General features: G+C 45.5%; 1 protein-coding gene across 1 annotated transcript; it reads right to left on the bottom strand.

Moving 5' to 3' along the window:
- Positions 1–56,010: 56,010 nt before the first annotated feature.
- LOC138282666 (activated RNA polymerase II transcriptional coactivator p15) lies at positions 56,011–136,030 on the bottom strand. Its single transcript, XM_069220478.1, has 5 exons — positions 135,867–136,030; positions 80,664–80,736; positions 75,450–75,572; positions 74,231–74,339; positions 56,011–57,733 (listed from the first exon to the last, which is right to left on the bottom strand). Exons 2-5 carry the CDS (start codon positions 80,733–80,735, stop codon positions 57,654–57,656), a joined length of 384 nt encoding a protein of 127 aa, XP_069076579.1. The 5' UTR covers position 80,736; positions 135,867–136,030; the 3' UTR covers positions 56,011–57,653.
- Positions 136,031–144,179: the final 8,149 nt, after the last annotated feature.

Below are 144,179 nucleotides of genomic sequence, written 5' to 3'. Positions count from 1 at the left end.
TGCCACTTTTAGAAAGTGGGTATTTTCTTGCTTAACCATGATATGCCTCTGCCTGCTTGTGTATTCCACGTCTGGGTCAGACTGACAGTTGGGCTGTTGTAAATTCCCTCTAGTGACACAGAGGGAGCTGGGGTGTAGCCTGCATATCCTGATGAGTCCGAGTTTTCTGGGCTACAGTAGGGAGGGAGGAGCTGACACTTACACCTGAAAGGGCTGTGCCTGTGCTCCCACAATGCAGTCTCCAACCCTCTGGTGTGTGTCTGGGGCCAGGCCTGGGAAAGGCAGGGTCTTATAAAAAACAGAGGCTTTCCTCTGAAGTTTGCCTACTTTAAAGGCAGAAAGGGGTATAAGTAGTGGATCCCAAACCCCAGATTTCTAGAACACTTCTGGATCAAGAGGAAACTCTGCCAATGACAAGACTTGGAGGAGGAGTACTGCCCCTTTGCTGTGTGTGCTTTGCTGGTTTGGCCTACAGTTGCTGCTTCTGCCTTAGAGAGGGCAAAGACTGGACTTTGCTGTGTATCCTGTTTGTGAAGTTTCTCCAAGGGCTTGGACTGAGCTTGCCCCCTGTTTTGAAGTCTCAGGGCCATCAAAGATGTCCTGTGCCAGCACCTGGACTCTCTTGCTGAGACTCCTATCCTGCCCTGGGGTGCCTAATCCAGTTCCTGGGCTCTTGAAAGGAAAAGCTTGTGAAAGAACAAGTGCACCGACTTTGGGCGACACCCGAACTGATGTAGCTGCCTGATCCTGCGACGATGCCCACAACCGTAGCCATGGTCCCCAATGGAGTGCGGCGACCCTGACCAACCCTACAGGTCAAACGCTGACGAAGTCTCACTGAAGTCCACAACTCCGTGTCCGTGAGTCCTAAAGTGACGTCCACGCCACCCGATTCCACCGGGGCACCTGCAGCCTTGTGGCATGACCGCAAACCAGTGAGGTCTCCCCACTGCATCTTGACCTCTGGACATTGACCCTGCCGGCAGTGTAAGAAACTGATGCTTAGCACTGGCACCGCCTCAGCTCCGCAGCAAGGACTGACTCCTCTGCTACGCAGCACCGGAACCGACACCGCACCGGATCAAGCGACACCTCGATCCCCAACTCCATGCACCGGCTTGTTTCCTCATTTTCACAAGGTAGTGTACCCGGGGGTCTGTGCGACTCCGTAACTGGCGCCATTGCTGTCGGATTGTTGGGGAAGACTTCGTCATGACGCCGTGATATCACCAAATTGAAGCATTTGTGTTTCTAAGCACCATATTGAAGTTTATTCTTTAAAAATTCATAACTTTGCTTGTGTATGTTGGAAGTTTGTCGTTTTGGTCTTGTTTTACTCAGATAAATACAAGCTTTTTTTCTAAACTCTTGATGTGTCCATTTTGTAGAGTTTTCACTGTGTTACTGTGTGTGTTGGTACAAATACTTTACCCATTGCCTCTGAGATAAGCCTGACTGCTTGTGCCAAGCTACCCAGAGGGTGAGCAGGGGTTATCTGAGCTGTGTATCTCCCTTACCCTGACTAGAGTGAGGGTCCTAGCTTGGACAGAGTGCAAACTGACTGCCAACCAAAGACTCCATTTCTAACAGTTCTTAACAGAGCAAAATGCTCCATCAACAGCCTCATTCCCTTACTAACCCCTGAGAGTCGATAGGTAATGTATCAGTGTAAACACACCGGCTCTTTTTTTTTTTAGGAACCACCCCCAAGGAAGAGCAGATGAATCCATCAAGCTGGGCTGTGTTGAACGGACCTGCTACTCTACCCAGACTCAGCTCCTTCAGGATCTTTGCCCTGGCCACCCCTGGTTTGGTCCTGAGAGAAAGCTGGTTTCTACATTAGGGAGAGCTCACATAACCCTCTGCTGGAATCATGAAACCCGCCTTAAACCCCTTGTACAATGTCTGAGCTGCAAAATTATTATTTTAAGTGTTGAGCCATCGGACCTTCGCCGTCAGATTAACCAGTGAGGGAGCTCTGCCAAAACCTAGCTGTTCATTCCAGCTTTTTGGTGCCTCTTTCTTTGAACTTTCTAAAACACTTGGATTCTGGTTGGGCTGCCGACCGCTGATGAAGGGTGATACCCTGAAACCAGTCCCAGGATGCTTGTTTCCGGTCCAGGGAGGACCTGCCCTGGCAGTTGGGGCTGGACTGTTCCAATGGGGAACAGGATCAAGACTGATTTGCATATGGCTGGGTCCAAACTGGGGTTGCATGGTGAGCAAAAGAACAATGGATTAAACCGAGATCTGTGACTGGGGGTGAGTGGTTGAAAAGTTTCAGCACTCCGTCCATCATCCTTTTGTGTTGCTAAAGTAAAGTTAGAGGGTAGGCCCCTGTGGCAATAAATTGTGCATGCAAGCCCTGTAGTAGCAGGCCTGAGACAGGTTTGAAAGGTTACTTCTGTGGGTGGCGCAAGCTGCACTGCAGGCCCACTAGTAGCATTTAATTTACAGGCCCTGGGTACAGGGATACCACTGTGCAGGGGCCTTCCAAGTAAATGAAATGTGTCAATTAGGTGAAAGCGAATCATACCAAATTTAGAAGGGAAGGAACCTGGACTTTAGCACTGATCAGCAGTGTTAAAGTGCTCAGAGTCCTAGAACCAACAAAAAGAGGTCAGAATAAATAGGAGGAGGAAGGCAAAAAGTTTGGTGATTGTAAAGAAATGGCTCCCTGTTGCAGTTACCCCCCCACTTTTTGCCTGATACTGATGCTGACTTGACTGAGAAGTGTGCTGGGACCCTGCTAACCAGGCCCCAGCACCAGTGTTCCTTCACCTAAAATGTACCATTGTATCCACAATTGGCACACCCTGGCATTCAGATAAGTCCCTTGTAACTGGTACTTCTAATACCAAGGGCCCTGATGCCAAGGAAGGTCTCTAAGGGCTGCAGCATGTCTTATGCCACCCTAGAGACCCCTCACTCAGCACAGACACACTGCTTACAAGCCTGTGTGTGCTAGTGAGAACAAAATGAGTAAGTCGACATGGCACTCCCCTCAGGGTGCCATGCCAGCCTCTCACTGCCTATGCAGTATAGGTAAGACACCCCTCTAGCAGGCCTTACAGCCCTAAGGCAGGGTGCACTATACCATAGGTGAGGGTACCAGTGCATGAGCACTGTGCCCCTACAGTGTCTAAACAAAACCTTAGACATTGTAAGTGCAGGGTAGCCATAAGAGTATATGGTCTGGGAGTTTGTCAAACACGAACTCCACAGCACCATAATGGCTACACTGAAAACTGGGAAGTTTGGTATCAAACTTCTCAGCACAATCAATGCACACTGATGCCAGTGTACATTTTATTGTAAAATACACCCCAGAGGGCACCTTAGAGGTGCCCCCTGAAACTTAACCGACTATCTGTGTAGGCTGACTAGTTTTAGCAGCCTGCCACAAACCGAGACATGTTGCTGGCCCCATGGGGAGAGTGCCTTTGTCACTCTGAGGCCAGTAACAAAGCCTGCACTGGGTGGAGATGCTAACACCTCCCCCAGGCAGGAATTGTCACACCTGGCGGTGAGCCTCAAAGGCTCACCTCCTTTGTGCCAACCCAGCAGGACACTCCAGCTAGTGGAGTTGCCCGCCCCCTCCGGCCAGGCCCCACTTTTGGCGGCAAGGCCGGAGAAAATAATGAGAAAAACAAGGAGGAGTCACTGGCCAGTCAGGACAGCCCCTAAGGTGTCCTGAGCTGAGGTGACTCTAACTTGTAGAAATCCTCCATCTTGCAGATGGAGGATTCCCCCAATAGGGTTAGGATTGTGACCCCCTCCCCTTGGGAGGAGGCACAAAGAGGGTGTACCCACCCTCAGGGCTAGTAGCCATTGGCTACTAACCCCCCAGACCTAAACACGCCCTTAAATTTAGTATTTAAGGGCTACCCTGAACCCTAGAAAATTAGATTCCTGCAACTACAAGAAGAAGGACTGCCCAGCTGAAAACTCCTGCAGCGGAAGACCAGAAGACGACAACTGCCTTGGCTCCAGAAACTCACCGGCCTGTCTCCTGCCTTCCAAAGATCCTGCTCCAGCGACGCCTTCCAAAGGGACCAGCGACCTCGACATCCTCTGAGGACTGCCCCTGCTTCGAAAAGACAAGAAACTCCCGAGGACAGCGGACCTGCTCCAAGAGAAGCTGCAACTTTGTTTCCAGCAGCTTTAAAGAACCCTGCAAGCTCCCCGCAAGAAGCGTGAGACTTGCAACACTGCACCCGGCGACCCCGACTCGGCTGGTGGAGATCCGACACCTCAGGAGGGACCCCAGGACTACTCTGATACTGTGAGTACCAAAACCTGTCCCCCCTGAGCCCCCACAGCGCCGCCTGCAGAGGGAATCCCGAGGCTTCCCCTGACCGCGACTCTTTGAACCTAAAGTCCCGACGCCTGGGAGAGACCCTGCACCCGCAGCCCCCAGGACCTGAAGGACCGGACTTTCACTGGAGAAGTGACCCCCAGGAGTCCCTCTCCCTTGCCCAAGTGGAGGTTTCCCCGAGGAACCCCCCCCTTGCCTGCCTGCAGCGCTGAAGAGATCCCGAGATCTCTCATAGACTAACATTGCGAACCCGACGCGTGTTTCTACACTGCACCCGGCCGCCCCCGCGCTGCTGAGGGTGAAATTTCTGTGTGGACTTGTGTCCCCCCCGGTGCCCTACAAAACCCCCCTGGTCTGTCCTCCGAAGACGCGGGTACTTACCTGCAAGCAGACCGGAACCGGGGCACCCCCTTCTCTCCATTCTAGCCTATGTGTTTTGGGCACCACTTTGAACTCTGCACCTGACCGGCCCTGAGCTGCTGGTGTGGTGACTTTGGGGTTGCTCTGAACCCCCAACGGTGGGCTACCTTGGACCAAGAACTGAACCCTGTAAGTGTCTTACTTACCTGGTAAAACTAACAAATACTTACCTCCCCTAGGAACTGTGAAAATTGCACTAAGTGTCCACTTTTAAAACAGCTATTTGTGAATAACTTGAAAAGTATACATGCAATTTTGATGATTTGAAGTTCCTAAAGTACTTACCTGCAATACCTTTCGAATGAGCTATTACATGTAGAATTTGAACCTGTGGTTCTTAAAATAAACTAAGAAAAGATATTTTTCTATATAAAAACCTATTGGCTGGATTTGTCTCTGAGTGTGTGTACCTCATTTATTGTCTATGTGTATGTACAACAAATGCTTAACACTACTCCTTGGATAAGCCTACTGCTCGACCACACTACCACAAAATAGAGCATTAGTATTATCTCTTTTTACCACTATTTTACCTCTAAGGGGAACCCTTGGACTCTGTGCATGCTATTCCTTACTTTGAAATAGCACATACAGAGCCAACTTCCTACATTGGTGGATCAGCGGTGGGGTACAAGACTTTGCATTTGCTGGACTACTCAGCCAATACCTGATCACACGACAAATTCCAAAATTGTCATTAGAAATTGATTTTTGCAATTTGAAAAGTTTTCTAAATTCTTAAAAGACCTGCTAGGGCCTTGTGTTAGATCCTGTTTAGCATTTCTTTTAGAGTTTAAAAGTTTGTAAAAGTTTGAATTAGATTCTAGAACCAGTTGTAGATTCTTAAAAAGTATTCCAACTTTTAGAAGCAAAATGTCTAGCACAGATGTGACTGTGGTGGAACTCGACACCACACCTTACCTCCATCTTAAGATGAGGGAGCTAAGGTCACTCTGTAAAATAAAGAAAATAACAATGGGCCCCAAACCTACCAAAATACAGCTCCAGGAGCTTTTGGCAGAGTTTGAAAAGGCCAACCCCTCTGAGGGTAGCAACTCAGAGGAAGAGGATAGTGACTTGGAGGAAAATTCCCCCCTACCAGTCCTATCTAGGGAGAACAGGGTCCCTCAAACCCTGACTCCAAAAATAATAGTCAGAGATGCTGGTTCCCTCACAGGAGAGACCAACACCTCTGAAATCACTGAGGATAACTCCAGTGAAGATGACCCCCTGTTAGCCAGGATGGTCAAAAGATTGGCTTTGGAAAAGCAGCTCCTAGCCATAGAAAGGGAAAGAAAAGAGATGGGCCTAGGTCCCATCGATGGTGGCAGCAACTTAAATAGGGTCAGAGATTCTCCTGACATCCTAAAAATCCCCAAAGGGATTGTAACAAAATATGAAGATGGTGATGACATCACCAAATGGTTCACAGCTTTTGAGAGGGCTTGTGTAACCAGAAAAGTAAACAGATCTCACTGGGGTGCTCTCCTTTGGGAAATGTTCACTGGAAAGTGTAGGGATAGACTCCTCACACTCTCTGGAAAAGATGCAGAATCTTATGACCTCATGAAGGGTACCCTGATTGAGGGCTTTGGATTCTCCACTGAGGAGTATAGAATTAGATTCAGGGGGGCTCAAAAATCCTCGAGCCAGACCTGGGTTGATTTTGTAGACTACTCAGTAAAAACACTAGATGGTTGGTTAACTGGAAATGAAGTGTGTGACTATGTTGGGCTTTATAATTTGTTTATGAAAGAACACATTTTAAGTAACTGCTTCAATGAAAAGTTGCATCAGTATCTGGTAGACCTAGGTCCAATTTCTCCCCAAGAATTGGGAAAGAAGGCAGACCACTGGGTCAAGACTAGAGTAACCAAAACTTCCACTGGGGGTGACCAAAAGAAAGGGGTTACAAAAACTCCCCAGGAGAAAGTGGGTGACACTAGAAACAAAGAAAAAGAGTCCTCTGTAGGCCCCCAAAAACCAGAACAGGTGGGTGGGCCCCAAGACACAACCCAAAACAAAGGTGGGTACCAGGGTAAGAACTGGGATGCCACTAAGGCCTGGTGCCACAACTGTAAACAGTCTGGGCACCACACCAAGGACACTTCTTGTCCCAAAAACAAACCCCAGAACAAAATTCCTGGGGTAACCAGTGTAGCCATGGGAGATGACTCCTCAGATGAGGAGGTCTTCCTAGCCTTCAACTGGAAACAGGGCCCAACAGGTGAGTTGGAGATTCCAGAGGGAAGTAGACACTTCCACCACCTACTGGTGAATGGAATCCCAACCACTGCCCTGAGAGACACTTGTGCCAGTCACACTATTGTGCATGACAGGCTGGTGCTCTCAAACCAGTACATCCCAGGTGAGACTGCCAGGGTAAGAGTTAGCCTAGACAGGGTCACTAAGAGGCCTGTGGCTTTAGTGCCCATAGAAGTGGGTGGCACTCTTAGCTGGAGAAGGGTAGTAGTCAGTACAGACCTCCCCCTTGATTGTCTCCTTGGAAATGACTACCCAGAGGTTAGTCAGAGCTCAAGAGAGGAACGGGTCCAGTGCCAGTCCTCTCCCAAGGATTCTGGAAGTCCTGCCTCTGCAGTAAATGCAAGCAGGCCCCAGAAGAAGAAGAAAAGAAAACAGAGTAGGAAGGGTGGACAACCTTTAGCCAAGGTTACAGCAAGCCAAGGAGATTCTGCTCCAGTAGGGGAGAACTCCAAAAATGGCCCTGATAAAGTCCAACCTGACCCACAAGAAGTCCTGGCTAGTCAGACAACTGTTAAACCTGAGTGGGTGGCTCCTCAGCTAACAGAAGAAAGAGTGGAAGAAGGGTGTTTACTACAAGATGTGGTAACCCCCCACTCCAATACAGCAGACAGGCAACCTGAACCCAAAGAAGCCTGTAACTTAGCCCCTTCCCTTTTAGGTGAAGAGCTAAAGGTGTGGTTCTGGGCACTGACAGCTGTCAGTGGCCTCTGCTGGGTGTTAGCCTTTGTGGCTGCACTATCCTTGGCATGGTGGTCAGACCCCATGCCAAATAGCAAGTTAGGCCCCCTGACCCTGTTGGTCATGGTGGGGTTACTCCAGCTCTGGGTAACCTCTTTGGGTAAGCTAGGGATGACCCTGGCTAAGATAAGATTAGCAGAGGTGGATACCTCTAAACCCAAAATAAAAAGAATGGGTGGAGACATTGAAGAAGCAGACAAGAGGCAATTCAGACTAGGTCCTATCACTGTGGAAGTGGGTCAGTTCCCCAAAGGGAATTACCTGAACAGAAGGATGTAAGGCAGAGTAGGCCCTGCAACTAACCAGCCTATTTCTCCTACTCTTCCTCGCCTGACAGACTAGGAAGACTCTCCCAGCTTGGGCTGAGTCTCCTGGCCTGTGGGCTGGGGGGGGCTTGTGTAAAGAAATGGCTCCCTGTTGCAGTTACCCCCCCACTTTTTGCCTGATACTGATGCTGACTTGACTGAGAAGTGTGCTGGGACCCTGCTAACCAGGCCCCAGCACCAGTGTTCCTTCACCTAAAATGTACCATTGTATCCACAATTGGCACACCCTGGCATTCAGATAAGTCCCTTGTAACTGGTACTTCTAATACCAAGGGCCCTGATGCCAAGGAAGGTCTCTAAGGGCTGCAGCATGTCTTATGCCACCCTAGAGACCCCTCACTCAGCACAGACACACTGCTTACAAGCCTGTGTGTGCTAGTGAGAACAAAATGAGTAAGTCGACATGGCACTCCCCTCAGGGTGCCATGCCAGCCTCTCACTGCCTATGCAGTATAGGTAAGACACCCCTCTAGCAGGCCTTACAGCCCTAAGGCAGGGTGCACTATACCATAGGTGAGGGTACCAGTGCATGAGCACTGTGCCCCTACAGTGTCTAAACAAAACCTTAGACATTGTAAGTGCAGGGTAGCCATAAGAGTATATGGTCTGGGAGTTTGTCAAACACGAACTCCACAGCACCATAATGGCTACACTGAAAACTGGGAAGTTTGGTATCAAACTTCTCAGCACAATCAATGCACACTGATGCCAGTGTACATTTTATTGTAAAATACACCCCAGAGGGCACCTTAGAGGTGCCCCCTGAAATTTAACCGACTATCTGTGTAGGCTGACTAGTTTTAGCAGCCTGCCACAAACCGAGACATGTTGCTGGCCCCATGGGGAGAGTGCCTTTGTCACTCTGAGGCCAGTAACAAAGCCTGCACTGGGTGGAGATGCTAACACCTCCCCCAGGCAGGAATTGTCACACCTGGCGGTGAGCCTCAAAGGCTCACCTCCTTTGTGCCAACCCAGCAGGACACTCCAGCTAGTGGAGTTGCCCGCCCCCTCCGGCCAGGCCCCACTTTTGGCGGCAAGGCCGGAGAAAATAATGAGAAAAACAAGGAGGAGTCACTGGCCAGTCAGGACAGCCCCTAAGGTGTCCTGAGCTGAGGTGACTCTAACTTTTAGAAATCCTCCATCTTGCAGATGGAGGATTCCCCCAATAGGGTTAGGATTGTGACCCCCTCCCCTTGGGAGGAGGCACAAAGAGGGTGTACCCACCCTCAGGGCTAGTAGCCATTGGCTACTAACCCCCCAGACCTAAACACGCCCTTAAATTTAGTATTTAAGGGCTACCCTGAACCCTAGAAAATTAGATTCCTGCAACTACAAGAAGAAGGACTGCCCAGCTGAAAACTCCTGCAGCGGAAGACCAGAAGACGACAACTGCCTTGGCTCCAGAAACTCACCGGCCTGTCTCCTGCCTTCCAAAGATCCTGCTCCAGCGACGCCTTCCAAAGGGACCAGCGACCTCGACATCCTCTGAGGACTGCCCCTGCTTCGAAAAGACAAGAAACTCCCGAGGACAGCGGACCTGCTCCAAGAGAAGCTGCAACTTTGTTTCCAGCAGCTTTAAAGAACCCTGCAAGCTCCCCGCAAGAAGCGTGAGACTTGCAACACTGCACCCGGCGACCCCGACTCGGCTGGTGGAGATCCGACACCTCAGGAGGGACCCCAGGACTACTCTGATACTGTGAGTACCAAAACCTGTCCCCCCTGAGCCCCCACAGCGCCGCCTGCAGAGGGAATCCCGAGGCTTCCCCTGACCGCGACTCTTTGAACCTAAAGTCCCGACGCCTGGGAGAGACCCTGCACCCGCAGCCCCCAGGACCTGAAGGACCGGACTTTCACTGGAGAAGTGACCCCCAGGAGTCCCTCTCCCTTGCCCAAGTGGAGGTTTCCCCGAGGAACCCCCCCCTTGCCTGCCTGCAGCGCTGAAGAGATCCCGAGATCTCTCATAGACTAACATTGCGAACCCGACGCGTGTTTCTACACTGCACCCGGCCGCCCCCGCGCTGCTGAGGGTGAAATTTCTGTGTGGACTTGTGTCCCCCCCGGTGCCCTACAAAACCCCCCTGGTCTGTCCTCCGAAGACGCGGGTACTTACCTGCAAGCAGACCGGAACCGGGGCACCCCCTTCTCTCCATTCTAGCCTATGTGTTTTGGGCACCACTTTGAACTCTGCACCTGACCGGCCCTGAGCTGCTGGTGTGGTGACTTTGGGGTTGCTCTGAACCCCCAACGGTGGGCTACCTTGGACCAAGAACTGAACCCTGTAAGTGTCTTACTTACCTGGTAAAACTAACAAATACTTACCTCCCCTAGGAACTGTGAAAATTGCACTGTGTCCACTTTTAAAACAGCTATTTGTGAATAACTTGAAAAGTATACATGCAATTTTGATGATTTGAAGTTCCTAAAGTACTTACCTGCAATACCTTTCGAATGAGCTATTACATGTAGAATTTGAACCTGTGGTTCTTAAAATAAACTAAGAAAAGATATTTTTCTATATAAAAACCTATTGGCTGGATTTGTCTCTGAGTGTGTGTACCTCATTTATTGTCTATGTGTATGTACAACAAATGCTTAACACTACTCCTTGGATAAGCCTACTGCTCGACCACACTACCACAAAATAGAGCATTAGTATTATCTCTTTTTACCACTATTTTACCTCTAAGGGGAACCCTTGGACTCTGTGCATGCTATTCCTTACTTTGAAATAGCACATACAGAGCCAACTTCCTACAGTGATGATCTTGTAAAAAGGGCCATGTCCAACAGCGGCACTATACTAGGCCCTGCAGCAGCCCCCAAGACTGCCGCACTCCCTTGGCCTCCCATGGACCCCTCCCTCACCACCACTCAGGTGACCCACAAAGCGCTTAGCCCTTTCTAAATCATCACCATCATTAGTACCCAGAAAGGCCCCCCACCAGGGGGACGAACTGCATACCTACTTGTGAGAGCCAAGGCAACACATTCGCCAAGTCAGCCACCAAGTCTGACTGGGAAGGCCACACTGCAGGCGTAACCTGACAGCCATGCGCCTGTTGCCATTCTGCACAATGCTTCTGGCTGCCACCAGTCCCATTACCACTGCGACATTGCCCTGAGCTGCAACCCGGCCCAAGTCACCCAGAGCCAGGGTCTGACCCTCTGGCGCTGCTTCAAAAGGGGTGGTATCCTGCACCTCTGAGTACCAGGTTTATCTGCTGCCTGTCCCACCAAACCCCCCATACAATTGCCCTGCACACGTGCCTTCTTTGGGGCTGGGGGAAAATCCTTCCTGGGATGCACACCCACCCTCCTTGCCTTCTCCACCTGTTCCACAGACACCCCTGGGGGCTGCAACTTCAGTGATGCTATCACCTGGTCCGTGGCATCCATTCTCCGCACCAAAGTCTCCAGTAACACCTCAGTACAAGAGCACTTGGCACCTTTCCGCACACCAAAAGATATAATCGTACCCAAGCAACACTGCAAGACAATCTAACGTAAACTAATCAGGCAAAACGCTAGAAAATGTACCCCTCCAAAGTCACCAATCAGACTGCTCTTTAACTGGCCCTAAAGCAGCACCAGGCAATACTTTACAAAATTGGCTCCCCAGGCGCTGAGCACCAAATGAGCACAGCTGCCTTGTAACGCAAAGCACAATTAAACAGGAAGCCTATGGCACATTCCACACACACTACCAGATAAAGTGCAAGCTACTTGCCCTACAACATGCCAAGTAGGTGCCCCATACAAATATGGACTCACCAGTCTCGGGCACCAAAAGCAAAAAGACTCTGTTAAATCACTCCCAAATTAGCAGATCCAGCAAACAGTTTTCTAAAGCATCCCTGCTAATCGACAGATATTCCCACAATGGCCTCTCACCTGCAGCACCGGCGGTCCCAGCCAGAGCTGCCACTAAGCAAAACTTGGGTAAAATGAACAATGCTCAAACCCGTACCGCCCCCAGACAGGAGACAGATATGCGAAGCTGAGCACTGCACCTAAAGGACGAGAGAAAACAAACATAATTCACTCAGGTAGAATAGTTAGCACAAAAAACATACACAAAGGTAAAAAAAAATCCTTTTGCCATCCAGAGAGGGAGTGGCAGAGTCACTGTATGTAAGACGGCGAGTAGGAGTGAAAAACTCACTCTCCGCTTCGCTGCCCCTTTTATGGGCGGGGCCTGGGCATGCATTTAGGAAACGCAATTTGGTGTTACAGCGCCGAAACCAGTCACCGCCAGCCCTACTGGGGTGAAGCTGCGAATTTGCATCAGTGCCCCCCCCACCCCCCCTTCACACCCACCAAGCTCTGGCCCAGTGCGGCCCACCATATGTGCAGCTCTCACGATATGGGGGAGCCTTGGCCACAATACAACGGCGTTGGCAAAACAAAAGAATGGGTATTGTAGTCCTGATTTGATAATGGGGAAAACGTGGACTACAAGTTTAAAAATACAAAGTTAAAACTTGACTACTCATGTATGGACCTTAAAAACCCGAGAGCTCTGCATTCAGTCACGACTGACAGGTGGCTGGGGCTGGTTGGGCAGGGTTAGCTGTCTGCTGCCTGCTGCATGGCCTGTTGTATCCTGATATGCCCCACGCAATGAGGCACACATACACATTGTTGGCATGCTTCGAACTGGGTTTATGCACACCAGATTCCTCTTGATTAGCTCTGTGTAGGTGTCTGCATATGCGTTAGTGCAGAGTGGCTCATTACATTTCTATTAAACTTAGTCTTGAACACTAGCACTAATAAACTAAACATTAATAATAGAGTTCAGTTTATAACCTCACATAGTCCCTTAGTCTTTGGGAGGGCTGAGACTGTGGTCTTAATGAATGTTTTGGTCCTCCCCTTTCCCAACCTCACCCGGAATACGTCTGCAAGGGGGAGGGGAGGTGTGTTCCTTCCAAGGCTTCCACTCTTTACTGTTGTCAGAGAGAGCCATTCCTCCCCTTGGATAGCCTCATCAGACAGATAGTTTCTGTCAATTGTGTTAATTTCCCCATCCGAAACTAGAAGGCACAAGCTCGCCTTTGTAAATATAGATATATGTAAATGCGTGGCCTGCAAGGTAATGGAGTAGATGTGTCCCACTGGCACTCCTCTGCTACCATTCCTAATGCTTCATTTCTCCTCTCCTATATAAATAGAAAAGCATATGACAATAAAAAGTTTTCTAGCTATTGCATCAAGAATTTTCAATTCTATTAAAGACACGGAGGCGAGGATTATGCTTTCTCTTTCTTTACTGAGTAAATGACAGCAGCCAATCAACATTTACCATACAAAAAAAATACATTTCCCAACATTCCTTGTAGTCCGTATCATGGGCAATCCCAGGCCTGCTCGCCATATCAATGGAGTTTTCTTAGTACTTCCTCTTTCTTTGCAATAAAAGAACATGAGATCCTGATCTCCAAGAACTGGATTCTCCAAAATCCTGTTAACGCGTCCGTCTATGTCAGTTTATACACATCAGGACTCGTTTTAGGTCGATGAACCTTTGGACCCAGTGGTGAGTCTCCGCAAGACGAGATTACCAAAGATCAAAATATATTTCACAATAACCATTAATGATTCTCCGGCGCATTCATTTGTTCTCAGACTCAAATAACCACACCTTGAAGGAAGATTTGTGAATTTATTCCCTATTGATTACAATCTAATAGTAAACGTATTAATCTCAAACCAAGAAGCATAAAAGCATAATCACAAAGTGGCAATTACGATGAACTTTCAACAATGCAATGATCAGAATCATAGGATAGATACGTTAGAAGAGAATAGACCATAGTGCATGATAAACAACAGAATATCAGTTCAGCATATCTACATGTCAGTCACGTCAGTTCCGTCCGTCAAATGAATACCTCATCTAACCTCAGATTAGCATTAGCATGTTGGGCTTCATGCAAAACAATTTAGAACATCAATTTGGAAAACATCTAACTAAGATACCTAATTAAACATACAGCAGTTGGTACCTAGAAAGAAAGGCATATAGATTCTATTAGCATTAATAATTACCCTCCTCGAGTTAAGTCAGCATACAGGATCAGTCTTCGTCTTCAGGACATCAGATGGTTCACCGTCAATCTATCTAAATAGAATCAAGGGACACTCTCCTCATATGGAGGAAAGTATAATAGGGCAGTCTATGGGCTAGGATAATTTTGTCTAAGTCTCAAATCACCAAATAGAGTGACAGAGTTTCTGGATGGAATCGGTATCATTCCCTACCTAATATGTCTTGTCTCTTGTGTCATGAGTTTTTATCCCCTTTTCGTAATCCATTCCCCCAAAATTCTATTGGTTAATAACTACACCCCATCATTGGTAACCAATCAAATTATTAATTAAGTAATGTATTTGTTATTTCTTGATACTGAATTGTTTCTCAATTGGTCTTCATAATCAGCATTTTTCGTAGGTGGTACGTCCGGGGTTACTTCACCATCTTGGCACACGTCTCGGGTCAGGAGTTCTTTTCCCCTCGTCTCATCGCCCTTGAGAGTGTCCATTACTGTTTCGAAGCACATATCTTTTATACTAAAAGCTGCTAGCATGCGGATGGGAAGTTTTCTTCATGTTTCGAATTAATACAGAAAGAACAATAGCTGGGTCATAATCATTCGCGAGTCCGCACACAGAAAAGCAGGAAAAATAAGCTTTGAAATGAGAGTTACACAGCTAGTTCGCAACTCATGCTAACTTAAGACATACACGTTTTAATGAATACAGTTTTGATTGTAATAATGCATATATCTTATTATTATTATTATTAGTGTTCATAAATGAGTAAATCTTCACGTTTATTAATGCATTTTAATTATTATTTATTAATATTGCTTTGCCAAATGTAAGCGTTTCACGTCTATAATATATGATATTTAAACTACGCTCTCTCAGTCCCTCCTCTGATGACGCACGTCATCACACAATTCTTGATTTTCAATTTTTCACCTTGCGCATAATACGCATTTCAACATCTTGCCCTTTATGTGAACTTTCCCATATTTCATTGAACATTTTCTCTCTTTCACTTTCTTCATTCTGTTTGACTCTTTTTGACAAGTTTCTTCTAATTTTGTCGGTAATTTTGCATGCTCCCCATAATCCTAATAGACAAATTAAAACAATTAGTAGGCCCAACATAATTTTTGCAAGAACACCATTCCAAATATTGGTAAACCAGTTTCCTACCCGGGCAATTCCTTTTCCAAACTTTTCCCAAACTCCAGGTTCTTTCAGTTCCTTCAAATCTGTACTATCTCTAGTCAGGTTAGTAAGCATGTTTCTAATTTCCTTACTATTATCGGGTATATAGGAACAGCAGTGACGCTCATTAAGCATTTTGCACACACCTCCATTCTTTGCTAAAAGAATGTCTAAAGCAAGCCGATTTTGAAGAGTCATAGCTCTTTCTGCAGCGAGTTCAGTATCCATTAATAATATTGCTCCTGTAAAGTTTGTCAGCATGTTATCCACAATAGTAGACAACTTTTGAATTTTCATAGAATTTAAGATAACCCCAACTGATGGGATTATTGCTCCAAATATGTCACCAATGACAGCAGCCACTGATTCTCGTTTTTGTCTAGAATGTTGTATTTCAGAAGATTTAGGTATTTGTTTTAAGTCATCAATCTGGTATTTCTTTGGGAAAACTATTCCCAAATAACATGTCCCATACCATCCCTTTGGGAGACGATAATATGCATTTAACCCACAGATGTAATAGATTCCAGGAAACCACTCGTATTGTGCGTCCTGATAAAGGTAACCTTGGTACTTCCACACTGCGGACTGTAGAGCGTGTAGCTCCAGTGTCAACCAAAAATGAAACCTTATAGCCCATTACTTTTCCTTCTACATATGGGCCTCTCTGATCTACTTCTAATGAGGCTGCGAGCCTACACTCTTCACTGTCTGAACTGTCATCTGACCATTCGTCATTCGTCTCATTTTCACCTCGCAATGGGAATTGCTGTACAGTGTTGTTTTGACTCGACACCTGACCTGTGACCTGCTGAGGAAGCATCACCTGTTGCTGACCCATCGGGGCTAGAGGTAGCTGCATTTGCTGTCTAGGCACCATAGGAATCTGCTGTTGCATTGGTTGTACTGACACAGTTTGGAAACGTGGTGTCTGCATTTGCTGCATGGGTTGTACCCCTGACATCTGCGCCAAATTATTTTGATAATTCTGATTTTGTTGTCTCATTCTTGGACCTCGTGGATTCTGTTGTGCCCCAACATTCATGCTCTGCTGAACTGTACCATCATGCACCATATTTGGACAATCCCGCTTCCAATGTCCCATGCCCCCGCACGCGTGACATGGTGACATCCTCTTCACTACTTGCCCATCATTTTGAATGACAACATTATTCATGTCCAAATTACGATTCACAAAGCCTCGACCTCTACCTCTCGGCTGTACCTGAAACCCACCGTTCATTTGCGGTTTCTGATGCATCATTTGCTGAACACCATTTCCCTGAATTCCAGCCTGTGCAGCTCTTATCTGCATCAACATCACCTTTTCTTTCAGCTTTTTCTGTTTTAACTCAATTTCATCACTACAGTATTTCGCATACTGCAACACCTCGTCAATCGGTTTAGCTTGCCAACAAATCAAATGGTTCTTAATCATCTGACCAACCTCTGGTCTCAGCCCTTCAACAAATCTGAACACAAGATGATTCATGTCCTTCGGCTCAATCGTTTCAGTACCACTGTAATGTTTAAATGCTTTTAACAACCTCTCATAATAGGCATGTATTGACTCCTTAACCTCTTGCGAAGTCCGGTCGATTTTCTGCCAATCGGTCACCTTCGGTGACACCTTTTGTTTCAAAAACTCAATCACTTTATGATAATTTTTCATCACCTCTTCAGAAGGTGCTCCTGTCGCCTTATCCCTTGCCGGTTCCTTTGTGGGCCAATCTACCCCTCTTTTGCACTCAAGCCACAAATCTGGTGGAACAATAATCTCAAACAAAGTATTCAAGTCCTCCCAAAGACATTTTGCGAGCTTCACAAATCTATCTGTCTGCTGATACCACTCGATCGTTTTTTCTCTCAACCTCGGGTAATCGTTTGTAAAAGACAAAATATCTCCCCTGGACCATGGCACATGGACTAAAACACCACTAGCTGTTTCTCTCATGGGCAGGATTTTTACTGAATCTAGATTGGGTGTGGTCGCTGTTTCAATAGACCCTGGGCTATCCCTCTTCCCTTTGTCTTTTTTCTTTGCCCATCGGTTTTCCCATTTCTCTAATGCTCCCCAGATTTGCGCACTCTGCAGCAATTCTTTCAGGTGTGTCTTCATGCCTGCGGATCTCATGTGTTCAAAATCTTTTGTGTCGAAGTCTAATCTGTAACTTCGTTTCAAATGTTTTGTGTTCTCAATATCGATGTTGTATTTGTCTGCCAGATTCGTTAATCTCTGATGTATTTTTCCCACTTCTTTAGTAATCTTAGGGCATAAGTACCTCAGTTCTGCCTCAGTGTAAGATTCTAACCTGTTCAGCCCCATTGTTCCTTCCACCAACTCAGCAGCTTCCGCACCTAGCCGTACCAGATTCAGGTATTCATCTTGTTTTCCTTTTTCGGGATTGACTTCGGTTACTGTAGTTGCTGTAGCCTTTTGTGATATACAAGTTTTCTCTAACCAATCATTTAACTGTTGTACTGTAAAACCCTGCAGTGAAATGTTCCCTGTATGTATCATTGGAGTATATGAGGTATTTGTACTCATGGTTTGGGGAGTTAAGACTCCCAAACCTGCTTGCCGCATTGCCTCAAGAGGTGCCCCTATTGGACTGAGGTCCATTAAGGGTCTCGATCGCTCGGAAACCTGACCTCCCTGGGCCATTATTTGTGGAGTTCTAATAGACCCTCCTCTTATGGCTTCATGGGTCATGACTCCCTGTTCGCATGTCCTGGTTCTCTCTTGGACATATAACGGTACTGGGGGACCAACAGTGATAGGTAGTGATATTGCGGCAGGTGTCTGACCTGATCCCAGGCTTCTAGGAGCTGCAACACCATAGGTCTGCTCTAATAATCCTGGTGCAGGTTCTTTCAAAGGACCCGCTACTGGGTTATACCCCGGTATCAGTTGTGGTGGTTGTGACACCAACTGTGGGGTTGACTCGATCTGAACCAATCTTGGTTTTGTATATATCGGGTCTGGCGGCACCACTAAGTTCGTAGTAGTCTCGAGCACTGGAACATCGGGATAAATTATTTTTATCTGTGGTGGAGGTTGTAACTGTGTCGGTACGTCTGTAGCAGTAGGTACACTGTCACCATTCTGTATCAAAGCTGTATCGCTAGTCTGTACCGTATCAGTAACTCCCTTCTCCTGTGTCTGGTTCCCAGGATCCAAGCTAGTGCTCGGAACATTGTCACTCACCGCATAAGGTGGTGGTCGGTCATGTAGTAACCTATCCATAAACTCCTCATCCTCTGAATCATCTTCTTCTTCCCAGGTCCTTTTTTGTTCTTTAACTTTGTCTGAGTCTTTGTTAGTTTTGCAAGAAGCTTTCTTTCCTTGTGTCTCTTCTCCCTGTGTTATCGCTGGAAATAGCTTTAACCCATCTACTATTCCCCGTCTCCACATCTTATTCTCGTTGTCCCACCTTGCTTCTGCATAAGATTTCTCTGCTCTTGTCAATCTCCTGTGAAACCTTTCCTGCCTATGTTTAAGAGCCATCAGATCCCAGATCGCTAGAGCCTCGTATTGTGCTGGTCTCGGAGGTGGTTTTTGTGTGCTTAACATCCACCTCAAGTTTTCTAAAACTTTTTGATTGAACGTCCCATGTTCCGGAAACGCTAGACGCCCTTCTTTTTCTGTCAACTTGCGCCATTGTTTTAACCACAAACAAGGTGCAACACCCTTTTCCTCCATAACTGTATAAGCTGGAGTACCCTCGGGCGGTGTAGGTTCCCCATCTGTTGCAACGATGTACACATCTCCCCTCAAAGCGCTTTTGAATGCCTTAACAAAATTCATTTTATTTTAGATTTAATCAAGAAACGGCTTAGTTCCCAGGACACTCTTCACCTGCCCTTTGCTCACCCTATTGCCTCTCACGAACGGCAGCCAATCCGTGCGCGACCCCTCTCAACATCTGACCTATCCCAGCGCGGCACCACTGACGTCACACTCATACACACTGCAGCTGACAAAATCTTGCGGCTTGTCCACACCTCACTAACTTCTTATAACTCATACAAACTAATGCGATTTATTGCAGACACCTTAAATGACAGTACAAATCTGCCAATTTACTACAGGAAGGGTAACACATTCGCTTCAGAACTTTACAGAGATTTCACTTGAAGCCTCGGCCGCTACTCTCTCCTTCTCAGTTCCCTCATACGCAAGCAGAATTTGACCCGCAAATCCTACTCTCGACTTGTCAATGACTCCTTCTAGTGCACTTTAGAACTTGTCAAATCTCCATCGAAGGTTTCACACATACGTTGTGACTCAAACTTGACTTGTCAACCACCCCCGATTGACCTATTAAATCGCACAGATTACAACATAAACCATATTTTTCATCCTACTCCGGAGTCTTAGACCTCAATAGGCCTGTACTTTTACCAACCACGTGGATAATTTTGAACAATAAGCGCTGTATTCACATGAAGTACGCCGACTTCCCTACTCTCATACTGTGGAGTACGCCCACTCCTGCTAAACGACACTTATTTTGGCCTAAATACACACAATCTCACAATCTCCTGCAAGTTGCATAAGCTTTGAGCAAGCGCAAAGACCCTAACCACACATACTATGGCGCCGAGAACATTTCCAACTCATCTTAGGCAGGCTCCGAGATCCCAGGAAAGCCCATGGTGAACCTAGCCACTCATCATTTTGCCAAATTTCATTATCACAGAAAACAAAATTAACAATGAAAACTCCGTCCTAGGGCCCCCAAGGGCCCAACCGTCGCTCTGCTACCAGAACTGTTAACGGATCCGTCTATGTCAGTTTATACACATCAGGACTCGTTTTAGGTCGATGAACCTTTGGACCCAGTGGTGAGTCTCCGCAAGACGAGATTACCAAAGATCAAAATATATTTCACAATAACCATTAATGATTCTCCGGCGCATTCATTTGTTCTCAGACTCAAATAACCACACCTTGAAGGAAGATTTGTGAATTTATTCCCTATTGATTACAATCTAATAGTAAACGTATTAATCTCAAACCAAGAAGCATAACAGCATAATCACAAAGTGGCAATTACGATGAACTTTCAACAATGCAATGATCAGAATCATAGGATAGATACGTTAGAAGAGAATAGACCATAGTACATGATAAACAACAGAATATCAGTTCAGCATAGCTACATGTCAGTCACGTCAGTTCCGTCCGTCAAATGAATACCTCATCTAACCTCAGATTAGCATTAGCATGTTGGGCTTCATGCAAAACAATTTAGAACATCAATTTGGAAAACATCTAACTAAGATACCTAATTAAACATACAGCAGTTGGTACCTAGAAAGAAAGGCATATAGATTCTATTAGCATTAATAATTACCCTCCTCGAGTTAAGTCAGCATACAGGATCAGTCTTCGTCTTCAGGACATCAGATGGTTCACCGTCAATCTATCTAAATAGAATCAAGGGACACTCTCCTCATATGGAGGAAAGTATAATAGGGCAGTCTATGGGCTAGGATAATTTTGTCTAAGTCTCAAATCACCAAATAGAGTGACAGAGTTTCTGGATGCAATCGGTATCATTCCCTACCTAATGTGTCTTGTCTCTTGTGTCATGAGTTTTTATCCCCTTTTCGTAATCCATTCCCCCAAAATTCTATTGGTTAATAACTACACCCCATCATTGGTAACCAATCAAATTATTAATTAAGTAATGTATTTGTTATTTCTTGATACTGAATTGTTTCTCAATTGGTCTTCATAATCAGCATTTTTCGTAGGTGGTACGTCCGGGGTTACTTCACCATCTTGGCACACGTCTCGGGTCAGGAGTTCTTTTCCCCTCGTCTCATCGCCCTTGAGAGTGTCCATTACTGTTTCGAAGCACATATCTTTTATACTAAAAGCTGCTAGCATGCGGATGGGAAGATTTCTTCATGTTTCGAATTAATACAGAAAGAACAATAGCTGGGTCATAATCATTCGCGAGTCCGCACACAGAAAAGCAGGAAAAATAAGCTTTGAAATGAGAGTTACACAGCTAGTTCGCAACTCATGCTAACTTAAGACATACACATTTTAATTAATACAGTTTTGATTGTAATAATGCATATATCTTATTATTATTATTATTAGTGTTCATAAATGAGTAAATCTTCACGTTTATTAATGCATTTTAATTATTATTTATTAATATTGCTTTGCCAAATGTAAGCGTTTCACGTCTATAATATATGATATTTAAACTACGCTCTCTCAGTCCCAACGAGGAACAACGAACTGCAGCCACCAGCTGAAACTGTCCGACCATCTTGTCCTTATGCGTAACTTTGGATTATTCATGCGCCTTTATTGTCTGATCCTACGAATGAAAGAAAATGCGCTAATAAACTGGTAATGATTATGAAAAACATGGGTGTGTACAAAATAAAGTACATTAAAAATACACCATGCATATAATTCAAACTGCACTATATAGATCTTAGCTACACAATTGCTTCAGGAAACATCATCTGGAATAGAAACAGTAATAATGGTGGGATAATCCTTGCCTCCATGTCCTTGATAGAATTGAAAATTCTTGACACGATAGCTAGAAAATGTTTTATTCTATTTCAGGACCAGAGGCTTCGGATTATGCTAGTTCAAAGCTGATCCACTACTGCAGATGCCACATTCAACAATAGGTTTATAATAAAAAAAAACTCAAATGTAGTGTCAGAAGACCAATCTGCGGCAGCCATACTATCTTCTAAATGAGAACCAGCCCCAAAGGATTTAGATGCCATTGCGCTGCGCCCTGAATGTGCTCCAAATGTGGTGGTATCTATACTAGCCTCCCCGAATAACTATTTGACACATCTGGCCAAAGTGGATGAAGATACCCGAGTAAATGTTATGAAATGAGTAACTGCCCTCAAGCATCTCTGCGAATCTCCTGAGTGCAATCCTCGTAAGCCTTTAAACAATTTGTGGTTATGGAGAAAAGCTGGATAAAAAATACACTTAGTTGCAGTCTTTGTACATCTAGAAATACTGAAAGAAACTCCAGAAGGAGTAAATACTCTACCTGCTAAATCAAGAGCGTGTACATCAGACACATGCCGTCATGAGATGAGACACAAAAGTACAGTGAGTTTGGCTGACAGTTGCTTACGAGAGAGATCTTTGTCACACGGCCAGGTTCTCAGAAAACGCAGAACAATATCCACATCCCATAATGTTGTATACTTAGGTTGAGGGGGTTTGACCATTCAAATGCCCCACAAAAGCTTACAAATCAAAGGGTGTTCACCCACTGGCTTAACCCCTCTAGATGAGGATGCCCTGCAGAAATAGCAGATCTAAAAATATTAATGTTCGTATATGTAAACCCTGAGTTGCCAAATCTGAACTGAAATTGACAATCATACTAATATGGACCCCCATGGGATCAACACTCCTTTCACTGCACCAACCCACCCATCGTCTCCAGGAGGCTTCATAACCCTTATGGGTGTATGTTCTGCTTTCCCACTTATCTCATAACCGAGCTTACAGAACCTCTCTGGAATGCACTTCTGAGTTTAAAGAAGACATTTATTGTTGTTAATTCTCCCCCCACCCACAAGTTCCTGAGAGACGAAATTAGTAGATTGGAAGCACACGTTCAAAAGTAGTCGCAGCAATGAAAGCAAAATATATCAAAGTACTTCTCAGTTGCAATGTACACAGCAAATATAGGTGATTATAGTATAACATAACTGCAAAGCAAAGCATAAAAGTCAAATTCATCACCATATGGGCAAGGCGGTAGGGCCTATACTCAGCTTCATCTTTCTGGGGTCTGCATGTTGATGACTCCGGTCAACTGCGAGAAAGAGATTCTCTACCCAAACGGGAGACGGGCAACTGACATCTAGTTCCAGTCTGAAGTCAAGCAGATTCAAATCTAACTCTCTGTAGCCCAGAGTCATCCTTAAAAGAAAACTCAGTGTGAGAGCCAGAGAACCTTGGAGAGTGGCCAATTCTCCTGAGCTCCTCGTTCTCAGACTGGATTGCGAGGTAAACACAAAATCTACGTGCTCTTATCAGCTAAGGTCTGGTGTGAAGAAAACAGCTTGGTCCATCTTGTGGAAAAACACAGCTTGGAAAAACACAGACATCTGCGATGTCTCAACTGCAATGTCTAACCCCACGTTAAAGCCAATAGGCAGCTAACCTAATTATCAAATGTAATGTCTAATGTCATGTCAAAGCCAATAGGCAGCTAAACTGAATACAGAATGTAATGTCTAATGCCATGTCAAAGCCAATAGGCAGCTAACCTAAATATCAAATGTAATGTCTAATGTCATGTCAAAGCCAATAGGCAGCTAAACTGAATACAGAATGTAATGGCTAATGCCATGTCAAAGCCAATAGGCAGCTGAGCTGAATACAAAATGTAATGTCTAATGCCATGTCAAAGCCAATAGGCGGCTAAACTGAATACAGAATGTAATGGCTAACTCCATGTTAAAGCCAATAGGCAGCTAAACTGAACAAAACATATAATGTGCTACTGGTGAACATTGAGCAACTAATATGCGCAGTGGTGAAACACAAAGTCATTGGTCAAACACAATAGCATCACAGTGTAAGGTGCCCAAGTTTGGGATAAGAAGAACATAGCGTCTCTCGAAACTCCTGGCACTTGCAAATGTCTCCGGAAAGTCTCCATGCCATGACTGACAAGAGCCTCTGTAATATCAGAGTATGAGGAAGATTCCACAGATCCAGGAGCAAAGATGGAAGTAGAACTGAAAGAGCACATGATAGTGACATCAACACGGGAAACCACAACAGAGCTCTCCAGAGGTGGGGTCAATAAAATGATCTTCGTCAATTGTCTCCTCACATAAGAGAATACTCTCTGAATCATGGAGAACAGAGGGAAGCCATAAAGGAGACCCATGGTCCAGTTCTGGAGAAAAGCATTTGACCCCAAGGCTAGGAGATCCAGCCACCAACTGTAAAACCATGGAAGCTAAGCATTGAGCCGTGGCGCAAAAAGGTCAGTCGTGCCCTCGTCCCACAGTCTCACCAGATTGTGAAAAACTGATGGAGTTTCCTGTCGTTGCCATCCCTCAAGAAGTGTGAGTTCCAGTCCGCTCCCACATTGAAATGTCCCAAAATGTACTCTGCTGTCACCAAGATCTGGTACTGGAGGCAAAAGGCTAAAGATCTTTGGCAATCTCTGCCAGAATGCAAGATCTGATCCTGCCTAGGTGATTTATGTATCTCACATCTGATATGTTGTCTATACGTAACAGTATGCAACAACTGACCTTGTGGGGGGAGAGAGAGAGCTCAAATCACAAAAACTCCTGCTAGAAGCTCCAAACAATTGATATGGAGATTCAACTCTTCTGGAGAACACTGGTCCCCCTTCTCCACTGTTCCGCACCAAGCTCTCCAGCCCCACTGACTTGCATCCGATTCTATTATTATTTCCGGAGAGGATGCAAAAATGGCTTTGCCGTTCCACACATCCATGTGGTCTACCCACCAAAGTATCTCTGTCCTGGCCTTGTCCGTCAATAGAATCTGCTCTGAGTAAGACAGTCTCTTGCGAAGACGTAGGATTTTCAGGCGTTGAAGGGCCCAGTAGTGCAGGGGCCCGGAAGTATAACTTGGATGGAAGGGGCTAGAAGCCCCATCAGGCAAGCAAGGGTCCTCAATGAAATAGTCGGAGAGGCAAATGCACTGTTGGTTTTGCCATCAAAATTGAAGAAATCGATCATGCGGAGCGAAAATTGGCAAGGTTAAATAAGCGTCTTTGAGATCTAACTGGACAAGCCAATCTCTTTCTTGTAACAGATCTCTTAACAGACGGATACCTTTCATTTCAAATGGCGATATATTATCCATGAGTTGAACGTCTTTAGGTTTAGGACTAAACGGTAACCCTAACCTTTTTTCTGCACTAAAAAGATTGTGCTGACAAACCTTGTCTGATGCGGAACCGTCCTGACTATTGCCTGTTTGTGAAGAAGCGAAACAATTTAGTCGTCTATGAAACTGCTCTCTGTGAAAAATGAAGTGGAAGGGGAACAACGTCTTGTTTGGGCGAGGATAAAAACTCTAGTCTGTAACCCTGAATCATTTGTAAGATCCAAGGATCTTGAGAAATGCGTTCCCAAGCAGTTAAATGCCATATCAGCCTCCCCCACAGAATAACCTCTGAAAAGGGGATTATTCTCACCTGATTCTGTGACGTCTGTGGTGCTGAAGCCCCCTCGACCACCGCCTCTGTGGGCACGGCCATGACCTCTCCTGGTCCAGGAGGGGTAGAATCCTAAAGTAGCTTGGTAGGTGCCACGACCTCTCTGGGGATAAGTTGATGAGGCCTGATAGAAACCTCGGCCCGATAGCGTCCGGCCCTGGTAAAAAGGCCTCCACTGAACATCCTCTTCATAGAGGTCTGAACCTTGTCAAGAGCGGAATATGTGAGGACATATTTGCCTAGGTCTTTCACACATTTTTCTTTAAATAGCAGACCATTGGCTAATGTTCCAGGCTCTTAAGGGGCCATTTCGGCCAGTTTAGGATCAGTTCGCCATTCCGTTGACATGGCACAGTTGGCATTCCCTAGGAGACATATTGCCCTCTGTGCCCATTCCAAAATGTCCTCAGGGTCCAATGGCATACTGGAGTCTTTCACCTGCACTGCCAGCTCCAGGATCTTAGTGATGGGCCTTGAGATATCAAGAGGTTTGTCCTGGCAACCTCTCCAGGCTCGATCCAGGCCCTTCTAAGGGTCCTTAGCAAATATTTTGAGGAACATGGCCATGCTAGGGTCCATTTCCAGGGTATAAGCCACCTTCCTGAGTAGAGAGGGACAAGAACATTCTGAGCATAAAGTATTATGCACATCCTTATCAAAGCTTTAATGAAGCCTCTCCTGCACATTATGTGCCACTTCCATAGATGGCACCCACTCTCTGTGTATTATATTTTCAGGATCAAAGAATAAGTTCTTCTGGACCACAGTTTCTGCATGGTATGACAGGTCTTGCGTTTTCACTTGGCAGGCTGTGTGGATTTATCTAACGCCTGGTCCGAGTCAGAAGAGTGTGAGACAGAGGATTGAGACTCCTCAGTGCGTGGTACTGAACGTGCCGGAAAGAGCCTAGAAGAGTCTTAAGATGCCCCTGGCCCATAATCGTGATCTTTTAGGTCTGAGGTAACCATCAGTGTAAACATTTCTGCTGAGGAAATAGGCCCCATTGAGCTTCTCGGGGCAAGACCCAGATCCAGTGACTGGCTCTCCCTAACCAGTGTCTCAGAGGGGATTGCCCCATCAACTCTCTTTGATCAAACCTCACCAAAGGTTGAGTGAAAGGTGTAGGAAGTTGGCTCTGTATGTGCTATTTCAAAGTAAGGAATAGCATGCACAGAGTCCAAGGGTTCCCCTTAGAGGTAAAATAGTGGTAAAAATAGATAATACTAATGCTCTATTTTGTGGTAGTGTGGTCGAGCAGTAGGCTTATCCAAGGAGTAGTGTTAAGCATTTGCTGTACATACACATAGACAATAAATGAGGTACACACACTCAGAGACAAATCCAGCCAATAGGTTTTTGTATAGAAAAATATATTTTCTTAGTTTATTTTAAGAACCACAGGTTCAAATTCTACATGTAATATCTCATTCGAAAGGTATTGCAGGTAAGTACTTTAGGAACTTCAAATCATCAAAATTGCATGTATACTTTTCAAGTTATTCACAAGTAGCTGTTTTAAAAGTGGACACTTAGTGCAATTTTCACAGTTCCTAGGGGAGGTAAGTATTTGTTAGGTTAACCGGGTAAGTAAGACACTTACAGGGCTTAGTTCTTGGTCCAAGGTAGCCCACCGTTGGGGGGGTTCAGAGCAACCCCAAAGTCACCACACCAGCAGCCCAGGGCCGGTCAGGTGCAGAGTTCAAAGTGGTGCCCAAAACGCATAGGCTAGAATGGAGAGAAGGGGGTGCCCCGGTTCCGGTCTGCTTGCAGGTAAGTACCCGCGTCTTCGGAGGGCAGACCAGGGGGGTTTTGTAGGGCACCGGGGGGGACACAAGTCCACACAGAAATTTCACCCTCAGCGGCGCGGGGGCGGCCGGGTGCAGTGTAGAAACAAGCGTCGGGTTCGCAATGTTAGTCTATGAGAGATCTCGGGATCTCTTCAGCGCTGCAGGCAGGCAAGGGGGGGGATTCCTCGGGGAAACCTCCACTTGGACAAGGGAGAGGGACTCCTGGGGGTCACTTCTCCAGTGAAAGTCCGGTCCTTCAGGTCCTGGGGGCTGCGGGTGCAGGGTCTCTCCCAGGCGTCGGGACTTTAGGTTCAAAGAGTCGCGGTCAGGGGAAGCCTCGGGATTCCCTCTGCAGGCGGCGCTGTGGGGGCTCAGGGGGGACAGGTTTTGGTACTCACAGTATCAGAGTAGTCCTGGGGTCCCTCCTGAGGTGTCGGATCTCCACCAGCCGAGTCGGGGTCGCCGGGTGCAGTGTTGCAAGTCTCACGCTTCTTGCGGGGAGCTTGCAGGGTTCTTTCAAGGCTGCTGGAAACAAAGTTGCAGCCTTTCTTGGAGCAGGTCCGCTGTCCTCGGGAGTTTCTTGTCTTTTCGAAGCAGGGGCAGTCCTCAGAGGATGTCGAGGTCGCTGGTCCCTTTGGAAGGCGTCGCTGGAGCAGGATCTTTGGAAGGCAGGAGACAGGCCGGTGAGTTTCTGGAGCCAAGGCAGTTGTCGTCTTCTGGTCTTCCGCTGCAGGGGTTTTCAGCTAGGCAGTCCTTCTTCTTGTAGTTGCAGGAATCTCATTTTCTAGGGTTCAGGGTAGCCCTTAAATACTAAATTTAAGGGCGTGTTTAGGTCTGGGGGGTTAGTAGCCAATGGCTACTAGCCCTGAGGGTGGGTACACCCTCTTTGTGCCTCCTCCCAAGGGGAGGGGGTCACAATCCTAACCCTATTGGGGGAATCCTCCATCTGCAAGATGGAGGATTTCTAAAAGTTAGAGTCACCTCAGCTCAGGACACCTTAGGGGCTGTCCTGACTGGCCAGTGACTCCTCCTTGTTATTCTCATTATTTTCTCCGGCCTTGCCGCCAAAAGTGGGGCCTGGCCGGAGGGGGCGGGCAACTCCACTAGCTGGAGTGTCCTGCTGGGTTGGCACAAAGGAGGTGAGCCTTTGAGGCTCACCGCCAGGTGTGACAATTCCTGCCTGGGAGAGGTGTTAGCATCTCCACCCAGTGCAGGCTTTGTTACTGGCCTCAGAGTGACAAAGGCACTCTCCCCATGGGGCCAGCAACATGTCTCGGTTTGTGGCAGGCTGCTAAAACTAGTCAGCCTACACAGATAGTCGGTTAAGTTTCAGGGGGCACCTCTAAGGTGCCCTCTGTGGTGTATTTTACAATAAAATGTACACTGGCATCAGTGTGCATTTATTGTGCTGAGAAGTTTGATACCAAACTTCCCAGTTTTCAGTGTAGCCATTATGGTGCTGTGGAGTTCGTGTTTGACAGACTCCCAGACCATATACTCTTATGGCTACCCTGCACTTACAATGTCTAAGGTTTTGTTTAGACACTGTAGGGGTACCACGCTCATGCACTGGTACCCTCACCTATGGTATAGTGCACCCTGCCTTAGGGCTGCAAGGCCTGCTAGAGGGGTGTCTTACCTATACTGCATAGGCAGTGAGAGGCTGGCATGGCACCCTGAGGGGAGTGCCATGTCGATTTACTCGTTTTGTCTTCACTAGCACACACAAGCTGGCAAGCAGGGTGTCTGTGCTGAGTGAGAGGTCTCCAGGGTGGCATAAGACATGCTGCAGCCCTTAGAGACCTTCCTTGGCATCAGGGCCCTTGGTACTAGAAGTACCAGTTACAAGGGACTTATCTGGATGCCAGGGTCTGCCAATTGTGGATACAAAAGTACAGGTTAGGGAAAGAACACTGGTGCTGGGGCCTGGTTAGCAGGCCTCAGCACACTTTCAATTGTAAACATAGCATCAGCAAAGGCAAAAAGTCAGGGGGCAACCATGCCAAGGAGGCATTTCCTTACAAAAGGCTTTAGAGCCTTTATCAGAGCCTGATTAACAGAGTCCTGTACATGGTGGCACAGGGCCTGTACTAGTCTCTTCTCCCTCTGATGCTCATAGGGCACTTCGGCCTCTTCCTGATAATATTTGTCCTCTTCTGCATTATACGGCTTGCTAGAATAGCAAGAAGATTATGGAGGGGTTCAATAAAGGAGGGGGAATAGCCCCAGCAGGTCCACAGAGAAGGAACTCCTTATTAAATGAGAGACAAGCCTCTCAGAACGACAAAAGGTCAGTGTGGCGGGAGCACCTGACAAATATTTTCCCTAGGGCAAAGCCATTTATCGTCTTTGCGCCTCGTCAAGCGTTCTGGGGATATAACACGTGAAAAAAATGAAGCGCTGCACTCGAGTCGATCTCTGAAGCAATCTGATTGCGCGCATGCGCATGCGCACTCGTTGGAATAGGGAGAGGACAGTCCTCCCGTTTGCCAATGCTCACCTGGCTTCCCCAGGAGGCCAGCAACCCACACAGTAATTGAGACGGAGTGCCCAGCACAGGCGCTCTGCAGATCAAGGGACGTTGCATCACATCAGCGTTCGGCGTGGCCAATCCGGAGGAGTTGGAAAAAAGGGATCGGCCAACATGCGAGCATGACGACGTGTGTGAATAAGCGGGAAAGACTCCCCAGCGAAGCGCCATTCAATTCCTGCCTGAGCTATATGATTGATTCGGGCCCGGTGGGAGTTGACGTATCTGTGGTGAAGTAAGTAATATTTGTGTCTAATTCATTTATGCTCTTTAGCGACTTGAAGTTGAATGTGTCTGTAGGAATATTGTTAATGGATTTGCATTTATTTTGTCTTCGTGTAGATTACATTGTCCTTTCTTTATACTGGAGTAACTTACTAGCGGTAAGCATGGTCCTGTGGGAGTCCTACTACTGTACTCTTGACTTGGTATGTTTTTTGTTTAGTTGTATGTGCCGGTTGAAAAGGATTAAGCAGTGTTGTTCTAGGAAGTTGATGTTGAAGCAAGTATTAATATGCTGTGTTGCTTTATTCTTGGAATTGGTTTCGGGTATTAGTTCGTTCACTTTGCTTGGAGGTATTTAACTTTTGTCAGTTGTTTGTGGAGCACTGGTGGGTGATTTTTATTTTATTTTATGTATGTGTATATGCATGTATGTGTGTGTGTGTGTGTATATATATATATATATGTATATAAATTTGGTGTTGCATGGTATGAATGTGAAAAATGCATGTTTTACCCTGAGGTTTATGTAGGCTATTTTTTGGGGTGCTTTGTAAGTGGACGATTCACTTGCATGTACAGCGTGGTTTGGTATTCTGCTGCCTTTTAGTGTTGTTTATTAATGTGGGTTATTTATTGTGTTGTAGAGCAACAGTTATTGAGATTTAATCCACTTTGACACATTGTCCTGAGGATGGTCTCATGGACGGTTTGAGCCTTGGGAGAACGAAACATCACCCTTATACTCTCCATGACTCAATTCTTCTCATGAGCTGCTGGAGTCTCTTAGGAGTCATTTTCTGATTGTTTGAAAGACTGCATATAGGACTCAAACCTTTTGTGGTTGGAGAGTCAGGAGGGTTGGTGCTCTCCTTCTGTTCCTTCGATATAAAGGGATTGTGGACAAGAGGGGTCACCAGTGCATTTTTATAAAAACACAAAAATTCTCTTTGTTGCTTTGCTATGTTGATGTATATATATTATTAGTGAAAATATAAAAATTCTTCATTTTCCCAGAAACAAATTACACACTGTTTGAAGATTTATTAATTTATGGAATTTAATCTATGGTTAATTACATCATTAATAGTAGGTAATATCGCTGAAATATTCGTATGCAAATGATTCCTCCATGAACATTGTGTGCTTTACAGTATATTGAAATAACAGCACAATGCTGTCTGCATTAGCAATAAGAGAATAATATAATGTAAGGGGGTACTTATCTCTGGGTGCAAGCAGCAAAGGAAGAGGAAGGACTAAGGAGGCAGAGACATTTAAATGGAGAGCGGGCCTGGGATTGGGCATGATATGGACTACAAGGAATTTTGGGAAATGTAGTTTTTTTTTATTGGTTAATGTTGATTGGCTGCTGTCATTTTCTCTGCATGGAAAGAAAGCATAATCCGAAGCATTCGGTCCTGACATAGAATCCCATATACCTACACGGAACCTCTGTTACCAGTATAAATGAGAAACAATGGCTCAGTGCAGTGCTGGAATAAGAAAAAAAAGTAGTCTGTGAACCCATAAATTGGGGGTCAAGGAATGGCAGAGGAAATGGGGAGTAGTTATTGGGGAGTAGTAATGAAAGTCACAAAACAGGGGAGTCTGACAGTCAACTTATACATTTATTTTAGAAAAATCTGTCACAAAAGAAATTAGCAACACGTTCAAATATGACAGGAAAACTGTTCTATCTGATTTAATTGGTCACAAAGAGACTGCATTTGAAAGTATCTTAAGAGTTAAGGCATCTGCTGCAGAGATCCTTACGTGCCCAGCAAATTGCAGGATAATGGTAAGATAACTCTTTTGGTTAATGCACCTCCTGGTGAGATCTTTGTTTTTTGTAGTCACAGTTTTGACTGGTATAGTAGCATAGAGGGTTAATGTGCTTGTGCAAAGCACATCAATGTAACTTACAGATCACAGATTTGTATTTTAGGTAGATAGGTAAGTGGGTTACTGCTTTTGGCACATAAATCATTTTGTTACTTTCATTCATGAGTTGTAATCCTTGTAAGGTAGCACAGTGAGCTATGAACCGGCACCAAGGAGCTGCATGCAAACTACAACTCATGGGTTCAGAGACTTTTTTTTCTCACTCTAGTATTATTCTAAGTTTGCAAAGAAGGGTTGCTTTGGATATTAATAAAGTCTAGTTAGTACAGGCAGCCCCAGGAACTGTTATGGACCATATGTGGCTTTAACACTTTCTAACCCTCATTTTCTTATGTAACATTTCCTGTACATTTATTCATTGACTCTTTGTGTATGATGTAAAGTGCTCAGACACCCTCCACTCGGATGAGTAGCGCTATAAAATAATTAAATTAGTATGTCGCTTAAATCGTTCTTTGTGCAATTAATCATACATACAGATGCATCTGGCATTCTTATAGTGCACGCACTTGCCTTACGTGGGGGGGGAGGTGAACTTTACAAAGTCAATAACCTGCCTCCAAATCGTAGTTTCTGTAAAAAGTGCTTGTGAAATGATATGCTTTATGCCTGGTGTAACAAAACTGGAGAGGGGGGAGGTGGGTCCTCCGGACTCTCTCATCCTAAGTGCTGTGCTGAGGGGGGCCCTGGAGCTCGGGGGGGGGGCGTGCGCTGTGGGGGCCTTTGTTAGGCCCATGCTTCCATTGCATTGGCGTCTAGGCAGGCACGGCTCCTCCGTATGGGCGGAGGAACATCGCCCCCCGCCAGCAGCAACCTCTGCAAACCTTTTACATGGAAAGGATAATAAACTTTGTTTATTATCCTTTCCATGTAAAAGGGGCGAAGCATTGGGGGTGACAAGCTGAGGGGAGTGCACTATGCACTCTCCTCAGTGCGCATTTGTGTTTGGCCGGCTGTCTCGGGCCGACCAAACACAAATGAACACAGGGCTCTCTCCAGCCCAGCAACACGGTTGCTGAGCTTGAGAGAACTTGCACAGGCTCCCAGCCAATCCTGACGGTGCTCTGAGCAGCGTTCGGATTGGTGCAGGGCAGGCTGGAAGCCTGCGCCCCCAGCAGCGACGGGAGAGAAGCAAAGTGTTTTTTAAATTAATTTTCTCCCGCCCCCTCTGCGTTCCATCCCCCCTCACCCTTTGTCCCGTCCAAGCTGTTTCTGTGTCTAGGTGTAAGGCTCCAGATGGACTGTGGCTCAGTGTGGGCAAATTACACTATAACAAATTCTGTATATTTCAATGAATCAGACGGATACCAGACTAGCCTCACAAATAGCTGCATGAACCGGACGGGATCCCCCACTTCATTTCCGGCACTGGTTTGATCCGATTCATTGAAACGAGCTAAATCAGGACAAAACAGCCCTCTATGTTTCCACGAAATTAATGCAGTCAATGTCTTAGCAGTGAAGTCCTAATAAGTTATATTGAAAACAAACAAATCAAAGCATAGAGAAACTTCAGTATATTTATGTAACGCCCAAAACGAGTGTCATAACATCCGACTTTGCAAAATTGGGCCTTCTAAGGACTGTGACATCGGAACATTATAATACTTCAGTGGTTCCACAACATGTTTAATTTGTTACATGGCCCTTTCTGTGATGAATCTGTTAAAGTATATATATGATATGTACCACAGAGCACTGTGTTGCCTATACTTTTTGCACACGTTTTTTGTTGACTAATTATTTTGATGCTAATAAAGAGTGTCTTGTTTACTCTTTCTAGATATCTATATGGTCTATAAGAAATATGATTAGAATTGATTAGAGGTCTTATGTGTAGTCTCATGATTCACTCCCTCCCTTTAAATGAATCTTTTAAGACTCACTGTTCCTTATTTATATTATTTATGTACTTGAGTGGTGGGAACCTGCAGAGAAGGGCCAACCACGGTTCCAGAAGCTGGAAGATTGAGCACAGCAGCACAAAAGTTGGAACAGGCAGCTGAGCTGGGGACTCAAATCTGATAAACCCTTGGAACATGAAGTAATATACCCGTGCTCAACATAGCCAGAAGTGGGAGTCTATGTAGCAAATGCTTAGAGGCACCTAACCGCAACCAGGTGAAGATTGGCTAGTGGGATGAACGGCCCCAACAAGGAAGGAGTCCAGAAGTAGGAATACCAGTTACTGAGCAGCACCCTGCAGTACCCCCTTCTGGATGGTGCAGTCAAGCAAAAGTCCAGAGAGGAGGAGTCTAGTGAAAGCCAATGCTGTTTGTTTTACTGTTGCTTATGAAGTCCAATCAAACAACGGTATTGGAGACCCACAGGTGGTTGGTGGCAAGGTTAGAAGCTGGGTGTACTTGTGTTTTTAGTCTAAGGTGGCAGGTCTGGAGTTTCTGCTGTAGGGCTAATTCATAAGATCATACTGAGAAGGTTCTCCTATTGATCCAGTTGCATTACTTATTTTAGTTAAAGTGATGGATCAGAGCCTTCCCACTTTTCTTGAAATGACAAACCTCTGTCTGGCCACAGGATCAGTCCCAGTGGCTTGGAAACATGCCATGGTTAAACCATTATTTCAAGAAACCCAACCTGGATCTTCTTGATCTAGAAAACTACCGACTGATCCTCCTCCTCCTCCCTGGGATAAGCAAAATACTGGAAAAACACATTATCCTAAATCTATCTGAATTCTTAGAAAACATGATACCCACATAGGCCGGCTTTTAACCTTACCACAATACAGAGACTGCCCTTTTGGTGACGGTAAAAAAAGCCAAAATGCTGCTGGATCAGAGACGCTCTGCAACCATTATCCTCCTAGATCTCAGCTCAGCATTTGACATGTTTCTACAGTGTTATGATATCCCAGTCTGTGAGACTGAAGGCAGTGTACAATGCCCTCTCCTCATTAAGAAATTACAGAGTTCTGGGATCTCAGGACTTGCCTTTTCCTGGCTCACGTTCTTCTTGAAAATAGATCTTTCCAGGTGTTTCATGGAGGTTGTATGTAAGACAGCCTTCCTCTCACGTACAGTATCTCAGGGCTCTTCTTTGAGTCCTATTCTTTTTAACTTTTACATGAGGCCACATGCAGATATCACTCACCCCCTTTGTGATATCAATAATTTCTTATGCAGACTATACTCAGTTCGTCTTTTCTTTTACTCAAATTCATTTCACTCCCCATCCTCACTAGCTACCTGTCTGGAGAAAGCTGCAAGTTGGACGAATAGCTCCTGCCTCAAACTACATGGTGTTGGAAATGGCCTTTCTGCAGGGTCACTCCCAAACTTTTTGCCTTCCTCCTTCTCTTTTTCTGACCTAATTTTTGCTGGCTTTATGACTCTGCTCACTTTACCACTGCTAATCAGTGCTAAAGTGCATATGCTCTCTCCTTAAAACATGGAGACATTGGCTCATATCCAATTGGCTTATTTAATTTACTTGTAAGTCCCTAATCAAATGCACTACATGTGCCCCGGGCCTCTAAATTAAATGCTACTAGTGGGCTGCAGCACTATTTGTGTCACCCACATTACTAGCCCCCTAACCAGGTCTCAGGCCTACCTCTGCAGTGCCTGTGTGTGCAGTTTCACTGCCACTTTGACTTACCATTTAAAAGTAATTGCCAAGCCTTAAACTCCCCTATTTGTACATATAAGTCACCCCTAAGGTAGGCCCTAGGTAGCCCAAAGGGCAGGGTGCTATGTAGGTAAAAGGCAGGACATGAACATGTATGTTCTATATGTCCTGGAAGTGTAAAACTTCTAAATTTGTTTTACACTGCTGTGAGGCCTGCTCCTTCCATAGGATAGCATTAGGGCTACCCTCATATACTATTTGAGTGGTAGATCCTGATCTGAAACGAGTAGCCAGGTCATATTTAGTATGGCCAGAATGGTGATACAAAATCCTGCTTAATGATGAAGTTGGATTTTATATTACTATTTTAGAAATGCTACCTCTAGAAAGTGAGCATTTCTCTACACTTAAATCCTTCTGTACCTTCAAACCCATGTCTGGCTAGGTTTAGTTGACAGCTCCCTTGTGCATTCACTCAGACAACCCCAAACAAAGGATGCTCAGTCTCACTTGCACACATCTGCATATTGAATGGGTCTTCCTGGTCTGGGAAGGTGGAGGGCGTGACACTTATATGTCAACGGACAGTAACCTGCCCTCACACAAAGGACTGCCACACCCCCTACTGGGACCCTGGCAGACAGGATGGAAATGAAAGGGGGCCTTGTGCACTTCCAAGCCACTCTTTGAAGTCTCCCCCACTTCAAAGGCACATTTGGGTATTCAAGCAGAGTCTCTGACCCTACCAACGTAGACACTTCTGAGGTAGACACTTCTACTTCCAGATACTTCCTTGAGAAGAAACCCTAAACCAGAACCTTCAACCTGCCAAAAAGAACGGTCTGGCTGCCCAAAGGACTCACCTGGACTGCTTTTCTGAGAAGGACTGCTGCCTTGCTGCTCTCTGGCTGTGCTGAGAAGTGCTCTCCAAGGGCTTGGATAGAGCTTGCCCCCTGTTCTCAGGACTAAAAAGACTTCATTCCTGCAAAATAACTCCTTGTGCGGCGAAAATCAACACACAGCATGCAAGAAACAACCCACAGCCTGCATTGTGGTGAGAAAATCACTGCACGCCGAACCGGAACGATGCAGCCCAACTTCGCAAGGAGAAGATCGACGCAGCACCAGCGTTGCAACCGGAAATTCGACGCACGTCCCACTGAATCGGCGCAAAGCCGAGCTGGAACGATGCAGCCTGACTTCCTGAGAGGAATTGACGCAGCACCTGCCATGCGACAGAAATTTCCACACATTGCCCACCGGATCGACGCAGCCCCTGTGAATTCGTCCTGCACGCCCAGGATTTCGACGCATCGTCCCCGGGGCATCCGAAAACCCTGCAACCTGAAGAGGATCCTCGTCTACACACCGGAAATCGATGCAAAGCCTACCCTGTGTGAAAACTCAACGACGCATCATCTGTGTGCGCTGGAAAAATCAACACATACCTCCTCGCTCTCCACGCATCTCCTCCTCTGTGGTCCGTTACGGAGAATTTGAACGTAAACCAGGTACTTTGTGCTTGCAAGAGACACTTGTTGCTTTTTAAAAGACTAAAGACACTTTATATCATTTTTACAGTGATATTTCAACGTATTCTTATTTGATCTTGAACGTTTTGACCCGAGTCTTACCAGATACCCACTGTGTGGTGTATTTTTGTGGTGTTCTACTGTGTTATTGCATGATTTATTGCACAAATACTTTACAGATTGCCTTCTAAGTTAAGCCTGACTGCTCAGTGCCAAGCTACCAGAGGGTGGGCACAGGATAATTTGTATTGTGTGTGACCTACCCTGACTAGAGTGAGGGTCCTTGCTTGGACAGGGGGTAAACGGACTGTCAACCAAAGACCCCATTTCTAACACATGGGGATAAAACGGAGCTTATGATCCTATGCAATAATCTCAATTCTCTCTTGGGCCTGAGCTGGCCTTCTTGCCTAGGCCCCCCATTTAATCTTAGAACAGCTATAGCGAGCCTAACAACATGGCTGGACAAAGCCTTGAATTTTGATTTCCAAGCAGTGAAACTTGCAGCCACTTGCTATGGCATACTCAGGGTGCTCTGGAAAATTCATCCACTCCTCCCTCCCCCCCCTTTCTAAGAGGCTAGTGGTCCATGCTCTTAGTCTCTCCCACATAGATTACGGCAGCTCTCTCTGTTTGGGAGCCCCATTAACCATAATCAGGAAACACCAGGTTGTGCAGAAATCTGCTTCTCAGATTATATACAATTTACCAAAACATAATTCCACCCAGACGAGCACTGAGCTGTCTCCATTGGTCCCCGGTGGCCGAGAACATCAAATTCAAATCACACTTTATTGCCCACGGGCACTCCATGACAAAGGGCCTTAGATTTCTCGTACCCTACTATTTCCCTATCTCCCCGAAGAACTTTGCAATCCTCTATGGCACATTTGGCTATAGTCCCAACAGTGAGAAGGGCAAAATATGGAGGGCTCTCTTTTGCCTATAATGTGGCCAAACTGTGGAACAGTCTTCTCCTCCTACTGAGATCAGCCCCAAAGGAGCTCCCCTTTCGAAAACAATTAAAGACTTGGTGTAGGAAGCTGGCTCTTCCTATATGGCTATAGTGGACCAAAATGAGGTACACTATGCAATAAGTCCATGCAATCCCCCAGAGGTATCACAGAGGCACAAATTACATCCCAAATGCTCTCTTTTGTGGTAGTGTGGTCGAGCAGTTAGGCATATCAGAAGGTAGTGCTAAGCATGTAAGGCACACACTTATACAGTAAGTGAGATACACACTCAATAAAGAAATCCAACACCAATTTATAAAAAATAACATGAACTTTTATATAAATTTAGATACAAAGGTTTCCAGAATCAGGTATGTACTTTTCAAGATAGGAACTTTTACAGTTTTTAAAAGTTGAGAAGCGACTTATGGAACTGTTCTCCAGGACTTAAGGTAAGAATGGGACAGAGTCCAAGGCCACACCAACAGATCACCTTGGGAGGCCCTGGTGCGTCCAGGGGCAGAGGTGTGTTATGGTGTCGGGTGGCCCATTCACTTTAATGGGAAACAGTCCGGTTGGAAAGTTGCTGCAAGTTGGGACTGGAAGGTCGGTCCAGGGGAACAGACAGGGAGGCTCGAACCTTGAGGTCCTCCGGCACATGGGGACACCTTCGGTCCACTTCTCCTCGGGCCATGGAGCTCGGGTGCAGTGGTGTCTTCTGGCGTCAGGTCCAGGGCTGGAGTTACTAGTGGTTTCAGGGGGCCTGCAGAAACAGTCTGCAAGCGTGGACCGGGGGTGTCAAGTCCAACGATGCCCACAAGTGGGCTCAGATCTCACGAGGCTGGGAGACACCCTTGGTTCTCTTCTTCTCTGTCCGGGTTGGACGGGTGCAGAGGTGTTATGAGACATTGGGTTTCTGTCTCCTGGTCACTCAGTGTTGCAGGGGGTCTGCAGAAACAGGCTGCAGACTCCATCTCAAAGTCCACAGTGGACGAACTCGGGTGGGCTTCGTCTCTGGAGGGCCTGGGAACCGTGCTGACACTTTTGGGCCACTTCAGCTCGGGTGAGGTAGCCCGGATGCAGTAGTGATGTCTGGCGTCTGGTTTCTGGCAGTCCCGGCCCTCACAGTTGTGGCTTGGGTGCCTGCGGGTGCAGGGGAGCAGCGCATGGCGATTTGTAAAGCACTGGCAGCTCTCCCAGTTTCTTGGAGGCTGCAGAGGCAGAACAGGTCAGTTACTCCTCGAGGTTTGGGTGCAGCAGGCAGGCCAGCCAGGTTGGCGCCCTGTGAGTTGTGCTCCTCGGTTCTTGGGTTCAGCAGGCTTCTTGTCCACTCCCTTTGTGTCCAGCAAAGATCTGTCTTCCTGGTATCAGGGGGTCCCATACATACTCAATTTAGGGAGCATCAAGGAGAGGGAAGAAACCAATGGGCTTTTTTTCCCTTGAGTTCACCACACCCCCTAGACGACCACTTCCTGTGGGGAGTGGGCATCACCCTGTCCAGAAGTCCTAAATACCACCACACGTAAGATGGTGGAATTTGCTAGGTGGTGTCCACTTCAGGCTGGCCACCCTAGCGGTGTGCCCAGCCTAGACGTAACACAGCTCCTGCATAGCTAATTTTACCGCTTGTCCAGGTGCCAGATGGGCCCTGGGATAGGGGGGTTGGAATTTTTGAAGGCCAGATCTACATACTAAAGGTGGTGGGCTTCTTTGAAGCTCAGTGCAGATCCCCTGTGGGGAGGGATGTTCTACACCCCAGGCTTTTGTTTCTGACCTCCAGAGGGGGGCCAGATTCTCATCTGTTGGTGGCAGTCGGGCTAGAACTGGTCAGAGAGCTCACCAGTAGTTGGTAGGTTTTCAGAGGGCACCTCCAAGGTGCCCTCTGGGGGCATGTATTATCAAATCTGTCACTGAAATCAGTGAGGGTTTATTAATACGATATGTTTGATACCAAACATCCCTATTTTCAGAGAAGCCATTATGTAGCTGGGGAACTTGTATTGACCAGTATCCAGCACATGTATTTAAAATGTCTTCCCTGCACACTTACTATGTCTAATAATAGACAAAGACATAGTAGGGGTATATTTGCTCATGCATATGTGTCCCCACTTGTAATGTAATGCACTCTGCCTCAGGTCTGAAATATCTGAATGACTTACAAATATTACAAGCAGTGTTTAGGGGGCATGGCACACCAATGTGTGCCATGCTGTGTTTTCACTTTTTGGGAGCACCTTGTCATGCAGCCTGCAATGGCAGTCTGCATAAGCTTGGTCCTGGGTCCCCTAGAATGGCACACATTGTGCTGTAGCTCTTAGGGTCCCTCTTCAGTACCCATGCCCTAGGTACCAGTGATACAATGTACTAGGGACTTACAGATGTGCTAACGGGGCTGGTCACTTGGAGATCAAGTGACCAGGGGTCTTGTTTTGGGGAAGGAACACTGTCACTGGGGTCCTGGTTAGCAGGAACTCAGTGCATTTCAGTCAGTTGCATCAAAAACCAGGCAAGAAGTCTGTGTGGGGAGTACTACAACTAGAACCCAACTTCCTACAGATGGCTCTTCCAGAACAGCATCCTCTAATCCCCTACTCTGTTCTGTGTCACAAACCTAACACTGGAATGCCTACGGGTAGCTATGTGCTCTACAAGTGCTTAATAGAATAGAATTTAGAAGGTAAACAAGTCCTAGGCATCACAGACGATGCAGCTCTTGATACACCAGTTTGATGTGGAGACCATAATAAAAACATGAAGAGACTAGGCTCGGCCAAATTTCAATTACACCAGCCTAATTTCTGGGATTTCATTTTATGCTTTTTGCATGAAATGATGCCACATGGTGTAATTGAAGATCGTTTGAGTAAAAAAATCTTTAATCCTCTGCAAGAGCATGCAGTGGCGGCTGGTGAGATTTCCAAGTGGTGGGGTGTAAAAGATGGGGATGAGTGTTACGCCCCCACCGACTTAGGGGGTAATTAGGAGGGTCCCCTAGAGAATGTTTTAAAAAAAAGAGTGGCAAATGGTGCATTTTAAAGCAAATTTAAGGAAGCGTCTGTAGCCAGAGAGAATTAAATCTTGGTTGGGACCGTGTGCAATCGTCAGGCGCCTGCGACTGATAAGTTACTGTTAATATGGAAGCCATTATTTTAGAATTGTATTGCACACAGTAAAAGACTGGTTGCCATAAAAGCTGTAAAAATATTTGTTGTTCAATCTAAAGCAAGTGTGTGCAATATATATATATATATATATATATATATATACATTGTTTTTTTTTTGTGGCAAGCAAAGGTAGCTGCCTATAAAAGATGAACACATATTAAAGATAAATTCGAATTAAAGTATTCAGTGAGAAATACATTCCTTTATGTCAATTGGTAATGCAATCACTGAAGAGATCGGTGTGTAACCAGAGAGAAAAAGAACTGAATTTCGGTTGGCGCAGTAGGGACTAATGACTTGTGTATTTACAGTGTTAGGAGATCCCACTCTGTGAGAGAGAAGGCAGTGTACAATGTGGCAGTCATTACTTTACAATTTTATTGCACATGGTAGAAGGGTCTCATATGGAAGTATAGTGTCAGTCGTAAGTTCCCTGAAACTATGGAAATGCCATACCTAAGCAGTCTGAAAACTTGGCAGCTATGAATTAGCAGTTCAACTGTCAGGGCACTGAGGGGCAAAGCCAGACATTGAGAGCAATTGTGCACATTGAAAAAAACACAAGGCAAACTAGCTTTAAAAAAGGTGAATGTCAGTCTATATAATCCAATACCAGCTGTCCCTTCTTCAAGGCTGTGTAGCAATAGAATTGTTCATCAAGTTTAATTTCTCTCATCACACTCCAGCAGCCAGCAGTCACCAAAACAAGCACATTCCAGCTCACACTTTGTGGCTTCCCAACAAAAATAAACTATGTTCCTCCTCATCAGACACCCACCTGCTTCACTTACCTCTCTACAGCAGGTTAGTTTCACTGAAAGCTTTTTCTGGTACCCAGTGGCTTAACAAAACTTGAGGAGCACCCCCTGCAAAGTACCTGGAGGGGACCCCCTCCCACCTGGACCCAGTCAGAGGCCTGCCACCCGTGCACCCTGTAATCTGCTGAGGGGGCCACCCAGAGGTCGGGGGGCCCCAGCACCTCGAAGATTGTGGGGGCCTTTGTTACACAACTGCCACACAAGAATGTTGCACTCTTCTTCTCCACTCTTGACAGCCATCCGCGGCCTTTCTACTGCTCCAAAGCTCCACAAGCACTCGCTTCTTGAAGACCTATGAGCAGTCTGTTCTCTTACACCCTTACTGATTGCCTGGAATGCCCACCTTTTCTTTTTCTTTTTTTGCAGTTTTATAGAGCCTGCACTCGACCCGAAGGTATTGGAGCACTTTATATGGGCACCAGTTACATTACACCAGGTCACGTTCATTTTTAGTCACGGGGGAGATGAAGTGATTTGGCTGGGATCTCAGGGTGTTGAGCTTACACCAGGACTTCAACCTGGTTCCCCAGTTAGAAAATCTGCAGCTCTGGCAAAAACGCCGCTCCCTCTTCTCTAAATGGAACGTCACATAGTGGTGAAAAGTAAATGTCAGGACCCAAACCTTCGCTTTCAAAGGGCATATAAAGTCAATTTTTTTTATTGCAGCATTGATTTAGCAGCCACTTACCATTCACATTCACTATAAACAATAAACGACCTTAACTATTCTACCTGTACATACCTTGTCTTGCCACGACTTAGCATAGGTGCACACTAACAATGTCCCCTGCTGCTCACTGTAAGGATGGCTACCTGTCGGACATAAAAAAAAATGCTGCCACATTTGCGAGCTCCTCATATGACTGAGGCAAGGTATGGATGAATGTCTGTCAGTGCCATGTTTTGGTATTAATCATTATATTTCACTAGATAATGCCACGGATATTTACTTCTTTGTTTTCATGTACTGTTCGACAATATTCAGAGCACATTTTCTCTGTCAAAAAAGTGCCTTTTGTAATGTTTTTCGTAAATAATTACGTTCCGATTTTATCTCACTGTTTGGTTCCCTGCTCAGTTGTGTTCACACTTCCAATTAATAGCTGTTGCTCACCTTCTTCTTGGTTTCTCTTGTTCTGCTGCCTGTAGAGGGCTAGACGTTGGTATTTGTGTACATATTAATGTGTTTCAGCTTTTAAAAGATACAGATGCAAGGTATGAAAATCGTTTATTAATCTTAGTTTCATTCTTGTCCTGTTGTTGATTTTGTCCTCAGTAACTGATTTTAACCAGTTTGTCAGATAACCCAAAGCCACATCCTTCACAGCAAAAAAAAAAAAAAAAAAAAAAAAAAATGAAACGTGAAAATGCCGAGGGTTAAAAAGCTAATCCTTGTGGGAGGTGTGGGGCAACTCTACACCAGTACGTTATTAGGTGGTGGTGCTCACCCTGAAACAACTTAACTATTGTGTGTAGTAAACACCTGTCCAGATATTTGGTGCTTGGTTGTGCATATGGTGCAAGATAATGTTCTTTCTGTCCTTTTAAGAAACCATTTATTTCTTATGTTTGGACATAAAACCCTCAGACCAAAAACATGCAAATATTCCCCCTACTTTAGAAGAAAAAAATGTGGCAAGGACCAGGGTTGCCTCGGATTTTGTCATGTTGTACAGGAGTGCAGGTGGCTGTTGTGCAGCATGCTTGTAAGGAAATAAAAGTGCTATGACGCTGCCAGCATGGACCAACATCATAGCTTTGTTTTTTGTTTTTTTTACTTTCAACAATGCTGCACAACAGTCACGCTGCTGTACATGTCTAAAAACTATTGACCAAGACAATAGATCTCTCTTAGGCGAGTCCTATTGACTTTGCCAGTGCTTGTTGGATATGGTACTGCTGCACCTGGAATGGACTTGCATGGAGCCAAGTCTCATGCATCGATTCTTTTGTGGGCAAAGTTGGTATAGAAGGGGCCACTGAGTTTATCGTGGGTTGTATTTTTTTGAAGATGAGAGTTCTAATGTCGATGCTTGCAGTGTTATGCTTAAATGCCCCTCAACCAAGGCTAAGGTTCTCCATATGGCGTCCGTGGAACATAACTCACTTGCTACATCCTAATTCGGACAACCATGTCACATAAATTAATTACTCTGAATGTGAAGGGTCTTAATTCTAGTGCAAAGCGGAGAGCAGTTTTAAATCTGTTGCATGAGTTAGAGTGTGATGTCTTCTCCACAACTATGTTTTTGTCTGGGCTTACAACGGTTCCCCACTAGTTCTGTTTCTTCGGGCCATCATAAGTGAGATGTTGCCCCACTGTTAGCCAATTTCTCCTTGGTTGAGATCATGAGGGAGGTGGCCAACCGGAATGGCAGATCTGACCTTTAGGATATGCTTTGTCCCAAACAATGGACAGAACATATTCCTTAGCTCCACGATTGCTACCAATATAATGGTTGGAATGTGTGAAACGGTCCTCGGAGGGGACTTACATTTTGTAATGGAGCAGGTGTTGACAGGTCAGCAGTGAGATGTTGTAGGTAATTCACGATGGGCGAGGATGTAAAACAAAAAAATAAAGGGGCTAACCACTATGGTCTTGTCAGATACAGTGACGTTTTCTTCAAGGGGAAATAGACTACACCTACTACTCTTCTGCACAAAGGACTAATGCCAGATTAGACCATTTGAAGCAAGTGCCCAGATACTTCATGGAATTACACAAGCTGCAGTTGGATGCATGCACGCTTAGAACTAGGACAAGTGAGACCATGACAACAGCTTAAGATGCTACAGAGAAACCTATATGCGACAAAGACACCAATAGAGATGATTTTAAGGCTTTTTTTTGTTGTAAAGAGGACAGTTTTCCAGGGGGCTGGAGGGTTTCATAAACAGAAATACTTGCACATCACACAAGTCAAAAACGTATTTAGGCCGCACTGCTGGAATTCCACATCAAACTGGAGTTGATTATTACCAATATCGCAGTCCAACATGGGCCAGGACAGTTATAGCTCCTAGTTGTATCAGACATTTTTGGTTTCTGTGGCAGAAGGAATTGTAGTAGTTATTCCCACCCCAGGAAAATACCTGTCACTTTGTAGCTCAAAGAGACCAACCTCTCACTTCAGCCTTGATGCAAACATTTTTAATAGTATACTGGCATGTCGATTGGGCTGCTGCTTTCTGGTCTGGTTGACCCTGATCAATCTTGCTTCACTCATGGGACAACGTGCGGCGAACGCAAAGAATCTTGCATGCTGTTGATTGTATACATACAGTACAAACATGCTATCCTCTTATCCCTAGACGCTGAAAATAAATTTGATTGGGTCAACTGGGGTGTCACAGGAGATCTGGGTTCCAGGTTCATAGTGGGTAATTACAAATTATTCTGTCCCCCAAAAGCATAGTTCATGGTGAAAGGAGGCTTATTGTCCCACTCTTAAATCTGGAGGGTAACAAGGCACTGCTTCCCCCTTCTGTCTGTAGGAAAGAAATGATAAAGGGAGTTCAGATGGGGATAGACACTCTACATCTGGCAATGTATGTCAACAATGTTCTGCTTACATTGAGCTGGAGCACTCTCCAGGCACTGCTGAGGAATAGGACTCGATTTGGAAAGGTTTCTTGGTTCAGGGTCCATCTGGACAAATCACAGGCCCTGAATGTAGCCTGAACTTCAGACCACCTGGAGCAACTTAGGCGTGATTGCCCTTCAGCTGAGCCTCAGACTCCTCATCATATCTGGGAGTACATATTAAATGAAGGGTCTTTCATGTGTTTGATTTCTGGTGGCAATCATGATTGCTTCTGTCCCAAGCCACTGTTTTTGTTGCGCTTGTCCCTCACAGTCACCACTGCCCTTTTCAAGCAGTTTCAGAAATATTTTGGCATGGAAAAAGGCTTTTCAAATTTCCGTCAGTAAGGTCTCCAAAACTGGTAATCCTGTTTTTACCTTTTGAACATGCAAGCTCTTCACTGAGTGGAAATCTATTGTGTGCATTATGGTAGAACTATTTGATAAAGAGGGCATATACTTCTTCGAGAAAGTGAGGGCAGTCTAGGGACTAACTGAACCACAAGATTTACTTATTACCAGATTAGACTTTGGTTAATTGAACCATTAATTATACCCCTGGTCTCTAGGAACACCTTACTAAATTTGCAGGATATCTATATACCAAAAATACAGCTACGCAACTCTCTGAATTATATAAAATGCTGGTAACCACAGGCAAGACCACCGGTCAGAAAAGATGGGAGGCAGAACTGAATAGATCAATTATTGATGAAGAGTCGGACGGAGAGGCACATAATACTGTCAAGAACACTGCAGAGGGAAGCCTTGGTAAAAATCATGCTGCAGCGGTATTACACACAGAAAAAACGTAATACATTGGAAGAACGTAGGTTAAACAATTGCTGGCTAAGCTATGTAACTCTGGAACACTGGTTATGTACTCTGGCAGTGCCCCCATAATGCACACATGTTGGTGTGAAGATTTGTACATTTATTGGCTCAATGTTTAGTGCTGTTAAACTAAGATTTCCAATCTGTACCTGTTGGCTGTACCCAATGAGCAGAGCTTCACCCTGCATTCCCACGAGGCAGGCAGATATCATTAGAACTGTGCACAATGAGGCAAACAATTACAGCCCTGTGATTCAAGACCAGGCCTCCGGAGGTGGGGTAATGAGGGCAGAGGCTATTGGACTTGCTTGGTATAAAGAAAAATCACGGGTTTTCGACAGGAGTGGACTTTGAGCCAGTCTGTATACCCTTTATAACGTTTCTCTCCACAATGTTTAACGTGCCATAGGTACTTGAAAGTAATGAAAATTAGCCCTCATCACAACTCCTGTAGTTGTAAGAAGTGGGCACTAATGAGGACTAGCCATCCAAGATAAAGAACTACGTGTGAAAATAGTCAAGGCAACAAACCATGGTGGGATGGATGGGGTAGTTGTGAGAGTTTGCTGGTGGGAGGTTATGCGAGGTCATTGTTGTTGCATTAGTGGTCACTCTTTGATAAGGAAGACAGTGGAACATGTATTTTACTTATGAATGTCTGCCTGGGTTGAGTCCACCTTCAACAGCCAGTCATTGAGATAGGGGAAGACAAACACCCCTGACCACGGAAGGTTTGCTGCCACTACCGCCATCACACCTGAGGGGCACCACTAAGACCAAAGGGGAGCACAACAAATTGAAAATGCTCCTATCCCACCATGCACCAGCCGGACAATATATGGATATAAGCGTCTTGCAGGTCCATGACACCATCCAACCTCCGGGGTTGAGGGCAGACAAAACGTAGCCAGGGTGAGCATTCTGAATTTCTCCTTCCGGAGAAAGAGATTGATAGGGCATCTAAATAGATCTAAAATAAATGATCTAAAATAGGTCAAAGACTGTCCTTCTTGGGCACCAAGTAGCAGGAATAACAACCACAACTGCTTCTGGAGCTGGCACCTTCTCGATAGGCTTGCACTTCCATTAGTGAAAAAGAGATGGTCCGCTGTCAGTTATTGAGTAGACCACAGAAGGTGCAATGAGAATGAAAAGAGCCGCCAGGCGTAACCCCTTTTTAATAATCTGCTGTATCCACCTGTCCGATGTGATTGCTTGCCAACCCAAATAGAATTGTGGATTCTACCTCCGACTAGGTGGCTGTGACCCTTTAAGGGTACAACAAAAATGTTTGGCAGGTGGGGCTGCTGCGGTGGTGTGAGCAGCTTGCTGACCTTGGCCACAGGGGTAGTGGGCACCACAACCTCTCCTGCAACACTGCTGAATTCCTGATAGGTAGGGACAGACTGGCTGTAAGAGATGTCTCGTCCAAAGCCACAAAAGGAGCACTGGTATTGCTGCTAATGAGACTGGGTAAGAGGCTGTAGGAGGCTGGACTGGCTTGTAGTGAGTACCAAGGGGTACTTGCACCTTGCACCAGGCCCAGTTATCCCTTATTAGTGTATAGGGTGTCTAGCAGCTTAGGCTGATAGATAATGGTAGCTTAGCAAAGCAGCTCAGGCTGAACTAGGAGACGTGTGAAGCTACTACAGTACCACTTAGTGTCATATGCACAATATCATAAGAAAACACAATACACAGTTATACTAAAAATAAAGGTACTTTATTTTTATGACAATATGCCAAAGTATCTTAGAGTGTACCCTCAGTGAGAGGATAGGAAATATACACAAGATATATATACACAATAGCAAAAATATGCAGTATAGTCTTAGAAAACAGTGCAAACAATGTATAGTTACAATAGGATGCAATGGGGAAACATAGGGATAGGGGCAACACAAACCATATACTCCAGAAGTGGAATGCGAACCACGAATGGACCCCAAACCTATGTGACCTTCTAGAGGGTCGCTGGGACTATTAGAAAATAGTGAGAGTTAGCAAAATAACCCTCCCCAAGACCCTGAAAAGTGAGTGCAAAGTGCACCAAAGTTCCCCTAAGGACAAAATAGTCGTGTTAGAGGGAAAATGCAAGGAAAACACAAATCAGCAATGCAACAATGATGGATTCCTGTCTGAGGGTACCTGTGGAACAAGGGGACCAAGTCCAAAAGTCACAAGCAGCTCATAGCTGGGCAGATGCCCAAGAAATGCCAGCGGTTGGTGCAAAGAAGCTCTTACTAGGCTGAAGAACTGTGAATACTGCAGGAACGACAAGGGTTAGAGACTTCCCCTTTGGAGGATGGATCCCCCACGCCTTGGAGAGTCGTGCAGAAGTGTTTTCCCGCCGGATGGACGCCAACAAGCCTTGCTACACGCAAATCGTGCGTTTGGCGTTTTTGGACGCTGCTGGGGCCCAGGAGGGACCAGGAGGTCGCAAATTGGACCTGCAGAGAGAGGGGACGTCGAGCAAGACAAAGAGCCCTCACTGAAGCAGGTAGCACCCGGAGAAGTGCCAGAAACAGGCACTACGAGGATGCGTGAAACGGTGCTCGCCGAAGTTGCACAAAGGAGTCCCACGTCGCCGGAGACCAACTTAGAAAGTCGTGCAATGCAGGTTAGAGTGCAGTGGACCCAGGCTTGGCTGTGCACACAGGATTTCCGCCGGAAGTGCACAGGGGCCGGAGAAGCTTGCAAAGTCGCGGTTCCCAGCAATGCAGCCCAGCGAGGTGAGGCAAGGACTTACCTCCACCAAACTTGGGCTGAAGAGTCACTGGACTGTGGGGGTCACTTGGACGGTGTCGCTGGATTCGAGGGACCTCGCTCGTCGTGCTGAGAGGAGACCCAAGGGACCGGAGATGCAGCTTTTTGGTGCCTGCGGTTGCAGGGGGAAGATTCCGTCGACCCACGGGAGATTTCTTCGGAGCTTCTGGTGCAGAGAGGAGGCAGACTACCCCCACAGCATGCACAAGCAGGAAAACAGTCGAGAAGGCGGCAGGATCAGCGTTACAGAGTTGCAGTAGTCGTCTTTGCTACTATGTTGCAGGTTTGCAGGCTTCCAGCGCGGTCAGCGGTCGATTCCTTATCAGAAGGTGAAGAGGGAGATGCAGAGGAACTCGGCTGAGCTCATGCATTCGTTATCTAAAGTTTCCCCAGAGACAGAGACCCTAAATAGCCAGAAAAGAGGGTTTGGCTACCTAGGAGAGAGGAAAGGCTACTAACACCTGAAGGAGCCTATCACAAGGAGTCTCTGACGTCACCTGGTGGCACTGGCCACTCAGAGCAGTCCAGTGTGCCAGCAGCACCTCTGTTTCCAAGATGGCAGAGGTCTGGAGCACACTGGAGGAGCTCTGGACACCTCCCAGGGGAGGTGCAGGTCAGGGGAGTGGTCACTCCCCTTTCCTTTGTCCAGTTTCGCGCCAGAGCAGGGGCTAAGGGGTCCCTGAACCGGTGTAGACTGGCTTATGCAGAATTGGGCACCTCTGTGCCCAACAAAGCATTTCCAGAGGCTGGGGGAGGCTACTCCTCCCCTGCCTTCACACCATTTTCCAAAGGGAGAGGGTGTCACACCCTCTCTCAGAGGAAGTTCTTTGTTCTGCCATCCTGGGCCAGGCCTGGCTGGACCCCAGGAGGGCAGCTGCCTGTCTGAGGGGTTGGCAGCAGCAACAGCTGCAGAGAAACCCCAGGAAGGGCAGTCTGGCAGTACCAGGGTCTGTGCTACAGACCACTGGGATCATGGAATTGTACCAACAATGCCAGGATGGCATAGAGGGGGCAATTCCATGATCATAGACATGTTACATGGCCATATTCGGAGTTACCATGGTGAAGCTACATATAGGTAGTGACCTATATGTAGTGCACGCGTGTAATGGTGTCCCCGCACTCACAAAGTTCAGTGAATTGGCTCTGAACAATGTGGGGGCACCTTGGCTAGTGCCAGGGTGCCCTCACACTAAGTAACTTTGCACCTAACCTTTACCAGGTAAAGGTTAGACATATAGGTGACTTATAAGTTACTTAAGTGCAGTGTAAAATGGCTGTGAAATAACGTGGACGTTATTTCACTCAGGCTGCAGTGGCAGGCCTGTGTAAGAATTGTCAGAGCTCCCTATGGGTGGCAAAAGAAATGCTGCAGCCCATAGGGATCTCCTGGAACCCCAATACCCTGGGTACCTCAGTACCATATACTAGGGAATTATAAGGGTGTTCCAGTAAGCCAATGTAAATTGGTAAAAATGGTCACTAGCCTGTTAGTGACAATTTGAAAGTAATGAGAGAGCATAACCACTGAGGTTCTGGTTAGCAGAGCCTCAGTGAGACAGTTAGGCACCACACAGGGAACATATACATGCACACCTATGAGCACTGGGGCCCTGTGTGACAGGGTCCCAGTGACACATACATATAGGCCACAAACCTATGAGCACTGGGGTCCTGACCAGCAGGATCCCAGTGACACATAACAAACATACTGAAATCATAGTGTTTTCACTATGAGCACTGAGGCCTGGCTATCAGGATCCCAGTGAGACAGTGAAAACAGTGACAAACATCCTGACATACACTCACAAACAGGCCAAAAGTGGGGGTCACAAGGCTAGAAAGAGGCTACCTTCTCACAGAGGCCCAGAGAGCAAGCGGTAGCCCTCCTCTCCTTGAGACGTTCACAGGGCAAAGCCAGCCATGTCCCCGATCAAGCGACTCCCATTGTACAGCATGTCCATCAGGGAGGACTGGAAGTCGGCCAAATACCCAGTAGATTGTAGCCACACATGGCGACGAGTGGCAACACTGGTGCCACAAGCTCATCCAATGGAATCAGTGGTGTCCAAGCCACAAGGAATCATGAACCTGCCTACATCATGACCATCCTGAAGGCCTGAGAAAGATCAGGGCTAAGGTCTTCCAGGACACCAGGGACGACTCATGCCACTGAGTCCCATGGGTCTTCAGTAACAGACCAGCAAACAGAAGTCGTTGATTTAAAAAAGGGTTAAGCTGGCTGAGAAGAGGAACTTTCCAAATGTCTTTACTCTCTTCAACTACCGGTCAGGGGAAGTGGTAGGGCAATTGTGATTGGTCCAGCTGATAGAATCTTGCGCCACAAGACTAACTGGAATGGGGTGTTGTGACCAGAAGTACAGGTCTCCTGGAGCAAGACAGTAGCGCCTGGCGATTTGTTGGTTAACAGGAGAGCAAGAACAAGGTTTAGACCAAGCTCAGGCCTCATTAAAAGAGGAGAAAAGAAGCAGTCTGGCCAGACTACAAGACTTGTCTCAGGATGTTCATTTTCACCTCCATGGTCGAGAGTTGGAGATCAAGTACTTCAGCCACCTTATGCATGACCATGGCATAAGAGGCAGATTCTTCTGTGGCTAGGCCAGGAGGAGAGAAAAGGATTGTTTCTGGGGAAGTATCACACCCACTCGCCTTTTGCAAGCCCTCATAGCAATAGTCAAGTCTGAGAGAACTCATCACCCTGGTTGAAGTCGTTATCGGAGATAGTTCCGAACAGGTAGTGTAAGGAGTGTTATCTGCCATGTGATAAAGCTAGTGCAGAAACTTTGTTTGCGGTCAGTTGAAGTCGGACCATCATCAGAGAGGACAATCTGGAACAACTGATCAGGCGGCAAAGTCAGAGTACCCAGTCTGTTGTGGTCATGGCCTCCGGGGGTCCAGAGGGTCAAGCTGGAGCCAAAGGTGGATGGTAATTCAGGTGGACGGCCTCTAGGCCCTGAGGGGCACAGCAGAGGGAATCAGTAAAGATCTGAAGAGCTGATGCACAGCAGCGTGGAACTTATGCATCTGGCATGGCAAAGCTGAAGGCACTGGAAACTCAGGTTGTGCCAGAACCAGCTGTGTAATTGGCTCTGCATTCTGACTGCTTCGGTAACAGGACTGCTGATTCTGCTCACACGCTTTGTCAGGTTTATGGGAATGCCATGCAGGAACAGGACTCCACTTTGGCATCCTATGATTTTGCACAGAGATTTTGGACCATTAAGTCCAGCCTCTAGATCGGCTCAGTATACACCGGGAGCAGGATCGAGCCTTGGACTTCGAGCAGCCCAGACACTGCCTCTTCTCGTGATTGGCAACCACATTTTCCTTGCTTTTCCTGATTGCCTTCGGGTTAGACCTGCAGTCACCGCACGTTTTGGAGTCGTAGTTGAGGGGGTGACATCACTTGTCCACTGGAATTTTAACAGATATTTTATTTTAAAGTGGTCTCAGGTGAGAGAAGCTCCAGATCTGCACCTGGAGGCACGGACATAAAAAAATGGTATTAGCACACAGGAGTGGTGCCTAAACACTAATTTCTGGAGCGGAACAGAATCAGTGTGGAGCTGCAAGGTGCCACCTCCCAGCATACAGAAGCATTGCTGAAACGTTTCCCGATCGAGTCTGACGCCCAGGGGAATTTCAAAAGTGAGGACTCAGCAGCTAGAAGCATCTGTTAGTACCATACGTACTTACCAGGGGAAAAGATGCCCAGAGACAACCAAATGGTGCAGGCAGAGAAATTCAATATTTCAGTGAGTAGGTGTTTCAATCAACCTCCTTGGGCAGCTTTTGTAGAGCTCCTCTGGGGAAGGATTTCCTCGCTGTACTGACAACCTCTATTATTGCTGGGTCCTGTCTCAAACTTATTATCTCGACTGTGCAAGCCTACCACCATTTCCAGTACAAATTGGTCAACCAAGACAGCCCTTTTTGCTACAGAAAATGAACTCCCATTTGTTATAATCTTTCAACTTATTTCCTATCATTTACAGGATTAACTTGGTTCTCTACAAGTCCTTATACACAAGTTAATGTATAGGTGTCACCTTGCACACATTTTTACATATGCTCACTTTTTGTGCACATATATTTACTTACATGAATTATTCTGGTTTTATTTTGTAGGCACTTGTGCAGTGCTTTTTCAGGTATCTTGGATATGCCTCCTAATTATTCAATGGATTAACCATGTATTTGATCTTGCCTGATTGATTGAATTATTTGATTTAATCGTAGTCTCCTTTTCATGCAGCAGCTCTGAGTGTGCTCAGTCTAATTTCATCGTTGCCCTGGTGACCACCCTTCATTAAGAGACAGGTCGAAACACTCAACAATCCGGCTGAGAGACCTGCCATTTAATGACCTCTGTGTGCAGAAATCAGTCTGTTTAATATGGAACTTTTGATTTCTTCAGTATTACAAAATCTGCACGTCACTATTTATTTTTTTGTCAGTTCTCTTGAGTTTATTGTGATCACCCTCTTTTTTTTTTGTGGCGTTTGCACAAACTATTGAGCACGGTGTGTTCACACTATACTGAGAACTTATTTCGCTTGTTTTAATGAATATGTATGCTGCATTTAAATACAAATGATAAAGATTATTATTTTGTATAAGGAGATTGATTTAGTCATATCCCCTTCGATTTTTTGACTTGTGGTGCCGTACAATAGATTACATTTTGGTATTGCGAAAATCAAAAAGTATGATCTCTAATGATACCTGATCGGACATTATTGAATGCGACTGCTTTACACCCTTGTCCTTTTAAGGCTATGGGTAGCTCCTGTGGTTTATATCAACGCACAGTTAAAACACCCCGCTCACAGCTGGTATAGTGCTGTTCTACTGGGGATAGCATCTGGAGGAGCACACCTAATGGTAACAGGTTTGTCTCCCATCAATTGGGATATCACCACCACCATAGTGTCAGTTGTTGAAATGAGCCATAAATAATATGGGAGTTCAGAGGTAGGGCTGTTTAATGCTGGTGCATCCTATAAACAGCATTTTAATATAGCAACTGCATCGGTATCCACATTCATGTCTTGGCACTTAAGTCATATAGGGGTTTAGTACACAAAGGTGTGTGTTCTTAAAAAACCCAATATTCCTAATAGAGAATTAAGTTCACAAACATGTGGGTAGCTGCAGCATCATCAGAGCCTTCAACCTGTCTTGTGCAATAAGTCTCCTTTTCTGGTATATTGTGATGGGTAAAAAAAAAAAAACTTTACTGAGGAGTTTTCTAGGGTCAATGTGTCTTTCTTTGTTAGTACAACTGTCATGACTTTGATGAGTCAGTCACGTGGTGGGCCACATATGCCTTGCAACATCATGGTGTACATTACTGGTTGTTGTGCATGATCATATGTTACCACGGTCTTTGCTGCACCATCTAGTAACAATGTGACTCCATACCCCTGTATGCCATGTTAACTCACCTTTTACTATTAATTTTCAATCCCACATTGTTTCTCGCCTACGAGACATCTCATTATCTTGGGATAAAATGCTTTTATATTGTGTGCATGACAAAGTAGCTGCATCCTCTACCTTTTATCTCACTACTGTTGTTCTTTTGCTTGGCTTGCTATTAGTACCAAATAATATTTTACATCTTATGGGCACTGGGCTAAACGCTTAAGAACCTGAATGATCATTGAATAGGTTTGTTTATTTTTAAAAGTTGGGTGAGTAGATTTAATATTTCCATGTGTGCTTCACCAAGTCTTTCAGGAACAGAGGACACATCCATCCATATGACTGGACCACCGAGCATATGTAAATATTTTTTCACTATGTCTTGTTTTTTTTTTCTTTCCGGTCTGAGTGCAAACTGCCCTCTGAGGCACAGAAGACAGTTGAAGTCTGCTCTGTGGACATTGGTGAATGACGCTTCAAGGCAACAAAGCAATGCGCAATACTCACCTGAGATGTCTGCATGGGATGTGGTTTTCATACAATGCGCTTGTAGGAGAAAGATTCACACAATGCTTTCCACTATATACCAGTCCTGCTCTCTTTAGAGACTGCGCTTGGATTCCTCTAATGGGATTGCTCAAAAGCTGTATCTAGAAGGCTGATCCTTGGCATGAGGTCAGCTGTCGCTGAAAGGTCTCACTTGACTAAGTCAGCACCTTACAATAATGTGAAGCATAGTAGACTCAGCTTCTGAATGAAGACAAACTCTCTGCAGAGGTTCAAAGTATCCAGATCAGGTTTAACGAGTGTCACTGCTACGTAGCTCAAGTGTTACATCTGTAACCCTCTGTGCACAAACAGCTTTATAGATCACAACGCCTAATCTATACCCAACCTCCTTATAAGTTTGTATTTATTTCCAGGCTAAGTGGAGCAGAAACAAAACCGCTTTTGGAAAATATCTGCAAAACATGCAGAATTGTATTCTGTGTCGAAGAAATGGCCACTCAGCAAGGATTATGTGTTCCAGCAGATTGTTAGATTTATGGCATCAAGTTGGGGAGGGTGAGTGCATTTAGAAACGGACTGGGTTTCGATGAGACAGTTGACAATTGCCCAGGTGGCCTTTGCAGTATCTGGAAAACTAAGTATACATTTCTTGAAATAGCGCTAGTCCGAGGTACACTGTGTGAAACTGACACTCGGAATAGACATACAAACTGCAGTGAAAATAGCAAAGTCCGTTTTCTAGTTCCATCCACAACTGCTCCATAAAGTAAATTTGTAAAAATACACTAAGACTAAAATGAATTAGGTTTACACAGCAACCACTGGAATTGAAAGAGTTTTATTATTTAAAGTCAAAATAATAGTACATTCAGGTACGTTAAGAGGACAGATTTGAAAGTACATTCACACTTTACGTGCTTAATCTTCATATCCCCATCACAGCTCTGTGTCACAACCAAAAGCAGGAAAAGATCAATTTGACATAAAAGGCTTCAACAACATTAAATTATACTGATTGGTCAACACTGTCATCTAGGGCACTGTTACGGGACAAAACGTCTTTGTAAAATTGACACGATGGCCAATTTTAGCACGGTCAATTTTTAGAAAACGTACAACCTGCATGAAATAGATGAAAGATAACAAAATTTGTTAAAGCATTATTTTCCAGCAAAACCTTTATCTTTATTTTGCAAATCTGTACAAAAGACATTTATACATTTTACACTGACAACACAAGCAAACAGAAAACAATGATTTTTTTCATACCCAAAACATACTAAAAGGTAACTTTACAGCAGTTCCGTAGTTAGTAATTTTAACAGTGAGCTGGCAGTTTAATATACACATTGTGTGCCCCATTTCAGCCCATGCACCAAAGTATGATAAAGGTCCAACTACAAATACTGTAAAATAACAGATTGTTCATTCTCTTTTTAGTCTACAGATCCATCTACGAGTTGCTAGCCACCTTATCCCCGACTGATTATGGACTGACTCCCTTACCCTCAGGCGCTGAGAACAATTTTAAGTCGCCTTCTCTGCCCAATCTTTTACCATTCGCCTTGGTTATTCCTGGCCTGGTTTATTTATTAATTTTTATATATATATATATATATATATATATATATATATATATATGTGTGTATGTTACAGAGATGGCTGTTTGGAGGGTAAACATTTTCCATGCTATACATAAGGAAATGCCAAAAACCATAATACTTAGAATACAATAAACTGTTAAAAGTATTAAGTAAATAGTTTATATTTAGTTGAGTCTATCTTCCTACTTGCGCTCAGTCTCTCCCCACCATCATTAAGAGCAAAAAGAAAACCATGCTGAGAGGAGGGATTTAATTAGCGCCACATACACACAACATACTTTAGAAACCCACCATCAGGTGAACTAGGCTTAGTCAAATGTTTGATGTATAAATGTGTGGGTATATTGTAAATGTATATATCGTCTTACAAGACGTGATGGTTTGTAAATTCTCCTTGATCAAACTACATCCAACTACAGTGCAAAATATGATTGGAAAACAGCATTGGGGAACATAAGGCTTAAAAAAAAATTTGCCTTTAAGCAACACAGTTTTTAAATGCAGGATATCCTGCATTACCACATACTGGGGTGGCTGTATGAAGAGTCAGCTTGAATATCACAAGCATCATTTAGAAATTAACCTGCAAGTGTTAAATTACTGCTCACAAATCCTTGCAAGCTTTTCATTGGCTGTACGAACAGCTGGGTGTGGAAGCCGGTTACACAACCATGGAGGTAACAAAAGGGTATACACCAGGAAGTTTCCCTCAGTGTACACTTAATTCACATAAAAATGATTGATCATTCAAACTGCTGGGACATCCCAATGTACAACAAGAAAACAGTAATTATAGAAAACAAACAATGTAAAAGAGCTCTTAAAACTACTAAAACAAATCGGGTTTGAATGGTGCAGGGTTTACAGGTTTTTTACTGCATCGTCAATCTCAGAAATCTGTTCCTTCAGCTGATTCCACTGCTCTGGGTTCAGAGAAATCCCTGTAAAGCAACAAAGCGCCGGGTTAGTTTTAGAGAATGAGGTGCGCACACATTTATATAGTACGCGCCGCTGCACAGAGCGGCGTCTGAAATGAGAAATATTTGTTTGACAAAACAGTAACAGGCCTCAGGCTGGTGTAATTAAAGAAAGTGGATTCCTAAATTCTCATTGAATGTATTTTTTTTTTATCGAATATTATAATAAACATAAGCCATTCGCATATAAATTAAGCACCCTTTATCATACATAGATTCATGAGGATACCTGCATCCCACCCCCTAATTTGTAACCAAGGATATAGTGGTGGGAGTGGGAGTACTCGTAGGGTGTCCACAGTTCACTTTTCTTGTAATTTTTCCAATAAATGTCTGGACCATAATGTATTTCGGCAAGGCAGAGTGGGCAGTCCTCCAGTCAGGTAGTTCAGAAGTGCTTCCCACAGTTTGAGTTTTCTCCTTTGCAAGTCCCACGCCAGTTCTTCCATGGCAAACAGACCAGCAATAAACTCTTTTGCTGTTAAACCTAAAAACAGTTCAGTCAAAAGTTCTCAGGAATGGGGATCCCAGGGTTCCCAGTAATATGACTTAATAGTTCTATCTAAAAGATCTGAATTGTCCCACCCACGTGCAGGATCACAGAGCACTATGCAAACATAAATAAGAATATTTGCAAGCTATTTTTGTAGAAAAAAAACATATACCTAATAAATAATTGTATTTGCAGTTTAATAATGTGCACATTTATGTATTTGTTAAATAACTCCAATAGTAGAAAAATAGTCACTACACTTATTGCAACTTAAAAGGCTAAAAAAGTGCTATGTTAGGATGCATCTGGTCTAGGAAGGAGAGAGGGTTCCGTATGACTGATGAGAATTCCCCTGGAGGAGAATGAGGATTACTGGTAAGAACCATTTCCTTTGCTTCCAGCGGATCTTCATCAATAGGCATAGAGCAGAAAAGCAAGCTCAACCTAGGGCGTGGTCACGCCGGTGACCACAATGGCTGCACGTCAGTGAAGCTCTGGCACCGGATTCCCCTAATACATGTCAGAACTGGACCCTCGCTGCATCTAAGGCCATCTTGCAGCTGCGGAGTGCTGGAGAACCACAGGCGCTGCAGAGAGCAGAGCGAAAGGGGTGACACCGGAGCCCAGCATCTGTTAGGAGGCCCAGCCTCAGAGACCCCACAATGACAGGGACTGCGAGTGAGCCTGAGGCCACGGCTATTGAGCCCCTGCCAAGATGCCTGTACTCACACCTGCCTGCTACTGAGTGGCTATGGCATTCCCTGCCTGGTTCTGCGGCAGGCCCCCGCGAGTCGTTGCCTGACATCAGTGTCAGCACAGCCATGGGCACCGGGCCAGTTGGTGGCGTCACTCCTGAGACAGCAAGCTGCATACCTATAACCGGGCCGCTCCTTCAGCCCAGATGCCCAGTAAGCTGCATTGCAGTAATTTTTGCATTTCCTTGCTATCGTGTCTTGCATGCCTTCCCTGCTATGGCTGCTGCGGTCCGGCCCACAGACTCCATCTGACCAGCTCCACAACACAACACTGCCTGAGCCGGGCGGCTGCCCTGATGAGCTGGGGCTCCCTCCAACTTCCATTCCCCATAATGCAAAGTGATGCTACAGCTCTGAAACTGTTTGTCTGGTCTGCCATGCCCTATTTGTGCCCGTACTGCCTGCCTGATATGGGACTGCTCCTGTAATCTACGGCATTAATCCGCTCCTGGTTGACCTTTACTCTCAGTGGCCTGATTGCTGCCCACCCTTCCCCCAGGCCACACCCTTGCTTTTACTGGACCACACAAGGTGAGCAGTGTTGTGGTGGCTGAGCCTGCCTTGACACTGCATGGAGGATTTACACTGCAGTCGTTGTCCTTGGAAACAATCTCCTTTATGGTGTGCTGTGCGGTCTGGTCACCTTGTGGGTCTCTAGGGCTACTTTGGCGGGGCCTTAGGCCCACTCATGGAGCCCCTTACTACCCACCTCGTGCCACTGACTCTGATGCCTCCATCCTAGTCGCGGTTAAAATAGCTGGTGCCAAAGTTTACGGTTTGTACACTGTGGTGCTCCACCATCCATTGCTGACCGCATCTGCTCCTCTGCTTGCCACTGCACTCCCTACACTTCTTTGATCATGGTGAGAGGTGACCCTAAACAGCATGTTAGAGCGCACCAGGGAGGCGGATCCACAGTAGGCCCCTGCCGGGGTGGCCGGCATCACAGACCAGGAACCTGCCCCTCACATGACTGAGCTCCGTGTGGGTTTCCGTGCCATTGATGCCTTTACCATATGGAAGAATGCTTGGATTGCCAAATGTCCACTTGTATGGTGCCGAAGAATGCATCTCGACCCTGGAAGCGGACTCAACATCTGTGAAGAAACAACTGGAAAAGGATGAGAAGATCTTTAAGGCGGTGGTCATAAAGAAAGGAGCCCTCGAAGCCCAGTCCTGCTGCAACAATCTACGTATCCTGCGGGTTGCAGAATCCACTGATACTGGGGAGTTATGGACCTCTTTGTCAAGCGCCTTTTGTCAGATCTATTTGGATGCCCAAATTTTACGTCCCAATTTGTGGTGGCACGTGCGCTTTGTACCCTTGGCCCTCGACCTGCTCCTGGTGCCTCTCCGCACTCTATTATCGTGCGGTCCTTAACTTCCAGGACACGGCACTCCGGTTGGCACGGGAGGCAGGCCAGGTGCACTATTAGGTCGCCCACCTCTTCTTTCCAGACTTCACCATGGCAGTGCAGGACACTCATCGCAAATACGCGGATGCCAAGACCGCACTACGCTTGTCAGGAGTGACAGCGTGCTTTATCTGGCCAGGGTGCGGATGAATGTTGATGGTAAGGCTAGTTTTTTTACACTCCTGCTGAGATATTAACCTTTTGTAATCAGTTTAAAAAGGACAAATCACCAACTTGCAGCAAAGCACCCGCCTCCCCCCCCCCCTCCCACCCAAGACTTGCATACCTCTTCAAGTGCTGATTTATTCCCACCAGACTGAACTCAGCCGCTACCTATTCCGCGTTTCTCTCCTGTTGGTAACACTGCTATACTACTGAATTTATGGGGGGGGGGGGGGGGGGGGGGGGGGGGGGGGGGGGGGACAGTTTGGGCTACCTTACTCCAATGGGGCCTGCACCCTTCTGTCTGTTGGACCCCTTCTGACCCTGTTTCTCTGCACCACCATATTCATCATTGGGGTTCAGATGCCTAGCGCTGTTTACCCCTCTTAATGTATACCACGTTGCTGCTTACTGGTGTTGTTCTTTATTGTGTTTTTCATGATGTGTTGACGATGATGTGCACAGGGATTTGCTAGGCAGTTCTTTGCCCAGTTTGGGTGGGGAATCTTATGTTGGTTGTTGTTTGAGTGGTTATTTTTGTTTTTTTTCCGGCCATGGCAGGAAACATCACACTGCAGGTACATGATTTTGCTTCTTTCTCCACCATGCTAGGTGATGGCATGTGACAGCCGTAGCTCTGTGGTTTTGCTCCTGTTCATCTCCTGGAATATTAGGGGATTAAATAAGCCACGCAAAGGCAAACCGGTATTTACAACATTTTACTCGCCATGGCATCAAAATAGCACTTGCCCCCCTGCCACTCCAATTCTTATGCTGACACATGGTGCCCCCACCGCTACTTTTACGACCACAGTACCTATTCCTTGGGAGTGTGCATTTTGATACATAGGACAATTCCCTTCCATCCTATGGCTCACTTCTCCGATGACACCAGTCGGTATGTGGCCAGAGTATACTCCTCCTTAACATATATGCCCCACATGTAGATTCCCCTGATTTTTTTCATAATCTGGCATCCCTAATGGGTCGCGTGGACGATTACCATGCGATTCTAGGAGGAGATCTCAATCATACATTGAGGACGACCTCACTGGAGCCCTCTTCAGATGAGCTGCACGGGAGACCTCGGTCAAGTTTTCTACGTTCGGACTTAGAAACTTTTTCGGGATGGAATACTTCGTCCGGGACCAAGTCAAAAGTGGAGGCCGACCATGATCACCTCCTCAGAAACACTGCACGGGAGGCCTCCATCAAAAATGTACCTTTGGACTTTGACACTTTCTTGGAGCTTTTCTTCACGGATGCCAGATGACCCTCCTCAGCAGGCGGATTTCGATTAAGCGTCGTCATATTGCCTTTCCACAAGCCCCCGGTCAAATCCTGGGGCTCTGGAGCTTTTCAGCAGAAGGAACCTGCAAGTCAGGCCGAGTCGATGTTGGCCGGCTTGACTCACAATTTATGGAGCTTTTTTCCAAGAGTTGCTCCAAACTTCTGGATCTTCTTCCAGAAGTACCTTCAAAAGGTACTACAAGTGTCCACAACTTACCCCGAGGTTCCAGAAGCTCTGAGTTGCTCCTTGGGGGCTAGGACTTCAACTCTCAGAATGCACCTAGTCCAAATCCTTAAATGATCACTGGTCAGCTGGGCTATTTTTGCAGGACTTGATGCAGGGGACTCTGGTCAGCTCCTTTCTACCTGTAGCTTACATGGAGTCCTTCTTGAGGTTGTAGACGTAAGGCAAAGTCCTTTTCTTGATGAAGCCCAAAGTGTGAGGCTGGTGCAGTGGCCAGGTACAGACCAGGGGTCCAGCAGGACAATCCTCCTTGTCTTGTTCTAGTAGGGATCTGAAGTGTGGGTTAGCTCTGCATATTTATCTGTGCTCCTGGGGTCGCAAGTATTGGGGTGGGAGGGGGAGGTGACTCATGTCCAATCACGTGCAGACCACCACCCTCTTGAGAGACCACTCCCTGGTAAGTGTGTCAAAAATCAATCCCAGGGAGCAATACTCCTCCCAAATCCAAGACAGCAAAAATTCAATCTCAGAGTTTAGATCTCACTGGTGTGGCTAAGTTTCCCTAAAACCCCTTTCCAGCCCTCTCTTCATCTAATGAAGGGACACCTGGTTGTCTGGGGCTGCAGGAAATGGAGGAGGTCCAGTTACTGTCCCAAATGTCCTTTCCTCCTTTGAAGTCCAGTTTGGCTCCCCCCCCCCCCAACCCAAATCCTGTTCTACCATCTGCTGAGGCAGCTCTCCTTCCACCAGATTCTTCCTTTGTTTCAGCCCAGACCACTTCACACCTCATCAAGGCAGCCTCGCTCAAGCTGCCAAAGGCTGACCAATCAGAGAAGGGCCCTACAGGGCTGAAGTTGGTAACTTTTAGCAAGAGTTCTATAACTTGTTTCCTGTCAGAGTTATATTAAATTCAATAGTGGCAAGTTGTTGGATTTATTATAACTTTTAATTTGATACCAAACTTGCTATATTTAGCTCCTTCCTGTGGAAAATAAGATTATTTGAAAACCAAGTCTCTCCATGTTAGCCTATAGAGCCCATTCACTACAATGGGGAAAACGTATTTGGCTATTTTCCCTCACCAGGGATTATAAAACAGCTTTTATAATTCCTTGCTTATAGTTACACTGCACCCAACTCTGAAGGCACTTAGGGCATACCTTAGGGGTGACATATGTGAAAATAAGGTAGTTTAGGACTTTGGAAGTACTTTTAATTTCAAAGTGAAATTTGGGGTTAACTAACTTAAAAGCAGCCAGCAAGGCCTGCTTTTAAAGTGACACTGGACACCACAGCAGTGCACCTATGGATGTACTACCTATGCTGGGGTCCCTAAACCTACATGCCTTACCATATACTAGGGACTTATAGGTAGGATGGTACAACTATTTGTAATTAGTCTAATTTGCATATACCATTTTAATCAGAGCACAGGCCGTGGGACTGTTTAGCAGTGCCCAAGGCACTATCAGAGTCAGAAAAACACCAGTATGAGTGAAAAAGGCAGGGGAAAAGTGAGGGGCTTCTGCAATCAGTCCAGTGTTCCCACACCATGGACAAACTGGTTTGTCATCTTCAGGAAAAACATCTTGACCACGGCTTACAGTTTCGGCTGCGCCAGCTCCTCCTGTCCCTTCATGCAGATATTTTACTGTTCGCCAACCAGATGACCATACGGTCCCCATTATCCAAAAAGTGGTCAGGTTTTGTGAGTTCTCTGGTCTTGCCAGAAATTGGAACAAAACAGAAATGGCCCCCCAACCGATGTCACTGTGCCGTTTGCGTGTGCAAAAGTCCGGTTCGCTACCTGGGCATCTGATTGCACACAGATAAAGAGCAAGTTATTTGTTTGAACTATGGTCCTGCCACAGACAAACTTGTGTCGCAGATTGAGGGGTGGTGTTGACTCATGCGGTCTATGGCAGGTCGTACTGCCATTATTAAAATGATTGCTCTTACCACAATCTTGTATCTGTTTTAGAATATTCCAATTCCTCTCACCAGTGCCTTTTTTCTGCACTTAAGACTGCTGGTGCGTCTGGTCTGGGTGGGACAAAGGCCCTGGGTGGGCTGGGACACTTTGGTGCTCCTCTATGACTGGGGGTGGGGGGAGGAGGAGAGGTTCAGGGTACCGCATCTTCAGCTGTAATACCTAGCTGCTCAGTGCCACTTTGCTTACCATTGGTATCATTGTGATCCTAGTCTCCCCTACACTTCACCTAAATGCAACCAGGTGTATCCTACGTTCCTCACCTCCATCCTCCTGCTTGGTTTATCACTGGACCCCATTGATAAACTAACCCTTTCTACCACCAGCTGGGCGTGGCGGAGGCTCCTCAGACTGCTCGGGCGACATTCTCTAATCCCCAGCTTTGCCACTATCTAACAACCAATGGTTGCCACCCACAGTGGACAAGTTGGTTCAAAGGACTGACACGCCATGATCTCCATGCGTTTGGGACTCTGTTCCCCGACGGGCATGTCCTATCCCATGGTGACGATACCAGATTTGCTGATGCCTCCCTCATGGACCATTTTTGTATATTGTGCATCCACAGTGCTTTATGAGCACTGGTCTCTTCATACCCTTTGGCTCTTGGTGAATTTCTCCCCGACAGGCAAATTTCTCCCCCTGACACTATTAATTACAGACCAGGACGGGTTGCACTTGGTGTCCAAGTTGTATCATACGTGCGTATCGCTGTTGCCTTCCCGCAATGCGAAACTCAGGGGAAGTTTTGTGAACACGAGTTTGACAGACCCCTTTCAGACCAGGATTTTTTTTTTTTTTTTTTTTTTGCTGCACCCAAACTAAACTCATCATCCAACAGGCATAAACTGATAAACTACAAATTCTTACGAGTGCCTACACTTCCAGTAGTGCATTATCCAAACTTGACCCGTCCAGATCCTTCAGCTGCCCGAAGTGCAGAGCTACTGACACCACCTTCACCCACCTGACCTGAAATTGTGGCATTGTGGGAGACTACTGGAGGGCTATCTTTACTCAGCTCTCAGCAATGACTGGGACAGAATACGCTCCACATCCCGGGCAGCTTTGCTGGGATATGTCGCTGATGTACTGCATGGTGTGTATAGATTTACGGCTATAGTGCTACTGATAACCAAACAAGAGATTCCCCTACATTGGGGCAGTAGGTGTCCTATTCCTGACTGGCTGTGCCGCATGACACATTGTGACATCACAAGAGAAATAAATGCCACGCTCCAGTCCCCTACTTCCAAAGACATTTGGCAGCTGCTTACAGATTACCTCTTACAACGTGACAGTCATGATTCAGACTAGAGGGGGCACTGAAATATAGGACATAATTGTTTATTGCTTTATGAGTCCGTCCACCGCCAACACATGGTATGCTATCTGGTCCCGCTATTGCCAAACGTGGTCTGCCATCATCCCCTTTTGAGGACTTTTCCGATTGCCATGCCATCATGCAATATTATTCTTGTATCTGCTGATATTTGCTCTTTCCTGATGATTGCTTACTAAGTATTGTTTTCCATTTGTGCCCATCTTTGGGTTGTGTGTGCTGTTTATCTATCATTTTGCTTAAAAAGGCCATAAAGTATTAAAAAAGAAAGATAAGCCAACTCATCCCAAAAAAATCCTGCATCAAGAAGAAAAAACAAACTGCTTTAATGTTATCCTCAGAGACTGACCATTTAGGCATCTGTTCCAGAGTATAAATCTAAACAATGTTTAGTAAAGGTATGTATGGATCTCCACACAGCAGCTTTACAAGTTTCTTGGATGACATATTTCCAACTAGAGCCATTGTGTCAGCTTACACTGGTAACCAGACATTATGCATCTAAAAATGGACTACTTTGATGTAGAAAGGCCAGTCCTCACTGAACCATAATAATATCAAAATAACCAGATGCCCAGATTTTCTGATATCTGTAGTTTTGTCTAGACAGAATTTGAGATCAGTTTCCACATCTACTGAGTTAAAGAGTCCTTTCCGCTGGACTGGAATGATTCGAAAAGAAGTTTGGCAAGGAAATAGTTTAACTCCTATCAAAATCCGACACCACCTTCAGAAGAAAACTAGGGGGAGTTCTCATTAACCACTCACTTTCTATTAAAAAAACTATATAAGGCTTGTGTGAACACAGTGCCTGGATTTCACGGACTCTGCACATAGACGTAATAGCTATGAGGAAAGCTGTATTCAATTATAAATTCTGCAGTCGTCCTTTGTAAAGGTTCAACAGGTGGGTCCATCGACCGCAACAGTACAATTTTGTGAGAAAACAGGGCTGATTGCAGAGGCCCCATAACTTTTTGCCCCCATTTTCCACTTTTTGCTGGTGTTTTCCTGACTTTAAAGGTGCCCTGGGTACTGCTAACCAGTCCCAGGGCCTGTGCTCTGTGTAAAATGGATATGCAAATTAGGCTAATTATAAGTGGCTAAGTTAACCTACCTATAAGTCCATAGTATATGGTAGGGCATGTAGGTTTAGGGACCACAGCATAGGTGGTGCACACCTAGGTGCATTGCTGAGGTGCCCAGTGTCATTTTAAAAGCAAGCCTGCCTTGCTGGCTGCTTTTAAATTAAAGTTATATGCAAATTCGACTTTGGAATTAAAGGTACTTCCAAAGTCTTAAACTACCTTATTTTTACATATAAGTCACCCCTAAGGTGTGCCCTATGTGCCCCTAGGGCTGGGTGCCATGTAACTATAAGCAGGGACTTTATAAAAATAGATTTATAAGCCCTGGTGATGTAAAAACAGCCAAATTCGTTTTTCCCTCATTGAAGTAAATGGCCTTCATAGGCTAGAATGGGCAGACTTTATTTTAAATGTTAGTCTCCTTAAATGTTGCATACCAAGAATTTGGTATCAAATTAATTGTTGTAATAAATCCTACAACTTCCAGTTGTTGGATTTAATATAACTAGTTCAGGTAAAAAGTTTTGACTTTACCTAAAAAGTTGCCAATTTCAGCTCTGCATTGTTTTTGCAGCTGTGCTCTGATTGGCCAGCCTGCGGCAGCTTCTGCCAGGCTGCCTTGATGAGGTGTGAAGTGGCCAGGCTTCACACAAAGGAATGTGCTTGGGGGAGAGAATCTCCCCTCAGCAGATGGTGAGGCAGGAAGGGGGAGGGCTGCCAAACTGGTCTTCAAAGGCAGAGAAGGACATTTGCAGCACCCAGCAACACCCCCACATCCTGCAACCCCAGACAATTAGGTGCCCCCTTGATTAGATTAGGAGAGGGCAGGAGAGGGGTGTGTTTATGATTTTTAGCCACACCAGTGGGTGGGCTCAGCCAGATGTAACCTCCAAAAATCAGATTCATCCATGTTGGATTTTTAGAGACTGTTGCCTTCTGGGATGGATTTTTGCCACACTTCCCAGGAAGTGGTCATCACAGGGGGACGACCTTGTCCCTGATTGGAGAACCAGGGCCCCCCTGCTTTTCACCCAGGAGCAAGGATAAAACTGGCAGACCTGCACCCACGCCTCAGATCCCCTCCAGAATTGAACAAGAAAGGAACTAAAGAAGAAGAAGGACTGCCCTGCTGGACCCCTGGCCTGCACCTGGACCCTGCACTCAGAAGGACTGCACCAGCTGCACACTTGGGCTTCACCACAAGAAGGACTTTGCCTGGCTTCAACTGGTTCAAGGAGGGACTCCCTGTTTGCTACAGGTGAATAATTGCTAAACCAGAGTCCCCTGCACCAACTCCTGAAAAAAGAGACCAGTTGACCACTGCCCAGTGGCCAAAAAGGAGTTTGCGCCAGGTGCATTCTGGGAGTTGAAGTCCGCACCCCCCAAGGACCATCACAGAACTTCTGGACCCTTGGGGTGAGCTGTGGACCCCAAAAGAACCTTAAAAGAACATCTGGGTGAAGCCCCAGAAGTTTGGAAAAGATTTGAGAATTTTTGGAAAAAAGCTCCAGAGAGGGACCGACCCGCCGCGGAAATTCTAGCCGGCTTGCCTCAACCGCGACCCGGCCTGACTTCGTGGTTCGTCCCGGTAAAGAAAAACATCCAAAAAAGAGACCAAGTCCGAACGTAAAAAGTTGACCGGGACCTCCCAACCATCGTATCCGAGAAGGGCTCCATGGACGTCGGATCAAGATCCAGGTTTACCCCGGTCGAAGGATTTTCATCTCGAAAAAACGACTAAGTCCGAAGGTAAAAGCCTCCACCGAGGAAACCCACATCGCGTATCCGGACAAGGGCTCCAGGAGGTCGGATTCAACTGGCAGGTTCGTCCCGGTGAAGAAAAACGTCAAAATAAAGACTAAGTCAGAAGGTAACTTTTTAACCGAGGCCTCCCGCGACCTGTAGCCGAGCAGGGCTCCATCGCGGTCGGCCTGAAAGTTTGACTTTCCCCCGGTCGAGGTGCAACCAGATGACCCGATTGGCGCTTTTTGTTTCTAAGCGCTAGAAAAGTAATAATTCTTTAAAAATTCAAATCTCCGGTTCCCCTGAACCGATTTTAATCGTTTTTGTGTCATTTTAAAGATAAAAATATAAGCTATTTTTATAAATTGGTTTTGGATTTTTAAACTGTTTCCTGTGTTTTATTTAATTACTGTTTTGTGATATTTGAATGCTTTACACTTTGTCTCCTAAGTTAAGCCTTGACGCTCGTTGCCAAGCTACCAAGGGTTGAGCTGGGATTAATTTACTGAGACCTAACTGTACCTACGTGGAGGTTAGTGGCTTGTTGCTAGGTGTAGGTACCTACCTGCCCTACCAAGAACCCATTTTCCAACAAATTTCTATTCCCGTGGCGGAGAAGGGGCCTGAATGCGATGGAAAGATTGAGAGAGATCGGCTTCTTAACAAGTTATCCGATACCTCTTGTGCTGGGTAAGTGGCCTCTGAAACGTACCCCACTTGTGGTGTTGATCTTCTGGGTAAACAAATTAACTCTCATTGAATGCATCCTAATAAGGCTGCCTAAACGTGGATCTAGTGTTTCTCTATTTTGCATACTGACATTTCAAATGCTACTGTTAATTGAGCTGTGCATCCAAGTATCATGGAATTAATTTGAACAAGTACTTCTGAAGACGTTGCTATGGGTGTGAGGCATATATGGGCAAGAGCAGTTTCGACGGACATCGTGCAATTGTCACAGATTGTCAATAGCTCCAATTTAATGAACATTTTCTACATCGAATCCAGACCAAAGCACTCTGTAGTAATGCTCATCATGTGAATTTAAAGCACTGATAGTACAAAATAAAAATGAACAAATTATGTGGCTAACTAAAACTAACAAAGTATTTTCGGATCCGAGCACTATGGTGGAATCTTAAGCTTCTAGGCCTTGACTACTATATCAGAAGATACCACGATATATCAGTTCTAAGTACACAAAAAGGAAAGCATACCTAACTTCTGCTTAGAGACTCAGATAACCAAAAGGGGTCAATAAAATTCAGCTAATTTACCATGGAAATGCCTGCAATAAACTTACAAACTGTTTTGAATAGTGTTTTGTGTTATGACCATTATGGTGCAAACGCTATTTAACATCTTTGATGGTGACCTCATAGCACTTCACCCCAATCTGAACACCTACAGCCTGATTACTGTATTACAAGTTCCATTATATTATATCCTATGGAACTTGTAAAAAGGCGAGCAGGAAACCAGTCTCTTTTGTGACGGAGTATCCCACCCAGCAAGGTCGTAATCAGGCCCTAAGTCACACTACTGCACAACTATGTTCAGTGCCCCAGTGACTGACAAAAATACATTTTGATATATAACAAATTATCTAAAACAAGACAGAATCAGTATAAAGTAAAATGAGTTGCTGTAGGAAGTTGGCTCTGTATGCACTATTTCAAAGTAAGGAATAGTATACACAGAGTTCAAGGGTTCCCCTTAGAGGTAAGATAGTGGCAAAAAGAGATAATTCTAATGCTCTATTTTGTGGTAGTGTGGTCGAGCAGTAGGCTTATCAAAGGAGTAGTGTTAAGCATTTGTTGTACATACACACAGGCAATAAATGAGGAACACACACTCAGAGACAATTCCAGGCCAATAGGTTTTTGTATAGAAAAATCTCTTTTCTTAGTTTATTTTAAGAACCACAGGTTCAAATTTTACATGTAATATCTCAAATGAAAGGTATTGCAGGTAAGTACTTTGGGAACTTTGAATAATCACAATAGCATATATACTTTTCAAATAAAACACATATAGCTATTTTAAAACTAGACAGTGCAATTTTCACAGTTCCTAGGGGAAGTAAGTAATTGTTAGTTCTTGCAGGTAAGTAAACCACCTACGGGGTTCAAGTTTGGGTCCAAGGTAGCCCACCGTTGGGGGTTCAGAGCAACCCCAAAGTTACCACACCAGCAGCTCAGGGCCGGTCAGGTGCAGAGTTCAAAGTGGTGCCCAAACGTATAGGCTTCAATGGAGAAGGGGGTGCCCTGGTTCCAGTCTGCCAGCAGGTAAGTACCCGCGTTTTCGGAGGGCAGGCCAGGGGGGTTTTGTAGGGCACCGGGGGGGACACAAGTTAGCACTGGAAGTACACCCTCAGCAGCACGGGGCGGCCGGGTGCAGTGTGCAAACACACGTCAGGTTTTCAATTGGAATCAATGGGAGACCAAGGGGTCTCTTCAGCGATGCAGGCAGGCAAGGGGGGGGGGGGGGGGGGCTCCTCGGGGTAGCCACCACCTGGGCAAGGGAGAGGGCCTCCTGGGGGTAACTCCTGCACTGGAGTTCCGATCTTTCAGGTCCTGGGGGCTGCAGGGTCTTTTACAGGCGTCGGGATCTGAGAGTCAGGCAGTCGCGGTCAGGGGGAGCCTCGGGATTCCCTCTGCAGGCGTCGCTGTGGGGGCTCAGGGGGGACAACTTTGGTTACTCACAGTCTCGGAGTCGCCGGGGGGTCCTCCCTGAAGTGTTGTTTCTCCACCAGTCGAGTCGGGGTCGCCGGGTGCAGGGTTGCAAGTCTCACGCTTCTGGTGGGAAACGCTGTTTGTCTTTAAGTTGCTCCTTTGGAAACAAAGTTGCAGTCTTGGGTGAACCGGGCCGCTGTTCTCAGGAGTTTCTTGGTCCTTTTAGAGCAGGGCAGTCCTCTGAGGATTCAGAGGTCGCTGGTCCTGGGGAAAGCGTCGCTGGAGCAGTTTTCTTCCGAAGGAGGGAGACAGGCCGGTAGAGCTGGGGCCAAGGCAGTTGGTGTCTCCGTCTTCTCTGCAGGGTTTTTCAGCTCAGCAGTCCTCTTCTTCTTAGGTTGCAGGAATCTGATTTCCTAGGTTCTGGGGAGCCCCTAAATACTGAATTTAGGGGTGTGTTTAGGTCTGGGAGGGCAGTAGCCAATGGTTACTAGCCCTGAGGGTGGCTACACCCTCTTTGTGCCTCCTCCCAAGGGGAGGGGGTCACATTCCTATCCCTATTGGGGGGATCCTCCATCTGCAAGATGGAGGATTCCTAAAAGTCAGAGTCACTTCAGCTCAGGTTGCCTTAGGGGCTGTCCTGACTGGCCAGTGACGACTCCTTGTTTTTCTCATTATCTCCTCCGGCCTTGCCGCCAAAAGTGGGGCCGTGGCCGGAGGGGGCGGGCAACTCCACTAGCTGGAATGCCCTGTGGTGCTGGAACAAAGGGGGTGAGCCTTTGAGGCTCACCGCCAGGTGTGTGTTACAGCTCCTGCAAGGGGGAGGTGATAGCATCTCCACCCAGTGCAGGCTTTGTTACTAGCCACAGAGTGACAAAGGCACTCTCCCCATGTGGCCAGCAACATGTCTCGAGTGTGGCAGGCTGCTAGAACCAGTCAGCCTACACAGGTAGTTGGTTAAGGTTTCAGGGGGCACCTCTAAGGTGCCCTCTGGGGTGTATTTTACAATAAAATGTACACTGGCATCAGTGTGCATTTATTGTGCTGAGAAGTTTGATACCAAACTTCCCAGTTTTCAGTGTAGCCATTATGGTGCTGTGGAGTTCGTGTTTGACAGACTCCCAGACCATATACTCTTATGGCTACCCTGCACTTACAATGTCTAAGGTTTTGCTTAGACACTGTAGGGGCACAGTGCTCATGCACTGGTGCCCTCACCTATGGTATAGTGCACCCTGCCTTAGGGCTGTAAGGCCTGCTAGAGGGGTGACTTATCTATACTGCATAGGCAGTGTAAGGTTGGCATGGCACCCTGAGGGGAGTGCCATGTCGACTTACTCGTTTTGTCCTCACCAGCACACACAAGCTGGCAAGCAGTGTGTCTGTGCTGAGTGAGGGGTCCCTAGGGTGGCATAAGATATGCTGCAGCCCTTAGAGACCTTCCCTGGCATCAGGGCCCTTGGTACCAGGGGTACCAGTTACAAGGGGCTTACATGGATGCCAGGGTGTGCAAATTGTGAAAACAAAAGTACAGGTTAGGGAAAGAACACTGGTGCTGGGGCCTGGTTAGCAGGCCTCAGCACACTTCCAATTCAAAACATAGCATCAGCAAAGGCAAAAAGTCAGGGGGTAACCATGCCAAGGAGGCATTTCCTTACAGTTGCCCTCTAAACAGAGGCTTAATTACATAACCCATACTTTATAAAATGCATAGAAACAAAAAGGCTTGCCTTAAAAATAGCATACACAAGCTACCCATCTCCCCGTGGGTAAATGAATGACACACAAAGTACACTGTCACAGTTAAGTGGTGAGCTTCTACAGAATCTTTCAAAATGGCATTTTTGTCATACTGTTATTGAAGGACTATCTATAACATTAAAATTACAACATCTACTAATACATACTTCATTACTGGGGACGGGGGTGAGAATCCACGAAATAAGAAATATCAATGTTTCGGCAAAATGTGCCTGAGGATGTGGGCAAGCGGTCTGACAACAGTATGGTCCATACTCTGTAGGCACACCACAAATGTTATTACTTAAGGCCAGGTTACCGATTACCCAATATAAATTACTTACTATAAATTATATGATGTCAAGAATGATCCATAATATAAAGTTGCATTATAATTCTGTAATTGCACTGATGTTTCTGCACGCTTCTTTTATTTGGTATAAGAATGTCTTGTTTTAGCTGCTCTCTGGGCTAATGTTCTAGGAGACATACAGGCCATGAGGAGGTATCACTTGCCTTGAACCCTTTCACTGGTGCTTTATAAAGCAGCAATCTTCTGGCTACACAAACTTATTTCCTGAATCTATCACTGATTTTATCTAAAATACGGCCTGCAATACAAGGAATGCAGCAAGGACGACTAGTCACCAGGCATAACTTCTGTATCTTGCAACGAGGGACATAGGAATGGTACAGAAGACGGCACACACGAAGTTGTGACTTAAGGATATAGAGGGAGTCTACTGTGCCTGTATGACTGCAGATAGGACAGCGATGTCTGATGGAGAGGGGTATGTGTAAAGATTGCAATGTCGAGGGGAAGCATTTAAAACAGAAGGAAATGCCATCTCTTCCACTCCTACATGCGTGTGAATTAACTGCAATAATTTAGATCCGGTGTGGATGACCTGTTACACTGTTTATGAGACATTCTAACTCAAAATAAAGAAAGAAGTTTGAAAACTGGTAGTCAATTTATGAAAAAATAGACTTGATAAACAGCAAATGTAATATGATAGACACTGGACCAAATGATCGCCTTCTCGAGATAGGCCTTGTTAAAATAGGCAAAGAACTTAAGGCCTACCTTTTCCATGTCATGTAGACAAACAGAGGCATCCATCAATCTCCTCCTCACATTCCAATTTCTGTCAAGCCAGACACACATTACTCTGCTACCCCGTGGATGTGCAAATGATTGTAACAGATCTCCCACAATCACACCTCTCCTCCTTCATTCCTCCCATCCCAACCACACATCTAATTGCTCCCAGGCAGTTGTATCAAACATTTTCAACATTTAATGATGCACAAGACTTTGAATCTTCACAAATGTACATCTTCCCTCCGCTCCTTCTCTCAAGCTTTGAAGAATGTCCAACAGTAGTGTTTTTAAACAAAATCTAAAATAGTTACCCACAAAAAAACTTCACTAATAAGGATTAGAAAAACTTGCAAGTTTTACTTAATTAAAAAAAAAAAAAAAAAAACTTCTATTCGATGATCAGATGATCGCTCTAGTCAATACCACTTAGAATCTAGCAATTAAAAGAAATAAATAGCGTCCTTTAGCGTTATCACATTCACCTTTTCTTCCAGGTTTCATTTCTCCTTCTTGATCCATCCAGTACTCTCGAATGTCAATTAGTACTTTCCCTTTAAAGTCTCGAACGCTAACGTACCTCATTTTCCCAATCTGTGCAGAAACAAATTAAGACAATTGCATAATTAGGTGCAATACAAATTTTAACATGCAAAATAAAGAAAAGAAAATGATTTTGGACAAACGCTGGTATGTTTACCAAGAGAAAAGATATTGGAAACAAATTGTACCCAGCTTCAAACGAAACTGAATTATCGTTGTTTTTTTTTTTTTTCAGATCTGATTCTGAACACGCTTCCCAAGAGATATCCCATTTTATCAGAACAAAATTTAGTCTTCAACAATCGCTCTGTAGATCAATAACTGATAGCAGCACTAGAGAACATTATACCACGCAACATTACATAAATGCAAAAAAGTAAAATTTCCCCAAAAAGAACATAAGTAAACCTATATGCAGGACAAAGTAAAAATTTCCATCTTGTATTTAGGCAGATAAAATAGATTTTTAATAAAAAAGTATCATTTTGTCTATGCTACGTAATGTATGTGACATCAGTCCATGAAGGCTGGTGGTCCAAGTACCTTTTATGGCTCTGGCAACAGAACATTAAGGTACTTCTTACAGGCAACAAGCAACAAGCCTTTGAGAACTGAGTTGACTGACAGCGCATGCTTTCATGTTCTTTTGTCAAAAAACATGTTCTACACACTATGGTCATTAATAGTAATACAAATGAATCTAATAAACTGGGAACCATGTAGTCCACATCGGATAGAATCTAATCTGGTAGCTGCTGCAGCTTCACAGTTAGAGCAATTACTGTAGGTCAACCATATTCTCATGTAAGAGGCAACTCTCCAGGATTAAATGTTGGCCGTGTCCTGAAAATGTGATTGAAGCCTGGAAAAAGTAAGACACTATACAACAGTTTACAGGAGGTTCATCTTTTAAATGATTACACACTTCTGACTGAGACATTATGAGACCTTAGCCTGAACACCCTAATTATGTCACCATCTATAAAGAGCGAGACAAGGCCTAAACTGGCATCAGAAATCTAATCAAACTACAAACTATTGGTCGCCAAGGATTACATGCATGAAATTCCACAGTGGCAATATACCTGGAGAACTGAAGGTGATGACATGTCTAATGTTTTAAATATTACTCCTAATGCCTTGTAACTACCACCAACTTACTTGGAACATATTATCCTCTACTTTATTGCTCTGTTTGGAGGAAGCTGATGATCCTTTAGAACTTTCCCCAGTCTTCTGTTTCTTTGAGGGCTTCTCCGGGGGGGCTTGCTTTTTTCGCTTTGCCTAAAAAAGTAATACATTGTATAGCTAAAATGCAAATTTGTAAGCAAATGTAAAAAAACAATTCAAAGCAAAATTAAACTATTACAAGTAGACACTATCTTCATTCTGAACTACTACTAAAATGCAACTCTGTCTTATTCGCCCATCATTCAGAATCCTCTCTGAGGCAGAATCTGAGAAAGAAAATGTGATTCAACCACTGTCCATGATCAATGCTACAAATCTGACAAAAGGGGAGGGAGCTGCTTTGTTATAAGGCAATCTGTAAACATTTGTACAAAGTATAATCATTTTGGCAATTTTCTGGTATGTGCGCTCCAATTGTTAAATTAGTCCCCTTGTAAGGATTAACGACTAACATGGCAGGGCTAATGTACAATGCACAGGCCACGTGCTCTCTGTGAAATATGGCAAGAGTGGGTTACATAGGCTCTGATGAGGGAAACCAAGGAACAGGCAAGTGGCTCCAACCCGAATCCACTAAAGTCACAGAAGGTGCTCTAGCTCAATGAGAAATACATGGCAATGTCTTAAAAGGAGAAAATGTGCTTCAGGATTTTCATGTGGGGAGAGCTCAGTATCCCACTTATTTGCAAGTTTAGAGAGATTTCCAAAACCACCTTGATGCCCGTTTGTAGGTTTCAACTATAGACCACAGTTAACTGTCTAATGTTGAAGGAACTACTGTGTACAAAACCAATACATACAGTTGACTATGGGTCTGTGAACTGCTTCATCAGTGGTTCTTTTTCTTGACAATCTCATTTGCTAGCTTCTCTTCTTCGGTTTGTCCCTGGTCTGGAGCATAGATTCCTTGTCCATGTTAGACCTGGCATCCATGGCGTGGTTTCCCCCCATTAGCCTTCAGATCTCCCATTTTTGCTTTTTTTGCTGGCCTTAGTACTGCGCACTTTACCACTTCTAACCAGTGCAAGAGTGCTTTTGCGCTCTGCTCAACACATGGTAATATTAGCATATACCAAATTGGCATGTTTAATTTACTTATAAGTACCCAGTAAAGTGAACTACATGTGCCCAGGGCCTGTAAATTAAACAATACTAGTGGGCCCTTAGCATGGATTGTGCCAACCATTTAAGTTAGCCTTTAGGTATATCTCAGGTCTGCCCTGCAGAGCCTGTGTGGGCAGTTTAAACTACCATGTCGACCTGGCAAAGTAAACTGTCTGCCAAGCCCAAGCCTTCCTTTTTAATACATGTACATCACACATAGGGAAGGCCCTGGACCACCCCCAAGGACAGTGTGCAGTGCATTTAAAAGGATGGACATGTACTTTTAGGTTTTACATGCCCTGGTAGTACAAAAACTACTAAAATTTGTTTTTCACTACTGCAATGCCTATCTCCCCCATACAATAACACTGGAGTTGCCGTATTACATTTTTATAAGTAGAATTTCCAAATGGGAAGAGATAACTGGTTCACGTTTGGGGTCTGTGGAATCCGCATTTAAAATCGTAACTTATGGTGAAGTCGGACTTTAAATAATTTCGAAAATGACAATTTTCGAAAGTTTAGATTTTCTTGCCTTAGCCATTTGGTGCCTACAGTCTGTCTCTGGTCACATGACAGAGTATAGTTGGCATCTGCTTTGTGTATTCCTCCTAGACAGCCACACACAACGGGTGTGACTGGATTGGTCATCACTGGCGGGATGGGAGTCAGGAACTGGGCCCAGACTCACACCTGAACTGTTCATGTCTCCATATAAAGGGCTGCATAACCCGTGTAGTTAGTCTGGAGCCAGGGAAGGTAGGGCATTTGTGCATTTCAAAAGGCACGCCTCTCTAGAAGCTTCTCCCCAAAACTGTGTATAAAAGAAGGACCTCAGACACCACTACTTGAATACACTTCTGGGCCTGTGTCTACTCTGCCAGGAAGAAGGACTGCTGTGCTGCTGAAAGGACTGCCACTCTGAAGGAGCTGCTGCCTTGCTGTGCTGACCTGCTGCCCTCTTGCCTGGGAGGTGGGGAAGAAATGGACCTGCAGCCCATCTTGAACTCAGGACTGCAGAGTGACTCAAGGGGATAGTCTGCTATTCAGCCCTGGACATCTCATGGGCAGAGTGCAGTGTATTTAAAACGTATGACAGGTACTTTTAAGTTTTACATGCCCTGGTAGTGAAAAACGGCCACATTAATTATTCACTACTGCAAGGCCGATCTCTCCCACGGAATAACACTGGGATTACTTTAATACATGTTTTAAATGTAATTCCCAATTGCGAAGAGATTTACTTTAAGTTTGGTGTCTCTTGACTTACAATTTAAAATCACAACTTGAGGTGAAGTCCGATTTTAAATTGCAGCTCTGAAAATACCACTTTTAGAAAGTTGGTATTTTCTGACTTCTGCCTGCCTCCAATACATGTCTGTGGTGGGGTGACAGCTGGGCTTGTGAACTCCCTCTTGACAGCCGAACACAAAGGGACCTTAGGTATAACGGATGGGCCATCCACAGCCTGGTGGGCCTTCCTGGGCAGGATAAGAGGGAGGGGCTGACACTTAACCCTGAATGAGCAGTGTCCTGCCCCACACAAAGAGCTGCATACCCCACTGTAGTGAGTCTGGGGCCCTGGCAGGAAGGGAAAACCTCTGTGCACTTTAAAGCCCTTTCATTAAAGTCTTCCCCACTTTCTGCGGCAACAAACACGTTCAATTAATCTACTTTAAATTCTATCTATTGGTATAGCGTACATATCCACACGTAGGAATAGTTTACATAATACCATATACAGGGAGCTAGTGCTATAAAACTGCTACAAAGTCTGATGGTATGGCAGCTATCAGACGTGCACTCAATTCTGTGAAGCCTCTGGAGCCACTTGTGTGCTTAAGTGCAAAATCTTCTTGGCCTGCATCCAGTATCATAACTGCGCTTTTCTCATTTCCCCATTCCACAACAACTACTACTCTCCATGAGCACCTCTGCCATTAAGAGTTTGCTTCTTGTTCTTGGGCCATTCATTCGCCATGAGGCTGCTCTGTGCAGGTTACTTGCCTCTGCCTGGTCCCACCCCCTTGAATACATCCCCAGTCACCAAATTCGAAAGAGGAAGCAGTCCTCAACTCTACCAAGAAAGATCAACGAGAAATGGGCCCCGTACCAGAACACATTTTGAGCACTAAAACCTGGGATAAACTTGTTTTTATTATAGGGCATTGACTGGGGAGGAGCGGGCTGTATATCTATGTGGGGGACAACCGTGCATGAGAGCAACTGATGAAGTGGCATGTTTTACAGAGTTATCTCCCATACTATTCCCTATAGAAATGAAGGGTGTGCAATTCTATTCGCAGAGCACTGGCATTTGTTCTACTGTACAACAAAGAAATAACCAGAGTCTTCAAATTGCAGATTCAACAAGACCAATTTATGTTGAAAATAAGCCAACAAGCCATGGCCTGACAAAAGTAGCCCAAACTAAGAGCATCCTCCATATGCCATCGCATCATCGCTTTTTAACACAGCGGATATGTTAGGTGAATAAATACCCTCCAACAGCCAAAAGGGGTGCAAAACAAGCACTCTTTCAGAACGCCTTACTCCCAACATAATTGTCTGGGTACACCTGCCCTGTCAAGACAGATCATTAAAAAAAAAGAAAAAGATTCAGTGTGCTCGGCAGAGATGCACTTTATAAGACTGCTGCAGTGTCTCTAGAGATGAAAGCTTTTGCCCCTAACTTCTCAGACGTTTCCCAATGCTCACCTACGGTAAACCAACAAGGGGTTGAGCACAATGAAATATAAACCAGGCCCTGACTCTCAGCTATCATTATTTATCTAATTAGCCAAGTAGTAAATATTGATCTTGAACGACAGCATCTCTACCAGGCTCCTGAGTGCCCCGTCTCTTTTCACACCCTCCTCCCAATATATGCAACTCCTAGTGGGAAAGAGAATACTTGATAAAAGGAACTGGCTGCTCGCCAAGCACACTGCACCGCCATGCAGTGGGAGAGAATGCTGGTGACTGAAAGTGCTGCCAATAAAGGGGCATTCCCTGCGAGTGACAACTATGCTTAGCATGGTTGATTAGGCAGTGAGAGAGGATGCTGATGGGCTCGGGATAAACAGGGGCACAGGATGACAGTTCAAAACAAGGTTAGTGGTGTAGGGGACCAAAAGCATGATGGGAATTAGGAGGGGCGTGCAAGCTATTATGAAGTGAGCAGAAGTGGGAAAGCGCAAGAAACTACACACTTGTAGGAGCCCAATAATAAATAAAACAAATATGCAGCAAAGTAATACTTTTATAAAACACGGCTTTGGGTAGTCCGCGTCCACGCACAGCAGGTTCGTAGCACAATGATTGATATGGGTTTTACACCATAGATCTTGCCTAATTAACACAGCCAATAAGGCATTAGCAGGTATTGGGAAAATCCAGTCATTAATTGACAACATATATTGAGCTATATTTAGATGTTGACTTATAGTCTGCACCCGCGGCAAAGCAACAGCCTGTTACATATACACTAGGGTGTCATTATTTCCTTTAGTTCTCAAACCCTGCAGTTAGTGCGAGTTCAGCACCGGCCAAGAAGCCTTTAGATGTTCTGTAAGCTCATATTAAGTGTCACAAAATAGAACCGGAAAACGAGATGGATTCCACAAAACTCCCATGGAGTGCTGAAAACACAAATGAAAAATAAGTAGCCTAATGTCAGCAGTGAAGGCCAGCAATTCATAACCATAAACCTGGTAAAGCAGCGAAGCTTCAAGTACATAACTAACAAGAAAGGAGGAAAAGCATTCATTAAAGAGTAAGGAGTTGATATGGTTAAGAAAGCAATCTAATTACTAGTAAAAGCCTGACCTAAAGTTCATGCTGTCTACTGAACATTGAACGTCTTCGACAACTACAGCAGTCAATAAAGGAGCCCTAAAAAGCATATGGTAACTTTCCTTACATCTGCCGACTCTTTTCCTCTAGCAGTATTTAACACTTAGACCGTTCTAACATTTCCAAGGGGAACTACACAGAATAATAGGCATATATACAAAAAGTAATCACACATCGGTTTGTACAATTCGTGTCCGAGGGCACCGCTCAATATGCAATATTCACCTTTTTATTGGCTTCACTGTCAGAATCGCTTCCAGATGAGCTTGAAGTAACAATTTCCCTTGATTTAGGCATTCTGATGGAAAAAGGAATAAACATTACACATGACAAATCCATAAAACAATTATATGAAATCAGACAACTGAGAATTCCAATAATAGTCATCCTTTTATAAAGCAATTTGCAATACTGCCTCTAAAATATACTTTTCCTTAAAAAGTAGCACGAGCCAAACTAGCAGCGTTTCTCTAATCTGATAAAACATACATTAGATCTGTAACTGTGCTTTGTATGTTACCTTTTGACCGCTTTGCTGTACGTAATAAAAATACATACACAAAGTCAGAGCAGCAATGTGAAAATTCTACCTTTACTGCAACACTTCCCCCTCACATAAAAAGCAACAGGGGTGGGAAAGAATTGTTTTTACCACCACAAACTGATTTAGAATGCTTTAAAAAAAGAAGGCTTCCCTTCAGCCTGAAGCATTTTATTTCAATTTTTGTCCACGACATCTCTTCATAAACAACCACTGGCAATGCTAAAAGGTCTAGCATTGGCTGCCGAGCTTTCAACTTTGTCAAGGTTTCTTTTCTTTGAAATGTTTTTTGTAAACTGCATTATAAAAACCAGCCACAAATGGCCGCTCATGTGTGCACACACGTGTAAGCTCATTTAGAAATTTAATTTTTTAGTAAAGTTTTACACAATCTCTGAAAGATAGCTGGTTATGTGTGCCAGTGCACACCAGACCTCCCAACTTCAGAAACAATTTTACCCTGTGAGTAGGAGGGTAAAATATTGGGCTTCACGCCAAAACTGCAGGGGAAGGACTTTTGTTCCCTCCAGCCAACAACTTGTGTCCCACAAGCTTACTGAGACTGTGGTCAATGTCCCGGGTGTTTTCAAAACCCGTAATGAACATCAGCTTTTCAGCTTTTGAGAGCCTCTAAAGACGAGCTGGAAACCCACCTTGTCCGGGGGTTTCAGTTGACTGCTCCGCCACCATGCGATGTCGGTGGTGTGGGTGATATTGTGATAAAGCACAACGCAGTCACTCACACAGAAGGAATCTGATGGCTGAAATGAACTGACCTAATGCCCATGCTGTATTAAGGAGAGAGAAAATGTGAATGACAATAGACCAAATACACGAAGAGGGATGGCTGAAAGCCCCTATATATAAATTACATATATTTTTACAAAAATCAAAAGGTACTGGTGCGCGCCACACCCAAAAAGGCTTATAAATGGCCAAACAATATACCCACATTACTTGCTAGCTGCCTGCAGCTTTAACTCTATGCTATCTCCAATCAGGAGTGAGACGATCCAATTAAAATAATCAGAAAGTGAGTGCAAAGCAAAGACCGCAGAACACAGGATACAAAAATAACAGCTAAAAAGGCCAACTCATCCATGCAAGAGCCAAAAAGACGCACCACAAATTAATCAAAGCTACTGCACCATTCTAAAAGGAGTCTTTCCCACATTATCAATGCACATTAGGCACATTTCACTCGTATTGGGTCAATCATAACCATAAAAGTTTAAAAATCGATTAATTTTTTTATAGAGGATTTATTGGCAAGTGTTTCATGACAATGTGAACATGTTACCATTACAAAAAAATACTGTACACTTATTACCCTTGAAGGACGAAAAATATTGGGCCAATCATTTTGGATTTGATGCAGAGACCACTTTACGTTCAGTCTCATCCTACATGGTAAGCAATTCAACCATATTTTGCCCGATATCAAAGGATCAATGCTGGCTGCCTCTCGAAGCTAGGATCGAGTTCAAAATTTGCGGTTCGTCTCTCAAAGCATTTCACCAGGAAAAAAAACTTCTTTGACCAACATCTTGATCATGTCATGCCCGAGAAGTAAGGGCTCCTTCTTACTGGAAACCACCACCTCCTCCAAAATCCAGAACCTTTCAACCTATGAACCCTCTCCTATAAGTTTTTTGCAAACCCTAATAAAACTCCCTCTCTGCTTTAAAAACGCAGCCCTCACTTGGGATATTCATAAAGCATTTGAAGACCCACTTGTTCTGTCAATACCTTGGCTAATTCAATTCAGTTTTTATGCTGATTCTAACTTTCAGAATATTGCTGAATGTTACACCGCAATCCCAATTTCCAGAGGGCCACCCTGCCTCTCTAAGACCACCAAGATAACATCATAAGAATGCTATCCAATTCCTAAAAGTACGCCCTAAGGAGTTCCGCCATCAAGGCCACAAATAGATAAAGAAGCTGTAGCAGAATTACCATCTTAGAAATGGCTATACTGCCGCTGACCGATATAGGCAGGGTACTCCAAAATGCAACCAACCAGGGCAGGGCAGTCACAGCCGAGGCAAAGTTACCCTCAAAGAGCAGCACTGAAGAGCTATAATTATGTACTCCTAGATAAAGAATAGTGACATGTTCCCAGTGCTGGCATGGCAGTGGAGGGGTGGAGCCAGGTCGCAGTGGGTAGGCGCACAACTTAAGCTGGTTAACCTCCAGGCGCCTGTAGGCCGGCACTGCTCTCCCAGGTCAGAAGGTTCACCATGCATATACAGCAGAAAGTAGTCTGCATACAGTGAAATATATAAACAATCTCCTGATATCTGCAGGACATGATAGAGTCCACCCTGCCGCACAGACTGTGCGAATGGCTCTATTGCCAACACCAATTACAGAGGGAACAAGGGGCAACCCTGAAAGGTGCCCTGTTTCACCGTGCACGCAGCTGATATCACAGACCCAGTCCTGACTTAGTCATCATTTCTGCATATAGTAGCCTAGTCCAGAGGTTCCCAAACTGTGCGCCGCGGCTTCCAGGTGCGCCATTAAAGCCAGCCAGGGGCGCCGTGAAAAGATGCACTTTATGATACAATTATGTGCTGATGGTGCCAATTAATCTTATGACCTAATAGGAAATCAAATTTTAAAACTGTAAATTTATATAAGAATCGTTTTTTTGTTCATTCCTTTGTTACTGGAGTTCGTTAAATTGCACAAAAGTCACATAATTCAAATATACAAACAGATACCAACGCCCTAATTTGGCATTTTCATCGAGGACTATGCTAGTTCCATAGACAGCATTTCACAGGCTCAGACGCCACCTACTGGAGAGGGATTGAATATTTCATGTTAAACTACTTCATTTATTTCTGTATGATATACATAGCATGGTTATTTATTACCTAATGAACTTGGTTATTCCAATGCTCAGCATGTGGGCAACATGCCGGTTGAGGGGGAAACTGCTTACATATATTTTGTTTTTTATTGAGCAAACACATTCCTGCGCATGGGTAACAATCCGCGTTTCTCAACTGAGAAAATTCCTCTGTGAGGTTAGCCCAGTTTGGGTCTATTGTTTTAAAAAAATCCAAATGTACACCCAAGTGTTGAAGAGTATTGTTTCTGACTTTACAAATTAAAGTTTTTTTTTTTTAATTAAACAATTGTTACATTTTAATTTTGTTATATGTATGAATATGGTACCTTCATCGGCTCCATCCCAATTAAGTTTTAGAGTGAAAAAAGGAACTACTCCAGAGGCCGGGCTTACATCCCCCCGCCCACCAAAAAAAAGTAACATAATGGGGAGCCATGGCCAGTGGCCAATAGGTCAGGGGAGCCGCGGGTCAAAAAACTTTGGGAACCACTGGCCTAGTCCATTAAACAAAAGCTAGTCCAAACCCCATCCAGAGTAAGGTAGCATACAAGAACTCCCAGCGCAGGGAACTGAATGCTTTATTAATATCAACAAACAATGCCAGTGAGTCAACCGGGAGGGTTTCCGGCACGCCCAGGATATATATATCAGCTGGCAAACATTAGTCAGGGTACTACGGGCAAGTATAAAACCTGTCTGATCAGATCAATCAAACTGCCCACATGTGACAAAATCTTCTTCTCCAGAATCCTACTCCGGATTCTTCTTCCTAATTTAAAGGGTAGTGTGTCCCACGTCTCTTCCCGAAGGAAACAAGCTAACATGTGTCCCGATTTCTCCCTCTCTGCATGAGCCCTTGCAATATTTCCACAATATTGTTGCAAGCCTCTACCATAGCAAACAATTTCTTCTTTTCTGCAAATATCTGCTCTCTGCCCTCTGGCTTCTCCCCCAACTCCAGGGAGATTCCATTAAGGCTGCCTCCTGCTGTCTAATATCAGAGTGCAGCTGGGTGCGCACCCCTATATTACTGCAGATACAGTAACTGTGCACAACCACCTTGAAGGCCTCCCATACAACACCTACCCACGACCCCGATCTCTCACTGTCAAGCCACAAATCAGTAATCCTCTCACCAAGCGCAGTCCAGGAAACCAGGTCCTCAAGCAGGGCCGATCCAATGGCCAAGTAGGGATACAAGATCTGCAAGGGGAACACTTGAAAGTGCATTGTAAGGGGTAGTTGTCTGAATAAGTCCTTGCTAGGTACTCCGCATCCACTACCCTCTTGTGCACCACATCACACCCTATTCATTCATACCTCTAAGTCAAGCAAACCAGAGCAACGGGAGTAAGCCCATACCCCAGGGTTCTGCACCATCCAGCAATCCACAATGCCCAAATGCTGCACCCAAGCACAAAAGGCTTTTGCCAATTTATGCTTGGGTGCTGAGCGCAGTGAGAGATGGGACCTGTCCAATATTAAGTCTCTGCCACACAATTGAAATCTCCTCCCACTATCCTCAAATAGGGCAGCACTGCTGGCAGAAGGGTTTCAAGCTATTCAGGAACAAAGGTTGGTCAGTATTTGGGGTATAAATATTAAGCAAGGTGACGCCTTATGCAATTGGAAGAGCACCCTGGACTTGATCCAAATAAGGCCCCCGCCCTCACAAAAGTGGTTCAACGATAGTATAGCTGCTCCTGCCATCTTTTGTGGAGCACTCTGCCCTCAGAGTCCAATATGTGTCTCTTGCAGGAACGCAACCTGTGCCCCCTCCCCTCTTCACTTTAAGCGGGCCAGGGAAATATAGTGCTTAAAGGGTGTAGGCAGGCCCAGGCCCGCACATTTCAGGTGATCATTCAGATTTTGTCAGCTATCCAGATGAGCACTCGCACGTCCCAGTATGCCACAGCCCTCCTGCTCCAGGCACACAAAGGAGCACCAACTGTCAGCCAAAAAAATAGTATCACACCACCAACAAACCAAATAATGAAAACAATCAAAGAAAACCAACAGCAACCTCCCTCCTGGACTCTGATGTGTGTACATCTTGTTCAAAGAAAGTAAGTCGATTAGCCTACAAACTAGGGCCCATCAACAAGGGCCAACCAAGTCCGTATCAGAAGCCCGGTAGGGGAAAGAGTTCAGCTAGTCCAAAAATCAAACTATGTGCAAAACAATGAAAATACTACATATAGTACAGGCCCAATGCACATGCCCAGCTCCCCCCAGCCAGCAGAAAGAAATTATAGACAGTGAGAATCAGAAGGATATAATAGAGCCACCACATTACAGCACCACAAATTAGGCAAAAGCCTGACCAAACAAGGTTCAAATAATGCTGTCTACTATGCCCAGGGTGACCGCCTGCAGTCCTGGCACTGACACGCTCGAAGTGGACCCACTGCAGAAATGCGTCCAGTGGTGGTCTACGTGGTGAGCTCCTGCCAGATCTCAGGGAGGTCCCAGTTTCCACTGCCCTCGCCCGTTACTCAGCAGTCTGCTATTTAATAGGCAGATTCACTCCCCGCCGTCAAGAGCACCTGCCCCTGTGGTGTGCCAGCAGAAGAGGGGCTACAGGCGCACCATCCCCATATCATAACTTTCCAGACAGTCCCATGCCTCAGCAGGATCTGTGAAAAGGTGAGACTTAAACTCCGCCTGCACCCTCAAACGGGCGATGAAAAGCAAGGAGTAAGGCAACTCAGACTCTCCAAGTCTCCTCTTAACTTCGATGAATGAAGCCTGCTGAGTTTGAACCTGGAGGGTAAAGTCAGGATAGAGAGAGACCTTAGCATTTACCACAAAGGGGCCATGGTTGCAGGCCTGCTAAAGGAGGAAGTCCCTATTGCGAAAGAGGAGATGTGCCACCATCTGGTGGGTTGGGGTATCCACCATAGGAGGGAAAACAGGAACCCTATGCGTCCTGTCCGGGGCAGAGAACTTAGACCCTTCGTGGGCCACAACCTCCTGGAGCCAGTCCTCATGACAACTAAGCATGGAATCTCCCTCCACTACCTTCTTTAGCCCAACCACCCTAATGCTATTACGGTGAGCCCTCCCTTCCTGGACATGCAGGCTAGAAGCTACTCACTGAGTATGCACCTCCAACTCAGTGAGGCGACGTACTGTGTTTCTTTTGGACCTCCGGCACTAAGGCTTGGGCTGACACCTCCAGGTCAGACACCCTCACTTTTTTTTATAGTCCTTGCAAATAAGACCTAGCTCAATCGCAATTGAGTCAATCTTGCCCGGGGGCGGGAGGTAGGTATGTGTGTATATATGTGTGTGTGTGTGTCTGTCCTCCTGGGGGCTGCTCATCAGGGCAATGTCCCTGTAGGCTACAGCAGATACAAAGCTGCTGAGGGGTCCCCCGCAGGCAGAGACAGGGGGCTGCAAGCAGCGGTCCACACACCTGCCACCTGGCTATCACTGGGAGGATCAGGGCTGATTCTGCTGTGCAATCGCTGCCTGACATAGGCACTGCAAAGGCAGGCTCCACAGTCTCTGTGCGACTACAGAGCCGCCATCTTATCTGTTTGAGGGAGATGCTGGCACTCAGCCTACCTGGGTCTCTGCTGGTCAGAACTGCCTGCCTGCCTACCCCCCCCCCTCCCCCTCCCCACCTCCCCACCACCACAATGTCAGCAGTCCAGGGAGCCCAGGAGTTGCTGTCCGGTGCTGGGTGTGGTGACCAGGAGAGCCAGCAAGGAGCTTGCACTGCTGACTGCCTATAGCATTATGGCTAGCTACGTCCACTAGTAAAGTAAGATGCTTTGTATATTTTGAAAGCTATTAAGAGGGAATGCAGTACTACATAGCCAAACATTTCAGATGCCTTAAACACCGTTGGATTTTCACCAATTTAGTGGAAAGCTGTGCTTTAAACTACATTATTTAGTTCCATCTTTCAAAATGTTCATCATACCCTCTGCACTCCCTTTGACTTGGGACATCAGCCATTAGGTATTAGTCTATTTACCAGATGAGAGCCCACCCCATGGACAACTGTTCCAGTCTATTATTTTGTTCAAATTTATGGCTGAGCAACTGAAGATATTCTATGCTATTGTACTGCTCCCCAGAACATCAAACGACTTGTACTAGGGTGAACCTCAAGTGTCTTTGTAAGCATAACAGAGGAGGCTAATGACTGACGAACACAGAAGAGTTAACAGAGCACACGTCTTTCTAACTGTACCCCTTAAAAGGAGCCTACGATTACCTTGTTTCTGTAAAATCTCTTTAGTTCCCGATTACTGGGGTTCTTTTCTTCCCCTTACATGTGCTTTGTGTTCACATATGGTTTACATGGACACTGTATGCATTATAGAGACTGTCATATACACTCAAGTGGTTCCCAGATTAGGGTATGGTCATTCTGGTCCCTCAGAAAACTGACAGTTTCACCTGGGTCTTTCTTACAGCAATGTGCATTCAGCCCACAGCTATACCTGAACTCAAGGCAGTTACATAACCTGTTTAGCCATCTTAGTAAATGCCTAGAGCTAGTTAAAATTTGCTCATGGCAAGTTGTGCTGGGCCCAATATGAACCACTGGCCATGTGAGGCATTGCCTTCTGTGCTCATTCAGGCAGTCTGTCGGCTATGAAATCCACGTTTCCTCTATCTAAATGGTTCTTGGCCCCTCGCCTTTTTTTTTTTCTTTTTTTCTGCAATATATGTGTCTATCAAAACTTTTTTCCATTCGTTCATTAGCATATATTGTGGCATACAGTTTACAATACGTGTAAGAGACAAAGACTCACACAATAAAAACAAAAACATTGAACTTTGTTACTCTGCAGGGGATAGCTTTGTCTCCTTGGGTTAGGTGTAGCGTTACGTGACTTATAATAGAGAATTTTGGGCAGATGCAAGTCATTCTACTACCAGTATTAGTGGTTTCAATATTGCCACCATCCATAGATTCCCCTCCCTCGTTGATGCCAGTCTTACAGCCTTATATTCTTCTCCAGTCTACCTTTCTCAACCATATTCTCTTATCAGGGTCCTTAGTCGACTTCCAGGACAGGGCATACTAATGCTAAATCTGCAAATTGACTTTCATATCTCCTCGTCTTGGGTCTAGGCATGAGAACTAACAAACAAGCACTAGGTACATAGTAAATCATTTCTGTTTACAAACAAACTACTCCCGTCAATGTGGGTCAAGGGCAGGACAAGACCTTAACATATAGAGAAATCTAGCATCCGACCACTTGTGGCACTCATCTTTAATATTCTCAATTATCCAGCGTAATTCACTTGGTGTTATGTCTAGTGCAGAAAATGGAATTAGCTTGAACCAGGCACTGTGATGCTCTCTTGCTATATTCCTGCGCTCTGGCCCATTTCTCATCTGAAATACCACAGCACAAGTCTTGTTCGTGTCAGGGACTTTTAAAGGTTGCACCACTGTGTTGGACCATTGTCCTACATAATAATATCTCTAGTTCACACCCACGTCCATATGTTTAGTTTAGAGTTTTTGTAGAGCTCACGGCTATCCGGAGGCATCCAGGCGCTCATACAGAACCAGACAGACCAAAGAAGGGGTTATGCTCTAAACAACTAGGTTTTAAGTGCTTTGCGGAAGGGGAGTTCTTGACTGGTTAGCTGGAGCTCTTGGGGAGGGAGTAACAAAGCTTAGCTCCTAAGTAGGACAATGATCTACCACCCCACCTAGCTCTCTTCACCGCAGGAAACCTGACCATGGCGGCCGTCAAAGATCTAAAACACCTGGGAGAAGTATAAAAGGAAGCAACATATCTTATTAAGGCTGAACCTCTATTGGGCTCCATGCATAAAGCAAAGGGATTTAAACTGTATCCGTTGTTCCACCGGAAGCCAGTGGAGGAGGGAAGTGGAAGATTTGGCAGATTGATGTCTGGGGATGCTCAAGAAGAGCCGACCAGCAACATTCTGGACCACCTGCAGTCTTTTTACTACATACTTAGGAGAGCTCTGATAAAGAGTATTGCCATAGTCCAGATGAGAGATAATCAGGGCCTGGACTAAGAGCTTCCTGGCCAAGAATAATAGAATTAAAAAAAATAAAAAAATAAAAAAAAACTTTCTTTAAAAAGTCTTAGAAGACTAAAACAAGTAGCTACTGTCATTTTGGGTTGATGGTCTGAGACGTGAATCAAGCCAGACTCCCAAGCTCTTTATAGGATGAGGAAGGGCTTTCAGAGCCTCTGGGAAAGATGACTGCAGCCCCTGAGGAAGGTGGTTCCCTAGTAACATTACTTCCGTTTTGTCTTCGTTAAGTCTTAGTTTCCAGTCAGACATCCATCTGGTTACAGCTTGAATACAGGGGTTCAGTGAGGAGTGATCAGTATTAGATTTAGTGGAGAAAGAAAAAAACAATTGAGTATTGTCATTGTAGGAAACAAGCGTCAAACCAAATGGTTTTATAACCTCTGTTAACGGATACATCTAGAGATTAAACAATGTAGGGCTCAGGGAAGAGTCCTGTGGGACCCCGAAGTTGAGCGAAACACAGTTAGAAAAATAAGAACGACAGAGAACTTGAAAAGTCCTATCCTTCAGAAAGGTGGAGAGCCAAATTACCTCACTGCCAGAAATCCCAGCGTCCGACATTCTCTGGATCAGCATGGAATGGTCGACTGTGTTGAAGGCAGCACTGAGATAGAGTAGGATGATGGCTGCCATGCCCCCTTGATCGAAGCATCTTCTGACCTCTTCCATACCTGTAAGAAGTGCTGTCTCAGTACTATGTTGAGGCCTAAAACCCATTTGAGGGGGGTGAAGGATGTTCTGATCCTCAAGGAAGCCTGTGATGTTGGTTTACATCTTTTTCAATTAATTTAGACACCTCGGGCAACAGGGAGATCGGCCTGTAGTTATTAAGAAGAGCTGCATAAAGGTGGGGCTTTTTCAACAGTGGCTTAACTATAGCATGTTTTTTTCACTGATGCGAGACATGGCTCAGGGTAAAGGAGGCGTTAAGGAGATTGGTCAGGACTGCAACTATGACTGCTGACCCCAGGGCCAAGATGTGGGGAGGTGCTGGGTCAAGGAGAGAACCCGACTTTAGAGACTGAAGAAGGTTGATAACCAAATATTCTGTGAGAGGAGGCAAGATTGAGATATCGTCAAGTTGCGGTTTAAAAAGAATAAGGGAGTCTGTTGTCCGGTGGGGATTGTCTGGGAAAGCAGAATAAAAAGAAAAAAAGTCAAGAATTTTCTTTTGACAAAAGTGGGCAAGATTGTTGCCATGTTCTTGTGAAACATCTGAAAGGTCTGTGTGCGGGACGGGGTGGACAAAAACTTTAGGAATTTGAAAGAGTTCCTTAGGGGTATTTCAGGACTGTTCGATTTTGAAAGCATAATAAGATGCCTGAGCTGCTCTGATTTCTGAGTGAAAGTGTCTAATTGCTTTACGATCCTCATCTTTTAAATAAAATGTCATAGGTTTTTCTCCAGCTCCTCTCAAGGCGTTTACATTGCTTTCTTAGCAGATGAAGGTGAGGAGAAAAGCAAGGGGTGCTTGTTTTACGTCGACCTCCTGTTTTAGTAACTACATGTAATATTGTGGCAAGAGCACTGGTGATCCATCCATTAAACTTCTCAGAAAGGTGAGTGGGATGGTCCATGGGATCAGGTTCAAGACCTTCTAGAGCGGCCAGTCATTAGGATTGAGCTTATGCCAGTGGCGTTGCAGTTGGTTTATTTCAGGGGGTGTTCTAGGAACAGGAGGGGTGGGAAGCTTCAGTGTGATTAAGGAGGGGTCAGACCAGACCAAGGGACAAGGGCGCAGGGAAGTCAGTAACATTACTGAAGACAAGGTCAATAGTGTGACCCATAGAATGGGTTTGGCCACTAATTAAGTGAACCAGGAATAAAGCTGCAAGATCTAAGAGAAGGCTTTTGGCGGCTGAATTGCTCACATCATCTACATGAATACTACAATCCCCAAGGAGGGTAAAGTTCGGTTTGCTGCAAACTAAGTCTGAAAACAGATCAAGAAGAGATGGAATAAAAAAAGTCTGAGGGGCCTCTAGGGCGCTATATCAAAGCCACATAAAATGTGTATGAGGGGTTAAGTGTGAGGGAGAAGGACATGCTTTTGCAGCCAGGGAGAGTCAAAGGATGGAAGGTGCATTTTAATATCTCCTTATAAATAATGGCAATTCGACCACCTTTAGTATTAACTCTGTCCAACCTGTTTATCAGGTAGCCACGGGGAAGCATCAGAGCCACATCTGGAGAAGACTCCTCATGGAGCCATGTTTCAGTTAAGAATAAGCAGGAAATAGCTCATCCAGGAGAAGATGGATGTCTAATTTGTGCACAGCAGAGGACCGACAATTAGCTAGGAGGAAGGAACAGAATGGAGGACCTGTTCTGAACACGAGGCTGTAACTGGTTCAAACTGCAGTGACCGTTGGTACATGACCATACTTGGGGACCAGGGAGAGAAATATGCTCACAGGCTTCCATGATAGGGTGTCTGAGTGAGTGAAGAAAATGAGAAGAATATACAATACTCTCTGGGTTAGACAGGACAGAGTCCCTGGCTCCTGGACCTGTTTTGGCACGGACAGGCTTACCTTAGGTACGCCTCTGGCACTGCAGCAGCACGTCCACTGCATCAAGACCCTTTTATGGGGTCAGGGAAGCAGTAGGGGGCAACTAGACTGCAACCCAAGATGGCGCTTTCTGATGGACCCAGAAGAAGAGCAAAGATGGCGTCCAGGACGGGTGCTGTGTTCCAAGAGGAGAGAGAGGGTGAATGTTCCAGGAGAAACAAGTGAGGAGGCACAGAAGTATGCCGAGGGCGAGAGAAATGCCCTTATGTAAATTCCCCAGAGTAAATCGGTGCAAAGCAGCTTAGACCACACCGGAGGCCAATGAAGACACGGCAGAGGGGAAGCAGATAAAAATACCAATAGAAAGAAAATGATTGATAAAAAAGGCTATAGTTTGGGAAAAAAAACACTATCTATAAATATTGAATAAAAAGGTAAAAATGCTTTAAAAAACAGATGCTAGTTTAGAACAGGAGTCACCTGCTATGGGAGGTCTGAGGGTCTGAGTATGTCAGTACTATCTTAAAGATTAGGTACCACACGCTCCTTTAGGTCTTGGTTCTGTGTCACTGCAGACTCTTAGACCAGTCTCCTGTAAACCAGAAACTGACCCAGGTTATTCACACTTGTCCATCTGACCTACCACCTTCCTGAACTTCAGGATACAACACAGAGGGAGTTCCTGGGTATAATCCGTCTGCTTTGTGGTTCTTTTTGGATAACGGCTCCAACAGTACTTTGCAGTCCACAATATAATTGGAAGAAATCTGTCATCTCTCTCCCCAAATAACCACCAGTGTGAACGGCGACATTTCAGCCAGCAGCAAACCACTTACTTTCCCCCATTGCAGTCTTGCTGCAATGTAATAATATAAAAGGCAGAAGGGGAGCACCCAATTCCCCTAACACTTCAGTCAGCAGTTGTTGTACCTTCCCCCGGGCATCTATGCATGCCACATATCAAGCTCACCAAAAGAGATCACAGGTCCTTAAAGAACCCGGTTGTGACAAATATAGGTAAAATTTAAAAAAAACAACACCTGCGGAAATAATGATTTTGGACTTTTACTGGATATGAGACCATAATCCAGAATGCAAACTTTTTCCATCAGTGCTCGACCTAGACTGTCGTTCAGCAAGTCATCTCTGGCAAAATTTAGCTGGACTCCTATACATTTAAATGCGCCCCACACCCATAAAAGTGCAGGTTTAAAAGGAAAATACAGAACTTCCTCCAGTTGAGCTTTAGTCCTGCAGCAAGCCAAATCAACCAACAATGGTTATTAACGGGCTCAGCTCTACAACTAGTTACTTACCATACATATGTTGTTGGCATACAATTAAATATGATGCATGCCACTCCCTGAATCCTCCCTTATCGGCCATCTACTACACTAGACAAGCCGGCATTTCCATTGCTAGGGCAAACAATGTTGGCAGCAGTGGGCAGCCATGACAAGTACCTCTGCCCACAATTCACTAGTCTGAAATCACTGCACCAATTCTGACTGTTGATACTGGATCAGTGTATAATTGAATCCACATTAAGAATTCCATAACAAAATTCATGCAATGCAGTACTCAATATAAGTAGTCCCATCCGAGATGGTCATATTTTCCCCCTGTCCACCAACACCACAGAGGATACCGGAGCCGTTTCTGGCACAGAGGCCTTCAGGTGACGCAATCCCCTTAACTTCTGATGATGTGCTACACCCAGAGACAAAGTAATTTTGATGAGGACGTGCCAGGATACGGAGCACTCCGAGAATCTTTTTTGCTAGGATCTTACTTTTATTCTTATACTCTAGGTTTAACATTGTGAGGCTTTCTCCAGCTGGTCTCGGTCAGGCTGTGGAAGCACACCTGCCTAATGTGCTCTTGTGGGTGTGTACAGGATGTTCGGGCACAGCCTTACATCTCCAGTAGTCTGGTGGCTAAGGGCACTGAATGTTTCACAACTTGGCTGGAAAGCTGACGAAAGAGGGAGAGATTGCTAACCATTTATTTAATGTCTTATTTGAAATATTGCACAGTCAGTGGGGCCAGCTTTTGCTCCTCAACCAGCAAGGGAAGTACTGCATCCTCTACAAAGCTCTCCAATTCTTTATCCTACATGTCAAGAGATGCAGCATTATGTGTGTTGTACTGCTCAAAGATCGGATTTATCTCCACCTGTGTTAGACAAAAAAAAAAACATCTGCCCACCCTACATGCAATGGTGGGTGCGATCTGTTTAAAGTAATATTCACCATACAATTACAGTTCCTTCCCCCACAGTATCAGCAAAGAAGCATCTAACACAAGTATCTGTGCTATTGGTTCCAAAAACACAGAAACAATCAATGAATATAGGCATGCTGTCTGGATGCTATACTATCCAGTCTTTGACAACTGTTAACTCATCTGCCCTCCTTTTCTTCTGGTACTTTATAAACAGGACCCCAGGTCAGACACATAACAGTGCTCTATATGTTGAGTAGGCCATCATAAATATTTGCCCCGCCACTTCGTGTAATTGTTTACATGCTTGTAAGCTTTTGGGCACTTGGCTAGATCAGCCATACCTATTAAAGTTATAACTTATCTAGCTGCCATGTCACATCGGTTGTTGTAAGGGCTGGACACAAGATGCCTTCACACTACATCCACCAGAATTCCCAGGCATCCTGTCCCCATCCAGCCCCTCCACCCTTTCACACAAGGAGGCAAGCCTACTCAGCCCGGATTCAACAGCAGACCCTTCCCGACCCAAAAGACAAAATAGAAACCTTCTGTCCACACTGAAAACAAATAACTGAGTTTGTCAACTAAGCTTCCTTTAGTGCCACTTGACACATGGGAGGAGGGGGGGGGGGGGGTGTTGAGAACACACAAACGTCAACAGTTACTATTATCAAAAACAAAAGCAGATTAAAAAGGGAAATAAAACACAAGGGGGTAAAGGTCTGAACTGCCTTCACAGACCATCCCTATTGTATTGTCTGTCAACAATTTCCTAAATTAAATTGCCAATGGTTAAGAAGGCCAGTACCCATCTCCAGTCAACTTTTCCAGCAACCCTTCACTCATTAATTACATTCACCTTACCAGTGCAATTCACACACAGCAGGTCAGATCATAGCATCTTAGGTCACAGGGTGACCCCTGCACCCATACAAACACAAGCCTCTGGTCATCAATTGCTGGTGATGCACTACTGGCAGAATTACATACATACATACTTATGCATGCATGTACGTACGTACGTGGGAGGGATTTCTAGAGAGCAGACCTGCCCAAAAGGCAGCTGAGCAACATCCATTCAGGGCTCGAAAAATCTACTCAACCGCTCGCTATGGTGAGTTTTATTTTATGAGGTTGAGCTATTTTTGTATTCCACTCGACCCTTCTGGCAAGTGGACAAAGAACAGGTGTTATGTTCAGTCAGAAAATAAATTAGCAATTAAGATGCCTTTAAATCTTATTTAGGTCACATTTGCTCTGTGTTCAGAGACTGAGGTCAAACGTCAGTTTGTCTTCTTGCAATGCAAATACTTTTCCTTGTGACTGCAGAGTTCCAGAATTTTGTAAGGTGAGCTGTCTGGCCTATGTGAAATGAAAGGCTTTTGGTATCAGGTTTTTCCTAACACAACATTTATATAACTAAGCCAACTTTATAAACATTATTTATATTTCTGTAGCTGTGAAAGACTTTCTACTTCGGTGTGATGAAAAAAATATGTTAATAGAATGAAAAAAAATATCAGAACACTTTACTTGGTGATGTGCAAATGAGAAATGTTTTCTGAAACCCATTTTTCACAGTTTATTATTAATACACTATATAGTTTTATCAGTAAAGCTGCAAGTTAGTGGGACGGTTTTTGGACATTTCTTGGAAATTTATGTCTGTAAATGACAGTGCACTACCACATCATGCTTTAGTGATATATTTATTACGAGTAAGTGTTTAAACATAAACTGAGAAACACTCTTACCCTGATGGCAAAGCTATTAGTAAACTAAAAGGCAAGTCATGCATGGATCATGTGTACCCTATATGTAAGCTAGATTTATTATACATGGAGCAAACATTTAGTGTATTTAAGCTAACAAAAGAGGTTTATTTTTTTTATTTATTTTTTTTACAGCAGAAATGACTAACTCTCATATTTGAAGGTGCACTCATGTGAGAATGAAGAAAAAGGTGCTTGGAAAATACAATATTTGCCTAGGATCACACAATTTGAGACCCGTTTCAGGGTCAAGTACATTACAGTTAGGTCAAGTAGATTATTTAGGCTACTTGGCCTGCAGGTCTAGTAACATTTTTATGATTTTTCGAGGCCTGTACATGGTCAAAGACAATGAGTAATAAAGCCAATGATTAATTGGAAAAGAATGTTGGGGATGGTTGATGCATCCCGACAGAAATATTTGAAGACATGAGTCTTCAACACTTTCCTAAACTGGAGCAGCATTGGGGCAGTCCTCATAGATACAGTGATATTGCTCCAGTTCTGCGGTGTGCACATGGAAAAGGCCTGCTATCTTTTCTCTGTTACACTTACCCTGCAATCAGATGGTGTCCAGGCTGCAGGTGTACCTTGTAGTAGATGGTGAAGTTGTCTGCAAGATAACTAGGACTAGGGGTGATGGTCATGATGGTTTTGTAAGGCATGCAGCTGTTTTTTTAATATGGTGTAGGCAGCAAGGGGAGCCACTGGAGTTCCATAATGATGGGGGTGATGTGCTCATACTTCTTCCTGCCCTGAATGGGATATTCTCTGGTATGTAAGATGCCCCTAAGGAGTGTCAGTGTACAACCTGGAAGGACACAGGGGTATGGCATTGCCACCAACAAGATGAACCAGGGCTTGAATAGCAATTCTGAAGCTGCTTTCTGTTAGAAAAAGTCTGACTTTCTTTAAATGAGTCAGCAGCAGGTAAGCTTTGTGGTTTCTTTTTTTTGGCAATTTGTTTCTGGAGAGTTCAGCTGGTGCACAGAGTGAATCCAAGTGACTTGGTGTTCAGAGAAAGCTGGGGTTCGAAATGTCAAGGTTTATGTCACTGAGCCATGTTTGTACTGTATCTTGTTTGATGTTCTTGGTAAATAACAGGAATTCTGTCTTGGTAAGGGTGAGCAAATACTTGTTGGTCATACAGATCCAAATGATTCGCAAGCAGTATTCGAATTGTTGAATATCTGAAGCAAGGGAGATTTCCACGTAGAGTTGTGTATAACCAGCATTTTGGTGAAATTCAGTGCTGTTATCTGAGAGTAGAACAGCCAAGCGGCTCCATGTAAAAGGTAAAGGTGACAGGAGACAGTATGGAACCCTGGGGGCCAGAAACAATAAAGATCCTTTGTGATCTGGAGGTACCCATCTGCACAAATTGGTGTCGGGTCTAAAAATAGGAGGAGAAGAAGTGAGGACAATGCTGTATAATCCTGTTTGAGGCTCCAGGCTGCATATGAGAGTAGGATGTTCAAATGTGCTGAAGGCAGCCAACCAGCGAAATCAGGAGGAAGGGGTCATCTTCAACTGTGTTCTAAAAGGGGCATTGTTTATGATGTGTAAGGTAGCAGCCTCTGTGATGCATCGTGATCTGAAACCAGACTGAAAGTTGTGTTGGAGTTTATTAGTATTGATGTGATTACGAGCTGAATAGGCAAAGCAAAGGTAAGCAAGACAAGGGCTGGTACCTGGCTAGGTCATCAGGGTCTAGTGTAGATTTCTTTAAAAGTGGGAGGATCTCACCTGTCTAGAGAGTTACTGGGAAGATTGCTTGAGTGAGTCTTTGGTTGCCTGATGGTCTGTTGCATTTCCCATTCCTCTTCCCGCATTGTGCTTTTGGTTTAGTATACACTGAATGTGGCAGCTGCAGCATCCCCTCAACTTTCAGAGATGCCTCTAACCAATCCTACACTCTGCTGCAGCATTTGGAGAATGGGAAAGATGTGGCATGTATCCCTCTGCAATACTTAAAGTAAATATTCTTCAACTGCATGTCCCACAATTATTTTTTGACACCCCAGAATGATATTTTTTTAGTGTTGCACTACAGGGTGCCCTTCCCCTGCTTTGTAAAATCCAGGAAGAAAGCTTGTGAAGATGTGCTCTTTAATTGACTAGGGATATCATTCCTAAAGCTGCCATCTTATCTTGGCTTCCCACCCAAATGCTCCCCTTGAGCAAACAGGTACATTTGTCAGTACTTCAGGAGGTGATCTGCAACACTTGCACCTAAAATGTGACAGAAAATATGTATTGGCAAATAGGTCCCGTGCTCACTGTGCCACTGGATTCAAGCTAACCTGGCTGATGAAGGGTGATACCCTGAAACCGGTCCCAGGATACTTGTTTCCAGTCCAGGGAGGACCTGGCCTGGCAGTTCGGGCTGGACTGTTCCCATGGGGAACAGGGTCAAGACTGATTTGCATATAGCTGGGTCCAAATTCGGGTGGCATGGTGAGCAAAACAAATGATGGATTGAACCCAGATCTGTGACTGGGAGCAAGTGTTTGAAAAGTTTGAGCACTTCATCCATCATCATTTTGTCTCACCAAACAGGTTCCACCCATATAATTCTGCAGGATTTTTCTATTTTGACTACCTGTTTTTTTTAACTTTTGCTGTGAGCGAGTCTGCGCAGCTAGGGTAAGACATGGTGGGCTGGTTATATGTGAGCCCGCATGTGTGAAACGACCATCTTGAGAAACCAGATATCAGGGCACAGGTAGACTGTTGCAGAAGAGACTTCAGTGACTGATGGGGTAGGCCTTAAGACAGTTGGCATTCATAGTGTCTGTAAGGGTTACTGCAGGTCTGTGGTTCTTACACTAGGTATACATTATAGGGAAAACCTCCTCTAAAATGCAGTTTCACTCCACTTAGACCTACAGGGTCAAAGGAGGTAGAAATAGGGGGATAAACATGCACCCTGAATGTGAATGTACAGTTCCTAATATTCTACATACACTTATTATGGCACTTTAAGATTGGACATGTTTCCCTGGCTCAGCTCAGAATCAGATTCCAGGCCTTTGTCCCTCAACTGGGTCCAGTTAATTACTTTGTGCCCAACCAGAGGAGTTAAAGGCCTCTCCAGAAGAAGAGAGCAGTTACCAGTGCTTGATCCCGTTCTGGGAATGCAAAGGTTTGGGAATAAAATATGCATTTTATAATTAACTTGATATACTGCACCTGGTCTTGGCCAGCCCAGGTCCACCAGAAAAAAGGAGAAGAGCCAAACCTCTGGAGCTCACATCAGAGGGGCTTGTCGTTAAAGTATTGGTGGGAAGAGATCAGGCAGCTGTGTCTTCAAGGGGTAGAATGGGGCTCTCAGAAGAGCTCTTTCCACAGACAACATGAACTCACCATATTGGATTGTCCCAGCATGCTGTAATGGAGGGTTAGGACAGGGGTGGTGGATTGATGTGGCATCCTAGGATTGGCTAGCAGTGCCTGGCTTCTAAATCTTTCAACCCCCACTTAAAAGCCCACGCACAAGTGAGAGACAGAAGAGATGTCCCTGGACCCGAGTGACAACAGCAAAAAGATGCCCAGCTGTAAGGAGAAGCTGCCCCTACAAGGAACGACAGACATGCATCACAAGTACATATTTAGACGCCCTTATAACACTTCCAAGACTTGTCATATTTCCCTGGCTCAGCTCACACTAACATCCCGTCCCATTGTCCCCCATACTGAGCCAGATCAATTACTCTGCTCCCCAGTAGATGGATTAAAGGCCTTCTCACAAAACAGCAATTAACAGTGTGTGGCCCAGGTCCTTGGAAAGGAAGGGGTGAGGAGAAAATCTGCATCTGTGAATTAGCTTGTCACACTGCACCTGGGAGGGGACTGCCCAGACCCACTGGACCAAAGGAGGAGTGCAGACACTGGAGGGGTTCGCCTTTGAAATTCTGGTGGAAAGGGATCAGGCAGCTGTATCATCTAGGGGCAGAACGGAGGGCTTCAGGCAAACTTTCCACAGACAAGAGGATGCTGGACTGCCTCAGAATACTGTGCAGGAGGGTTTGGCCAGGGTGGAGGGATGATGCCGCACCCTAGGATTGTCAAGAAGTATCTGGCTTTGAGACCTTTCAATCCCCACTTAAGAATCCCTCCAAAAGGGAGGGACAGAATAGAAGACTCTGGACCTGGGAGCAACACCAACAAAATAATGTTCATCTGGAATGAGATGCCACCTGCTGCCCTATAAAGGATGAACTTTGAGACTTTGATACAGCTGACCCCCAGGACTAGGATGGTTTACTCGAAGGGCAGTGACACTGGCCCTCTGATGCATCCTAAAGAACAGCTGGAGGAATGGACCTGCTGGTGGACCCTATACAATTCCCCTGGACCTTATGTGATTGGCCTATGACTCCGCTGATCTCTTGTGCCCTCAAGAAGCCAGGAGCCTCTAGTGCCTGAAGAGTGCAGCAGGATTGATGTTTTGCTGACTGATTGTGGAGAGGCGATGTAAGATTCCCCTATTAGCAGGAAAAAAGCACCCGAGGCCAAGCAGAAGACAGGTCTAACACAGTGAGGTTTTAAAACCCCAGTTTCACACCGAAAGCGCTTTTAGAGGCCAGGAGGCCTGAAGAAAATTCTCCTGGTGGCTAAGGCTAGTGCCTCTGCCAGTGCTCCTGTTGGGGAGCGCAGTGCACAGCTCCTGCCCATGGGATCAGAGAAACAGCTTGCTCTAGCTGTGGTGTGAGCAGAAATGAAGATGCTGGCTTTGCGCACAGCACAGGTACTGCAAGCTGGGAGCCAATGTGGCCACAGTGGCCTTGGGGCTTCCCTTGCAGCCCCCAATGATTTTCAAGCATGTGGATGCCCCAGGTGGGACCAGTATATGTACTTATCACAAAGACCAAACCATTTAGACTAACGGGACCTGGGTATACATATTCTATTAAAAAAGTGGTCTTGTGGGACTCTTCTTTTCAGGAGGTAACCGGTGTATATAGTTTCCCCGATATTCAGGTGCAAACTGCTATTTGGTATGTCATTCAATGAGAGAATACATTTCAATTATAAATCAATTAACCAAGCTTCTTATATGAAAATGTGATCACATGAAGTCTCTTTGTATACACTTTTACTTTCTGTTTCCCCATCAATAGTGCAGACAATGCAGTGTGTGACCAAGGTGAATAAGTGACTTATGTACAAGTAAAATGATGACACAGTAATTGTGAGAGCTCGTTTTGTTTTACAGGTATTCAACAAAGGCTACAAATCCTTATAAGCCAATGGAAAAACATTGATGTTTCTAACCCGGTTATTACTTTTAGGGTGAGAACAAGTCACCTGACTATGATAACCACCACCAAAAGCTATCCTGAGTATACAGCTGAAATCGCATTAAGTAGAATGGTTCATATCCTAACAAACAAGCATATCAGGCTTCCACTCCAGCAACTTTTTTGCTATTAAAATTAAATACCAAAGTGAATAAACTTCACCAATTCGTTTTTGAGCTGAGAAGCACTTCCAACCTTCACCACTGCACCTCGTACAAACTAGGTAAGAACAAGGCACCCCACCAACTTAGTGGAGGGAAATAAAACCCACACACAAGTAAAAAGAGACACTGCATGAGGCCACACAGGAAAAACCAGAGCACCAGAGCCACTCATTACAAAATTCACTGCTTCGCGATAAAGCGTTCTATAAAGGGCCCACAATGTGCCTAATTTACATACCAATTGTCTTATGTGGTGGCCCAGAATGGGCCGGGACAAAACCAATGTGTTTTAAATCTGTTGTAAGGGCTGCAGGAGGTGCAGCAGCGCATAAAAACGTTTTTAAAGGATCTCTTCGTCTCACAGGGGAATCAAATACTTTCTTCAGGGGAAAGCTTTTCATTGATCTCAAGCACTCCTTGATGTGGAGCTTTTGCTCTTAGGCTCTGGAGCGCAGGGACCCCTTATGGTAGTTTCTATGACTGCAGTGGTCGTTTAATAGTGGTAAAAGGACAACTCTAACACAAATATTTTGAATCTAAAAAGTCTGATAGATTAGGCTGGTGATAAACAATACCATGTTTACCATTATAATCAAGCATTTAAATATAGTTGTGGTCTCCATTTATTTTAAAGTTCAGGTGTTGGTGCAGTGTTGAACTGTGATAGATTGCTGCTTTTACTAATTTGGCGACACCCTGACTAAGCAAGTAGGTCGGCCTTGGTGATGACACCACTTTTTAATGTGTTGTTGCATCTAATACAGATGGGAGGTACTTTGGTTTTAGATTTCATGACCTGCTACGGGTGAAATGTGATATGAGAGTATCACCAAAGTTAGTTCTATCTACCGGATGCACATATTTTACATTATGTATAGTATTAGAGAGAGGGAGCGAGGGAGAACTGATCCAAATGTTTGGGTGTAATAAAAAAGTGTTTTTCCTTGGTGGTGTTGCATTGCAAAGGACTGGGGTTACTAGCCAAACCACTGCTTCAGAGTAGGCCAAGGACTGCTCCGCTTCCCTACCCTGAGAGAGTCCAGTACTACAATGGGGTACTTGGTTCCCAGTGAAAAGATAATTGCAGACTAGTTTCTTGTATAGGACTTGCATTCTCTGCAACTAACACCACAGTATCTTACAAGGAATCTGAAGGGAGTCTTGCTACTAAGACAGGCCACAGAAGAAGAAGCTGTACTGTCTGCTTTTAAGATAATTTCAATTATTTTAACTTTCAAAGCAATTAAAGGTCTTATAATGCCATTTATTTGTTTGGCTGCAGCTGATGAAGTGCAACAAATAACCTTAACAGGACATGAAGTAGACTTAACATTCAGGAAAAAAGTAGCATTCCCATGTGTCATCTACTGAGGTAATGGTGTTAAAAGTACAAACTTTACTTAAGAAGGATAGTGTGGACGTAAACAGACATAAAATGAGCACTGTGTAGTAGTGACAGGGATAAAAAGATCAAGAAGATGAACATGATGGACAGGTTATGAGAAAGGTGGCCATCCCAAGTCTCTCTCTGGGGGTGGAGGAGGTGGGGAAAGGGAAGAAAGAAGAGGTTGCAAAGTGTATTCTGGGTACAAATCTTCTAACGCATGCCGTATCCAACAAGTTATCTTCTCAACAAATTCAAGCATAGTAGTAAATATGGCATCGCAATGTTCCATTCAGACAGTCCTTGGATTCTAGTCCAGTCATTCTGCACTTAACGCACATGCGAACTTCTGCAGACTTCGTTATCTTCGCAACAAGGTATGTTAGGGAGCTATCACCTTAAGGGTGATGAAAATGACCTTGGAGGTGATGCAGCTAGGAAGATGAGCACATATACAAGCCTTCAGTCAGGATGCAAAGGGGTATTATGCATTCCATGTTTATTAGATGTTACAAATTGTCAATGCATTGGTACAGTACAGAGTGCATTTTTCATTTCTCATTACAAGTTAACTTTCTCAATAGTTCCAAAGGAAGTACATGTGCATGGAGCCCTGATCCTGGATAGAGGGATAATTTACTTTTAGAAGAGAAGCAAATCCTGTGTAAGCCTATGATTGTAATGAAATGTACTGATGGTCACAACACACTCAGAATTTGTGGGCACACCAACTGGTGAGCACAATTAGCCCTACTATATTCTACAACATAATGTAAGGGAGGTACCCCCACAGCCAAATTTACAACTAAGACTGATGTTTTTACCCCCATCTAGCCATTTCTTTTAAACCAAGACATTGAATCAACATGAATATAAAAAGGTCCATGCTACCAATTCTAATACACTACATATGTCAAGAGGCAAGAAAAAACATGGAGGTTGTACTCAGGGCACCCAGTTTTCCATTTTTATTGGTAAACAGAAAAACCATCTAGTTCTCAGTTTTTATTCTAAAATATGAAAATATATTGAATTGGTCTTTTTTGAGTGATCGTAAATGCAGTGTGTCATGACTTCTAGGACAATAGCTATACGGACAGACACGAAATAAAAAAAATTAAAAAAACCTTTTTTGTGACGAAGCCTTAAAAGTTGTACAAGTTCATGTGTTCTTAATGTTAATGCATGTACGTGTATTTCTTATGAAAGATACATAAGAAAAGGCTTCTTATAGCACTAAAACATATAGCATCCAACTGGAAATGTACATTAATCCGTTAAATCAAATGGAAATATACTAGTTTCAGGTTTATTTCAAAATAAGTATGGATAATTCCAGACAAAAGTGTCAAAAGAACACCATAATATCGGTAGTCCTGATTATACCTCCTATACCTAAATTCAGATCTCTTCCATTGGTGCAGTTTTCCCATCCACAAGCAAATAAAAGTGTGTTACGATGGGCTAGCATGTTCACTGTTCGGTTTCAGTAACTTTCGAGTTAAGGGCTTGAAAGTTCTTCCGGATGTCAATAGTTTTGAGGCGAGTTGGACTGACATTTGGGTGAATTGGAGCTATTCTTTTGTGGTCATAAATTATATTGTAACTATTCCAATATTTACAGCAAATTCTTGTCTAATGTATTAGAACATTTATTATTTTGAAATTTCACTGAAGCTCTCATAGCACCAGTAAATTTAGGAAACTCACATAACGCTCTACATAAGAATCATCATACATCTCTCACCAACAATCTATTGTATCAGCCCCTCACTCTAATGCCAGTCACACATCAGGGCACAGGCTCGACACTCCTGGCAGGACAACTTGCAACCCGTTCAGTGCTACTCTATTAACATTTACAATTACAGTATTAAGACACTCCTTTTAACCCAGTGACACTGGTATCATGGTCTTCAGAGGCGACAGCCCAGCTCTCAGGTTCCAGTGCCAGGGATGGCACCCCCAGTATCACAGTCACAGGGGAGTCACTGTCCTTGTCATCCCCAGAAGATACCTCAAAGGTCTCCACATCTGCTGGTACATGGTGGTCGCAGCCATCGGGCCATAATAACGTTAACCACACGGCCTGAACCTCCTGTCTCAGGTTGAGCCCTTCTCCCAGGGTGGTGCCGTAGGGCCCAGTGTTGCTTGCCACTGGCATGGAAGGCCTCCACTTCAGCCTGGGGACACCCCGTGTCGAACCAAGATCAGACATCTTCAGACTGCTCAAAGAAATGGGATTTTCCTACGTCAATGACCTGCAGCTTAGCTAAGACAGACCCGTAGTCCGGAGGCACTTTTTCGCTTCCAGGAATGTCTTACTGTGTTCCTGTACTTGGTGAGTGTAATCAGGGTATATCACGATGTTACAGCCTTCAAATTGTGAAGTTGATGCCTCTCTGGCTTCCGGAGTATCACATCCCTGTCTCTATAGTTCAGTAGGCGAGCAATGAGAGCGCTAGATGGGGCACCCTGGGGGTGGGGGCTACGACAGAGCCCTGTGTGCACGCTTAAAACAAAATAGTTAGACAGTCTGTCGGCCTCAGCTCCTCTTTCACCCAGTGTTCCAAGAATTGCTCCACAGACTGCCCTTCCAATCTCTCCAGAAAGCCCAGCAAGCATATGTTGTTTCTCCTCAAGCGACCCCTGCATCTTCACGTGCACTACCTTCTGTCTGTCTGAGCTGCCGCACGAAGGGCTGTAATGTTTGGTTCTGCAGCATCCACTTTGTCTGCTATTTTGACCATGTCCGCACAGGGTAGGTTCACTTCCAAAACTCCAGAGATCTGTCTCTCCAGTGCTACCCTCGACCCCCGAATGGCTTCCAGCAGGGCAGCACGTGAAGGCTGCTTCTGTCACTCCGGCGTGCCCCTGCCCTGTCATCATGTGTTCGGCCTGGTGTGGCATAGTATATTGTGTGATGGTGTTACCCTGCACCTGTCTCTGGGATCTATCTTTCCCAATGGCGAGGCCTAAACAAAGGATGGTATCTTTATCAAGCTTACATCAGATCAAGTGGCCTCCCGCTTATGGAGCGGTCAATGTGGGCAGAGAGGGAGGTCAATATGGAAGCGGCCCCATACTGGAAGGCCAGAAATAGCAATACAGGCTATTTTTCAGTTCTGGCCTCCAGCCCACAATTATTCACACAACAGTGAGTACCCAGTCACAAACCGCTGGACAAGTGATCCAGGGTTTCCCAAACCCCATGTGTCTGCAAGGCCATCACAGCTCGCCTCCTTGACCTCTGCCAACTCCTACCATCTGATCGCCTCCATTCCCCCCTCCCGCACCATGCGACACCTGTCGGCCTAATCGGGGTTTGTTCCGGCTAACTAGCAGCGCCTCATCTCCACCCAAGAGCAGAGATGATTGGAGCAACTAGGCGCATGACAAAACGACTCCTCAGGGGAATCGTGGTCGCTCAGATCTCATCTGTTTCACTCAGTTACATTAGTCTCACGTATGCAAGGACAATCAGAGGCAGTGTAAAGTTCAATAAGGTTTTATTGATGTAATACATCCTAGATAATATGGCGTGTATTGCAATAACTAGAACGATAAAAATTTGAAAAGGAGATTGAAACACAAAAATAACGCTACCATGTTTTCACTAAGGTTTTTAGTGATAGTTCCTACCTAGCTAGGATAGACCACAGCATGTTGAGCTCTAATTCTGACCTCAGGTTCCCTCTGGGAAGACATCATCCCTCATACCTGAGCAAAGAGGCCTGTAGTCTACATAAGCTTCTGTAGCAAGGCAATCAGCATACAGTTGTGGTCATCTGGCTGGAATCTCCCTCTAAAACATATTGATTGTGGGGGCGTGGCCGAGGCGTCAAGATGGCGGACGCACTTCTGTAGTGCTCCGGACCCCTCCATCATCCGCCTCTAACTGACACCATCCAGCCCCATCGGATGACCCTCTTGGCCCGGAGGCCTTGTGGCCTTTTTGAAACACTGTCGCCGCTCCCCCTGTGGGGTCGAGGGGCTTTGCGGGGCGATTTTTGCGGGCCGCAGGACCCAGGCCGGAGGGACCCAAAAATGGCGGAGGACTGCTGAGGCCGCGTTCCTGGGCCTTTGGGGAAGAGACGAGCGGCGGTGACTGCTCGCCGCGGATCGGCGGCGGGGCCTAGAGTTGGGGCCGGGGGCCCGCATCATCTGGGGCGACCCCCTTGGCTGGGGGGCGCTAGACCCTCCCCCCCCCCCCCTCTACAGCTGGATCGGAGGTGAGCCGGTGCTCCTCGGGGGACTTCTCCCCCGCCTGGATGGGCGCTGTGGACGCGCCACCTGATGCGCCCTGGGACCCGGTCGGGCGCGCAGCCCCTCTGGGGGTAGCCCTCGCAACCTGGAAGAACACCGTGGGGGACCGGAGCCCTCCTTCTCTCCCCCCCTCCTGTGGGACTGGACATCTAGGGGGGGACCCGTCGAGGGACAAACGGTGAGTCTCGGGCCGGCCCGGCCAGCAATAATTAAGGCCAAAGCCGCTGAGGACGCCGGCTCACGCTGGCCCCTGCCTGCCGCCCGGATCTGTGCCGAGGCCAGAGACTGTCATCCAGAGACCACTGAACCAGAATCCTTCTTCTCTCCCCCTTCCCGCTTTTGAGAAATGACATCGGTGGGAAAGGCCCGTTGAGGGGCGAACAGAGGGTCCCCCGCTAGCCCGACCGGCGGTACACGAGGCCGGAACATCGGGAGGCAGTGACACAAACTGGGCCCAGAGAGGAAGATCGGGGCCTGGCCTACTGTCTGGAAATGCTTTGGGCCTAGTGGCTGCTGAAGGGGGACAGCTGAGACCTCCTCCTCCACCTTCTCTTCGGCACACCGCTAGAACCTGGGTCTGACATCCCGGGAACGCTTGGGGCCAGGGCCGGGGCCAGAGACAACGAGTGGGCAAAAGTAGGAGCCCCCTTAGAGAGACAGACAGCCTTAGAGCCTGCTAAATTTCACGGAGGAACCCCACAAAAACACACCGCGCACCCAGCTATTGAAACCTCAAACCGGGGCCACACCGGACTCATCATGGGCAAAGACAGACCAGCGCGACAAACGACGGCCCAGACCCGCATGGACCAGTTCACCACGGGTGCCGCCGGGCCTCGGTCGGAGGACCGGACCCCAGGTGGAGGCAACGAACATCAGGTGGCATCCGGGGACTTAGCAACAATACTCCAAGCAATCCAGGCTTCCCAAGCAGCCGTTGAATCTAAAATTGGGGAAGTTAGAGTGGACGTGGCCCTGGTCAGACAAGACCTCCGCAATGCCACAGCTCATATCACAGAGGCCGAATCTAGGATCTCCACGGTAGAGGATGATGTAGCCGCCCTCAAGGCCCAGGTCTCCACGCTGACAGCTCGTACCTCAGAGTTGCATAGGAGAGCCGAAGACGCTGAGAATAGGTCAAGACGAAACAACCATCGCCTGGTGGGCCTTCCTGAAAACACAGCAGAAACATCTCTTGTCCAATATCTAGAGGACTGGCTCCGCTCCTGGATCCCCACCGACCGTCTCACACCATGGTTCGCTGTTGAACGAGCCCACAGGGCCCTACAAGTTAAACCCCCGCCGGGTGCCTCACCCAGGTCAGTGATACTACGCCTCTTTAACTTCAAAGACAGGGATGTGATTCTACAAGAGGCACGTACAAAAGGAGACCTCACCTGCAACGGTGCTAAGGTCCTTCTGTTCCCGGACTACAAGCGAGAAGTTCAACAACAACGCCGCTCATTCACGGAGGTGAAACAAAAATTGAAAGCCATGGATATCCAATATCGACTCCTGTTCCCAGCACGACTCCGTGTGGTATATCACAACCAAACCCAATTCTTTGACCGTCCGACTGCTGCCTGGACTTGGCTGACAGAGGAGATCCCCCTGGGCCTCTCCGGGGGAGGCGTGCGCCCCTCCTGGGATCCGGGGCCGGGCCGGCCCGGCGGCTGGACCGATACCGCCGCACAAGATCTCGGCGACGTGGGGCACCAACGGGGTCCCCTGCAAAATCACTGCCCGGATCCCACTGGGCAGAACAGTGAGATCTACGTACTGACCACAGCCCTGGGGGTTCCGGAAACAGCCCCGTTTCTGTGGGCGAGAGACGGACCCGGCCTGGGCCCCTGGAGGACTCAGACTTGTCGCACAGCCCAGTGCTGTGAAGCCGCTAGTGCCGAGAGACACTTGGAGGGGAGTCTTTAACGGACTAGCGGGGCACAGAAATCAAGACAATCTTATTATTAAGTATCACATTTTTAGAATCAATCCGAAAGTGGAGGGGTCCACCATCACTACAGTTACCGCTACCTCATCAGTTTAGAGTACACCTCACCAGTTCTAGAAGGGAGGTGGTTATATGGGCGACAGATGCTTCTGGGGGGGGGGGGGGGGGGGAGGGGGGGGAGGAGTATGGGGTGGGAAGGGAGTTGGGGGGCAAGGGAGTTCAGGCCGAGTTGTACAGGCCACCGGTGCCGCGTTTAGGTCACAAACACGTTTAATTTTTAGGTCTAGCAGACAGAGCAAAAACCATAAGGACTCAACTGACCATGGGAAAACACACACTCCACAAAGCCAGAGACTAGGCGAGGGCTCTCCCATATTTCGGGGTCCACTGGAGATAGGCCCAAGCGAATATGATGAACACCTTTTAAATACACACCCCCGTGAGCCAAACACAGGTTATCTCATGGAACGTCAACGGGCTCCTAGATAAAATAAAACGCACCGCCGTACTCACGTACGTACATAGACACAGGCCAGACGTGCTTCTGTTACAAGAAACTCATCTTCAGGGAGACAAATGTCCCTTCCTGGCTCGTAGGGGTTTTGACAGAATTTATCACGCCGGGTTCACCCGTGGCTCTAGGGAGTGGCTATTCTTCTTCATAGATCCTTCCCCATGACAAATATTCAAACACGAAGAGATCAACATGGGCGATTCATAGCTATTACAGGGAAAATTGAAGGGAATACGATCAATATGGTCAGCACCTATGTCCCCCCCACTTTGGTTCGGAAAACTTTAGATGATCTCTCCCAACTGCTTCTAAATCTACCACCAGGGCTCACAATGATAGGAGGGGACTTTAACTCCACCCCAGACCCAACAACGGATGTGACATGCCCAATCTCCACGCAGACACACACAATGGCAACGGGGCTCAGGGGGTGGCTCTCGGCGACGGGGCTCTGTGACGCCTGGCGAGTATGGCACCCAAGACGGCGTCAGTTTACCCACACGTCAGCCGCTCACGGTTCACAATCCAGGATAGACCTGGTCCTTCTTACGGGCACTGACTGCGCAGCTCTCTCCCACAGTGAACTATTGCAGAGGGGAATCTCTGACCACGCTCCACTCCGATTCAGTATAGGTCACACCCAATCCCAGATTCGTCCAATGTGGCGACTAAATGCATGGTACCTCCAAGACCAAGGTTATGTGGAACAGTTGCGTGAGGAGATAAAAGAATATTTTGAGCTGAACGAAGGGTCTGTGTCATCCACAGGTACTTTGTGGGCGGCGGGTAAGGCGGTGCTAAGAGGAAGGGCCAAACACCTGATACGGATCCAAGAACGTACTCGAACCCAACACATTGAAAAGTTGGAGCTAAGAGTCGTGGCCCTGGAAAGTAAGAATGATGAAAGCCCAACAGATAAAATGACTAGACAAATAAGCTTGCTCCGAGAGGAAATAAGAGACCAATCCCTAGAATCGGCTATATACATATGGAGAGCTAGTACTGCAAAAATCTACGGCTGGGGAGACAAGACCGGTAAAATGCTACGTTGGCTGGTATCTCACCACCAGGCCTCCAGGATAGTCCCGAAATTCGGGATGGCGAGGGAAAGACAGTCGTTCAACACGCAAAAATCGCAAATGCCTTTGCCACATATTACCAAACTCTTTATCAAGCGTCGGGATGGGTCAATATGAATGTAGCCAGACAGTTACTAGACGAAAACCCCCTCCCGCGGTTGTCAGAGATAGAAGCAAAGGCCTTAGATGAACCATTCGACACAGAAGAAATCCAGATGGTCATTTCGGCCCTGGGCGCGGGGAAAACACCGGGACCCGACGGACTCCCTGCAGAATACTACAAGATCTTTAGAGAGGAGTTAATACCACACCTGTTGAACCTCTTCACGGAGGTAGATAACAGTGGTGTTTTTCCCCAGAGAACTAGATACAGCTACCATTGTGGTGCTACCTAAGACTCAACCCCCCTCACTACTATGTGCCGATTACAGGCCAATTTCACTAATCAATACAGAGATTAAAAAAAATTGCTACCATCCTTGCCACCCATCTGAAAAAAAATCCTTCCTCTACTTATAAACCCAGATCAATGCGGCTTTATGGCCACTCGCAGCACTTGGCATTGCATCCGCCGGTTGCACATAGCATTTGCTGAACGCGGCCGTTTGACCCGAGACCTTGCCCTTTTACTCATTGACTTTGAAAAAGCCTTCGATTCTGTTGATTGGGTTTTCTCCGGTTGGTACTCCGAAGCGCAGGCCTGGGCCCTAGATTCTGCCGCTTGGTTCAGGCACTATACACCAACCCCACTGCCCGGGTGCAGGTTAACGGTTCTCGGTCGTCAACATTAGAGATTCACAGGGGCACACGACAGGGTTGTCCTCTATCCCCCCTTTTATTCATCTTAGCCATTGAGCCTCTGGCGCAGATGGTGAGATCCGACCCAATATATAGCGGCTGGAGATGGAAGCACTCCCAGGAAGACAGAATAGCGCTCTATGCGGACGATATCTTGCTATACATGGAGGAACCTAGTGTAACAGGCCTGAGATGCCTCAGACTACTGGAACGCTATGAAGCGGCTTCAGGTCTGAAAATGAACCCTGCTAAATCCATACTAATTCCGTTGGCACACTCACGAGATTGTTTTGACTGGCAGGAACATATACCATTGCGTCGACTAAGCTTTAAATATCTGGGCATCACTGCTGCCAGAACTGACCTGGGCTAAAAATTTGACCCCCTTACTGTCACGCATAAAAACGGATCTCCAGAAATGGCAAACTCTACCACTAAACATAATGGGCCAAGTAGCTTTATACAAGATGATGATTTTGCCCATGGTTCAAGGCCCTTGAAAGAGCTACAGGGTTGTTCTTCTGGAGGGGTACCAGACACCGCATAGGGGCCCACCACTGCCGAAGAGGGATTTACGATGGAGGCCTGGGTGCCTCAGACCCCTACCTTTACTACTTAGCCTCCAAATTAATAGTGATACATGACTGGTTTAATGGGGGATGGGGAGACCCAGCCTACCGAGTAGAATTGGAGACCCTAGGGGTTCCCCGCCTTTTAGACATCATGTACGGGAACCCCCTGCCCCGAGAGATGGGAGAAGTTACCAAAGTGATTTTCCAGACATGGCGAGCTGCCCTGAGATACACCCACTGGAATACCACTGTTACACACCAAACACCACTGTGGAGAGGGAAATGGTTAAGCGCAACTGCAGCTCTAGAGGGATTCCGGGAATGGGATCTGGTGGGCATCTCCCTGGTTGGTGACGTGTGGGCAGGGGACTCCATGAAATCTTTTCAAGACTTAAGGAGGGATTTTCAACTATCCCCAACACAATTCTTCCGATATCTCCATCTCAGGCATGCTTTAAAAACCCACATACCGACGGCAAGTTCTCTACCAGAATCTAACCCGCTAGAAGCCAAACTACTCATGGGAAACCTGGGAGGGAAAGGGGTTTCCCAAATCTATAAAATGTTAGTTAACAATGCCCCTGGAGACGTGAACCTCATTAGACCCAGATGGGAAGCATGGGTGGGAGCCCTAGAAGACACAGAATGGAGGGAAGCACTGATGGCACCCAGCTCCTTAGTAGTGTCGGCCAAGCTCCGCACAGTGCAATTCTATTACTTGCACAGTGCGTACTTATCTCCTGCTAGGCTATACCGCGCAGGTCTACGACCCTCGGCCCAATGCCCAAGATGCTTGCTCGAACCTGCAGATTTTTTCCACATGGTCTGGTCATGTCAAGTGATTCAGTCCTATTGGGAATCAGTGTTTCGAGTGCTGGAGAAAGTCTTAAAATGGTGAAATACAAAGAACTGCCAAATTAGTCCTGCTGGGCGTAATGGAGGGCATGAGAGGAACACGGGCTCACCGAGCACTGGTAGCCACAGCCCTGTTGATAGCTAAAAGGGACATAGCAGCAACATGGATCTCCCCGAGGCCCCAAAACTCCATAAATGGAAGAAAGGGGTAGACTGGTGTGCGACCCAAGAAAAGGTGGTCTATGATTCTAGAGGGTGTCCCCGGAAATTTGAAAAGATATGGGGGAGATGGGTAGACTTGCTACTATAATAGAAGATGGGAACCTGGCCAAGACGGCAGTACTGGAAACAAGGCAATGAACAAATCCCACAGTTCTAAACTTTGACTTCCCGTATGGTATCTATCTGAAAATCACTAATGTCCTTAACCTCGTATACAATGTTATATGGAACTGTAATTGCGCTCTGCTTGACCTATCACTGTTTTTGTTCCTTGTTGCTGGTTTATTATTTTTCTCAAAACAATAAAACTTGTTTATCAAAAAAAAAAACATATTGATTGTAGAAGGGTTTCAAGGTTAGGACGTTCTATCATTCGGCCTAGCAGGTTAAAGGAGTATGTAGTCAGCTAGCTTTGTTATTTTCTCTAGGTTATGTAATGTATTTACTCTACTGTTTAATGTCATATCTAATTTGGTGAAACGTTTTGTTAGTTTTGTATTTGCTGCAGTTTTGCTCATTCCAAGTAATTTTGTTTCAGTATTAAGAAAAAAAAAATGCAATGATATTATACCATGTTTTGTGGTGGTTAGGTTATGATGCAGGACCTGCTGACCTCTAGAATGTAAGTAGCATGTTCTAGAGGCCGACAGTCACAAAACATGACATTAGAACACTATACTTCTTCACCCTTGATATTTTTTTTTAACATAATTGAATGTTACTTAAGATCAGCATTCTCCAGTGGTTACCACGAATGATGGGGTTGAATGTTATGGTGCATGCCTTTTTTTTTTCTTTTTTTTTTTAAGAGTTTGTTGAAAGCCACTCTTGAACTATCCTGTTCTCTGCATAGTGGATATACAAGGCCTTTAAAAGAAAAACTCTTACCGTCCTTTCTTGTCTTCATTCAAGAGACGTACCTTACAACAGATTTACTTCAAAAACATTCCCACACATCAGAAGGTGCTTGCCCAGGACAGAGCACAATTATATCATTCACCCAAAGAAAGTAGTACATTGACTCCTTAATAAGACTAATATAATTATTTGTATTTATTTCCAACTTTCCATAATAAAATATCACACCAGGCTGTGTGAATGTGTAAAGGTGAATATTTGAAAGTTTGGGGGATGTACAAGCGATAAACTATTAATCCCAAAAACGGGTCGGATATGCCCAATTAGATCTAGGGAAGTGCTGCAAAAGTAGAAAGACAAGTACTGGTCAACACTGTATATGGATAGTGGCAGCACCCTGCCTAGTATTTAGAGCAACTTTAAGAATATATAGTGGCATATGGTAGAGCTACATGAGCAAAAACTTCTCAAAGTGTAATGCTTTGTTTTTGGTTCTACATTTTTATATACTTTGTTTCCTGTTTTTGGATGTACTAGAAAGGAAGTTCCATTTTGTGCTGCAACACAAAAGGATGATGGACGGAATGCTGAACAATGCAAACATTCACCCCAGTCACAGATCTGGGTTTAATCCATTGCTCTTTTGCTCACCATGCCACCCCAGTTTGGACCCAGCCATACGCAAATCAGTCTTGACCCTGTTCCCCATGGGAACAGTCCAGTGCTTCATTTGTGCATATTGTTTCCGGTGCTGCGCACCGGCACTTATGTTTGAGGGAGGGAACTAATTCTTGACTCAAGCATTTGCTGCGAGCAAAAGCCACACACAGGAAAGACGGAGGGAGAGAAAAATGAAAAAGCGTCACAAAGGCAGAAAGCTGCCAGAGTGGGCTGAAGGGGCAGGGAGTGGCTTTAAATGGATTGAAGATGCCCAAAATGGCTTCAGGATTATGCTGCCTCAGTATTCTGTGCTCTCACATTTAAATGCAGCAGCCGCGTGTTTAAGAGGAGGCCTTTGGGCACCAGCACGTATTTATTTACAAGTTAAGCACTGGAACAGTCTAGCCCGAACAGCCAGGCCAGGTCCTCCCTGGGCCGTAAACAAGCATCCTGGGATCGGTTTCAGGGTATCACCCTTCATCAGCCAGGCTAGCCTGAATCCAGTGGCAGTGTGAGCAAGGGACCTATTTGCTACAGTCATATTGTCTGTTACGTTTTAGGTGCAAGTGTTACAGATCACCTCCTGAAATACTGACAAATGTACCTGTTTGCTCAAGGGGAGCAATGGGGTAGGAAGCCAAGGTAAGAGGTCAGCTTTAGAAATGATATCCCCATGCTGTGCTGCAGCCATTGGGTCCTTGAATGGCACATCATCCACACAGAAGAGGCTTAATCAGGCCATGTAATATCCATTTTGCAACACTGAGGGGCAGCTTTCACCATTTGCGTGATGGGAAACCATATGTATGAAGTTGGCTCTGTATATACTATCTCAAAGTAAGAGAGAGTGTGCACAGAGTCCAAGGGTTCCCCTTAGAGGTAAGATAGTGGCAAAATTAGATAATTCTAATGCTCTATTTTGTGGTAGTGTGGTCAAGCAGTAGGCTTACCAGAGGGTAGTGTTAAGCATTTGTTGTACACACACGGGCAATAAATGAGGAACACACACTCAAAGACTTACTCCAGGCCAATAGGTTTTTATATAGAAAAATATATTTTCTTCGTTTATTTTAAGACCCACAGGTTCAAGATTTGAAGTAAACACATAAAATGCAAGGTCCTTCACACAGATAAGTTAGGAACTTTGAATAAAAGCAATATCATATAAAGTCTTTGTTAAAATGGCAATAAGTTATTTTAAAAGTGGACACAGTGCAAAAATCAACAGTTCCTGTGGGAGGTAAGTAAAGGTTAGATTGTGAGGTAAGTAAGACACTTACAACTCTCAGTTCCTGGGCATAGGCAGCCCACCGTTGGGGGTTCAGGATAACCCAAAAGTTACCACACCAGCAGCTCAGGGCCAGTCAGGTGCAGAGGTCAAAGAGGTGCCCAAACACATAGGCACCTATGGAGAACAGGGGCGCTCCGGTTCCAGTCTGCCAGACGGTAATTACCCACGTTCTCGGGAGCAGTCAGTTTTTTTTTAGAACTCCAGGGGCTGGGGGGGGCGGACTGGAAGAAGGAACACAAGTAGGCACACAAAACACATCCTCAGTGGCACAGGGGCGGCCAGGTGCAGTGTGTAGGGCGTCACTCTAGTGGTGCAGGCAGGCACAGGGGGGCTTCTCGGGACAGCCACCACCTGGGCTAGGCAGAGGGGCACCTGGGGGTCACTCCTGCACTGAGGTTCGATTCCTTCAGGTCCTGGGGGCTGCGGGTGCAGTGCTGGTTCCAGGCGTCGGGTCGCTTGTTACAGGCAGTCGCGGTCAGGGGGAGCCTCTGAATTCTCTCTGCAGGTGTCACTGTGGGGGCTCAGGGGGGGTTGTCTCAGGCTACTCACGGGCTCGCAGTCGCCGGGGAGTCCTCCTTGTGGTGTTTGTTCTCTGGATCTCGAGCCGGGGGGGGGGGGGTGGGGGGGGCAGAGTGTGAAGTCTCACGCTTCCGGCGGGAAACATGAAGTCTTTGAAAGTTGCTTCTTTGTTGCACAGAAGTTGCTGTTGTTGAGCAGAGCCGCTGCTCACGGGAGTTTCCTGGTCCTTTAGTCCAGGGCAGTCATCTGAGGCTTCAGAGGTCGCTGGTCCCTGTCAGATGCGTCGCTGGTTGCAGGTTTTCGAATCAAGAGACAGGCCGGTAGGGCTGGGGCCAAAGCAGTTGTCGTCTTCCTCCTTCTCTGCAGGATTGTAGGTCAGCAGTCCTTATTTCTTCAGGTTGCAGGAATCTGATTTCCTAGGTTCTGGGGGCCACCTAAATACTAGATTTAGGGGTGTGTTTAGGTCTGGGAGGGCAGTAGCCAATGGCTACTGTCCTGGACGGTGGCTACACCCTCTTTGTGCCACTTCCCTGAGGGGAGGGAGGCACATCCCTAATCCTATTTTGGGAATTCTCCAAACTCAAGATGGAGTATTTCTAAAGGCAGGGGTCACCTCAGCTCAGGACACCTTAGGGGCTGTCCTGACTGGTGGGTGACTCTTCCTTGTTTTTCTCATTATCTCCTCCAGCCTTGCCGCCAAAAGTGGGGGCAGTGGCCGGAGGGGCGGGCATCTCCGCTAGCTGGGATGCCCTGGGGCGCTGTAACAAAAGGGGTGAGCCTTTGAGGCTCACCACCAGGTGTTACAGTTCCTGCAGGGGGAAGTGAGAAGCACCTCCACCCAGTACAGGCTTTGTTCCTGGCCACAGAGTGACAAAGACACTCTCCCCATGTGGCCAGCAAAATGTCTGGTGTGTGGCAGGTTGGCAGAAACTGGTCAGCCTATACTAGAAGTTGGATTGGTATTCAGGGGGCATCTCTAAGATGCCCTCTGGGTGCATGTTACAATAAATTGCACACTGGCATCAGTGTGCATTTATTGTGCTGAGAAGTTTGATACCAAACTTCCCAGATTTCAGTGTAGCCATTATGGAACTGTGGAGTTTGTGTTTGAGAAACTCCCAGACCATATACTCTTATGGCTACCCTGCTCTTACAATGTCTAAGGTTTTGCTTAGACACTGTAGGGGCATAGTGCTCTTGCACATATGCCCTCACCTGTGGTATAGTCCACCCTGCCTTAGGACTGTAAGGCCTGCTAGAGGGTTGACTTACCTATGCCACAGGCAGTGTGAGGTTGGCATGGCACCCTGAGGGAAGTGCCATGTCGACTAAGTCATTTTCTCCCCACCAGCACACACAAGCTGTGAGGCAGTGTGTATGTGCTGAGTGAGGGGTCCCCAGGGTGGCATAAGACATGCTGCAGCCCTTAGAGACCTTCCCTGGCATCAGGGCCCTTGGTACCAGGGGTACCAGTTCAGTTACAAGGGACTTACCCGAGTGCCAGGGCTGTGCCAATTGTGGAAGCAAAGGTACAGTTTAGGGAAAGAGCACTGGTGCTGGGGCCTGGTTAGCAGGGTCCCAGCACACTTTCAATCAAAACTTAGCATCAGCAAAGGCAAAAGGTTAGGGGGTAACCATGCCAAGGACGCATTTCCTTACACCATATCTCAGACTAAACCAGGTATTAGCCAATAAAGTCTGAGCTTGTATAACGCACTGCTATACTAGGTGTCCTGCATCCTAAGGAGCCAGGTACCGGTGATTATGTGGTGAGAAATCATCCACTGAAATACAAAGTGCAGAGTTTTGCCTAACTACCTACTGACAAGGTTGCAGGAATGGATATAACCATTTATAAATATAAGTCCAAAATGCTAAAATGAACCTGTCTCTTCAATTGCAGAGACTGAATATCTAGATGCTACATGAGAAATGTTTCAAGGGTAGGTGCTATTTGAATAAGAGACTCATATCCCAAGATGTTTTGTTGGGGCAATATTCCTAGTAACAATGCCCTCTGAGGTGGGATGTTGGATTATCCGAGAGGTGTAGGGACTTGAATAGCATAATTCTAGGAAGGAGTCTGGAGTCAAATTAAGGTCCCTTCAAATATGATGAAACTCTGGGCGTTTGGCTAGACACTTAACCAAAGTAACACTCAAGTATTTAACACCAGTGTGAACTGCTAGGCCAGTTATGGTTATCAAGGCGCCCTGGGACATGTCTGATAACCCTCAGATCTAGTCTTATTTCTGGACAGACAGCCACCGTAATCACAACTCTAGGCACTGGGAAACCTGTGCCTTAATGCTCTGGCACAGAACACCCCATAACACACTTTGGAGTGGGAGGACTAAGCCGTCTGGGACCTGCAAAGTATCCTTATTGCATAGGTCCCTGCAGGACTTTGAAAGGTAGGCCATTCTGCTCTGTTCTGTGATGTGCCCTGTTTGTTTTTCTTTTTTTTCCACTCAGTACTCAATAATTTGAGGAGGATGTGCTCCATCTATTTATGGGACATTTAACAGCAGAGACCAGACTGATACAGAGGAGGTGCACCCAAAACAAACCCACCAGAAGTTTAAAGTAGCTACTACCCACTTGAAACCAACTGTAGGAAGTTGGCTCTGTATGCACTATTTCAAAGTAAGGAATAGTATGCACAGAGTCCAAGGGTTCCCCTTAGAGGTAAGATAGTGGCAAAAAGAGATAATACTAATGCTCTATTTTGTGGTAGTGTGGTCGAGCAGTAGGCTTATCAAAGGAGTAGTGTTAAGCATTTGTTGTACATGCACAAGCAATAAATGAGGAACACACACTCGGAGACAATTCCAGGCCAATAGGTTTTTGTATAGAAAAATATATTTTCTTAGTTTATTTTAAGAACCACAGGTTCAAGATTTACATGTAATACTTCAAATGAAGAGTCTTGCAGGTAGGTACTTTAGGAACTTTGAATTAGTAAAATAGCATATACAGTTTTCACATAAATCACATATAGCTATTTTAAAACTAGACAGTGCAATTTTCAACAGTTCCTGGGGGGGAGTAAGAGTTAGTTAGTTTTTGCAGGTAAGTAAACCACCTATGGGGTGCAAGTTTGGGTCCAAGGTAGCCCACCGTTGGGGGTTCAGAGCAACCCCAAAGTTACCACACCAGCAGCTCAGGGCCAGTCAGGTGCAGAGTTCAAAGTGGTGCCCAAAACGCATAGGCTTCAATGGAGAAGGGGGGTGCCCCGGTTCTGGTCTGCCAGCAGGTAAGTACCCGCGTCTTCGGAGGGCAGACCAGGGGGGTTTTGTAGGGCACCGGGGGGGACACAAGTCAGCACAGAAAGTACACCCTCAGCAGTGTGGGGGCGGCCGGGTGCAGTGTGCAAACACGCGTCAGGTTTTCAATGGGAGACCAAGGGGTCTCTTCAGCGATGCAGGCAGGCAAGGGGGGGGGGCTCCTCGGGGTAGCCACCACCTGGGCAAGGGAGAGGGCCTCCTGGGGGTCACTCCTGCACTGGAGTTCGGGTCCTTGAGGCTGCGGGTGCAGAGTCTTTACCAGGCGTCGGGATCTGAGGAACAGGCAGTCGCGGTCAGGGGGAGTCTCGGGATTCCCTCTGCAGGTGTCGCTGTAGGGGCTCAGGCGGGGCAACTCTGGCTACTCACGGTCTCGCAGTCGCCGGGGAGTCCTCCCTGAGGTGTTTGTTCTCCACAAGTCGAGCCGGGGGCGTTGGGTGCAGAGTAGCAAGTCTCACGCTTCCGGCGGGAAACGCAGGTTGTTTTAAAGTTGCTCCTTTGTTACAAAGTTGCAGTCTTGGGTGAACAGAGCCGCTGTCCTCAGGAGTTCTTGGTCCTTCTAGAGCAGGGCAGTCCCATGAGGATTCAGAGGTCGCTGGTCCCTGGGGAAAGCGTCGCTGGAGCAGTGTCTTTAGAAGGGGGGGGGGGGGGGGGGGGAGGAGACAGGCCGGTAGAGCTGGGCCCAAAGCAGTTGGTGTCTCAGTCTTCTCTGCAGGGTTTTTCAGCTTAGCAGTCCTCTTCTTCTTAAGTTTCCTAGGTTCTGGGGAGCCCTTAAATACTAAATTTAAGGGCGTGTTTAGGTCTGGGGGGTTAGTAGCCAATGGCTACTAGCCCTGAGGGTGGGTACACCCTCTTTGTGCCTCCTCCCTGAGGGGAGGGGGGCACATCCCTAATCCTATTGGGGGAATCCTCCATCTGCAAGATGGAGGATTTCTAAAAGTCAGAGTCACCTCAGCTCAGGACACCTTAGGGGCTGTCCTGACTGGCCAGTGACGACTCCTTGTTTTTCTCATTATCTCTCCTGGACTTGCCGCCAAAAGTGGGGGCTGTGTCCAGGGGGCGGGCATCTCCACTAGCTGGAGTGCCCTGGGGCATTGTAACACGAAGCCTGAGCCTTTGAGGCTCACTGCTAGGTGTTACAGTTCCTGCAGGGGGGAGGTGTGAAGCACCTCCACCCAGAGCAGGCTTTTGTTTCTGTCCTCAGAGAGCACAAAGGCCCTCACCACATGGGGTCAGAAACTCATCTCTCAGCAGCAGGCTGGCACAGACCCAGTCAGTCCTGCACTGAACAATTGGGTAAAATACAGGGGGTGTCTCTAATATGCCCTCTGTGTGCATTTTTTAATAAATCCAACACTGGCATCAGTGTGGGTTTATTATTCTGAGAAGTTTGATACCAAACTTCCCAGTATTCACTGTAGCCATTATGGAGCAGTGGAGTTCGTTTTTGACAGACTCCCAGACCATATACTATTATGGCTACCATGCACTTACAGTGTCTAAGGTTTTGCTTAGACACTGCAGGGGCATAGTGCTCATGCACCTATGCCCTCACCTGTGGTATAGTGCACCCTGCCTTAGGGCTGTAAGGCCTGCTAGAGGGGTGACTTACCTATGCCACAGGCAGTGTGAGGTTGGCATGGCACCCTGAGGGGAGTGCCATGTCGACTTAGTCATTTTCTCCCCACCAGCACACACAAGCTAGCAAGCAGTGTCTGTGCTGAGTGAGGGGTCCCTAGGGTGGCATAACACATGCTGCAGCCCTTAGAGACCTTCCCTGGCATCAGGGCCCTTGGTACCAGAGGTACCAGTTACAAGGGACTTACCTGGATGCCAGGGTTGTGCCAATTGTGGAGGCAATGGTACATTTTAGGTGAAAGAACACTGGTGCTGGGGCCTGGTTAGCAGGGTCCCAGCACACTTCTCAGTCAAGTCAGTATCAGGCAAAAAGTGGGGGGTAATTGCAACAGGGAGCCATTTCCTTACACCAACCTATTTTGTGACCAGAAGCTGGTGGTTGATGGTGACTTATGGTGCACTCAGGCATAGAGGTCTTATTACCTGCACTAATAAACAAGAGACAAATTTCATGTGTATAAAATTGTCTGAAAGTGCTAACCTTGTTGTCGGGACCCAAGAGGAATGATTAATTCTTCTGCACACCTCCATACCCACACTGAACTATACAAAATAACAATTTGCGGTTTAGCTGTAGAAAATGGAATAGCACCAAAAACAGAGGGCCTGGATGGCCCCACTCTGACTTGCACTTTATAGGGCACTGATGTCTACAGGTTGTAGTGAACATCTAAAGGCAAGATGAATACCTTTAGTACCACTGTATTGAACCATTTATCACTCCCTGTAGAAATTATATACCTTCAGAAATCCTCTAGGCCTCAGATATCTGTTTAGTGAAACTCGGACATTGGTGAAACGTACCTATATAATGTACTATTCAAGCCTTGATATGCTCCCACACGCTTCTCTTGATGAGGTAAACTACCTTTGGTTTTACAGGGAACACACTCTAGTGCCAATATGCATTCAAGATTTTTTCTTTGCAAAACTAATACAACGTTCATCAGAATTATGAAGCTTAAACTGGTACCACTTATTGCTTCCCTTAACACCAGCTACTACTTTAAAAGCAATATGCACATAGTGAATATATAAGTAGTATCAAAGTGAAGAGGGTCCTTTCCGTTTTCTTATGTTAGTCGGATCCAACTAAAGAGCAACAAAAATGTAGTTCTACATTTCTTCAAGGTAACCCGGAATCAGTACCTTAGACTATAACAACTCATGACTTAAAACCGGTTGAATACTTTACCGCGTTCAGTCTAGTTTCCAACACGTTTTTCAGGAAAATAAACAATCGCCCAAGTTTCACAAGTTTGGGTATCAGGATTCTGGCTGTAGCAAAAGTGTATCTTGCTTGCCTAGCAAGGATGGTATGAATCATGAGGAACATTAAGCCCTATAGTTTCAAATGGTTGCTGCCAGTTCCCAATAGTGCGAGTTCAGGGGAATAATTGGAAATGTAGTTTGTATCCTGCGCTGATGGGTAGCATATCCTCCAGGGACACAAAGACTTTCACCACAGATGTTTTGGTACCAATGCCAAACATTCCCTTTACTGGAACAAACTTAGCACGTGTTTGGAATATTGTGCCCATACACCTGCTAAGCACTGGAACGTGAAGTAATACCAGGATGTCTTAATCGAGTTCAGGGAGGAAGCAGCCGTCACCAAGCCTAGCAGAAGCTGTGAAGTAAAAAGAAACAGAAAGTGAAGAAGACATGCCCAAGACATGGGAGCAAGAAGACGGAAATGCTTAGCAGAAAGACCAAAAGGATAAAACAGAAGTGCGGGGAAATGGGTATTCATATGCAAACTGCTGTCAGCCAGGAGCCTTTTCAAGATGCACAATTTTAAGACAAAGCATTATTTTCGGAATTTCCCTCTTGTACTTTACTTCTGCTCTACTCTGGAAGAAAGGACTTCTCGGAGGCAAGACGCTGCTGTCAAGAAATGGCTGCATATTTTGTCTGGCATCGTCACACACGTTAGATATGTGAATGTGGTTCTTCTTTCCACACGTTCACGGCGGCAGCAGGTATCAAAATATTTGCCATGTTCACCTGACCACTGCTGATGAGACGAGAACAGTGACACGACCACTGAACCCAGGGGAAGGTCGGTCTTTTACATACTGTTAAGATAAGTCTCCTGCAAGGTGACAAATGTGCACCCTACCCTGAATACAATATCATCTGCCACCAATTTTTGTTCATGGGTGAACACGGGTCATTTGTGAGTGCCATCAACTAGTCCCGTGTCAGACTGCCGTCTTGTTAGACCAGGAGGGGCACACAAAGCATTACTCTCATAATGATAATGGGCTGTCCCTACCAAAGATTATGGAAGACGAGTGTGGTGGTGGCAGAACTCTATTTTTATAACTGATCAGTAGAGTTAACAGGTCTTTTCACCTGTGTCACTGGAGTGGGGCCTACTAGCCCATGCATGTAAAGTTCTGCTACTGTTAACTTACTCATCATTGGCCTACATCATGTTAGTATGTCGTACTGTGCAACACATGTTTAGGTGTTGCAATGTATGTGTGCTGCAGTACTTTGAGGCGTGTGGGTTTCATATTGGAGACCCAAGGCCTTGGGAAAGCATACTCTGGTGGTCGAGCCATCCTCGACAGGTATGTAGACTGCCTGCATTCCTAAGAGCTAGGTGGAAGACACACAATGGAGGAAGAGGGAGGCAGGCTCTCCTGTCCACTTCTAAAGGGCTTTTTGATGCTGGATATGTCACTGATCAGAGGGGCCTTGGCACACTGTCAGAGATGATGGAGCTGATAAGAAAAACACTGGAGGACAGGGAATTATAAAGAGCAGGGCAGGGGCCTTTGTAACCTTTTGTTATGAATACATCTGTGAATCTGATATACAGGTGTGATCCTCTACTAAATCCCATGGCCTGTGATGTGGGGCTATAATGAATGTGAGTTGCTCCTGCTGTGACAGTCTGCTTCCTGAACGACAGGGCAGAGTAGTGGGCACTTCAGAGGAAGTATGAATTTCAGAGACTGAGACACTAAATCACATTTATGTCTAGAAATGGGCTATAAAAAGGGGAGCTTGAGTCTCCCAAATTGTCAGACTAACTGTACATCAACGTGGAGAAGCTCAGCACACCTTCTGGCAGTTGTGGCTAGGACTGGAGACCAAGGTCTGCTAGTCTCCCTGCTGGGTGATGTCCCCTCACTCTGGAGAATCAAAATGTCTTGCCATGGAGCACAAGCATATGCCTGCCTTCTGAGACCAGAGGACCCTGTGAGGAGGAGGGTAGTGCCAGAGGAAGCAAGGTCTAGTGGGAATCCTGTAGTGTGGATGACTTCAGCGAAGCATGAGATTCGTGGTCCCATCGAATCACCCACACTGTTGGGTAAATCTGTAGGTGTGTTGTTCAAGTCAGTGATTCCATAAGCCAGGTGGGGCCACCATGAAGATTAAAGACTGCTGTGATCACAGAGGCCCCTCACCATGTGCAGTTTGTGAACTGAAAGTTGTTGGCCTGTGTGCCGCTGTTCACAACCCAGATAAACCAGGGGGGGGGGGGGGGGGGGGGGGAAGAGGTGAGGTGGTGGGGGATGAAGAAGGGGGCATGGAGAAAAGACTGCCATGCTTAAGTCAATCACAGTGGATTGTGACCCAGGTACCCAGAACATCTACTTTGCCATCGGAAGCAAGAAGGTGCCCAAGATTTCAGACACAACCAAGAGCGCTTACCGTACAACTGGAGGAGTGCTGTGGCCATCCAGCCGCCTTGCATGCAGCGATGACCGAAGAATCCAAACCTAATGACACCAATCTCTACACAGTAGAGTGCCATAGGCAAGGTGTGGGTAGAGACACACACTGCAAATCACTGCTGTTGACCAACCAGGGAATGCAAAACGTAAAAGGGGTGATTTATCAATACCTCAACAGACATAATCCAGATGTGGACCTACTTCAAGAGAGAGTTATCCAAGTGAATCCAACTGTTGATCAAGAGAATGAGGAGGGTTACAAGGTCTTAGTCCTTTTAGGCTTTACATAAGAACTGAGAGGGACAGCATATTTTGGTGACAATACGCATTACATTGAAGTGGACACGGTTAGGTACCCAGGGCTGCCATGTAGCTCTCACCGGGATCTGGAATGGGATAACTTTTAGTCTTTGTTCACTATATTGGAAACTGCAGTGTACAACCCTACTCACCACTGGCTCACTACTACTGTGGATCCCGGACTATGCCCCAATACTGTGACAGTAACCTAGCACCACAATGGACGGTACTAGAGATAGCTATCAGCCCCTTAGCTTCAATTAAATAATGTAGTATGACATCCCCCTATCACAGCACACCGAGACAAGTCATTCTATTCTGGGGCTCATAATAATTTTCTCGATTTGACTACTTGATCACATACTAGAGAGACACATGGGTAGATTCCAGGAGGTGAGATTCCATGCCAAGCGAATCTCAAACCACTTGTCATTATGGATGGAATTCCTGGGATGCGAGGTAAAGACATATGATGGTTGGACATAGAGGAGTAGTTTCTAAGAGACAAAACATTAATGAGAGAACTAAATAAAGCCATAGACCATTACTTTAAGGGGGAAAAAAATAAAAATAAAAAGCACATGGTGAGGAAATAGCAATGATATGGGAAACATACAAGACTGTTATTAGGAGCCAAGCTATATCACTGATACAGGGGTGTGGAATTCTTATAGCCCAACGCCCAGGACATATTGTTTGGGGTCAAGGACAACAAGTTTTCATGTTTTTCTCCATGGGACAAGTAGGCCCAAACCTCTGCAGCACAAACCCTTTGGCTGCCAGTTCACAGGGAATGGAACTGCCTGCAGTTGAAGTAATATTTGTGTCCATATGGCAGTGGTTCCCAAAGTTTTTTGACCCGCGGCTCCCCTGACCTATTGGCCACTGGCCATGGCTCCCCATTATGTTACTTTTTTTTGGTGGGCGGGGGGATGTAAGCCCGGCCTCTGGAGTAGTTCCTTTTTTCACTCTAAAACTTTATTGGGATGGAGCCGATGAAGGTACCATATTCATACATATAACAAAATTAAAATGTAACAATTGTTTAATTAAAAAAAAAAAAAACTTTAATTTGTAAAGCAGAAACAATACTCTTCAACACTTGGGTGTACATTTGGATTTTTTTTAAACAATAGACCCAAACTGGGCTAACCTCACAGAGGAATTTTCTCAGTTGAGAAACGCGGATTGTTACCCATGCGCAGGAATGTGTTTGCTCAATAAAAAACAAAATATATGTAAGCAGTTTCCCCCTCAACCGGCAGGTTGCCCACATGCTGAGCATTGGAATAACCAAGTTCATTAGGTAATAAATAACCATGCTATGTATATCATACAGAAATAAATGAAGTAGTTTAACATGAAATATTCAATCCCTCTCCAGTAGGTGGCGTCTGAGCCTGTGAAATGCTGTCTATGGAACTAGCATAGTCCTCGATGAAAATGCCAAATTAGGGCGTTGGTATCTGTTTGTATATTTGAATTATGTGACTTTTGTGCAATTTAACGAACTCCAGTAACAAAGGAATGAACAAAAAAACGATTCTTATATAAATTTACAGTTTTAAAATTTGATTTCCTATTAGGTCATAAGATTAATTGGCACCATCAGCACATAATTGTATCATAAAGTGCATCTTTTCACGGCACCCCTGGCTGGCTTTAATGGCGCACCTGGAAGCCGCGGCGCACAGTTTGGGAACCTCTGCCATATGGTAATACAGTTCTTACTTGTATTTATGGGTCACCAATGCAAAGCCTTTATTCTTTGGGTGAGCACTCTAAACATTGTAAGGTTTACTAAATTACTGTGAAATTTTAGGCACTATTGCTTTGAAGCAAAATTTAGCCAAATGTGCTGATGCCTGCTAGTATTTCCAAAAATATTCATAATGGAAAGTATCAGTGTAATAATTTTCTGCAAGATTATGGGAAAGATGAAAATAAACTAGCACTGGTAAAGCCAACTGATCCAACATTAGTAATCAGTCTCTTGGTTTTGTCACCGCTTGTCTTGTTTTTACCTGGCTCTTGTAACACTTTATTGCTGTGGGAGCTTCCAGGCCCTCACCATTGTAACAAACATTGACAAAAATAAAAAGTTTTTGGGTCTCAAAAAAGCACACTTGTCACAGTAGTTCCTGGCACTGAACAAAAATACTCTGTGTGCTAATGTGCTCCTTGTAAAAGAGCAGAATGCAGTCACTTTCACTAAAGCAAGCCGACAGATGGCTAGAGAAAGACAGAATTTTAATAAAAACAAAATGCCTTGAACACCAGACCTAATTGGGGCCCAATTCTTACAGAAAGTCACAAAAGGGCACCCATGGTATATATCTTTGCATTACTGGCTTTTGTGGATTCATAAGAACTTACAGAAAAAGACCAGGAAATCATACTCCTAGAAAATATTTGAGAGCTTTATTTTAGCACAAGAAAATATGCATGTGCAGATTTTCTCTTGCGAAAATCTATTGAGCATTTACAAGTTCACTTTTCCTCCAACCACTGTGTTCCCAACCTTGGAAGAACTTCTGCTTCTGCCCTTGTCAGGAGTGAATTATCAGCCTTTCCCAGTATGGGACAAGATTAGGGAAGAGCTTGTGAAAATCCCTAAAACATGCAAGTTAGGTCTGCAAGCAACAAAAGGCATTCCAATCCTGGAACTATTGGTTATTGATTCCTTAAGCCCCAGTATGCAGATCTGTGGAAAGGTGGAAAAATTAGGAAATATCTACAGGAAGGCTTGAAATTGCTAGTATTCAAACACTACCATAGTATTAGCATTGGCATAATCAGATAGGCTCAGAGCTCTTATATAATTCGGCTGCTGCCATAGTTTGTTGCCACACTACATGGCACCAAAGGGACTAGTAGATTTTTTAGTAGATCTAAGACACAACCTGTCCCATGGACAAGTAGATATCTTATTAAATTCCACATTCCTGCTGATAGTTGGGTAGAAGAAAAAAGAAGGAAGAAGAGGAGATTGAAGCGGACAAGCCTAGAATTGAATGCCACTACTTAACAAGTGAAGAGACTCCAGGCTAAATATTACGCATTGAGCAACAGGACTATCGGGCCAGACAAAGAAACGGCTGTCTGAGCCTTTGCCATTTGTCCGCTCATCCTATTTAGAGTGGTCGAACAAACACCAAGTTTTCTCTGCCCATTGCCACCAGGTAAACTGCTAAAACTGTAAAATGATCTCCATGACATAGGAAAAAACTCTCATGGGGAGGGGCTCATTGTTTCCTCCCCCTCATTGTTTCCTCCCCCCTCCAACCCCTCAAAAAACAAACACTGAAAGTTTGCTATACAGCTCCAGCATGCTGGCTGATGAAGCAGTCTGCATAAACAGGAACCACTGTGCCAGCGGACATCTCTAAATTTAGCTGACGGGTACTCCCTTGGGGAGACAGGATACTTTTACTTTACTCCGTCACCCTGTCAGAGTAAATCCCATCCTCGAAACTCTAAATCAAACCCAAAGCTGGGAAATTACTAGCATGGCTAGGAAAGAGATACTAAAAACTGGCTAACCAAGTTGATGAACTCAAAAGGAACTAGGATTCAAGACACTGAGCTAATTTGAGGACAGCAGTCAGGAAAGGCATCAGGAGCCCGTGTGGAGTGGCAAAGCCAATAGGTCCCAAAGGTAAGTCCTATTGGCTGTGCCAATGCTTGATACACATGTTAAAGGAATGATTTCACCTCATTAGTATCATTTTGACACCCCAAAAAAAAAAAAAAGAGCATTCAGCACCTGAAAGGTGACCAGTCAACCTTTGCAAAGGCCATTTCATGGTGCAGAAACGTGTATCAGCATTTTAAAGTAACCTTTGATCCAACTGAGTTTTAAACTAAGAGGCGCTGTTTGGTCACATCTGAAAACCATGCAGCAGATAATTATTTGAGGCAAGTGTAGCAAATCAATAATTCATAAAATACTGCGGCAATGCATTATTTGAGTGGCCCTTCATATATGTATTTATAAACAGATGCAAATTACATATTGACACTGCCTTCGTTTGACTATGTGCTTTCTTGGAGTATGCTGTGTTACAATAGTTACATTCTTACAGTCTCGAGACTCATGCCTCAGAATTAAAAATCACCTGTAGTTATTTCTGACAGTTTCCACAGCTACTGGTGCTTTCTAAAACTCGAAATACAAGTTCTGACTAACGATTTTTAAATATGGTACTTTTATAATGAAAGTATTTGAGGAAGGCATTTGATTATCTCTCTCAAATCCACTGTTTTAGTGTTATTGTCTCAGTTAATCAGGTCTTTTCTTTGAAGGTTTACTTGCATAGGTCACATCATCAGCTGTCTTTTTATTGTAACCTTTCCACGTGGAACTGTGAGAGGGTGCAAGTAAGTGAGCACACTCACCCTTACATTTACAAAGCATCACCAATTAACATACTGCGAGGAAAGCAGTCACCGCTAAATCAACTGGGAATCACCCACAGAAGCCATAAGGCTAAAGTGGAAATATATTTCGTTCTTCAGTGACTTCCACCTGCTGAGTCAGTTCTTTCTTGGAGATATCAGAAACACACACCAAATCTTTATCTCTGTAAACAAATATGTGTTTGGAAATAGGTGCATAAAAAGCATTTCAACAGTTCCTAATCCTAGCAACACTTCACAAGAATTTTATGAAACAAATAAACTACTTAAAGATCCAATCAATGTCAAGATAAATGGTCATTCTAGCAGTACCCAAATATGTGTGAAGCAAACTTTAATGACGTCATTAAAATGAGTCTTAAATTAGTTACTCTGGTAGGTGGCAAAAAACACCCTCTACCACCAGGTCACACAAGAGCACTTGGCAACAAGTAAAGTTGTCTATGGTAGGTGGCAAAAAAAAAAACTCTACTAACAGGCCACACAAGAGCACTTGGCAATAGGCAAAGTTGTCTACTCTGAGACTAGGTCCACGATGAAGGGCCAAATCAAAATGTCCTAAGATTTTCAAAATGGATTTGGCATTCATATGGGAAGTGACTTGACTAAACTCTGTGGCCTGACTCCATTTTGTCCATTATTGGAGCTTTGTTTTGTTCTAGGCCTACTTGAAATATGGTGACCTTCTGCTTCTTAGGTTTACAACATGGTGGTCTTTACCTTCCTAGGGAAAAACAAAGCATATCCATTTGACCCGTAAATGTACCACATCCTTTTGACCCCAATGTATAAAAGATGCCACATTATCACCGTAGTGACATACAGAAGATGTTATAACCTGACGGTAGTGTCATGCAAAAGAAGTCATATCCTCACAGTGATAAAAAAAAAATCCTTGTGCAACAGTAGTCTGAGACCGGTGCCATTTCCAGGGTCAAGAAAAAAGTTATAACCCAATGTGTAGTCTGTACTGACGTACTTCTACCTTATTAGTACAACTATGTGATGTATATGATTATGTCAACTCATAACCAAAAGAATGAGAGCAGGCATGTTGCCACCTCTTGATCCTATACGCCGCCTGTCTCTGAGTTACAGGACTTTTTTACATCTTAAAAAAAAGGCCCCTCACCCACCAACCTGGTTGGTGGCATGCTTCATCATAGGGGTCCCACCCCAGGTGCCTAGCACCTCCAGGGTGTACTTCAATGCCCGATTACAGTGGACCGGGTTAGTTGTTGATATTTTGTGCCCATAAGAAGTGATTAGTGCATAAACAGAAAAAAAATGTGATTTAAAATTGTCTACATGGCACTCACTTATTAGTGTACCTTTACTAACCGTGCCCCTTGACAATATTAACAAGCATTTGCAATGCAACGGGTCTCGCATTTCTCGGAGTTAGAGCTATTAGCAGTTGTAAACTCCCAAACTGACTTTTCTTGCCTCGTTAAATGGAAAAACCGAAAAAATGAGCGCGATCGCGCTGCGAAAAATGAGAAAAAAAGCAGTCCACAAACCAGATGGAAAACAGCAAGCCTCGTATGTTTTCAGTACTTGGTCGCTGCGCTCGAGAAGGGCTAACGACCAGAAAAGGCATGACCTATGCATGCCTTCCACTAATGAAAGCAAGCAGATTTTAAAAAGGCAAGCCCACAAACCAATGAAAGACACTGACGTGACATGGACGGGGCTCCGAGCCCTTTTCGAACTACTACAGCGTCTCGCAAGCGATACGCAGGCTCGACCCTAAAAACAGTGCATGACGTATAAGGATATCTAATGTACTCCTACATCTAATTTAAGGTCAACATGTTTCAGCCAGACTTGTGTGTGCCCCAACAGGGGCAATGTGGCTTTCTTCAGGACCTATTCCTTTATGGCACCAGCTCCCTAAGACAGGCGCATCTACCCTTTGCCCTTAGCGCACTTTTTTTCCCCAGAAATGGCACAACTCCATTTGAGTACTAATGCTCAATTCAAACATCGCTTCAAGGTGTTCCCAAGGGGGCCAGCCCTGTAGTCACACATTCATAAAGGGTTGTCACCCATCTCTCCATCTACATCGGTCCCCCAGTCCTCCGAACGGTTCATATGATTATGTCAACACAGTCCTCACAGAAAATGAGAGGGGTTAATTTATTGTTATAACCACCAGTAAATCTGGAGAGGTTTTCAACCCAGATTAATAGTACAGATGCTGTCCAAGAGTCTTTCAACATAACCTGGCAGAAAAACGTGCTGCTGCCGTCTCCAGTCCTGTGGAGAGAGAGATATATAGATAGATAGATAGATAGATAGATATAGAAAGAGAGAGAATCTCTTTTCTATAAACAGACATGCAATATGTTTTTTCGCAAGAAACTCCAGATGCAAGTTAATCTACTCCAAACCCTCACAGTGCAGCTCGTAGGTGTAGGTCGATACGTGTCTTGATATGATAGAAATGTTCACATTATTTTCATGTTTTTCAACACGCCTCAGTACTGTACTAATCATATTCAGTGTGATTACTTTTCATGTGATAAAACAACAATTAAAAATGTTGAAATAAAATCTTTTTAACCATAAAGGGTCTCTTGTTTAATGCAGAACTTGTGTGTAATATTCTAAAGACTGAAATTAGGTTCAAATTACCACTGCGTCCCTGAAACACTTCCATGACTGTTAATAATGTAGAAATAAATGACATCACATCAACAAGAGAGTCGAGTAAGGTTGGACGGTGCTACAACAACCGACTTCCATGTTCAAGCGTTGGTGCACTCAAGTTCAGGCATCCATGGGCAGGAAAGTCAAATGTCGGAAAACTAACCTCGGACTTCGTTTATGCAACACAAGATCCTAAACCAGAGCGTTAAGAAAATAGTCAGATATGTTGTTGATCTTATTTCGTCAACAAACATACCATAAAAGAATATAACAAATGTCATTTAAGACACCATTTTGGAGACGAAACCTCCCCATCTAAGCAGAATATATATATATATATATATATATATATATATATATATATATATATATATATATATATATATATATATATATATGTGTGTGTGTGCGCGCACGAACTAGGCTAAAGACAAGCTTTCCATACAAATGAATTCTCATTGTTAGAGCTGATCAAGCCCCGCCCACCACGGTACATAAAGTTTTTCATAAATAGTTTCTAAAACAAAGCCAGAGTCACATACACCGCTACATAATAAAAACAAGAATATTCAATGCAACAGGTCTTGCATTTGCTCGAGTTAGAGCTATTAGTGTTGTATACTCCTAACCTCGTGCTGAAATTGAAAACGGAAAAACCGAGTGCGATCGTGCTGAGTGGGAAAAAAAAACAGATAAAGTAGTCCGGAAACCTTGCTGAAAACATCGAGCCTTGTATGTTTTTAGTAGTTTACCGGTGCTGTGTAGGTGGGCTAAATACCGGAAAAGGCATGACGTATGCATGCCTTTCACAAATGAAAGCAGGCGGATTTTAAAAGGCAAGCCCACGAACAAATGAAAGTGACTGAAGTGACATGGGCGTGGTTGGAAGGCCAAAGAGAGATTAGTATTGGGGATGTAGCGCTTTGCACTCACCCCTAAAAACAACTTTTTTTTTTTATATATATGTTAGCGGCAACTTTTTTTTTATATATATATGTTAGCGTTTAGAATCAATGTGATCATATTCTTACGATAAGTCGGTCTGTACATATACTAACTGTGTCATTCATTTGAATATTAGCTTTCGTACATTTTATACCAGTTGAAACAAGAGAACGAAAGTAAATGTTTAAATGCAGTCACCAGACAGAATCACAAATAGACTATATTACTTGCTTTGTGATTTCCATAAAAATTGTTTAACAATTTACTTTAAACCTTGTATTGCTTATGTCACTTTGCGCAATTTCTATAATACGGAATTGACAAATTGCTTGTATAAATCTAAAAGAGTGATAAATAAGGCAACATGGTAAGAGACTAACCCGTGCAACAGGTACCAGGTTTAGAGTTAATTAAGAGGTCAACTGGCTCTCGGCGTTGCCAGTGTGTCAGTCTATATGTACCATTTAAGACAAAAACAATCAATTTTTTGTTGTATTACAAGCAAGAAGGAGCAAGGTTACATGGAATACAAGAAAGGCACGGGTGTCGGGAGAAAGGTTACATGGAATACAAGAAAGGCACGGGTGTCGTCAGTCGAGCGCTGATCTGGAAACTGATACAGAGATGCTTTCCTGTATTTGTATTAAAGGTCATGTCCCAGTGATCCCGGGTAAACACCAAAGTACTTTAAGGAGGATGCAAATGCGTTTTGCGAAAGCAATTCTGAAAGGCCAGACGTAATTTGTTTAACGAGTAAGTACTTTCCGCAAAAGGCGAGCACATTTTTACTAAAATGTTATCTGTGATAAAGGATTCTTAACAAAATCTTTGAACAACCCTAGAAGAAGATCACGCAAGTGAGCAATGCCTGTGTTCACGAGTAGAACATTAAACGTGTTATAGGATTTAATCAGTAGCGATGATTCTCCAAGATACTTTCACCACTGATGTTTGATAAAGATGAGGTGAGAAAAAAGAAAATGTTAAAAGGGGTGTTTTTTTTTTTTTTATCTCCCATTGCATATTTTACTCTTTTAAATTGAAATTGTAAGAGTCCGATACAAAGACTGTGTGTGGTGTACACTACAAGCAAAGTACCCCACCTGTTCAATTAATGCAAAGAAAATCATAATGTGCACAGAGAAGTCATTTCATCAGTAAAGGTTCTACTCCCGCGATTGTGCACTTCCGGACACCATCTTCCCACATTTAGTCCTTCGAGTAATGTGGGTATCCGCATTTCCTACAGCAGCTGCGGTTGGTCTGCTGTTTTCTGGTAAAATTAGAGCTCTGCACCAGAGATTCCTTGAAATATACTATAAAAAAAGACCAAAGGGATACGATTGAGAAAATATTCAGATCTAGTGGTAAAAAATGTTTTTTCCAACAAGATATATACAAACCAGTATTATTCTTTGTCTTCAAGTGCAGAGACTAGAGGCTGCAACGCTCCTCACTCCCTAATAAGGAGCCGTAGCTAAAATTCTAATTTAAATTTACCTATAAAACACGAATCTAAACCATATCAGGGATTTTAGGGAGTCTAGCTTTCCAGTGGCGTCCTTTTTACAGTGCATTTCCGTATATTTTAATTATTTCTTCGTTCTGGTACTGCTACACAGCTCTGCCTTTCAGTTTAATAATCTTGGGGGGGGGGGGGGGGGGGGACCATTGTGTCTGGGAGGCAGGCTACCCCACAAACGAGGTGCAGAGGAAAAACGAAACGGATTATAAGAGCAGTAACGTGGTGTCAAGGCTAAACATCTGGTTCTCTTTCCAACAGAGAATATGGAGGCGCTTAATAAAGCCGCTGATGACAGCAGGCTAGGTAAGGCAGAGGCTGCTCTGAACGCGCCCGTTGACGACCAGCTCTCCTCCCTTGCAACATTTTACATGGCTATTACTTTACAACATGGCGCCTGCCCGAGAGCCGCAGTCTGGCCTCAGACCCAACCCTACGGGCACTAACAGTAATGGTGGTGGCGTGAGTCTTATGTCGAGGGCAGAAGTCGCCGGAGAATAAAGGCACGGCAGCAACCTGACAGTCTCAGCCCTCCCCTCCTCATTCAGAGTCGCAGTGTCTACCGCGCAGGTCTCACCTCCTTCCTGCACTGTAGAGATAGCTTGCTGCGGTCCCGGCCCCTGATATCCGTAATCCCAACTCCCGGCTCGGTTTTGCTTGCTTTTACTCCTTTCTTGTACTCGCCTGCAGAGTTGAAATTTTAACCGGAAGTAACTTCTTCCGAAACGGAAGAACGGGCCACCTGGCGTCACCGACTCAGTGCCTATAGTAACGCAGTGCGTCAGGCCCCAATGAGCGCAAACATGTTGTGGTTGGCGATGGAGCCGAGGGTTCCGGACACCAGTGCCTTCAGGGAGAGACAAAAGACCATCTTGTGATTGGCAGAAGAGCTGTACGCTGCTGACTATACTGAAGAATGGCAGGTGGCCATGACCAACTCATGACTTGGCTGGTTCGTCGTTCGCTGCGATGAGCCGCTGGAGAAACCATCCTCTTTCAGACTATTTGGTATAGTCTCAGTTGTGTACTCCAGGACGGGACTGGACATTTTTTAGGTCGAAGACTACTGGTTTGCTAACGGCATCTTGGGGACATTCGGAAATCTTCCCTGGGGATTCATTCCTCGCAGTGCTTAACATTGGCTTTGTGGTTTGCAAGTCACATTTGCTTGCTTTTTATTTGTTATAGGCTGTCAAATCAAATCAAATCAAATCATTAACATTTATAAAGCGCGCTACTCACCCGTGCGGGTCTCAAGGCGCTAGGGGGGAAAGGGGGGGTTATCGCTGCTCGAACAGCCAAGTCTTTAGGAGTCTCCGGAAAGCGGAGTGGTCCTGGGTGGTCCTGAGGCTGGTGGGGAGGGAGTTCCAGGTCTTGGCCGCCAGGAAGGAGAAAGATCTCCCACCCGCCGTGGAGCGGCGGGTGCGAGGGACGGCAGCAAGTGCGAGGCCAGCGGAGCGGAGGGGGCGGGTGGGGACGTAGAAGCTGAGGCGTCTGTTGAGGTATTCCGGTCCCTTGTTGTGGAGGGCTTTGTGTGCGTGGGTGAGAAGACGGAAGGTGATCCTTTTGCTGACTGGGAGCCAATGCAGGTGTCTCAGGTGTGCGGAGATGTGGCTGTTGCGGGGTACGTCGAGGATGAGGCGGGCCGAGGCGTTTTGGATGCGTTGCAGGCGGTTTTGGAGTTTGGCGGTGGTCCCGGCGTAGAGGGTGTTGCCGTAGTCCAGGCGACTCGTGACAAGGGCGTGGGTCACGGTTTTTCTGGTGTCGGCGGGGATCCAGCGGAAGATCTTGCGGAGCATGCGGAGAGTGAGGAAGCAGGCGGAGGACACGGCGTTGACTTGCTTGGTCATGGTGAGAAGAGGGTCCAAGATGAAGCCGAGGTTGCGGGCGTGGTCTGCGGGGGTCGGTGCGGTGCCGAGGGCCGTGGGCCACCAGGAGTCGTCCCAGGCGGACGGGGTGTTGCCGAGGATGAGGACTTCCGTTTTTTCAGAGTTCAGCTTTAGGCGGCTGAGCCTCATCCAATCTGCGACGTCCTTCATACCCTCTTGTAGGTTGGTCTTGGCGCTGGCGGGGTCCTTGGTGAGGGAGAGTACAAGTTGGGTGTCGTCGGCGTAGGAGGTGATGATGATGTCGTGCTTGCGTACGATGTCGGCGAGGGGGCTCATGTAGACATTGAAGAGTGTCGGGCTGAGCGATGAGCCTTGAGGTACGCCGCAGATGATCTTGGTGGGTTCTGAGCGAAACGGAGGGAGGTAAACTCTTTGGGAGCGGTTAGCGAGGAAGGAGGCGATCCAGTCCAGGGCCTGGCCTTGGATCCCGGTGGAGCGTAGGCGGGTGAGCGTGAGTTCCTCCCTTCCCTTGCCCATATCATATTTACTGTATTTTTCCACCAGGACTGAATTTCTATAAACAGGCCTTTAAATATTCTTACCTTGTCATATTTGCTGTGCATTCAAAGGCAGAGGTAAAGTGTTAGACTCAGTCTTCACGGACGCTTGGTGTTTACTTTTCTTTCTCTGACTAAAGTGAGAAGTCTTATGTGACAATCACGCTGGCTACCTGGGGGTGTGGTGTACAATGTTATTTTGTTTCTAGCACAATACAAAATTTAAATGTAAATGAACTGTACAGATTTTTCAGAATATGGAAAGTACCTTTATTGGTAATTCTGAAGTATAGTGGAGACAAATATTTTAATACACACAGATCAATACACTAGGTGATGACATTTCCACACAGTATTGTTTGTGGGTTGTATACTTTTATCAGTAAAACTGTATGTCTGTGCAAATGTAATGGCCATATCAGTTGAAGATCTGTTGTCTGTAATGGCAGTGCACTACCACACCATGCATACTCTACTTTACCCTACTTCACTCTACACCATTCCACCACACTACACCCTATTCCTCACCACTCCACACTGCGTCACTGCACTATACTCGGTACCACTCCACATTATGCCACACGCTACACTACGTCGCTGTACTCAACTCTGCAACGCTACACTCTACGTCTCTCTACTCTATGCTAGTGCACTCTGTTCCACACTCAGTGCTTAATTTGTGCTTGTGGTTTCTGGTGGGGAGCAGCAGCACTTATTTTTGAGGGCGGCACTTATTTTTCTGCCTCAAGCATTTACTGCAAGCAAAAGACACATATGGGAAAGACGGAGGAAGAGAAAAACAAAAAAGCGTCACAAAGGGGAAAAGCAGAAAGCTGCAAGAGTGAGCTGAAGGGTCATGGAGTGGCTTTATGTGGATTGAAGAGGCCCGAGATGGCTTCAGGATTACGCTGCCTCCGTATTCTGTGCTTGCACATTTAATTGTAGCAGCCCCGTGTTTAAGAGGAGGGCTTTGGGCACAGCCACATTTTTATTCACAAATTAAGCGGTGCCACACTACTCTGTTGTACGCCAGTGCAGTCTTTGCCACTGCATTCCATGCCAATCCACTCTAAGCCACTCTAATCTGTTCTGCACCTTTGCACTCTACAACACTCTCATTTATGCCACTGCACTTTACGCCTCTTGACTCTACTCTGAAACAATCTACTCTACCCTATCCCACTCTGCGCCACACCACTACGACCCTGCAATCAACCCCACTGCATTCCATTCTATTCTACTTTACACTGCTGCACTCTACATCGCTGCACTCTACACCACTTTACTCAAAACTAATACACTCTACACCAATCTACTCTGCACCACTGCACTAATACTCTATGTGACTGCAATCTACTTTACACCATTCACTTTAGGTCACTTTCCTCTATGCCACTGCACTGTACACCAGTGCATTGTACACCCTTACTCTATGGTAACGGTACAACATTACTCTATGACACTATACTCTGTGCCACTTCACTGTACTCTGCACCCCTCTACTCTGCTGCACTCTATGCAACTACTCTATGCCACTTCACTCTACGTCAACCCGCTTTACGCCACTCTAATGCTACTTTACTCTACACCTCTCTACTCTGCACCATTCTACTCTGTGCCAATGCACTCTACTCCACTCTACTATGCACCACTATACTCGTCACTGTAATCTGCACCACTCTGTGCCAAAGCACTCTATGCCACTGCACACTACAAAACAACACTATACAAAACTGCATTCTGTAACACTCTACTCTGCAAGACTGCAGACTGAGCCACTGAACCCAACACCACTCTACTCTATGCCACTGCACTCTACTCTCCACCACTCAACTCTACGCCATTCTACTCTACATCACTCCACTGTACGCCACTCCAATCTGCACTGCACTCAATGTTGCTGCAGTCTACACCACTCCCCTCTATGCCACTGCATTCTACGTCACTAAACTCTATACCTCTGCACTCTACCCAGCGTCACTCCATTCTATACCACTTCACACTACTCTGAAACAATCTGCTCTGCGTCACTGTACTCTGTGCCCTCTATTTTCCTCTGCATCATTCCACTTTATGCCATTGCACTCTATGCCACTGCACTCTACTCTGCACCACTGGACTCTACACCACTTTACTCAAAGCCAGTGCATTCAATGCTAGTCCACTCTGCAACGCTGTACTTTATGCCTCTCCACTCCACTCCATTCTACAACACTCCACTCTAAGACACTTCACTCCACGACACTCTACTCCATTACACTCTACTCTGCGCCACTCAGCAACACTGCTCCACTCCATGCGACTCCCTTTATGCCATTCCATGCCACTATACTCCACTCTGTTCTATGGCACACTGCTCCACTCTACACCACGCCACTCCACTCCATCACTGAACTCTGACACTCTATGCCACCTCCACTCTACTGTATACCACTCAACTCTACAACATTCTAATTCACTCTATTCAATTCCACTCTCCCACACCACTCCACTCTATGTCACTCCACTCTACAACAATCTGCTCTATGTCACTCTACTCTACAACACTCTCCTGTACTCTGCGCAAGACTTCTATGCAACTCCACTCTGCTCTACACCACTCCATGACACTGTTGGTCACTCCACTCTACAACATTCTAATCCTTTCTGACACTACTCCAACCTATGCCACTCAACTATACTCCACTCTATGCCCTTCCATTTTAGGACACTCTGCCTCTGCGACCCTTGACCTCAGAGGTGGCAAAGTGCCAGGAACACAGGAGCAGCTCGTCCTTATGGACGTTGCTTGGGGACCCACTTACTTGCTTTTAATCAGTTTTTGTTACCGATAGTGAATAATATATTATTCACTTTGTGTAATAAAAATGGGGTACAGTTAGCTGGAATATGAACCTCTTTGGTAGCCGAGGTAAGTAAAAAACATATTGACATGTATGTTTTGTGTATTCTTGCAATGACAGTGTGCTTATGTTAACAAGACTGTATGAGTGAATGTGTCTGTATGTGTAAGCGTGTGTGTAAATGAAAGTAAAGATGGAATGTGGTGTGATGCCACTGCCGCTACCTCTGGCATTTTGGTGAATTGACGTCTATGCCTCCATCTCAGATTCCCCGTTTCCTACTCACAAGCCCCCTCTCTCCTCATCTTGCCCTTTTTTCCTCCAGTGTACTCCGTTCCACTCCACTTCTTTACCCCACATTTCTTTTTCAGTCGAACTTCAGCTGTTACTCTTTTCCCTCATTTACCCCATCTCTTCTTTCCCCTATCTCCTCTCCCTCTTTAGCTTCACCTGACCTCCTCTTTCTTCCCTTTACTACATACCCTCTTCCTCCTACAGCCCAGCTGTTCCTTTACTGTGTAGCCACTCACTCTCAACCTCATTCAGGGCAACGCTCTCCATTACCCAGAACTCCCCTGCCTCTTTCCCTCAACACCAGACGTTCCAGGGAGAATTGGGTAATGAATGGAAACTGCAAGTGAGAAGAGTTAATTTGTGGTGTGCATGTTTGAATGTAGGTGACACCCACAATTTGTGTGTTGGCAGCTGTGGACAAGACGAGATCTCTGAAGTTCTAAATTACCAAAAATATTTGCTAATTTGAAAGTTACTTCTTTGGAACAGTGGAATATGTCTTTCAAGCAAAAACACATCCTAAAAAATATTACATAATTTGTAATACTGCGATCTGTATGTAATCCACAAGTATCTCACCCAGTCTTGTTTTTATGTTTGCTTTCTGATGTTCGAAATCCAGAACCAGGAGCGCCTGGATACAAAGGAATACAAGCATCAAGCATTTGTAAAGCTACTAGGTTTCACATTCCCTGCCAGGCTTTTGGATTTATCAGTGCTTGTTTTCTTTTGAAACTTTTTTTGTAAAACTTTGGAGCGCTGCTGAGATATAAAAAACATTGTCGACAAGCAAAAATGCTTTTGTCATAATAGTCCCTGGCACTAAAGAGAACCACTTTGTGTGCAGATGTGCTCCTTGTGAAAGAGTAGAATGCCTTCACACAGTGAAATTAGCTAATAGCTGAAATTGGGTGACCCAGTGCCCTGTGTGATATGCACTAGTGGGATAAAGAAAATATGAAGTACAGAACAACCCTGTGAGTGAAAAGGACTGGCTGAAGGCTCCTATAATTATATCTGTGAATATATTACCTACTGGCGCCCGCCAGTGGGTAGATATAATTAGGACCAAGTTTCAATAGGAAGTGGATTTTTTGGTTTGTTAATAATTTTGGTGCTGTCTAATGAATCTTCCCAAAACTTTCCAAAGGTCTCATCCACCTCAGCTCCTTCCTGGGAAGTTTCAGGGTGATCTGTCAAGGGTGGGGGGAGGGGGAGAGGGGGGGGGGAATGGAGGGGGCAAGAAAAAACAGGGGGAGTGGTCCCAAACATATTTTCCCTATGTAGTTTTCCATAGGCAAATTAAACATCTATGCAGAAAAAATGGCTAAACAGAATTACACCACATTTGGCAGAAAGCTAGCTCGTTACCCAGAAAGCGGGATCTTTGGGAGTTAGTGTAAATCCCTTCAGTTTTTTAGAATTTAGGGTTCCAAATGTATGCATAAATCAGGCAGCCAATGATCCATTGAGCCAACAGATTACAATATTAAATCTGATTGGCTGCCATCCACATCAACAAAGTTGTTGCATCAGCCATTATAGGACTCTGGGTCTCAGTCCCCTGTCCTGAAAAAGAATTTAAAAAAACCATAAAAGGATAGGGATACCTTGACTCTCTTCTATATCTGGGTTTTGGGGGGAGGGGGGGGGTGATGCTATTAATTGTGTTTGACCAATGACTTTGTGTTTCACCACTGCGCATATTAGTTGCTCAATGTTCACCAGTAGCACATTATTCAGGTCAGCTGCCTATTGGCTTTAACATGGCATTAGACATTACATTTGGTATTTAGGTTAGCTGCCTATTGGCTTTAACGTGGAGTTAGACATTGCAGTTGAGACATTGCAGATGAGTTGTGTTTTTCCAAGCTGTGTTTTTCCACATGATAGACCAAGCTGTGTTTTTCACACCAAACCCTAGCTGATAAGAGTGCATAGATTTTGTGTTTACCTCTCAATCCAGTCTGAGAACGAGTGAAGTTTGGAGAATTGGCCACTCTCCAAGTTTATTCGGTTCTCACACTTTTAACGATGGCTCTGGGCAACAGCGAAGGAGAAATATCTTGACTTCCGACAGGAACGGACGCCAGTTGCCTGTCCCCGTTTGGGTAGAAAATCTCTTTCTCGCAGTTGAACCGGAGTCATCAACTTGAAGCCCCAGAAAGATGAAGCAGAGGGATAGGCCCTACAGTCCTACGGTGATGCAATTTTGACTTTTATGCTTTGTGTTGAAGTTATTCAATAATATAATCACATGTATTTGCTGTGTGCATTGCAACTGAGAAGCACTTTGATATATTTTGCTTTCATTGCTGCGACTACTTTTGAACGTGTGCTTCCAACCTACTAATTTCGTCTCCCAGGAACCTCGTGGTGAAGTAATAATAACAATAAATGTCTTCTTTAAACTAAGAAGTGCATTCCAGAGAGGTTTTGTAAGCTCGGTCATAAGATAAGAGAAGGAAAGCAGAACAGTGGGGGGTCCCAGAGGTACCCCCTCTGGGGCCAAAAACGTAATGTATGGTTTTTACCTTACAGTGGATCCTCATAGGACCCGCAGATCCGCTGTAAAAGTAGCAAAAGGTATGCAGGGCTATTCCACTCTTTTCAAATTGAATCCCTCTTTGTTGGGCCAGGGCACAGGGGGTCACTGCATGTAACAGAAAAAAAGGGGTGGGATTGCGTGTCAAGCCCCTTGCCAAGCCATTTAATAGCTATGGGGACCCCTATTCCCCAGGAACTGCTTATTTATGTTTTTTGAGGGGGGCGGGGACTGTGGCCCTCCTCCCTGAACTGTTTAATGGCCCTGTGACCGATTTATGTACTTCTATTTTTAAATGAGCTTCCTGGGCCTTTTAAGTCCCTGGTACCCACATCCCTCAGGGCCCAAAATCTTCACTATTAGTGGAGGTAGACTGGGGGCCCCCCTCCCCAAGCCATATAATGGCCCCGGGGACCTCATCACCCCAGAGCCTGATATCAGGCAGTGTCCTGGGGGAGCCACCCCAGGACAGTATGTTTTCTGTGCAAGGAGCAAAGGCATGGAACAGAAAGCAGGGAACATAGATTTGGTTCTGCCCTGCAGGAGCAGCAACAAAAAGCTGCTCACTCCAAGAGGGAGAATATCAATACAGCTCTGGATGGGTGCTGGCTGGGGAGCCAGCAAAGCCGCATGGGCCATGGGCCTTTCCCTGCAGCCCAGGGCAGTAAAGGCTGTAAGTGCCGCAGGTAGGACTGTGGCACCCACTTAAAAAAAAAAAGGTTGCCGGCTCCCATCTCACCCTGGATGGGTGCTGGTAGGAAAGCCTGTGGGGCCATGGGGGCCATTGCCCCCCTGCAATCCCCATTATAGCCTATAGTTGTT

The sequence above is a fragment of the Pleurodeles waltl genome, chromosome 1_1 (assembly GCF_031143425.1).
Source record: "Pleurodeles waltl isolate 20211129_DDA chromosome 1_1, aPleWal1.hap1.20221129, whole genome shotgun sequence".
In the NCBI taxonomy this organism is placed as follows: domain Eukaryota; kingdom Metazoa; phylum Chordata; class Amphibia; order Caudata; family Salamandridae; genus Pleurodeles; species Pleurodeles waltl.
Note: the sequence above shows the minus strand (reverse complement) of the source record. Positions and strands in the feature narration are given on the sequence as shown.

Excerpts from the sequence above, each read along its gene's own strand:
- LOC138282666 (XM_069220478.1), bottom strand. The coding sequence starts at position 80,735 with ATGCCTAAATCAAGGGAAATTGTTACTTCAAGCTCATCTGGAAGCGAT. Across the intron at positions 75,573-80,663 it reads ACAGTGAAGCCAATAAAAAG|GCAAAGCGAAAAAAGCAAGC; the intron begins GTGAATATTGCA and ends TTACTTTTTTAG. Across the intron at positions 57,734-74,230 it reads AATGAAACCTGGAAGAAAAG|GGATTTCTCTGAACCCAGAG; the intron begins GTGAATGTGATA and ends GTTGCTTTACAG.